We start from the raw sequence: 144,179 nt of genomic DNA on the forward strand, positions 1-144,179 counted from the left end.
ACGCGCTTCACCTCCACTTCGCACGCCGGGTTCGACTCCTTCGCCTTCCGCGAGTTGCATTGCGCCAGAAACTCCATACACGACGCCGTTCGCGGGTCCAACGCGTTGAACTCGATTTTCACTCTCGACAAGAATTTCAACATTTTCCTGTAATGAACCCAAAAAGCTTAATCTTGAGATGGTGAAGAAAACTTAAGAAGAGAAACCGATACAACTTTCTGGGAGCGATGATGGGTTTAGGGTTTCGTATTTCCAGTTCTCTTTTTTTCATCCCTTCTTCATTTGTGGGATTTTACCATCTCTAATTAATAATTAACGTGATTAATATTAATATGAGAATTAATTATAGTTAATTCATGTTTTTTTTTTAATTTGTAGACTACAATAGGGTTTAACTATTTTTTATTTATATATATATATTTATGATTTGTTTTAAGTTTTTATGTAATTAAATTAATCTAAATATACATTGAATGTAAAGTTAAGAGAGTAAAATTGTTTGATTAATTAGATTTCTTTTTTTATTATTTAGTTATTTTTTAGTCTTCAAATATATTTTCTTATACAAATGAATAATTACCAAGCGTACATTAAGTTTTATAACGTGTGTGTCTAGGTTCAGTAAAAAAAAATGTGTATGTCTAGATTAATTGTACATAAAGAGTAAGAGAATTTATTATTTTTTATATTTTTATTATAAATTAATTAAAAAACATTTATAATTTTTTTGGCTTAATTTCATTTTTTTACACTCAACTTTTTAAACTCATGGATGATAAAAATTTTAAGTTTTTAAATTTTTTTAGATAAAATAGGTCAAATTAATTTATTAGAATAAATTCACCAAAATTTTAAAAATTGAGATAAAAATTACAATTAAGTCTAATTTTTTATTTTTAAAAATATGTCATCCATAATATTGGATTTTGTGTTCACTCGTAATAGATTCTTAATGGAGGTTGACACATTTGATCAAGTTTTCCTTTCATACTAATTACGATTTGGGGTTCTTAAAGATTCTTTTTATTGGTAGAAAATATATAAATTCTTACCAAGATTTATAATTTTCTTTAGCTTTGAAAAAAAAGAAGATAAACTTTGTGCTAATAACGAATCCCTCAAAAGAACGAACTGATGTTGTACTAAGTACTAACAACACTCAAGCTTGTGTCTGATTATATTCTCCATGTGACAACGCTATCATAGCTTTTGAGTATTTCAATTTCATAAAGTATAAGACAAGGACTCATAGCTCTCAAGCTCAACATGTCCAAAACATTTGATAGGTTTTAATGGTCTTTCCTCCAATAGCTTCTCAATCATATGGGTTTTCCCCCGATGTTTCATGGAAGTGGTAATGAAGTGTGTCAAAATTGTTTCTTTCTTTGTGATGCTTAATGGAAATCCACAAAAAGAGTTCAAGCCGCAAAGGAGTCTTAGGTAGGGAGATTCTCTTTATCTTTTGTGTGGAGACAGTTTCTACTATGATCTCAAAGTGTGTTCAATCAGGAGCTCTTCATGGAATCCAATTTGTCCACGAGCACCTACCATTTCACACTTATTCTTTACAGATGACATTGTTATATTTGGAGAGCAACAACAGAAGAAGCATTCCAATTAGCTAACATCTTGAGGAAGTATGAGGAAGCTTCAAGGCAGAGGATAAACTTCCACAAGTTAGAACTCTCATTCAGCTGAAATGTTCCCACTACCAGCAAAAATGAGCTCATACAACTTCTAAAAGTTAAGGCAATTGAGAGACATGACAACTACCTAGGATTACCCACTATGGTTGGTAGATTAAACACTGAAATCTTCAATTTTGTGAAGGAAATAGTGTGGAAGAAATTAAAGGGTTGAAAGAAAAAAAAAGCCTCTGTCAAGCCCAAACATACACTATGGGATGCTTTCAACTATCAGCTTCCATATGTAAAACCACATAAAGAGCATGACAACAAGATTTCATTAAGCGGGGGAGAAGATGCATTGGGGAAAGCTCACCAGATCCAACGTGATAGAGGAATTGGTTTCAGATCATTCACTTAGAGAATTCTCTTATAACTATAGTGATGAGGGCTAAATATTTTCATAAGACTCACCCCTGAAGCCTAAAAAGGATACAACCCTAGTTATGTTTGGAGTAATATCATGTCAACAAAGGAAATAATTGAGGACTTGAGGCAGGGGTTTTGTGGCAAATTGGAAATGGCCAACAAGTGAGTGTCTTGAAAGACAAATGGATCCCAGATGCTGTAGATAATATGCTACGTCATGATCTTAAAGTGCAAACTTTTCTTGTATTCTTCCCATTATTTCCAGTAATAGCGTCAAGGAAGATTAAATTGCACAAAAATGTAAATTATATTGCCAGAATGTAAAAAAAATACATCATCCAACTGGTTGTACCTGCATTCAGTCTCCATCTAAAATCACAATCATGAAAGATGGACCAAGAAAAGCAACAACTTTGGCAGATTCTTAAACAAGGGAAGAAAATAAAGAGGAGCCTTTCAGTCAAAAATAATATGTGTAGCATTTAAAATAAGTAGCAAACGAGGCTCACAACAATTATTCATTAAATTAAATGCTAACTTAAGCGCATCAAACACATGATATAAACTTGCATTCAGTCGTCCCCGTTAAAATTAACGACAATCAAAACCACCAGCCAACAGAGTTCATTTTAACTGCTAATCTCATGATCCATTTTGATCCTCTTTGAACTTTGTATCCCTGACACGGTATTACCCCGTGGTTAAAATGATGCATCATGATGGTAGTCACAGTTAGCTCCCTTCCGACATCCTTTAGAAGTGTTGAAAAAGATACAAGGCTTCATTATCTTTGGTTTTGATACTTTACCTCTATGATTGTAGGAGGTTGTCTCATAGTTTGTTGCTGACTGAGGAATCTGACGTTTACTGGAGTATGGAAGTGTTTCTTGTTTATCTCCTCCATGTTGTTGAATTAAGCTCTTATAGTAGTTTACATTTCTTGCAGGAGGGACCTCAATGGAAGAAGAAACAATAGCTGAACTCATTGCAGGCCTAGGAGGCCATTGGGTAGTAATAGGTTCCACCAGACCTCCAATTGGGGGAGCATAGGAAGAAGTGCCTGAAAAAACAACCGATGAAGGTGTAGTGGTTTCTCCTTGAATAGGAATCGATGGATTTGAAAAGGCCGCCAAGGATGACCCCGCATTATGTACATATTGTGAATTATTAGCAGCTCTATAATCTCTAACCAACTTCACGATCACTTCTGGATTGTTGAGAATATGATTAACTGATTCATGGTCAATAAAATTTCCATGTTCATTTCTCTTCACAAGGCTAGTTAAAGCAACAAATGCAGCAGCAACTACATCAGATGCAAGACCACAAGCTAACTGCATACTTGTAGCAGAGTTTGAATCCTTAAGAATACCAGGAGCTAATTGAAGAGATTGTGAAACATCAAATGGTTTCAAGGAATCCATTAATGCTTTTGCTGCTGCTTCTTCTTCTTCAATTGGTGTTATTGGTATCAAAGCAGTTTGATCATCCATGCAATGGGACTCTTCAACATCCATTGAAACAGAAGGGCTGTATATAGGGGGGGAAATTCTCATATGACAAGAGTATGGAAACCAATAAAAAAAAAAAATTATAGTACAATGCAAAGAGAAGACACAAACTTTTGAGGAATGGAAGATATTCGAGGATAAATAGCTTCAAGTACTCTCATCTCCCTCTGAGGTTGATCCTCTACCTCTGTGCTTTCTTCCCCAACCGCTACTCGCCATGTGGGATTTACCTCAATCTGGGAGAATGACAAATTGAATAAGAAAGACGTAACATGGAAGACAAACTCATGCATTTCACCACTTTTTTATCTCTTACTTGCTTCCATCTATTTTGAAATATAGATAATACTGAAATCTACTGAGGGCATTGCTTAACAGGGAACTAACACAAAACTACCTTTGGAGGAGTAATCCATTTAATAACTGGTATTTGGGATAGCTTAATCTCGGACTGACTTTTAGCATGAGTTCCCTCAAATCCAGGAGGCAGAATGTCGTCAGAACCTGCTCCATCTGGATGCAACAGCAATGATGTCTTTGCTTGGACGTGGTCTTGAGAATTTAACCCAACCTGTGAAGGAGATTCCTCTGATAAGAATAGCCTAACCTGTTTAATGAAAAAGTATTAGTCTTTTGCCTTTTGGCGCTCTTCTAACATTTTTTTATAACCAATATTTAGGCAGAATAGTCTTCAGTGACTAACTATTAATTCTATCTACTCAATACAACCTCAAGTAGGTGATTATAAATTCACAAATACTTGAAGAATAAAGAAAATCATTTTATCCCTGAAGGGAATATATATATGTTAATCCAGCATGAGTTTATTGACCACAAAACACAAACACACAGAAAAGTTAAATACCACTCATAAAATATGATAACAATGAAAGATGTTTTGCACAAAATGAATATATGTCATCAGACAGATGTAATGATCACTTTCACTTATCACATACAAAAATCAATATTAGTCAGTATAATACACAATCAAGCAATTTGCAACATATTTCATCCAAGTATAATCTTTGATGATATAACGTGAATTGTTGTCACTAAAATAAAACACAAGTAGCTAAAATATTATGATGAAACAAATAGATGCAAGAGCATTCAACATGATTGCAATCATATCAGAAGCACATTTCCATTCAAATTTATATATGCAATCAGAATGAAGGACTTAAAAGTTACTAAATTTGACATTCATAAGTTTCATCTAATAGGTACTTAAAGGCCAAGAACCAATATCTTCTATTCCTCAATATATTTTAAGATTTTCACAGCCCAGTGTAGGACTCAAAGAAAAACTGCATCAAGATTTTCCCCAGTCTGAAAAGAAACACTATCTAATAAAAACATAATTTACAATGTCGCCCAGCTACTAGGCCAGATAGTGATGCCTCTCATTAAAATTGGACATAGAGAGAAAGATTTGCGCACACGTGAGTCTGGCCTTCTTTCAATGACCCGTGTGCACAGAAACTTGGGTAACACCAAATTAAGATCCCTGATTTAGAAAGAATAACAGATTCTTAAATCCAAATGGCAAGCAGTAACATGGCAACCACACATAAGACCCATAAGGACACGTCTCAAAGCAATAGCAAATACCAGGAATGATGTCCCCCTTTTTTTCACTTGTGCAATCGCAAAAGGCTAACAAAATAAATATAACATGTTTCAAAGTATCTTTCCAGATGGAAACTTGAGAGAATTTTAGGATGACCATTATAAACTAATTCAGAAAATAAATCACTAAAGGGTAACAAAAGCAATCTATACCCACATATCTGCACCATAAATTATTTCAATAATGTCTCGAAATATAATCTGCAAGAACAGTAGCACACACAATTGAACATATATTCAGACCATTCAAAATTAAGATCAGATCCAATTAAGGAAATTTTTCTTTTTCCTGAACCATCTAAAGCTTGTCAAAAGCAGAGGCATCCAGAAACAGGAACATCAAGCAGGGCCAATTATGCCCTTCTCCTCAAGAGTCCTAAGCCAATAGAATTTAATCCTATATGAAACGTTGTTTGTAATACATGATGAAAATGAAAGTATAAATGACACAATCTACAAAAAATTGAAAGGGGGTATATTAAAGAAAATAAAGAAATTGTCTAACTAGCTAATACAAGAGCATTCATTCTCCCCTAATAAATTCCGATTCAAGTAGTGTTTAAGTTGTTGAAATTTCTTCTCCCTGCATATAAAGTCTTCCACGTAACTTTACATTGAGTTAGAGATTGCAGTGGCTATTAACAACTTTTTCTAATCATACAACAACATAATGCTTATTCTTCAATGAAAGTGAACCAAAACATTCAATCAGTACTTTCACACACATTTTCATTTTTGAAAAAAAATACCAACAGCTCACAAATCAGATTTAGCCATCGAGCCCCAAGAATTTGTAGTTAACTTGGTGCGGGAAAACTTGACTATATATATATATATATATATATATATATTTCTGTCATAAAATCTTAGTAATTGCATTTTGCTCATTTCGTTATCACATTCTTCGGGACTTCTATTAGAGCTCTTCATGCAAAAGTAATTGCTAATTAATTTTTCGTGCATGTAATTCTCCAACATACTACAAGATTGTAAATTGCAGCCATGGTCATAGATGGACTTGCCATAGTCTCATTAACAATTCAAAATACAGGCCAAGACACATCGTTCAAATGATCTTTTTTGTATTGGTTGATGACCTTTTAACACCTACCAATAGCTTCAACTGAATGAAGTAGCAAGACAACATAGACCTTATCAGGAGTTTCAAGTGCCATGAAAAAATTAGCATCAAAACCACTATTGCCAAATAGGTTGTGTTAATTCCTTTGTATTTTGGAACCATACCTATTCTTTTCTTCTTCTTCAATTGGAACAATACCAGTTTAACTTTCATTAAAAACAAGTCAGGAAGAAAGTCCTCCAGGATTTATAATTTCAATTAGGGCCATTTCTCCCTTTGTCAAAACTACATTGCGACTTGGAAAGGTGAAAAACCCCAATTCACAGGCAGAACAAAGGCACATCAGATTGTAATCAGCTTCAAATTATCTTTTGGGCATTGGCTGATGACCTTACCAATACCTTCAAATAAATGAAGAAACAAGGCTGCATAGACCTTATCAGGAATTTTAAATGCCATGAGGAAATTATAGCCCAAAGCACTATTGCCAAATAAATTTCACTTTAGTTCCTTTGCTATTTTGGAACAATAGTTTTCTCTTCTTTCTTCTTCCATCATTTAAAAGCCTACTTTTAGGCATTTAATCTATGGTTAGTCAACTTTTATTCAAAACAAATTAGAAAGAAAGTCCTCCAGGGTCTACAAATTCAATTAGGGTTATTCCTTTCCTTGTATCTGTATTATCTTGGCTTGAAAGGAAAAACCCTCAATTCGCAAACAAAACTAGCAAGGACCGATCAGATTGTAATCAGTATTCAAGAAAGGTCGATGATGGAGTATCAACAAAGACAAGAACACAAAGTGAGGCTAATGGAAGACAAAAGGCAAGAATAAAAAAAAAAGTAGGGTTCATAAGAGAAGCGATTATAGGATAACTATCGGAATCGATCAAGTTGGGATTTGGCTACTAAAAGATGATAATTTTACCTGACAAAGATAAAATGCATGAATAAGTGATGTTAATGGAATACAAAAGGCATGAATAAAAAAAAATGAAAGACATAAGTGACAAAGATAAAAGGCATAAGTGAGGTTAATGGAAGACACAAGGCATGAATAAAAAAAAAAGTAGGGTTCATAAGAGGAGCGATTATAGGATAACTATCGGAATCGATCAAGTTGGGATTTGGCTACTAAAAGATGATAATTTTACCTGACAAAGATCTAAATCGGAGGCCCATGAAACTCGTTTCGATTTTTGCAATCGACGCATATTTAGGGTTCAATCGTTTTACGTCTTCAAAATGTGAGTATAGAGAAGAAAATATTGAAAATTTTTATAAGAGAGTAAAACCCTAATCGATGGCCCCTATTTATAACTTTAAAAGGGTTGTCCTCAATGTCACGTGTACACACACGCACACTCTCACATGTACACACACGTCCACTCGCATGAACCACGTCTATTATTGCATAAACCCCAATATTTGACCAAAATCATGATTTTGGTTAAAAGGAGTCAAGATCAAAGAACACATCTAAAGTTAAGAATTTTTTCATCTATCACAAGTGTAATGTATGTAATAAATTAGATATTATCTAAAATAATAATAGATTTTATCAAAATAAATAAATAATAATAAATATATCTTAAAAAACAATATAAATAAGAACAAATTATACTCGTATCCTTGAGTTTTTTTTTTTCAAATTACAAAACTACTCTTTTTTCTATTCTTATACGAACACTCGAACACTCAATGTTTAAAAACATTACATTAGCATCCCTTATAATATTATACCAACATCCCTTACAATGGAGGTTACTATAATGGTTAAAAATGCAGATGCTTTTGTATAAATTCATGAAACTTTAAGGGTGATTAATGTAATTCACTCGAGCATGCAAACTAGGAGCTTCCAAATCCTGTGTGCCTACTGGTTAAGTATGAAAGGTTGAGCACTTCTTATGATGCTTGTGGTAATCTTGATCATACCCTTCAAACTTGTAAGTGGCATGATGAACATGATCCAAAGGAGGATGTGATTTTTATAAAGCTCGACATATCTATGTTTACCTCTATCTCATTATTAAAAAAATATCAGAAACAAGGCCTTTAAATAAGCTTGTTGGCTAAGTTAGGCTTATATGTGTAGGCCACCTTAAACCTTTAAAGAAGGATTTTGACGAATAAACAGGTCAAACTCAAATCATGGTTAGACCCAAGCCTAGCAAAACCTAACTCGACTCTGCCTAATTCCATCCCTAATCACATCTATAGAGGATAGTGGTCCGAAAAAATCAGAAAGATGATATTCAACTTATTGCAGTAATGATGGGCAATGAGTATTAAAATCATGCGGTTGTCAAAAATCAAGCAAAATATATTTAACAAACATTAAAATATCTCAAATAAGCAGTCGTAGTCTGAACTTTGAAACTTACAAATCGCATGCACCTCACAGGTATGGTACAATAATAACCATGATCAGAGCAACAATGTACATATATAAGCCTCACTCACTTTTACATATGCATGGTCCCAACAGTCACAACCAAACTGAGCACCTTCAAATTTGGGGAAGCAGAAAAGGGAGGCAAAGAATACAAAGAGTCAAGAAATATAAAGAGGGGGAGAAAAAAAAAAACATATAAAACGGAGCAGCTATGCTTCAAAGACAATTAAAATGAAATCATCATAGAAGCTTGTCGGCACACTTCGCCCTCAATTCACCTCAGCCATTTTCTCTCTGGAAGAAGCAGAAATCAAGAGGTAAGTAATACAACTTGCAAAGCAGAACTTTTTTCTTTTCTTCACACCAAAATCTTAGTTTTCCTCTAGAAAGTTTGGAGAACCAGCATCTTATTCTGATTTACTATAAGGAGGTGAGACAGAAAGCACAAAAGATCAAACAAACACAATCATACATTACAAATATCTTAACATTGATATATTGATAAATGTGCAGGCGTAAGAAGAAAGTTTAAATCAAGTTGGCACATATTAATTGATCAAAGGACAAAAAAATGTGATAAAATATCTGCCATTAAAAGGTTTGCAACATTTTTTCATTTAACAAGGAAGATCTGCCTCCTTGCACTTGAGCCTCAAAAACTGGCATTTCCAACATTATTTTAAGAACACAACCCAAAAACAAACTGATGAAAAAATGTCATTAACATTCTAGTTCCCCAACCCCAAACAACCACAATGATCAGAAATACAGCCCTGATTGATCAAAGGTTATACCCAGACATAATCTGTAAACATAGTCCGGATTCTTGTAATGAACACAGCCCTGATTGATCAAAGGTTATACCCACATAAAAAAAATCCATTACTGGCATGTTGAACAGCCAAACTATTCAATTAAGACAAAATTGATTCTCCATTTAGAACATGGCCTAATGCCAGGAAAAAAAAAAGGTACTCAAGCTCCACCACACATAATATTTCCAAATCCTATCAAAGAAGATTCCTTATACTTTAGAAATTACCTTGAGGAGGATGTACATTGTTTCCTTTGGCACTCTGCTGTGCCTTAGATGTTGATCGTTGGATGCGGGGAGAAACTTGCCTACCAGTGGCACCAGGTAAGGAATGTCTCTTCTTAACTTCAATGTCTCGTTCATGCACATCTGGACTTGATCTTGGAGAGTTATTTGCATTAACCTTGGCCCTAGCAGATTCGGTAGCTAGCATGAAATGGGGAAGAGAATTGTTGTTAGTACTATTATCTCTAGGTTCTTGATCAATGTGATCAGGCTTTACTAAGCCAAAGGAATTGCGCCTCTTTCCATTCTGCTGATCTTTAGGCAGTTGCTCCCTACTGCCTTTTGAGCCTGAATCATGATTTGGATTTGTAGGTGATTTGTTACTCAATGATAGGCTCCGACGTTTATTGCCAGATCTAGTCTTGCTGATTGTACTATCTTTAGGTTTTACAGACACTTCACTTGAAGGTGTTCCTTGTGATTCAGGGACAGTTAAATGGCTTCTAGGTGAAGCTTCTGGAGATGATCTTAAATCTTGCAGAACAGACTCTGGCAGCTCTCTCTGCAGGTCAGGTGCATTTTTCTCGGTCTTAATAGCAGGCTCTTCAGAGTCCACAGCTACCACCGAGTGACCCAAATTGGCACTAATGTCATCAACAATCTCTGACTTATCCAAAACAGAATTAGCTAGGTTAGAAGCTGGGATGACATGTGAAACATTGCCATTGGCCTCATCATCACGGTTTACAGTGTTCTCAAGAATACCAATCCCTTCCACTAAATCTTTGGCATCTCGCTCATTTTCCGTAGCTCCAGGCTCTGATATGTCAGGTGAATCAAGAGTGGAAGAAATAGAGAGTTCAGTGCCACATTCAGAACCAGCAAACCTAGAAAGATAAGCAGCAGGATTTTCAAATGCAAACTCTTTTGATCTATATGCAGTATCATTGCCTACAGAAGAGGTGTCTCCTTGTGATTCAACAGCTGAATCTTGGTAGGACAAACTGCTTGTCCTAACAGAATTTGCTATTGAACTAAGCTCTTCAAATTTTGACTGTGCAGCAATAAATGCAGGATTACTGACCTTTCTTGAACCATTTACAGGTTTCTTTCCTTCAGCCTCTAATTGGTCTGAGGCAAATCTTTTCATGGATCGTATGCCCTGCTCACCATCAATTTCAGGCTTCTGATTAAAATAATTAGGCTCTGATGGTGGGGCAGTTTCAGGACCCTTATGAAGAGAGCTATGCTCTGATGGTGGGGCAATTTCAGTCCCCTTCTGAAGAGAATGATGCTCTGATGGTGGGGCAATTTCAGGCCCCTTATGAATGAAATTAAGCTCTGGTGGGGCACTTGCATCTGATGCTGATTTTTCATTTAGGAAGGAATCAGCTTCGTCTGAGGCAACTTTAGCATCATATGCAATTCTTTCTTCAGGAGGAACCTGTACCAAGTCATCTTTTACAATAGATGATGTGGAGTAGCTTGCTTGAAACTCAAAGTCATTAGCATCATAAGTAATTAACTTTTCTTCATCCTCAGATGGCAGAAGTGAATCTTCAACAGTGAGCTCTGAGTCAGCTGCTTGGGGAAAAGGTTCAGAAGGAATACCTGTTTCGAATTGAAACAGGGGAGAACTATCTTTGCTTTCCCTTGATTGCTCTGCCAAAGAACTAGTTTCTTTGCACTCTGCAATATCTTTTGATGATACTGACATCCACCTTTCCAACCATTTCCAAGCAGAATCGGATTTAGAAGGATCACACTTTACATGGATATGTTTGTTCTTTGGTGTTGATTCCAACAGCTTGAATGTATAAAAAAATGGGAGGGGATTTAGTGGGAAAATAAATAAATAAATATAGGAACTTCAAAGTGGGTAACAAAAATATCGATTTTCACCATACCTGACTAGCAAACCTATTGCTAAGCAGCTTCTCAATGGAAATGTAACTCACATTTGATTTGGTCATGAGATTTTTGTTTCCCTAAACCAAGGTAAAAAATAAATGGTCACACTTAGTGCAATGTTTCCAGCATATCAATCGACCATACTATACATCATATGATGCTCTTCACAATTAAAATATAAAATAAGCCTCAACTATTAAACAATGAAACACAGATCCTATGCTCTGGATTTCAAGCATGGGTATCGAATGCTCAATGTATTGAGGGAAAATTCTAAAGACTAAATATTCCCCAAGCTCAACCAAACTTAAACAAGTAACTACTGAACAAGAACCATCAAAATTAATACACAGAGGGCAAAGCATCTGCTAATCAGTAATTTCAAATAACAATACCAAAGCTTCTGAGGAATCCCTTTTGCCATCCTTATGATTTAAATGATTTTCCAGACGTGACTGCCAAGCACGACGAGCTCGCACAAGGATCTGCATTTTGATGATGGCTTGAATACAACGCAGGGTTCCTACAGCATGTCTCCGGACCAAGTGCCCACGAACAGCAGCTTGCAATTTCACTACTTTCTTAAGCTGTAGTAGTTCTCTCTGAGCCTGAAAGAAACAAGAATAAAGCACAAAAAAGAAGTTACAGTTGTTCCTTCTTGCAAGGTTCTAGATTAGCAAACTTTCAAAAGGTAAACATACCAATAACCCTCTAATAGCAGCCTGGATGATGATGACATCAGACTCTGGTGGATTCACATCCAACTTCTCCTCAGTTTCAATGACATTTGTTTCTTCTACTTGTGAGCTTTCAAAGGAAGATAACTGGGGCTTCTCATCAGAGCAATTTGTTGTGTAAATCTTCTCAACAACATTAGGTTCAGGAAGTGGTTGAAAATTAAAAGTACTACATTCTGAAGTTTCCTTATTTGCAGAAGATGGGGCCTCTGCTATCACAGTATTGCTAAGCACACGATGCCTTGCAGATTTCTTTCGGAAACTCCAACCACGTTTATCGTTAGATTCCTTGATCTGGAATAATATTTAAAATAAATGTATCAAAAACAAACTTCAAGCCATATATGTATGCACACTGGAAAGGATACATAACCTCAGTTTCTTCTTACTGCTAGCTAGAAAGTAGAAATTATAAATGATGAATATAAATATTTTTGGACCAGACATCCTCCACAACACAATTTACGAGAGTTTACTTTATTCCAGCATGAATCACATGCAAAAAGCCAGGAAGGGTGATTCTGTCCCTAGCTTCATTATGTACAAATGCTACTTCCTAAATTTAGTACTAAAAGAGATTCAGTACAATGATGATTATATTCCAGGCTTCGATTTCAAACAGTACAATAAAAAATCCTACTTACAGGATGGGATTGCTGATTCTAAGCAACCTAGAATGAGTATATTTTTCTTTTTTTTTCCAGTAATACACGTTTGTGTAAAAAATTGAATGCTGCATCAATCCGAAAAGATTCATCTCGTTCATAATGCAGCAAAGCATTAACTCTTCCAATTTTGCAAAAGAAAAAATTTGCTCGTGAAGCATGCTTTTACAATATTCTCTTCAAATGCAGCTTTTAATTAGTTATGCAATGGAATTGTAAAAAATAATGAAAAACGATGAGAAATTGCAGACAATTTTTCCACATGACACAGATACAATAACTCATTACAGACAACAGGAAATAAATATTCAATGAACTAAATTATAAATAAATAAATAAATAAATCCTGGACGAATTATGTTTTCAATGATCATATGATTGATGCTTCTGAGACTTGCGTAATTATTCATAATGCCAATTACTAATCATTTTGATGAATCTTTCACTCGTTGAATGAAATTTACTAGAAAGCAATGAGCAACTATTTGAAGGTACATGTGCAATGCGTACACTTTATCCAATGATAACACAGAAGACCTAGAAGCATAGATCTAAAGATCAAGTTGTTTCTAACTTCATATCAAAAGCGTCATATGACATAATCTTAATGAAGTTGCTAGACCCCAGATTTAAAAAATCAGCTAATGCCAACAATTTTGGGATCGTCCTCATGCATTGGCAATGAAATGCAAATATCGATAATCAGGAAAACGAAGTTAACAAAAAAAGTGAACATAATAATTATCAACAGAGAGCGTGAACAGTTCCCTAACATCCATCGGTAATCATGAAACTATGCATCACGAGAAGGACACAAAAAAAAAAAAAACAATGATGGAAAAACCGCATCAACTCATATTCTATAGTTTTTTAAGCAATCCAAAAAAAAAAAAAAAAACAAAAAAACGGAATCACTGAAATCCAACACGAAGCAACTGATTCATGAATGCAGCAAGCAGAAGAGAGCCCTAGACCGTTAATTTAAAGAAAAAGACAAACAACCTCGGATCACACATGCAGACACACACATCAGATGTTGCCAAACATAGTAAGAGTGTGTTAAAGTGAATTGAAGCATTGAGATGAGAAAGGTTACCTCAGAGACTTGGTGGTAATCATCCTTCTCCGCCGCATCGCCACCGCAAGTGATTAGTTTGAAGCAGGAGGTAGATTTCCCCATGGCTCTCTTACACACACAACACACAGTTCTTCTCTCTCACTCTCTTTCTCCAAAAGAAACAAAAACAAGACCACCTTTGCGGTTGGTTATTGGAAATTAGAAAATAGAAACTAAGCTTAAGTTTAAAATATACGGACCTCAACTCTCTCCTTAAATCTGCCTCATTGTTTTAGGCTTGGAGTCCGCGTTCCGTTTGCATCAGTTCATCTCCCTTGTCATTCACGTACCAAAAATAAATAAAACATAAGGCGCTGTCAGATTTTAAATTTTCTTTTATTTTTTATGCTGTGACCATTATGTATTTTTCAATTCTAAAAATACTGTTTTCAATCCTACTCCAACCTGATAGAATTACAGGAAGTTTGTAAATTTTTTTTTTATTATACAACTCAATCGCAAGATTTAAGATTTAACGTTAAGTTAAAATAAATTTTTATGTGTAAATTCCTAAAACTACTTTAAATTATTAACAAATAAAAAATAAATAATTCATACAATATAAATGTTTTGTAATTGTGTTCAAAGTAAACTGTTATATACCATTTTTTTTTTGTTTTTCTATAATCACTCTAAAAAAATATGTCAAAAGTGAATTTTAATTAATTAACAATATAACAAAATTATATTCACATAATCACATTACATGTTTATTGTACTACAAAATATTAACGAGAAGTTGAGTCTAACAAATGAATGAAAGTATTATACTCGAATCTTTACTGCAGAAAAAAAAAAGAACTAAAAAAATTGAAATAATGAATGTATTATTTAAATTTAACTTGTTAGAGGGTGAGCATAATGAGCACACGCAACCCCGTTTTTTGAACTATCCACCTGTGGCTTTGAAATTTTAATATGTCGAGGACATCGCAACAGACTCGCGAGAATTTTGTTCTTGATCTTCATCTTCATCGTGACTTTCAGCTTCTGTCTAATTTAATGGCATCTTCTAATACGGTTAAAGATCCAGCCAGCTGTGGTCCCCCTCACTTTTAAGTAATTTTCCCTCCCTTCTTTTCATTTTTTTATTTTAAAAGTAATTGTGGATTCCTACGATTGATTTTTTTTGGTATAGAATAAGGGTTTTTAAATTTTTACTGGAAGCCATCCTCATGAAATTCTTCATGGCTTCACACTAATGCACCTAAACTCTTCATTTCTATTTGTAGAAAATGTTTGGATGGTTAGTTTCTAAGATACTCGTATAGGTTTTTTTTTTAAAATGTAAGTTTTATTGATACATGGACTAAGCGACCGTAAGTTGTACTTTTACTTTAAATTACTATAGGAGTTTTTTCTTTTTTTTTTAATAATCAAAATAGGAGTATCTAGTCAGAGATTCTAGTATTCTTTCATTCTCGAAGTGATGAATTATAACTAAAGTGATTGACGTTTAATGTATGATTGGATTTTCAACGTTTTTCATTGAAAGATATTTGTAAAAAAAACAAAAATCAAGCATAGATTTTAAATTCTCCAGTGTGCAAGTAATATGTAGTTGTTCTTACAATAAAACACTTATAAAATATTTTTTTAACTTAAAACTATTATTCTTATTTAAATATTATTAATGAAATAGGAGACGTTGTTTTTTTAGTTTTTATGTACGTAACATTATTGAACATAAACTTATCTATAGTTTAACTTTTAAGCTCGCATAACTGAAGTTTGTCACCTCATTTTTGTCAATTTTTTATGACGTTAATTTGTGTATATAAATGGAAGTTTGAGATTCAGAAAATTTCTTCTTTTTTACAGAAAATAAAAGTTCTATTAGAGGTAAGTAAAAATATTTTTTTGCAGCAAATAGAATTAATCATTACTTTTTCAGTATGCCAATTTTACTTTTAAAATAATAATGACGACATACTATTACTTAACACACTCTTTTGAACACTCTTTCTTTTGAGTTATCTTGAAAGAAAATGATTTTTACAATGTATTTAAAAAATGAATAATTTTAGAATATTTATCAAATATTACAATATAAAGCTTGTTATACAAAAATTAAACTATATTCTTAATTTTAGAAACTTTTAATAAAATAGTCTAACATTCACAATATAATTTTTTTTTACAATATGATATAATTACAAATCATCATAGTAAATTTATTGATTTTTATAATAACTTTTTAAAAAGTCACGTAATATATAATAAGTTTTTTTTTACGATAACAACATATAAAATTAAACTATACAACTTTTAAAAATTATTATTTTTGTTTTATCCTTTGAATAATTGATGTATGTTTTGCCACATTTACTTTAAGAGGAATAAATGTTTCTCTTTAGTTTTTTTATAACTTTTTAAAAAAATAATAAAATAGATTGAATAAAATATGAACACTTGTGCTTTGTTTGATTGTTAAGAGAAAAATATAGTGAGTGGAAATAAAAGAGAGATAATTAGAGAAAAAGAATATAATGTTGAGTTGTTTGGCTTAAGAGAAAAATGTGAGATATAGAGTGGAAATAAAAAAAAAATTTATCTGGTCAAGAATGTTCCTTTTACCAGCCAAAAGTTCATGCATAAGTTGGAATGTATCTTTTACCCACCCAAGGACACAAAATGTAAGTGACACTTTTTTTCGTACAAGACAAAATTGTAGGATCCACTAACAGTAAAGTTAACTTCATAAAAAATTGGAGTAGTTTGGATAAAAATTGATAAAAAAATATTTAAATTAAAGTAAAATGGAAAATATGTGAATTTCATAAAAATATAAAATTTATCTTCAATATTATTTTTATCCATTCCACTAAATACACCATGAGTGTTATCAAACCTCCCTTTTTAGTCCACTCCCACTAAACAAAGCATTAGACTTTGGAGAGGAGGGGAACACAAACATTAACTGACTATACCCTTCAAATAGAGTCAGTCGTTCCAAAGATCTAAAAAAACAAACAAACAAATCATTCATATAAAACGTATTATATTTTAAATTTGGTTTAATCCTTTTGAAATTAGGTTTTGGTTGTATGTCTTTTTTTTTTTAAAAAAAATAATAAGTTGTTTTTATTTTCATCCAAATAGACCATAATCCATACTGTGTCAATTGAAATATTAACTCACTCTTGTCTTCTATATATCATCAGCATAAGTATATCATCATTCCTCTGTCTTCTATTCAAAAGTTTACATGCCTCTTCAAAAGCCCGAAGGTAGAATTAAAAAATCATATTTTGGCTTCTGAATATTAGCAAGTTTCAGCACTCAAATCTAATCAAAAGGTATGTAAACCATTCATTGTGCCAACGTGGGTCCATTGAGTCCTAATATGATTTTTTTCTCTTTCCAAAGATATTTAAAACTAGAGCTGATAAGGTGGGTTAGCTTATTCTATTTAGTTTCGGTTTATGTGGACTAGGGTTAATGTCTACATAGAAAAAGTTTATGGGTAAAAAATTTATGTGAATTAGGGTTAGACCGTGGGTTTTAAGTTTAAAAAACAACCTATTTTTTAATTATATAAGTTAATTTTTAAAATAAAGGACATATTAAAATACACATTCTAAGGTTAAATTTCTATAAAATTAAATATTTATAAATTACTAATACAATTTTTTTACGAAACGGTGTGAAATATATCACATGGTATTTTGATTTTTTTACCACGTGTATTTTTTATTGCATACAGTTTTGTTTGAGCCAAGCAAAATTATTACAACAACAAAATTTTGTTTTAAAATATTTAATATAACTATATATTTAAAATTTAAATTTAAAATTATTAATTAAATTAAAATAATCTAACATTAATTGATCCAAATGCTGTGATATAACATTTTGATTATATTTTTAATTTCTATCTATTGTCTATATAATAATAGTAGTATATTTTTTTAGAAAACTTGTGTAATATTGGGTAAAATTTACAAAATTACTATCTAAACTAATAAATACCACAAGAAAATAATAAAAATATCAACCTTTAATTGATTTTGTGAAACTTATAACAGAACAAGTAAAAACAAATTAAGTAATTAAAATACTTCTTTTAGTTAAAACAAAACTTAAAACAAGGGAACTTATTCATCTGGCACGAATTCACAATCCCATTGAATCTCGTCTTTAACTTAAAATAAAATAAAATAGTATAATACATGCAATATAAAGAAGCAACAAATCATTGATCGCTATTTTGTCCTTGCCTGCGACGTGGCTTGGACTTTTGAGATACGTAAGAGCACATGGGTGTTGTGCCATACATTTCTAACAAGCATATGCTATTCCAGCTTAACATAAATGCTAATATGCAATTAAAAGTTAGCAATACACTGTATTACAAGTTTTAATGTTTTATTGTAAAAAATCATGAATTTTTTAATTAAATCCACACAACTTGTATTTAATACTATACAAATATATTATATATTTTTAAAATAAAATATCAAAAGCATTTTAATAACTTTGCTATAACCAATATATGCGTGATAACTTATAGGCTTTGTCATTCGCATAACTTACATTCGGAATTTCGGATGACATGCACTTCTCTAACAATATTCTTTAACATTATAATTTTTTAATCATATTAATTTTATTTTAACTATGTAAGTTTGCTCCTTACATTTAAGTTTGTGATATGGAGTATATAATAGTAATGTTTTTCTCATAATTTTTCTATAAAATGTGAGATGAGTGATGAATGAAAGGAAGAGAAAAAATGAAAGAAAAAAAAACATAAAAATAATAATAAATGATGCAATAAAAATATAAATAAACTAATAAAGTAAGAATAAAAAAAATGAAAATTCATCATCGTTACCGTATCTCAATAAAAGCTATTTTTACATGAAAAACAAAAACATTGGTCACATCATCCCATTAAAAACACCCTCTATATATAAAATTTAAGTCCTTATCATCGTAATAAGGACTAAGGAGTAAGGACATACAAACTTTACAGCATGGTCGTGTCGCTGATTCATGGAACTACTCTACTTTCTTTCCCCCATTGTTCCAACCGGAACCTACGCTAAGGCAAGGATGCAACGCTTTTGTTGGAAATTTTGGAGTTAACAAACATTATATTCGATTCATGGGCTTCGTATATTTGGGTCAGAGCTTTTGTTAATTTTTATACTTATTTGTATATTCTTTTGACGGTATAGCTTGTTTTATAAATTGATTTAAACAAACAACTTTTTTTATATATATTCTCTTCTCTTACACTGATCATTAGTTGATGAATAATAATTAAAAAGTATTTTTTCTCTCTCTTCAAAGTTAGAGTGTTTAACTTATGACACTTTCTAACTTCTAAGAAATAGACCCTTCATCTTCTAAAACAAAGTCTCCTCCACCTTATATTAGTTAGTTTTAACATATGTAATTTGTTTTAAGTTTACGTATAATCTTTTTCCGTTTCTTATGTTATGTGTGTGTGTATATATATATAAAATTCAAAATAATAATAAAAACGACTTTTTTGGAAAACAAAATAAAATGATATTTTATAGTTAAAAAAGTATTTTTGAAAAATAAACGCACATATAACGTATATTCTCTACACTCGCCATCTAAATGACATCTATTTAAGGAAATTTAAGTGGAAAGTTTTGATACGGACGTATATGGTTACGTATACTTTTCTAATCAATGAGATAAAAAAAAACATCTGACACAAAAGAATATCTTAAAAAAAATCGGTTTTCAATATTTTATAATAAATTAAATTTCAATATACTTAAATCCATTTTATTTTATTAAAATATGTCCCCGTCTTTCAGTCATTAGGAAGATTTATTCTAACTGGTATTCCAAAAAAAGTTAAAACTCTTAATGAAGGCTTACTCAACTAGTTGCGTCAACTGCTTATTTGCGTTATTTCTGATAAGTTATTGTAATCTTAAAAAAAATTAAAAATTTTTAATTTAAAAATAAAGTCAAATATGAAAACTATTTGTCCTTAAAAATAAATTAAATGAGACCAATCACTTCTAAAAAAATCTCTTAATATATGTCTGAGCAATGTTATTTTCAATAGTATCAGGCCAATTCTTTTAGCCCCTTTTTTTGAAAATAAAATCCATCTCATTAGTTTAGTTTTAAAAAATCAAGAATTTTGACTTTACTAAAAAAATGTTATAGTTTTTTTTTTAAAAAAAAACTTCATACTTTTTTTAACCACCGTAGTTGAGATCTTTGGTTTTCTAGAGGAATCCTGAGATATCTCAAAAACTTTGATCCTTTGGATTAATTAAGACTAATTCTTAATTTGAGATTTAGTTGTACTTAAAGTATGTTGTCACTTCCCAATAACAAGGATTGAATTCAAGTGTGTGTTATCAACTGACATTCATTAAATCCTTTAATCCTATTTTAGATGAATAAGAAGACCTTAAAATATATTAAGTACTTGTTTGATTTGACATTATATAATTGATTTTGAATACATATTCACATGCTTGATTTTACATTAAAAAATAATTTATAATTAATTATGGATTGAAGTAATATTGAATAACTTATATGTTAAATCTGAAATTTTTACGAAATTTTTTACTCTTAACTTTATTTTATAACAAGATATTCAAATATAAAACATATTACTTTAAAATTTAATTTTACAAAATCAATTCAAATCCCACATCCAAATGCACACTAAATCAAACACTACTAGCTTTACGAATGATTTCCTAAGGAACCATTCTCAAAACTATAATATATTTTACGGTTAACGTAATAAAGTATTTTTTTCACAAAAAAAAGAAAAAGCAAACAGAATGATATTTGTCCTTATTTTTTAATTTTCTGACCGATAAAAAAAAAAAAACAGCATGTATCGTGTCTGATCATTTGTGTGCGATATCAGGAATTTACTTGGGCGGCATTCAAAATTATCTTCGAAATATTAATAAACATATTGTTGACAAATGACACCAAAAGAAAAAACGACTAGTCTTTTATTTCTTAATCACTTTTCAAATCTTACTTTTTTTTACTTGACAAATCATAAATAGCTGATCACCGAATGCATAGACAAAGCTGTTTTAGTTTAATTAAGGATTTTGAATTCAAATGTTCAATTACAATTGCGTTGAAAATTGAAAGGTAGAGTCTTGGTTATTAATAATAACTTTATCTAACTTAACCTGAATTAGTTAAATATTTAATGTAGTATCATAACATCAGTAACCTTAAAACAAAAACACCATGATTATTCAATCATATTACTGATTAGTTATAAGTAAGTTGTGAGTCAAACTCCAAGAGAAATTTATATATCAAGGAAAAGTCTATTTAACCACTATCTGTAGTTTGAGAGTTGACGGTACGTACGTTGTCTCATGGCCATACTAGTGAGAATATCCGATCAAAGAGAAAACAAACATGATTAGTTATTCGATATTTGGTCCACAAGTTTTTACCACAAATAGTAGCCGTTATCTCATGTCGTGTATGTTTTGGTATAACCACACACTAATTTAATGGCTTAATTATATGATGACCCTTTTTGGTAGCTAGGAATATCATCATCTCAGTGGTGGAAGCAGAGAGTCCCAATCATCAGAGAGCCACGTAAGATTGCTTTCATTATTAGTAATGGGTTCCTTATTATTCCTACCAGCCGGAGTGGAGGGAGAATGAATGAATGTGTGTACCAATACACACACTTGACACTTGAGGTCAACAACAATCAAATGACGTTTAGGTACAACAGCACATGACTAGCCAACTATATAGACCCAATAAATGGTGAGTGCGTAGGTCTGGTGGAGCCCAATGTCACATGGGATCCAACAAAGACAGCCACAACGTTGTTGTTTCGTCAAATATTTCGTCCAAGCAGAGAGCATCAACCGTGCCAAGTGAGTGAGTGAATGAAAATCATAAAACTAAAAGGTTGTGTTGCATGTGCATGGCCTCATCTCGTTTAAAGCTTATCCACCTGACATATTTCACATGCTATCTTTCCTCACTCCCAACTAATCATTAACCCTTCACTTCAGTAAACAAAACAGGTCACAGAATGCTTTTGGAATTTGGATCCCTTCTCATCCCTCACGCTTCCGTTCTGAATCGCTAGTGAGCTTTCACCACTCTGTGCAGTGTCACATGTGCATGTGTTAAGAACGATATACCCAACTACTATTAATAAAATAAAAGCCCAAAGACATGCTCCGACATAGGGCTTATACATGGGCTAATAGCTTACAAAATGTTCTTGTTTAGCATGTGACTTTCAGACACTGTTGTCAAAATGGACCAGTGGATAAAATAAAGATCGTTGTTGTCAACAGAAATCACCCCCGGGCCTTTCGAAACATAGTTTTCAAATTTTATCATTATATAGTAATTGAACTTCGACTCAACAGGTATTTCTAATTTGTTTACTTAATTTCCAAATTAGCTATGTCACATCAACTTCTATTTAGAATTGTGTTGATTAAGGCCATCCTTGACACCACATTTCGGCTGGTTTTTAACATTTTTTTAGTGTTGATTAGGTTTTACAGCATTTTTTTTTTTATCAAAACAGTTGGATTACACGAAGTCATTGTGGACCGAAACTAGAAACTCAGGTCGCTTTCTCCAAAATGAACTAAATTAAGCTTAAGCACACAAATAAATTGTTAGTTATAGTAATTACTTAAATCATGGATTTCAATTAACTCTAGGAAACCTGAGGATCTTCATCATTTTAGACCCAAAGATTTTAGATATATATTAGCTACAAAAGGAAATACTCAGCAGTAAAAAAATTGTCCAGAAACAGTATTACTCCTGCAGAAGACCGATTATAACACCAATGTATTTATGATCAAGATTTATCATGGGACAAGAATAATAATTAAAAAAAGTTTGAAGTTATAATAATTAAAAAAATAAATGTTAAATTTATCAAGGTAATATTTTCTTTTAGAAAATATTCTCTGGTATTAATTTATATAATATCAATCGAGTGCTTTAAAATGTTTAATTTTTTTTTAGTTATGGATTTTTTTGGGCTTATTAGAAATTGCCTTTAAAATATTTTACACTTCGATCTTTGCTTTGCTTTGCTTTCACTTTCTTTTACAGGCAATCTCATTGTAAATAGTTGAATAAATTAAGATTTCCGAACTTTTAAAAGTGCAACAATGGCTCCACGTAATACTGGTTAGAACTAGAATAAAAAATTGTTTTCTAACAATTTTTTTTACAAAAAAGTAACATTTATATCTTTTAATGTGCTTTAGAGCCGTTTATAATTAATTACATGAGGCTCAACTGGGAAACCCAACTCACTTGAGATGCAACTCAAACGAAGAGGTGAAAGGGTAGATGCCCATATCCACAGCACTGCAATAGGCTCTTTTTAAGAATTGAACTTGTCTATCCGTCCAATGCGCCAAAGCTCACACTTGAGCATAATACAAAAATGGATTAAAAGAATTAAAACGACATAATCCGCCTCAAACTTAATCAGCAAGCATCCCACCAAGTTAGCATAACAAAAGATTAAGGTAAAAATAAAAGATAGAGGGGGCAAATCCAGAGGCATTAGGAAAACTGAAGCCATAAAAGCATCCCCTTACAAAAAATTATAACAAGCGGGCAATTCTTGCCATGCGTCTTAAAACAGTCAGCAAATTTAACATGTTTCTAAAAAATTTGCATTAAATAGTTAGCGGGATCAAATTATAATAACACCGAAACACAAGGTATAATTACCGGCCAATGAATTACACGCTGGAATTCTCTAGGCATATAGAGAACAAAATTTCCAACAAAAAACTAAGTTATGACTTACGGGGTCTTCCTCTCTTACCAGTTTTCACCTGAGGAGATTTAGAACTGCTTTTATTTGCAGCAGTCCCACCCCGTCCACGGCCAGAACCTTTTTCCTTAGCGCCTTTTCCCTTGGCCCCCGCCTTTTTCGGAGCCTTACCTCGGCCTTTACCAGAACTACGAGGCCTTTTTGCCTCAACCTCACCATTAATTTCATCCTCACTATCCTCACTTTCTTCAGCATCCTCTTCCTCCTCTGACTCAGATGAATCTTTCAATTGTTTCCTCTTCTTCGAATTGTCAGCAGCTCCTTTTGCACCCTTTTTCGCAGCCTGCTTAGGCACTGGAGTTGTGTTTACGGCCTCATTACCTGCAGCCAGAGAACAATGAAATTAGCACCAGTTCAGACTCCTACCAGACTGTTAAAGCCTTTTGAACAGTCAACTGAAGATGGATCAGGATTCCACCCCACCCCACTCAAAACAGCCACAAAATGATACACACTTGTGCATTTTGCAATTTGTACAGATTGTACAGTATAGCCTAAAACTAATTTGAATTTATAATAAGTAGCATACCTTCACCAACAGCTTTCCCATCATATATATCAAGCTGCAGTTAAAGGAGACATTAGGTATTGCATACATCATATCATAAAATAAAATGCAATAGATAAAGTAAACTACATGGGACATGTGAAGTGAAGAGGACATACGAGTATGACAGATAACATTTTAGAGATACAAATAGGAGTGAAAAAAACAACCTATATATATATATATAGCAAAAAAATAACTAGATGTAAATTTACTACATGAAAATATCTACAAAACTAGACAAAACTCACAGCTTCTCTAAATCTATTCATAATATTCAACAGATAGATATAGAAATTGAGAACAAAAACGAAACCCTATTACAAAGAATCTACTGGTTCCTGTCATATTCAACACATAAATAGCTCAAGACAAAACCCATTGGAATTTGATGATTTTTGCTACAAGAAGCATAAATATAGCCAAAAATATAGCAGACCTTGTTAAATCCTTTTGAGAACTTGATACAATAAACATGAGCTAATGAATTCCTAGGATAATAGTAGGTAAAATTTAAGAGCTACCTGGTCAAGTCGATCAGCAACATTTGCTCTATCAACAATAACCATGGAATGACCCATACCACAAGCAACACTGTTAGAAAATAAGAAAATATTTAGATCATTTCTCATTTTGCTAATTCATATAGATAGCAATATAAAAAAGATATCACATCATTTCTAAAGAACTTTTGTTTATTAATAATATTCATGGCATCAAAGCATAACTTCTTAACCAATGCCAAATTTTGGCTACCAAAAACAAACTGAGACCAAAGAAACTACTTGACATTCAGGGTGGAAAATGGAATACATTGCAACATCCACAAAATGGCAGGCAAGATAAAATGGAAAAAAAGGGTGATGTTTGCTACCTACCTTATTACATGCATACCCTCAAGTAAATCCACCTTCTTGGGTACAGCTGAAGACCTAATGAGCAAGTGCAAACCGGATTAGAAAATAAGAAAATCAAGGCAACACAAATAATTAAAGATTACTCCCCAATCCTATTCACTCCAAAAAAGAGTTGCATACACCTACTTCTGTCCAGTAGGTCCATATCCCAGCTCTCCATTCTGAGCAAGTCCCCAACTTATGCAAGAGGAATCAGCCCCAACAAAATGGTGCATATTGCCTGAATCCATGCATCGTAGATTCCAACCACTATTTACCAAAGTAAACATGGAATACTTTGATCAACATCAAGTAAAAGAGTCGGAGGAAAATATAACTTATCAAGAAATTATTTATAACCAAGAATTATCATTCAAACCATGGAATAAAGTACAAGTATACAACCTTAAATCCATTAGAGGCTTCGGATACATCCAGTCATCACCAGTGTTCTTTAATTTTCCCCACATATACAACTGCCCTCCACCTGAAATGAAAAAAGAACCAGCACTGAAACTGAAACCAAAATCCATTTTGTGGAAATAAGCAACCAAAATCATAATTTAAATAGGGATTGTTCAGATCAGAGATAAATTATAATATTTTAACTAGAAATACTAAGAAAGGTGTTGAATTGTTGTAACTTGTAAGTCATAAGTCATATAATGATCAATTGAGGCTTGAAAAGAGTGCAGAAATCTTGTACATGGGAAAAGCCAGCAAAGCTAATACTTAACATCATATCCTTGGTCAGTACAACCAGTAGCATAAATTGAATTAACTGTTCCTAAAGTTAATGGGACTTTTGATTCCCTTGTGTAAAGATAAAAAATACATCAATAAAAGGGAGAGCCTTAGCAACAGGTGCAAAGACTCCTGAGGTTGGACTCTTTTAACAAACCATGAACTAACCACTAAAGAAATACTAACAGAAGTTTTCATTTTCATATACATCCCCTTCAAATATTTTTCTTGATTCTTTTTAATATACAGGAAATTGGTAACGTAAGATGTATAGTAAAATACATGCTATCAACATTAGTAACTAACCCATGTTCACATTGCTTGTCCATTTTATTATGCATAAAAAAGGAAGCAATATTAGTAACGTAAGAGCATGGGTTTGACACTTGATAAAAGATCATGCTATCAATATCATCAGTTAATAACAGTATAACACGCATTACCAAAAAGGAAGCAAGCAACATAATAACAGCTATGAAGGAGGTACATAATGTCAGTGTGTAATTTATTTTACTAAAAGAAGGGGTCGGAGAACATGGGTGTGAGGCATACCTGCAGTACATGAAGAATTCACAGAACCAGCTGATATGACTGAATCAGGCGGCAAAACATTTCTATTTTGAAAAACTTCAACACGGCGTGGGACCCACTCATCCTTCTGCTCCCTATGTCCTAGCCTACAGAACCAATTTTGAACACAGGGAGTAGGGACCAGATATTAAAAACCAATTTGAATAAAAATTATCTGATATTTGCAGTCTATTGGGAGTTCACAAAGCATTGCCAACCCAATGTTGAATTAAGCACTGACCTTCCATAACCACCAAAACCCCACCTGCACACCCAACACCCAAGTAATCAACACTTATAACTTTACTCAGGGAAGTAAAACATTGAAGTAGGAGACTAGCGGATTACTCACGTGTAGACAAAGCCATTCTTATCCACAGCCACTAAAAATCCAAAAACAAAAACATTAAGGAAAAATAGTAAATAAGATCATATAACCAAGATCAAGCAAGGAATAACAACCACCTGTGTGATTTGTTCCACATGCCACTTTAACAATTGTTTCCCCAGCAAGAGCAGCAATTGCTCGAGGACGTGGCTGGGGTTCATAAACCAACCTCACAGAGCTGTCTTTGGAATTATACTGCAGGTACATGCAAAATTAGGTAAAGGTAAAGCTTTCTATTCTTCACGACCCCATGCATGTGAATGTATATTACAGCAAGTGGAATCAAATGTAATTGAAAAAAAAAAGTTTGAATTTTCAGGCAGACAAAGCATGGGTTAAAAATTAATAGCATATCCAAACCAAGGTCAATTTTGGAGAACAACTTTTTATTTAGTTATATTATCTGTGACAAAATTAACTTGTTCTTGAAGAAAAATAAAGACCTATTATTATTTCAATCGTTATATAATCCTCATAATTCATATTGGCATGGAGTTTCTTCTCTACAATGCATGAAACTTACTGAGATGATCGAGTAAAACTCCAGCCACAGATGGTAACTGGAGAACAAGTGGGACATGATTCACAAGACAAATAACATTAGTAAAAGTATAATACAGAACTTGATTAATTATTTTACAATTACTAATTAGTTTAAACCTTCATGTCCATTATTCTATAATTCTCATTTGATGTTTCTTAATCTGCAACTATAACAATTTTTAGGCATGCCTATAATCATTGGTAGTTTTTTTTTTCTTCAAAAAAAACAAATGTTAAATAAATTTCTATTCTGTTTTTTCAAAGAAGGAAAGAATATCCAGCACATAAAACAAATTTATTCACTGGTAAGAGATAAACAATTAAGAAAACCAAATCATTAGCAAGGGAGGAAGTAGATATTAAAGATTATTTACACTAGGAGTAAGACTAAGGAATCAAGGCCTTAAAATTCATAAAATCCAGACAACCAACAGCATGCATAAATATCTAGTCTGCTGAAAGTTAAAATATTGAATCCAATAATATTATTTTAAAACTTGCAAATATTTTCTTAAACTGAGTATACTGAAATAATTATTGAAGAAAACATAAGTGGTTAATTTGATGCACTGAAACCAAGGGAAAGATATCAGCACTAAAGAACACTATGTTAAAACATATGCCTGCCATAGCCACAGGCAAATATAAGTCAAAATTCAATCATCATAGTAATAGTAAGATTTGTTAAACCCTGGCAACCATTATGAGCTCAATGGTACCTAAATGGCCCCAAGCACACAGCTTCTGGTCAACTGGCCTTTAAATCTGAAGATAATAGATCATATACAACCACTAGAATACAGTATCCTGCATCCCATGAGTTTAAATTAAAATATGGACACTCACACATCTTGGGACAACAAAGACATGACACATCTTCCTTTAGCATACCTCATTATCTGTTCCATGCCCAAGCTGCCCATACTGTGGAAGCCCAGCAGTCCTGGAAATCAAAGCAAAAGAAAAACTTGAAATTCAGCAACCACAGCATGTCTGCATCCCAAGCAAGAACAAAATATTCATGCCCGTGGACCGAGAATCAAGAAAACTGAATGCAATCTTTATCCAGAAACCATACAGTATAGAAGCTCCTTCAACGGAAGATAACCAGACAGTGAAGTCACCGCCACAAGCAGTATGTTTTACATCAGACACAAGACAGCGAACAGGTGATGACTCAATTTCTGCACAAGACAAAGCATGGAAGAAAATCAAATTGTCATTCTCTATGAGATAAAGCAATCCTTATTGTTCATAAACAAAAGTACGAAATTAAGAGGAGAAACCAATTTATATTCTACAAAATTATATTTTTATCCCTTAATCCCTTTTTCAAGGGATAAAAAACCACGATTTTGATGAGCAAGAAAGAGAGCAAGTGGATGTAGAATGAAAGTGTTAGGCTTCTGTTTTTAAGCTCTACAAGTTCAAGATTTGGTACTGAAGCTTCAGCAGTGCACTCCATCCTTTCCCCCATGTTTCAGTGTGCAATTTGCTACTTTCTTCTAAGCACTTCAAAGTTTGCATTTGCAGTGCACAACTGCTTCCCAACTTGTGACGTGGGTATTTATTTGAAAAAAAGATATATCTATTTTTTGCTTTAGTGATTTCAAATCAGGGAAAATTGGAAGAATAAAATTGGTATATATTAAAAATTTTAATTTTATATGAAAATAACTACATAAAATATATTTGTTACATAAGTAATAATGATAAGCTTTGATGTTGTAGTTAATTTTTTAAAGCATCCATGCAAAATTATTTCATTATCAATTTACGTGACTCCTGTCCGACTATCCCCCGTTTCTATTGCAAATTCCAACTCCTTTATGCCTCCCATGTGACTCTCCTGCAGCACACAAAATTCAATATTTGTGCAAATTAACACACTGGACTGTGTGAAACCACCTTGGACAATGAGCCCAAAAGTCTGATTGGATGAGCTGCAAACTTGACCAGCATGAGTTGTCAAGCATGATTGGACGAGCAAGCATTGGACAACATGCAATTTATTGACAGTGTGAATATCTCAGTTGTTCCAATTCAATTCGGGTCACCGGTTTTAGCTCAGTTTTAACCATGTCAAGCGGGTGGATGCATTTTCAATTCCGAGGGGAGTCCAGACTGGACACATGTCCAGTTTCTGGTCAAACCGATTGGACCAGCCAATCCAGTCCAATATTAATAATGCTAACTGGAATTTCCAAATAGGGGAAGGGAAATGTTTCTCCATTCCATCATCGAATACCCGAATAACAACCAGCTTTACTCCATTTCATCATTGAATACCCGAATAACAACCAGCTTTACTCCATTTCAACTTTGCATACCCGAATAACGACAAGGTTTACTCTGTTCCATCATCAAATACCCGAATAACGACAAGCTTTACTCCATTCAATTCTATACATCTATTAAACTCATAAATATCCAAAAAAGGCCCAAGAAAAAACATGGATCACACTACCATTCAAGCAAACACTGTCATTAAAAATGCATTAGCAGAAATTGCCGATTTTTACAGATACACTGAAAACAAGCATACCATTTCTCACAGAACCAGAACCTAGCTGTCCATGTTTGTTCCATCCAAATGCTAGGGAATTTCCATCCTCCGTAACAACCACCGTATGGCTCCTCCCTGATCCAGCTTTGACAATTTTGTATCTTCAATTTAAATATCAAAGAAATTTAGCGTTACAAGGAACAATGACAGAACAGACTACAAATTCATACAAAATTAACCCTTAAGCTGAAAAAGTTAGAGAAAGACAAACGTCAAAATCAACATCCAATACAAAATCAAAGAGAAAAATTAAAGAGCAAATCTGTTTTATCCATTGGCAAATCACCAAACAGACAATCAACCAAAAGCAACAACTTTTACAATTGTTGCTTCTTCATAATAGACAAACACGCTAAGAACTTTTACAGACCATTGATAACCCCAGAAGCCAAACAGATACCATACACGATAAAAGACTGAGCATATACTCTTGCTGACACACACACACACAAAACACCAAACAAGGAAGCACAATGTTCATGGCCAACAAAGGCAAAAGAAGCTGGTGAAAACCGAAACAGCATACACCCACAACAAATCATTAACTCACTTAGAAAGTTCAGACACAACAGTTGGTCTGTCACGCTGAATGGTATCTCCATGACCCAGTTGCCCTTTCTGCACAACAAATCCCACGAATTAGAGTCAAAACTACAACAATTTAAAACTCAAAAAAATCAGTGTTAAGTGTGTATAAGCTTCACAGTTATACCTCATTTCGTCCCCATGTATAACAACGCCCTTCAACGTCCAATGCCACGCAATGACAAGACACTGCATTCACACCAACGATAACACACTTCAAAACACATAACCCATAACACAACAGAATAACTAAAAAAAAGAAGTGAATATAAAAAACAAATAAACAATTATTTTTTTAAAAAAGTTACCGCAGCCGGAGGCGACGTAGCGAATATCGACGCCGACGAGAGGACGTAGGCGCGAGGGAGAGACGAGGTTACCGTCGACGGCGCCTTTGCGACGACCAATGATATCCCAACACGTGGCACCGCAGAACAAGAGTTCTCCCCCTTTGACCTCTTGGTTCTTCTCTTCCTCCTCGACCTTCTTCTCCGCTTCGGACGCAGACATTTCCCGTTCACTCCGGCGAGAGCAACGGTAAAAAAAATAAAAATGGCAGATCCAACGGCTAGTATTCAAAATCAGGGTAAAGGAAGCGCGGGAAAAGATCAGGAGCAAGGGAGAGGGGGTAAGGGGAGAACTGGGTTTGCGCAGTGACAGTGGGGTGAAGAAGAAGAAAATGAAACCCTAATTCAATTTTACCGAGTGAGAAGAAGTGAGTGCTCCCTAATAAAGAGAGAGTAGCAACAACCCAACTTTTGATTATTCATCTAAATATTATTATTAATGGATATTGGATATTGAAATATTAAAAAGGGAAACAAATCATTATTATTATGTGGCGATTTAGATTTGCCTCTGCTCGCTCTGTCGTTGTCTGCAGATTTTCTTTTTCTTTTACCGTCAGAATTTGTCCCTCTCGCTTTACTCTTTATATTTTTTTTCACTTTTTTAAACTCTGATTGATTTCGAAGGTAGCGTAAATGTTAATTTTTTTCTATTTTATTTCAACTCATTATTAACTATTAATAGAAAAAAAAATCAAATCAAGTACTACTGTCTTGTAGCACGCGCAAAATTAATGCTTTGTTCATGTTAGCAGCCTAATAGATTGACGGAAAACAAGCACTACCTCAGTACCTCTAATCCTTTTTTCAGAAATTTGTTTCTTTTTATAAGATTTATTTTAAATTGTTTTATATTAGTTAATTTTTTTATCAGAATATTATTAATTATTCTATAATATTTTACTAAATAAATTAATAAGGTAATTCTCCTTCTCGTTTGTGAGTACTAAGAAAAATAACTGATGCATGTTAATTAATTGGATAAAAAATTACTAAAATAAATTAGTAATAAGATAAACTCTTTCTCTTTCTTGTGAAGATTAGGATAATTTAGTTATATATTAATTTATAAATAGATGAAAATAATTAGGTAAAATAAATGAGAAGATGAGTCTTAATAATTTTAAGAGTAATTTAGAAAATGTTAATTTAAATATATTGCAAACAAAATTAATTTTATTAACTAAATTGACTTTAAAAAAAAATACGACTCTCTTTATAAGATCTTTTCTATCCAATTCACAGCAAATAACAAATTAACTTTCTTATTTTTCATGAATTGGATAAAAAGAATATTATAAAGAGAGTGGACATTTTGTGTCATATTTAATTGGCTCAATAGGCCTAGTTAGACTCATAAAATTCATGTCCGAACAAAAAGAGAGGCTCGGTTGGTCTAACCCATTTTTTATTTATAAATTTATATATTTCTTTTAGAATTTTGTATGTTAAATATGTTTTATTTTTTTATTAGGACTGAATAGTCTCATCGGCCTACTTGACATAAGGATAATTGGGCCATCAAACTTGCAAATTTGGTGTAACCCAACTGTCTTGTTTCACACTCTAGCCCAACAAAACCAAGCCGAACAACCCAAATTATCAACTATAGTTATATACAGAAAATAGGATTTTGAAATAGGACAGACACTTCGACCTAGCCTAAATCATATCAAGTCAAGCCAGGCTTTTACAAAGACATATTTAATTTAAAAAGTCCAAGCTTTGATCATTCAAAAAGTTTTTTAAACATAATCGACCAACCTATTTAAATAAATATAAATAATATATTTTTGTACGTATTTCATTATATTAATCTTTTATGATTTACTAAAATTACATGTTTGTTTACTTTTAAATAATAAACATATAGACGTATATAAAGTTATGATAGTAAATTTATTGAATGATACATTAATGTCTTATTTTCAAGTTTTATTGTAAAATGAACTTTTAAATAAGTTAGCGTGATAGTCATGTCAAAGTTAATGAGACAGTAGCCCTCGCTAGAAGTAAAGTCCTGCCAAAAACAATGTTATAAATCCCCTAGGTAGATCAAGGAATCCTATGAGCCTGACACTCAACAGCATGTGAACCTAAAAGAAATTAGAGAATGACAAAGTAGACAAGAAGGAGGAATAGCCTCACAAGCTTTCGTCCAAACTAATAGTAGTATAACTCAATAACAACTTCATTAAATTAATGAAATTTAAAATAAATCAAATCATAAAATGAAGAACTATTTTTTTTAATTGCCCGTAATCATAAAAAAATATGTTGAAATCAAAGTTTATTTGAAAAAAAAATATAAAACTAGCCTAATCCCTTTCAAGAACTATCAAAAAAAGATTGCAGGTGGCTTTGAATACCATCCATGAAAAATAGGGGGTAGATTTATCTAGAGGAGTTAGGATTTTAAAAAATGCATAAAATTTATAAATTTTTAATTTTTCTATTACGTAACACTCATTGCTCAAAGTCCCAAAACACACGCCCATTTGGTGATAACAAAGATTGTTATGTGGGCGTAGGAGTATTAGATGATTGGACGCGTGAGTAAGAAAAATAAAAGAATGGAAACTCACCTCTAACTTTAGTTATCAACTTTACAGGGAGGTGGTGAGAAAATGAGGTAAAAATGAGAGAACGAGTAGTTGTTGAAAAGGAGGAGGAAAGGAAAAATTGATGAAGAGAAAGAGATCATAAACTCACTTATAGTGTTTGAATTCGTTAATATTTTGTTCTGATCGGGAAAAAAGGAAAGAAAAAGAAAAGAAAAAAAAAGAAGAAAAAATAGTAGAAAATGTGATGATTTTCAACTTACTTGATAAGTGAAAGAAAAAAATAGCATTAATTCAATATACGATAAAGGATAAACTTACACAAGTATAAATTATACTCACTTTTACACCATTAATAATTTTATATAAAAATATAATTTTTATCAATGTACCCTTAAATTATAATTAAATATTACTCAAATTATTCGTGCCAAATGTTATAAAAAATGAATAATAATAATAATAATAAATTGTATCGATGTGTAAGGTGGTCTCTTTCTATATCTATACATACACACAAGATGGTTACTATTCTTTAATCACTAATAAGCTTTGACTAAATATATAATTTGAAGTGCATTTTTTTAATAACACAAAAGTTTAACAAAAAGAAAAAAATGAACATGATTTGCTTTTCGTTTGGCTCTGAAAAATTAACAATCAAGTGTTACTCTGTTTATTTCCTATGTTCAATATATATATAAAATAGAAAATTTGAACTGTTTTGGCTATCTTTTAACCAATAAAGGTAGTTAGATAACATGCTTCTCTGAACCTCAAAATATATTAGGTCTCAAAATTTACATTATAGGTGTCCACTTTCCCTTGTACGCATCGTTAAAATCTTGAAATGAACACAAGTTTCGGATATATATTGAAATCAGCATTAATCGAAAACTCCATTTGAAATTATGTGAAATTGCTGGTCACATAATAAAAACTATAACACATATGGAGTTTCTAGGGGTAATCCAGGAGACGCAACATGTGGTGGTTTGATCATACAAAGGTTCTAGGATTGAGGGAGTTTGTTTAGCTGATCTGATTCGTAGTGATGTCGGTAAATATTTGTGTTTTAATTTAAAATTTATAAATATATATTAATTCCATCTTATAAAATAAAAATATTTATTTTAGATTTTCTTAAGATTTTGTTTTAATGAGTTAAACTATTTTATTAGATTTGTTTTGACAACTGTATGTTAGTTTCCAACGGTCATATTTTCAACGGTCATGCTTAAGGTGATCTGTGTCTATATATTATCTTTTCTCATTTCTAAAAACATGACAGAACAACAGTCTCATCTTTTTCTCCCAAATTTTTTTATATCTTCTCTTATAAAATAATTTATTTCTTGAGAATAAGAACATTGGTGTTCATAAGGTTCGAGGATCCTTTCGCTGCACAAGATCGGAACCAACGGGTTGTCGTATCTTGGGAGAGGAGCGCAATCAGAATTTCTTACCCGTGCAGTGAGGGCGTTTTCTCTCTAAGGATAGCGTTTACGCGCTTCAACCCAGGCTATTTAATTCTTTCCCTTGATTTAATTTTTTCTTTGTGCTCATTGTATGATATAATGCATTATTTATGTGATGAAAATTAAATTTATTTTGCTACTGTTATTTTGTTATTTAATTCAAGACTATGCATCTTTTTCGTATTTATTTTCTTTCATTTTTTATTTTATTTTCCAACAGTCTTAGAGAGAAAAGTGTTTTAGAGAGAAAAATGTTTTATACTTTCTTCTTACATAGTCTTTTCTGCAATAGCATGATGTTGTATCAAAATATCTATAATGGATATGATTAAGTTCCTTTCTAGTAAGCATGAAAAATTAATGGATGAAAACACAATGCATGATGTTCCATTAAAAATGTTTTTATTATATTATTTATTTCCTGAAATTTTACATTAGTACGTATGAGATTGTTGAAAAATATTTTCTTTGTCAATTGTATTTTTGGTTAAGATAAAATGCTTTTAGAATTAGTTTGTGTGAAAAAAAAAAAACTAAAAGCATCTCACTACTTTCATTCCTGCCTTATGAAGTTATATTTTACTTAGTCAAATGATCCTGTGAACACAAGTATTTAAAATCAGGACATTTGTTGTTTGGTTTTTAATTTTTATTGTTTAACGTTATTATTACTACTGCAAGTATTTTGTTGTTACATGTTGACTGATTGTCTCTTTATTTATAACTCATTGATAAAAGATAAGCCTGTAAAAATATAACACACAAAAATAATAAAATAAACACTTTGGTGAAACTTTATATTTTGCATGTCGTATTTTTAAAAGAGTACCTTATAAACAAAACAAAAAAATCTTTATGAGCTATAGAGAAAAAGAGAACCAAATTTGAAATATCTTAAAGTGTGGGGGTGTCTAGTAAAGGTTAATATCCCTATTAATAAGAAAAGGAAAATTGAAAAAAAATATTAATTATATTTTGTTGGATATTTTTTACATAATACTACTTATAGATTCTTAGTTATTAATTCAGAAGTATCTGAAATTTCTAATGGTACTATTATGGAGTCTAGAGATGTGACTTTCTTTGAAAATATTTTTTCTTGAAAAATAAATTGTTAAATCTTTGTATGGTTTGAAACAAGCTCCAAAGCATTGACACAAAAGTTTGATTAAGTTATTCTTTTGTATGATTTTCAAATTAATGATAGTGATAAATGTGTGTATGTGAAACAATTTAATAATAATGAACGTGTCATTTTATGTTTGTATGTGGATGAAATATTGATATTTGGTAGTAATATGCAATTCATAAATGATGTGGAGTCTTTCTTGTCTAGAAATTTTGATATGAAAAGCCTTGGTTGTGTAGATGTGATTTTGGGTATTAAGCTTATAGAGAAAAATGATGGTATGGTTTTTTTACCCAATCTTATTATGTTGAAAAGCTATATATTAAAGAATTTTAATTATTTTGATGCGAAACATGTTTTTACTCCTTATGACTCATCCATCAAGTTAAAGAAAAATTTGAGTAAAGGATTTTCTTCACATAAATATTCTCAAAGTATGGTTCTTGATTGCATTTGACAAACTTCTCTAGGCTTGTCTGATATTGCATATGCAATTGGTAGATTAGAAAGTAATTGAGGGATTTAGTGATACAAAATTGAAGTTCTGATCTTGATGAAATAAAATTGACGAGTGATTATGTCTTTGCTTTAGATGGTTGTGTAGTATCATGAAAATTTACTAGACAAATTATTATTTTACATGAAAGCAAAAATTATTGCTTTAAATACCGCTACTAGTGAGGCTGAATTTCTTAAAAATGTATTATGTTATTTGTCATTCTTAAATAAGCGTATACCTCCAATTCCAATTCATTGTGATAGTCAAATTGCTATATCTAAAGTGACAAGCAAAATTTTAATGAAAAAATAAGACACTTAAGAGTGAGACATAAGTCTATAAGAAATTTGATTTCTCATGATGTCGTTTCTCTTGACTTTGTCAGGTCAAAAAATAATATTGCGGATCCGCTTACAAAAAGGTTGACATGTCAACAAGTATTTGAGTTGTCGAGGGGAATGAGATTAAAGCCCATTATTTAGTTACAACAATGGACACCCGTCTCCGTGTGATTGGTGATCCCATGAATGGAGTTCAACGGGTAACAACGAAATTGTTTGTTGACTAAAGTACACCAAAATGAAATTTGACGGAGTTGTTCCGTTTCTCATTCCTATGACGAGGTGTATTATAAATTGTGTCAATATTAAGGTTGAGGTATTTATATATGTGTATTTTTGGTAAAAAAAAAAAACAAAATACCTCTTAATGAATCCGATGACAATTATTGTAGGGGTGAGGGTCACAACTCACTCTTTGAGGATTCACCTAGTGAGTGTGGTGGTGGGACCGCCATTGTGAGATATGGACTAATCTCTAAGGGACACTCACGAAACAAGATACAAGCGCAAGACCGTGTAACGCGCTACCACTGATTAGAACCTAATTGAACACCAATATTGTAGGGGTTGTGTACTAAAGTCCGGTTAAAGAATATGTAATTCAAGACAATCAAGTCACTACATTTTTCTCGGATGGAAGTTCATAAACACTAGGTATAAGGCTCAAACCCGGAAGGTTCCTTATACCGAAATACAATATCACATGCTCTTTCTCTTATGTTTTTATACAAATTATCTTTCAAAAAATATATTTTAAAATTTTAAATTATGTGGGGGAATGTTGGTAAATATTTGTGTTTTAGTTTAAAATTTACAAATATATATTAATTCCATCTTATAAAATAAAAATATTTATTTTAGATTTTCTTAAGATTTTGTTTTAATGAGTCAAACTAGTTTGTTAGATTTGTTTTGACAACTGTAGGTTAGTTTCCAACGGTCATATTTTGTTTGTTGCTTAAGGTGATCTGTGCCTATATATTATCTTTTCTCATTTCTAAAAACATGACAGAACAACAGTCTCATCTTTTTCTCCCAAAATTTTCTATATCTTCTCTTATAAAATAATTTATTTCTTGAGAGTAAGAGCATTAGTGTTCATAAGGTTCGGGGATCCTTTCGCTGCACACGATCGGAACCAACAAGTTGTCGTATCTTGGGAGAGGAGCGCAAGCAGTGGAGGCGTTTTCTCTCTAAGGATAGCGTTTACGCGCTTCAACCCAGACTATTTAATTCTTTCCCTTGATTTAATTTTTTCTTTGTGCTCATTGTATGATATAATGCATTATTTATGTGATGACAATTAAATTTATTTTGCTACTGTTATTTTGTTATTTAATTCAAGACTGTGCATCTTCTTCGTATTTATTTTCTTTCATTTTTTATTTTATTTTCCAACAATGATGTATGGCGTTGTTACACCCTTGTTATAGTTTCTCTTTAGTTTTCTTTTGTTTGGGCTTTAGCCCTATTTGTTCACCCATCAACAATAAGAAATAGAGTAACATAGATTATGCAACAACATGGACCCTCTCAATAGAGAAAGGTGGGTTGTATTCATGACAATAAGGTTTACTAACAAGAATAGAATAGTTCGAGTTTATATGCGGGTAAAACAGTCAAAATAACAAATTAAATAAAGATGATGAACAAATCTTATGAAACTACAAGCAAACTAATGCTAGATCACTGCTTATGTACGATTGATTATACTCATACCTCACCAGCTCCACGTCCAAAAGTATTTGATATTGGTTTGAAAAAAAAGGTATTCTGCTTCCACTATTTGGCACCATTAGTAGGCAATAATGCTATGCAATTTAAGGCTGGGGATGCAATGCATTGCGTTGAATCTGCTGTTACTGAATCTGTGCCTGGGGATGCAATTCATTGCCTTGAATCTGTTGTGACCAAGACTGTATCTCTTCCTGATTATGGTGATTTTGCAGTAGAAAATGTTTGTGCTGGCTGGGCTGTTGATGTTGTAACTGGAACATTTGTTGGTTAATAGCAAGTTGTCGATCCATGCAACTCGTGAGGGATTCCCTGCCAAGTTCGGAAACAGCACGCCTCAAACGCCGGACTTCAGCATCCAAAGTCTCATTCAAAGCTGCACAAACAACGACAAAGATTGTCATACAGCTGTTGAATTGCAAGTATGTAATCCTAATAGCATAGGCCATTTGACACTAATATCTCAAAAGATCCTGTCAATTCAAATGTATAAAAGCAAGGGACCCCGCACCTGAATATGTAGAAAATGCAGAAATACAAATGAAATGAACTATTTTGTGCATTACTTTCACTGGTCCCTTAATTTTCAAAATATAAATCAATACTGCCCGTGGCAAATTTACTCCTCCTGATCTTGTGGACGGAAAATCAAGGGAGTAGAGTGCTTTGAAGAAGGGGAAAGAGGAAAATGGAGATATATACTTACAAGGTCAAGCAGCTAAACCGCACTGCCAATGTCTTGAATAGATATAAGTTTAGAGTGTCTATATTTACATGACAGTCATATTGATAGTGCTTACAATCACCAAAACAAAGAAAGAAAGAAAATAAGCCATACTGCGAATTTAGTGGGTAACCACATTCATTCCCCTAATATTTTGACAGAAATTCAACCAAAAGTAACCATAAATGAAGAGAGAGCATTAAAATTTGATAAAATAGTGCCTAACCAACAATAGTCAGCACTTCTAACAAGAGAGAAAAATGGAAACCAGCAATGAAAGACACAGTTGAGAAAGGGTTGGAGGCAATAAAACTTTCCTGAGTCTACCCCCTCCCCCCAATCTTAAGGCTCCTATTAGGTAAAAATATGAAAGAAATTTTAGCCATTTACCATACACACATGCATATTAACAGGAATCCTAAAGTATGCCAATAGTAGTGATCAATTATGAATTTTCGTTAAATATCTAAACATCAAAATATAAATCCTGTACCCTTCATTTTTCTCCTTTTCCCAAAGGGTTCAAGTGGCCACATCTATGGGAAAGACTACAAATAAACCAGATTACAGGCAAGCAATCTTGATATGCAGCAGTCTTGAAGGGGCTATCACAAGCAAACAAGACCATAGGAAAACATAGTATTAGTACAAAATGTGGCTGGGTTTCAAACTTGCAAGTGTTGTTAAGATGAATTAAAATGTTTTGGCCAAGTGGGTAGATTTGAAAGGAGCAGATACGGTAATACCTAATGACACAGTAATATGTGTTAAGAAACATGATTAAGCATAAAAATCACTTGTAGAAGTCATAAAAAAATGATAGTTATTACTAATTACACATACAGTCATACAGATACAGTCCATTCATTAAAAAAAAAAAAATACACAATGACAAGATCATATTTCTATGAAAGAATTCACACAAATGTGCCTACATCAAATAAAGCCATTTCACAAAGATAAAAAGTTAAAGCAAGTTGAGTTAACTGATGCATAAAGTAACACAAAAATGTATACAAACCATCTTTCAATTGAGATTGTTGTTCCATTGCTTGAAGCCTTAATTTGTACTCATTGTTCTCACCTTTAAGCCCAGAGTTATCCCTCTAGACTCAAGCACACATAAAAAAAAGAAAGAAAGAGCAGACAAATGGGTAAATAGTATACCAGACTAAGAAGAAGAGTAAATGTAAGCTTGTCACAAAAGAAAGCCACCTGTAATTTGGTAAACTGAGTAGACAATGTGGTTGTTTCTGTCTGAAGAGTTTGCACCTTGTGTTCCAATTCAGCAATGTATCACATCTTCCTCTCCTTTGAACGAGCAGCTGATTGACGATTAGCCAAAATCCTGATAAGCATACAAGGGACATAATGAATTTTTTTTTTTCAAAAATGAGGGACATAGAAAACAGGAGCAAGAGTAAAAGAACATTACCTTTTTGCACGTTTGGGATCAATCGAAGCAATTTCAGCTAATTTATCACTTTCCATTATTTTCTTTACCTCCTCTGCACTAAATTCGCCATTTCCAAATTCCGTGGAGGTTTCAGACATTTTGCCATCCATTGAATTGCTAGGTGAGTGCTGAGCAATTTGATTTTTGGAAGGAGGAAGCTTAGGCAATCCATCTTCAATGTTAAAGCTCCCTATGGAACTATCCAACGAAAAACTCCTCCGGTGCCGGGAACCCGGTGCAATGTCTCCATTTGAACTCCTCTTGGCTCCTTCCCTCCTTTCCTCCAAGCAGCTTGAACTTGCCCCCTGAGCCCCACTCACCTTCCCATTCACATGACTCTCAACTTCATTATCGCTGCTCTCAATCGTCTTGGAACCACTGTTCCTGCTATCCAAATCCTTATCTTCCATGCCAGGAAAGTTCAGATTATCAAAGCTGTCCAAATTCATGTATTTCCTAAACAAATCATCCGTAGCCTCCTCCTTCCTCCCATTCACAGGCTCATTAGCACGGTCCCCATCCAGGCCGTCCCTAAACGACGCCTTCAAGACCAGCTGAATCGGCTTCTCAAACCCCAAGCTCTCTCCTCCCGAGCTAACCGGAGAAGACTGCATAAAACCAGAGATTCCCAAAGGGGAATCACTGCTAGAGCGCCTGTGTCCCTTCATAGGAGGAAGAAGGGCATGCACTGCATTGAGGGGCACCTGAGAGGAAACATTACTTTCCTCCACGGACATATCAGTTGTTGAGATTGAGTCAAACATGGAGGTAACAGCAGAAGGTGAAGGACTCAATGGGGGCAATGAATCCAACGAGAAAATGGGAGATTGAGACAAAGACCTCGAATGGGAGGAACCCGGAGAACGCAATCGCTGAGAATATCGGGAACAAGGAGTTGCTGAAGGTGAAATATTGATATTAGGGTGAGAGGGTGGTATACCATGTTTCTGGTTTGGTGGTCTTGGAACTGGAACACCAAATGCAGAACTATTTCTTTGATCAACACCTTCCATTGACTCAACTAACTATGCTTCCACTCACCAATCACCACTATCAATCAATTAACCCTCGAATTTGAAAAAACAATCTAATTGACACGATCAAGGGCTATAGCAAAGACAGTAGTACCTGGTGAGAGAGAGAGCAGAGAATAATACTGAAAACCCTATCTCGGCAAAGAAGAAAATCCAGTTGCGTAAGAGTAGCAGAACTGTCTAGAGCAGCAACCTCAACCATGTGTGTTGTGTTTCAGTGTTTGTGATTTCATTTTGGGAATTCAATGTTGTGTTTGTTTTGTGTGTAATAATAATTCTTCTTCTCACCATGGTTCTTACTACTATCATCTCATGGTCTTTGTCTTGTCTGCTTAACTTCTTTGAGACGCTGTTATTTATTGTTGTGTTAATGCCTTACATTTTATTTTTTCATTTTTAAGACAAGATTCCGTCAAATAATTTTGTATATGGCACCTATTAATTTCAAATCCTCCACGTGGATGGATGCAGCAAATAATTGTCAAATTTACTGTAGCGGATTACTTTTAAAAACATTTTACGAAATTGGGTCTCTTTTAAAAGAAATTCTAAGGGGGTCTCTTCTGTAAGTGGGTATCGCCATTAACAATGGCGTGAAGCTTGGAATCGCCAGGGACAATGGCGGGACAGGGGGTGCCGCTATTAACAGCAGCGGGACAGGAGAGAGACGAGGGTACCGTCATTGGTACTGGCGGGACATGCCTACGTGGGCAGTCCCGCCATTGGAGCTGGCGGGATAGCGGCACCCCTTGCGATTCCAAGCTTCAACAATGGCGGCACCCATTTAGGAGTATCCCGCCATTTTTGTTGGCGGGTTCAGGAGCAGCTTTCGCTTCTGTTAGTGGCGGCACGTCTATGCCGCTAATTCCGTTGGCGGCACCACCCCAAGAAGAGACCCCCTTCATAAAATGTTAAAGAAGAGATCCCTTTACGTAAATAGTTTATAAAGGGGACCCCCTACAGTAAATTTACCTAAATAATTCAACACACAATTTTTGGTTCTCTTCGGAGACGCCTTTTTACAATTTATATAGTAAATATAGACAAATAGAGTAATAGAATCTTGAAAATCTCTAAACCGTATTTGGATAAAGCCTTAATACAAAAAAAAAAATACAAAAGACGGAGATTTTAAGACAAAAACTGTTGGCTGAAACTATGGATCGGGAGATTTGGATAGTAGTAAAAACTTTACTTTTCGTTTCAAATTACTTAGGTTTTAAAACAAGAAATTAATACTTATAAGTTATTTAAGAAAAAAAGATTTTTTATTTTTTATTTTTTTCAAGTAAAATTCAAAAACTTAAATTGATTTTTACCACTAAAATAAATAATAATAAAAATTATTAGATCTTACGTGATATCATAAGATTTACAAACAAAAAGGGATCTAATAATTCAAATTAAATTTTTCTACTAAACTCTTAGATTATATAAGATAAAAGTCACGACAAAAGGATTATAAGATAAGAAATATCCTAATATTTTGTACCCTAAAAAATGGCATTGCCTTAATTAATTTGTTGTATTGAACAATTTTTTTGATTTGTAAGAAAAGGAAAAGGCAGCCAAGAAACAACTTAATCATTTGGGTTGTGACACCCATGGCATGACCAAGGTAAGCTTGGTATATGGCCTGGCAGAGTGAATAATCAAGTCCTGTTGAGAGGAGTTTTCCGTCTTTGCAAGCCAATCTGCACATTTGTTCCCTTCACGGTACACGTGCACAAAGGTCACCTCCCAATCCATCTGCTTTGACAAATGGATCAGCGTGATGGTAGGGAAATATTGATGAAACATGTTGATTTCTCCAGTGATTAGCTTCGAATCTGATTCGCAGATCAATCTTCCAATTCCTTTGTCTCTAGCTATCTTCAAACCATGATAGATGGCGAGTAACTCTGCATGAACTGAAGGTTGTTGCAACGATTGAGTAACTTCCTTACAGATAATGTCGTTGAGAGTGTGCCACACCGGTTGAACTTTATCATTGAAAATTTCTTCATTCCTAGATAAACCAGCATATTTCTTTTTGAGAAACAATTGTTAATTACTTCGTAAATGTTTTATACTAAAAGATTTTTAAAAAGTCTGTAACTTTATGATTCCTGAAAATGCTGCAAGTCAATGTTGAATATGCCATCAATCTCATTTTATGAATGGTCAAATATTTGCAGGTTGTGATGTTTGGTATTAAAAGGATGGGTCATGAGTTGGGGGGTAGAATTCTGGTATTTATGCAGCAGAAGCATGCATTTACATCAGCCTCCACAAGCCGTACTGATCTTTACAAGGAGTGAGGTTGTCTTATATAATTTTATAACACATGACTTTGGTTATACAGGGGCCAGGTTTCCTTCTTTATCAGCATTGTATTTGTAGAACTGGTGGTGTCTTGTCTGCTTCTATGTTCTTCCCCTGGGTTAGGCACCCCCTTGTGCCTCTTATATTAAAACTTTAATTTGTTTATAAAAAAAACTTTGTCATATTTATATTTTCAAGGTTTAAATATGATTTTTTTCTTGAATTTTTTTCATTTTTAAGTTTATATATTTTTTTTAATTTTGATTTATGTAAGATATTTTATTTATTTTTAATCTATATATATTTGTGTTTTTAAAATTTTGGTCATTATAAACGTGAATTTATAAGAATTATAAATAAAAAATTAAAATATTTTTAAAAAATAAAATTAAAAGACACAAATTTATAAAAATAAAAAAGGCTATAAGTTTACAAAACATTTTTAAACCTATTTTCAAAAATAAAATCGTTAAATTTCTTTTCTGTTTTTATAAAAGTATTTAATTTTAATAAATAAATAAACGATAGCCGCCCGATTAGGTTCAGCAGCATGACATGTATCCCCAAACAGCATCGAGTTGTTGTCCTATAAAAAGAAGGTCCGTAAAACCCTAATTCCTAATTCCTCCTGCTCACTGCTGTTCTGTTCTCCATCACAATCTGCCTCCTCTATATGCATTCAATCACTTTCTTGTAATTGTTCCTGTCGCGGTTCTTGTTTTTACTGTTTAGATGCGAAGTCTTTGATTATGTTTATGGTGTTGTAGCCAATGATGAAAGTCTTCAATTTGGCTGAAATGCAAAATAATTTATTGCATTTCTCTGTTGAATATCTTGATCTAGGACGGTCTGAGGCTACATTTTGTTTTTCATACTGAATTTGTTAGTGTTGTATTTATATGTCTGCACAGTGCTGTGGGTGATGAGAATAATTATTTTACAGTTATCCCTGGCTGATGTAGCAGCTGCTGAAAATTTGTAATCTGACATGCACTGTTAAGCTGAATACAACCTTGTAAAATCATTTTAGTTTCTTGTAGTTTTCCTTCGCTTAATTCTCAGCAAATTCACAAAATGATTTTATTTTTAAATCAAATTGCATCCAAGTTTTGTCATGATTTCTTTTTGCCTGTGCTTGTAATGTTTTTGATTTGGTTTTCTTTCGAATCAATTTTCACAAAAAACTAAAATATAGATGTCCAGTATAAAGAAGGGTGCAGCATCGCAAATCAATGCGCACTTTGTGAAAGCAAGATTTATTTCAAAGAATCCAACAAGCATTTCTTTGAAAGAAGTTAAAGTGAGCCACTGCTAGCATTCGAGGTGTTGAATTTTCAGCTACTTGTATTGGAAAGACAGGAAAACATGGCAAGTTGGCAACCATTGGAAAGCTCCCCTTATTTTTTGGATAATCATTAGAAATAGGGGTGTAAGTAGCTTGGGTGTTTGTCGGGAGCTTATGATTTGTTTCATTTAAAGGGGACCTGGCTCAACTCATTTAACATAAAAGGTTAAACTCAAGTTTTTTACAAAACCTAGTTACTTAATAAATCAAGTCTTAAGAAAAGTTTATTAAGCTTCATGAGCTAACTTGTTTAGTAAAAAATATTATTATTAATATGATATATAATATTATAATTATTTTATTGTAATTATAAAAATATTTTAATAGTTTGACGATTTAAATTATTTTAATTAATATTTAAAATATATTAATTTATATAAACATAGATAAGTAATAGAAATATAGATTCCTTATGTAAGGCTTAGATAAAATGTCACATAATGGTTGTAACCAAAATTTATTCATATCTCTTATTGTTTTATTTTAAAAGAATTTTATTAAATGAAAATTATTAACTATTACGATATTAATTATTAAAGTTGATAAAAATTAATATTCTAAATAAAAAAATCTTCAATCCAATTTGGGGAATAAATTGGGAACAGACCGGCCACAGTACATTCATCTCAAGTTCTTTTGAATCAGATGCCATACAGAGAGGACAGGTGCTTCTTGCACACCATAAATTACTTCCTGCCCTTTTTTTACATTCTAGAATTTCAGAATTTAAAAAAGTGCAGGAAGCAACTCTGCCTACACAGAGATGTTAATCAAGTCTTGAAAATTTCTTCTTGAACCTACCCTTTCTCCCCACAACGTATCTTACACCTCCTTTATTAATTGTTAATAAGAAAAGAAATAAGATCAAGCATCTTTTATTTTTTTGGTTAAGGAGGCCTACAGATCAGAACCAAAACCCACTAGGAAATAAAACATCAGAAGAAGCAGCCATCAAAGCTAGAGAAAGGAAACTATGGATAAGAAGAAAAAACTATGCCCTTGTAGATAATGCCCGAACTTAGCCAAAATATCAACACTTCGATTTGCTTCAACGTAAGCATGTCTCCAAATTTTAACGCAGAGACGGGTAGTAGCATGGATTTGCTGAACCAAGGGATAGGGTTCATATTCGCCACCTCCTGTAGCAATCACCGATAAAAACTAAACTCAGAGATTGGGTTCCAATGTGGAGGAAAAACAACAAACATGAAACAGGGAAAAAATTAGCATACATAGTTGATTTTACATATTAACGCAGATAGGGTTCCAGGATGACTGAGGACACGAGTCTACAATTATTAGGGTTTAAGTACTAAATGCATTAACCAAGACTATCTAACAGCTATTTATCCATCCATCATGCAGACTTTTTATACATGCCATCGGTGCCATCAGGCTATCTAAGAAAATTAAGTGCGACAAATGCCGAGGATGACTATATAGTCACTTCTTCAACCCCTAAATTTAGCCAGCCTCCACCAGGCTTATGCATCCTAAATATAAGCAAGGGCATACTCTAAATCATTAGCTTTCCCGGATGGCCTTTACACTTAACATTATTTTTCTCATTCGACTTGAGAATCCATAATTGATCACTAAAAGCAGTTTCTATTCGTGTAATGCTGCCCCAGAAACAATGTCTCGCCCTCTACTTTATTGTGATGTATCGGTTCGTTCCATGTTTTGCCCAATGGTCCTTGAGGTCAACAGGGTTTGACAGATCATGACTTTCTGCTGCAAGTCGACTAAGCAGCTTGTTGAAAGCACTCCCACTCATCTTCCGGCCGCCTACCCGAGCATGTCTCTTGTTGGGCACTGCAGGAAGTGGATACATTGACAGAGTAGTTGTGCAACAGGCAGACTGCCAACCCCCATTACCCCATTTGTAACACTGCCTCAGGACACCGGTACAAGAGCATACTGGCGCTGGCATGGTTGACTCATCATACGCCACTTGGTTCAACCCCAAGTCCTGACCTTTCCAATCAGCCTTCGACACTGCTAACTGCTTGTTAAGATCATCACCTCCATTGACCATTTCCTGACCACTCTTCCACTCATGTGCCTTGCCAAACATATTATTCAAGTCTTCACTCTCCTTCTTGACTTTTTTTGAGGGTTTTGAAGTCTTTTTATTAGGTGGAGCTGACTTTGGTTCCTTTGGTCGCTTGGCCCGCCTTGACTTCCCAGTCTCAGAAGGGATGGGGGCTGCAGGGAGGACCTCCGTTGTGTGCATTTCCCTTGTGTTGTAAGAGGCATCACCCATGTTAGGTATATGGTGCACCTGTTGTTGGGGATGATGTACATGCTTGACACCACGTGAAATTTGGCATCCTGGAGGGCATGATGGCATACTGCCACTACTTAAGGAGGTTTCACGATACTGAAGAGTTGCAATTGCATTATCTCGTTCCAACATTGCATTATTACGTTCTGCAATTGCAGCATCTCGCTGCATGTATGCCATGTCACGCTCAGCATATGCTGCTTTTTTCTCGGAAATGGCCAGATTTCTTTCTTGAATGGCTGCATCTCTTTCAGCAATCATTGCCATAATCTGCTTCATGGAAGGCTGATGTTGCATCAACCACTGCAATGCAACATCCAGACAAATATTATCAAAATCAGTATCTTTCTTAGCAGGGAGTACATGCTGCAGTTACAAATTGTTTGTTTGTGCAAAATAGAATAGTAAATTAGTAATGAATTCATCCATGAGCATAAATGTATTTTCATATACCTGACCCTGAGCAGATTTATATTGATCTGCTGCTTTGTGTCTTCCATTCTCACGATGCCCAGCATCATCCATCAGAAACCCACAGATGGTAGCAAAAACTAAATATTGACTCGAGGCTTCCTCAACCAATATGGAAGAACTTGGTTAATCAAACAACAGTATGCTAGAAGTCCTGCATTTATAGAAACTCTTCACAGTTTATATTGGCAAGTTGGGATAGTTAGTTGATCTCTATTGTCCTTCTCTGTCTTGGGGTGTAGAATATTGAGCAGGGATGAATAGCTTTATAACAACTCCTAACAAGAATGGATGTCACAACGTTTAAAAATACTTGCCATGCTTATACATAGGGATAGCAGGTACTAGATCAAAAGTACACCTATACAAGAATGCGACTTAGTAAGTCTACAATATAATAATGAATAAAACTTGCAAACAATGAAAACTATATAAAAGACTAGCATATTAAGCCTCGAATGAAATCTGGGATAAAAATAGCAAAAAACAAATAAGCTTTTAAGTATGTGGGGGTAACTTTGGCAAATTTGAGGGTCGCTCTTCATGTATGATCCAACTACAAGCACATAAGCATTAAAAAAAACAGTTTAAAAGATTCCAGAAAGCTTAAAAGGAAACAATGGCATAAGTGGATATGCAAGGCACACATGGTAGTAATGTAGTAGGCAGAGTTACCACAGCAACAATAATAGAAATATTTAGAAGTTCATGAAATTATCCTGATTTTATGCCAATCATAAATCGTATTTATTTGAAAATTTTCATGGAAACAAGGTAGTACAGTAGTGGTGTAGCAAGCAGTTACCACTGCAATAAAAGTAGAAAGAAAAAAATAAACTAAATTTTCTGAAATCATCACAATATCGTATCAAAGTTATCAGTCATTATTCTTATTTCAAAACTTTCTTGGAAACAATAAAGAAACATAAAGGTAGAAAAATGAAGAAAGATAAAGCCTACCACAGGAAAAAAAAAAGGTGAGATGAGTGGATAGAAAGAATCCTTATTTGATTATAATGTTCTGACCACCTAATGCATACCAGACAAATAATGATGACAAGCAACCATATGAAACCAAGGTCCTCTTCAAGCAGCACTTCCAAGACAGGAAGATCACACTCCCAAATCTGAATATCATTTGACAGGAAAGCAAGTTTCAAATGCATTCTTCTGAAACTTATCATCAATTTTCATCCAAGATCAGTGACTATCCTACGTTGATTGTTAGTCAATGATAGTTGACCTTGCATTTATTATCTGGAGATGAGAAGTGTTGAATTGGAAGATCTAAGATGAAAAAGGAGGGGGAACATAATGACCTCTTACTCCAGCATGAATCAATCAATGACTCCACATAAAAACTTTTTCATCAAAAATCCAATCCAATACTCGTGCTACATGAAAACCGAATAAAAACGGAAAACCACAAGTGAAGTGCACCACAAAAGGAAATAAGGTGAAAGAAGTGGCCATTCTGGAATTCAAATATTTGGACACAATTAAGTTGAGCAAAACTGAAGACTTTTATCTTCCTTTATATATATATAAAGCAGTTATGTTTATGACTTGAAGGATAAGTGAATATCAATAAATAGCTGAGTGAATTATCATCCAATAATTGAATATCAATAAATGGCTGAGAAGATAAAACCATATTCGTGCTCACTCGCTCTTTCTTTTTAATCAAAGAGAAACTACCCAAAACCCTGCTATTAGCTCATTCCAAGTGGCCAGTAGCACCACTTGCCTAACAGTTTATCTAAATTAACTTCTCAACGAGTATTTATAAGAAAATAAAACAAAAAGTTAAAATAAATTAAGCTTCTACCATTAGCTAAAATCAACCTATACACTTCAACTTTTACAGAAGTTCTCACATTTAACTTGTGTAAAAGCTGATTTTAAAGCTAATTTTAAATAATGAGAAAGTTTTAATTCATTCTGCTTTCTTATTTTCTTCTCTCACAAGCGTTGGGAAGTTAATGCAAACAGACCTAAATCTTGTAACAGAAACGAAACGCATTTCCGTACAAATAAACAAAAAGCCACGATGCCTGGATCTCCAAAACGGTTCAATCCACCACTCACGGAGGATCCAGATTTTCAACCAATAACAGATTCCGAGACAGTGAAACGTCGCACCCGAAATAAAGGCTGAAATAGTAAAAAGATTTTTAAAAAAAAGTAGCAATTGCAGCGAAAGTGAGCAATTATTGAAGAGAAAGAAACCGAAATCAGAGGATGTACAACGGTTTCAGATGCTCGGAGGTGAGAAGAAGAAAAAAGTCAAAGCAAGTCAAAGACAAAACGAAGCGAGAAATTGAAGGTGGATTGGGTCGGACACACAAAGAACGAAAAAATTAGCAATAAATAGCGCAAGCGAAGTGAAGATTGAGAAAACGAAAAAAAGAAAGAAACCCTAACCTCCGCTGCAGAGAGAAGAGTGAAGGGCTGGGGTCGGAATTTTTTCCAGGTTGTGTCTGTATCTGTATCTGTACCTAAGCGATGCCACTTTCTCTTCTTCCACTTACATTTTTCTTTTTCTTTTCTCCTTTTTATCGTTTCCTTTTAATGCAGAAAAATAAAATAAATGAAAAAATGAAATGCGTGCGTGAGTTATCAAGTCACCGGTTCCTGTCTTTCTTTCCACTTCCAGCCATCCAATTGGAATGCACTTCGATATTTGTGGTACTACTACATTATTATTGTTTTTTATTTTATTTTCCCACCTTTTCTAATTATTTTCAGTTATTTCCCCTTTTTGAACTTCACTTTAAGAAAGTTAAAACCGCCCAAGCTGCAAAATAATTAATAAGGACAAAGAAATTATTCTTTTTATAATTAATAAATTTGTTTTAAAAAAACTGTTTTATTTAAATTGTGTATTTCTTCTTGAGCGACGCGAACATTTTCTCGTTTGTTGATGATCCATTCATTCGATGTATTTTGTATTTATATGCAATATTTTAAAAAAATTCCACCATGTTAAAATTCAATGTGAAAATTGAAATGAAAAGAAAAAATAAACTACTAAAGTTACGAAAATAAGCCGCTATTTTGCAATGTTTTGAATAAATTACAATGAATGTCATACTAGCTGAATAGTAATAGTATAGACAGTAAAAAGTAATATTGAAAATAATATATATATATATATATATAGAGAGAGAGAGAGAGAGAGAGAGAGCTTGGCATGCTTACCGAACAAAGTGAGATAGGGCAGGTGCGTTAGGATTTTGATTTGTTGAGTTTGGTTGAAAGTGAGCATAGATGGGTGCTTACGGGTCTTGCTGCTTGCCACGATGTCATCACAACAATTTTCAGTTGATTCTTGGTGGCCGTTACCAGCCACCACTGCCCATTACTACTACTTATCAGTGTTCGTCTCCTCTCCGACTTTCTCTAATGCTTCCTCTCTTTTTTAACATTTAGTGAAAATATGTCAAGCAATTTGTCTACATCTATGCTTTAATCAATTATTGGCCCAACTTTGTTTTTTTTTTTTATATATATATATAAAGGCTTAAAACTTTTATTTAAAAATCTGCTCTTAGTTCCACATATTCACTCAGTTGACCCTGTGGTAATCACAAATCAATTTAAATAAGTCGTATGCGTGTAGCCTACAAATCAATTATTCAAAATACATTTAAGTAAATTCGTTTAATTATCTCTGAAACTTCTAATCATTAATTCATGTTAGTGTCTTTGTGAGTAAGACCCTCACCTCACATTTCATTCTTGAAATAAAACATGACACCAAAAAAATAGTTTGTGTAATTTGAAAAAGGGGGTTGGGGTTGTTTTTAGTTAGAGTAAAGTTATTTATTTTATTCCGGGAATTGATATTGGCAGTACCACTTTTGCTGTTGACACTTCCCAAGTGGGTGCCTTGAAGTCGTATTCTCAAATTGCCCCATGGATGGAAACACAACGGAAACATGAAGCCTCGAATGTTCAGATCTGTGGCAGGGGTGGTGGCATGGTGAGGAGATTGTGCATTGCTTGGAGTTAGGGGAGTGGGAAGCGGAGGGATTAGGGGATGGAGGGATTTAGACTCGTGGGCAAAAGAGACATTTTCCATTGGGTAGTGTCAATAGCAAATAATTATATTCTATGATTACTAAATTATTCATAGTTACAATCATTTTATTAGAATCAATTCTTTATAATTCATTAAAAATAATAATGAAATTTTTAACACAAAAAGGATTTATCAAATGTGGTGCCTTATTAATCCTAAAATTTTGAGTACAACTTGATGGGTTGAAAGTTTTTTTTTTTGAAAAACAATCAATCAAGCGATGTGACCCATCCACAAAGTCTATTGTTAGGACAAATCGATAGTGATAGCTAAAAATTCATAAATTTTAAAAAATAATCATTAATAATATTTCACAAGGGAATAGTCATATCAAGCAACAAAATACAATTTAATTATTACCAAATTAAAATAAATCGAAATAATTGAATATTTAAAATACTCATTCTCGTAATTATCCATATTTTTTAATATGAGATAAATATTTTAAAAGTCATTGATAATTTACTCAATTAAAAATATAATTTAAATTAAACTATATTTTAATTTTAAAATAAAGATAAAAATAAACCATACCCAATAACAATAATTTATATAAAATAAGTCTCATAACAGACAATGATTTAAAATTTAAAAAATTATAAAATATTAAAATCAAATTTGATTTTCATAAATAATGCATGAATATTAGTTATTGTGTAATGAGGGAAAAAATAATATTAAAAAGTGAGTAAAACCTACTAGGGTTGTCATAGTGATAGAGGGTTATGATAACTTGTTCAAAGTTTTAGGTTTAAATATTATGTGGAGCACTTGGTATGTCAGAAACTCAAAATACTGATAGGATCTAGAATGTGACTTTGTCCAGATTGTTGAAAGAGCAATGCATATTCTTTCGGATTGGAAGCAAGCTAAAAGGATGATTGAGCCACTTTAGGGTCAGAATCATAAGGTGGTCAAGTGGACAAAGTCAAAGGTTGGAATGTATGAATTCAATGTTGATGTTGCGTTCTTGGAGCCAGGATAACATTACTAGTTGGGGGATGTGTGCTAGAGATCATAGAGGCATTTTTGTGGCTACCAAGACTTTGTTTACTGTTGTTGGTCTCAAGATTACACGAGGTGAAGCATTGGGCGTTCATGCAATTCAATGCTCAGGTTAACAAGGTTTGCCATCTATTACAATTGAAATGGACTGTAAAATTGTTGTTAACATAGTACTTGCTGATGTTGTAAATGTATCTGAGGTGGGTTCGATTGTGTCTGAGTGTAAAACATTACTTCCTTCACAGTTCAACTTTAAGGTTAAGTTTATGAGGTAACAAGTCGATATGGTGGCTCATGAGTTAGCAAGGGACTCCATTGAATATGTTAGTCTCACTTTGTTTAGTTCTATACCATCTTGTATTTCCCATGTAATTATCAATGAGATGAGTTAAGTTTGTCTTCTTCAAAAAAATATATACTTTTGTTGTCTATATACACAAAAAAGTGAGTTGATTGAGAGAGTGATAAAAATGGGAGTCTCACTCTCCAGAATAACTACTCAAATATATAAATAATAAATTTTTATAAACTATATCAATTTAATTATTTTAATTATTAAAATTTGGGATTGTCTATCTTACCCGAAAAAAAAAGGTAGACAGTTCCATTACACTTAATTGGTGCCTATAAGGCTATATCTAATTGTTTTAAATTATATGTAAAATAAATTATCGGTCAAGTACAATGCGCTTATTATTTAACTCGAGTTTTACTTTAGATAAGTTAAAAATCTCTTAAGTTTACCCGTTGAAATTTTTTAATCAACATGTAAATATCTAAAGTGTAGAAGCATACTTAATATGAAGTTTTGATGATGTCACAAAATAAGTGCTTCCCAGATTTAATCAAAGTCAAGAACTCAGAAATTCAAAATAAATGATGAAGTTAGTCCTTAGAGTCTTAAACAGTATTCTCAAGTTTAATCAAAGTTTTTTTAAATTATAAAAATATGATATTTACTCTTAGGTAATCGTTTACAGCTTGTGTGTAATCGATTACCAGAACTTAAAATTCAAAATTTAAGTCTGAAGAGTCACGACTCTTCAGAATAATAACTAGTGATTAATTACATTATTTTGGTAATCGATTAACGGTAAGGAATTTTCAAAAAATAACTCCCAACAGTCTCATCTTCTCAAAATCTAAATTGTCTTATCCTCTAAAATATTCCTTGATCAAGCACTTGCAAATTCAATAAATAATCTTGAGTAATCTTCAATTGTTATATCTTTCTCTTAAAAGAGAAAATTCTTCTTCTTTCTCTTCTTATTCAAAGAGATTGATTAAGGGACCGAGGGTCTCTTAAGTTGCCCGAATCAGTATAAAAATTGAGTTTTCATTTTCTCTTTCCTTAAACTTCTTTTATTTATTGTCATTTATCTTTTGCTTTAAAGAAGTTTACTTTGAATTATTTTTTTGAGTAATTCATATTAATGACAAATTATCAATTAAAGTAGAGAGTTAAAATTTTGATTGGAGAATAACCTTATATCTTAATTCAACCTCTCCCTTCTTAAAACTTTAAAAAATTTAAATGTTATCCCCTTTAAATTTCGTTACATTTTCAGCTTATCTTTTTGTTGGAAATCAATTTAAATATTTTTGAAATTGATAATTTCACATTCTCGCTCTTGCATGTTATTTCCTTCACTAATTTAAAATCATTATTATCTAAAGGTTACACAATTTATTTATTTATAACAATTCATAATTTCAAATCAATACTACACGTTTCATTTAAATATCTCTATGTAGCTCCTACAGTGATGCCATGAATTTCACTCTCTTAACATATATATTCAGTTTTAATTAAAATTTGATTTTTTTAAGAATTAATAATAATTAAAAATAGTAATATATCACAAAACAAATTATTATCATAAATTTAATTATAAATGCACAGCTATTTTCAATGGCAACAAGAAGGATAAAGAAATCATTGAATCTTGATCCAAATTCCTTCGCTGGGAATGTCTTGATGAACCACAAATAACAGATAAAACGTGGGAGGTGCAAGGACAGCCGAACCGGGCGGAGTCACCTCAAATTCACAAGTCCAATTTCCGGTAACATTAACTTGGCCAATCGACAACACCAACAACCTCTGATTCATGGAAAAAGAGTGCGTGTTAAACGGCGGCGCCAACATAGTCACCGACACCAACTCGGGCACAAGCGTCCCATTGACCTCAATACCCATCTTAAATTTCTCACCATATGTGACATTAGCATGAGAACAAGGCTCTACAATCATCGGACGCAAGGGTGAAAACTGAGGGTCCAAATAGTAAGGAGAAAACGCCTCCAAACTCAGGTCCGTAGGGTAAGACACGTTAGAGAAATCGTATTTCTCGTGAGGGTTGCTACCACCCACGAGAACCCTTCCATCACGAACCAAAATCGCCGTCGAGTGATACATCCTAGGAATACTCGAGGCGCTTTGCAAAACAAACCTGGACCCAACCCAACCGTTGGTTTTGTAAATAACTGGTTCAAGAACCGGTTCCATCGCCTTATCCCACCCGGCCGTTCCTAATTGAGCTCCGTTTATGATCAAAATGTCACCGTTGGGGAGCATCACCATGTCGCTCATCACCCTCCCCATGGGCATGCTCTCCACTGTCCACGTGGCATTCGGATCTGTAATCATAATCCTTGCGCAAGAATCCAACGCTTGGAGGAAAACCCCCTGTGGCACCAGCTGAAAAGCCCCCCTTGGGGCCCCACCGCAGATCAAAACCTCTGCCTCAACACTCGGCGCTTCCAAATTCCTCAAGGGAAGCAAAACCGCGGAACCGGTACTAGGATAACTCCTAGGGTCTCCCCCAGGTATCTCCGGATATGTTCTGACAACGATGTCGTTTTGGTAATCAAACAGAATCGCACGGCTGTTGGCGAAAATGAAAAGATTTCCGTCCACGTTTAAAAACACAAACGGATAGAGATTATTCTCCACGCCCTTATCATAAGTCTCAAACAGAAACGGTAACACGTAGGGTTTATCGTACTCTGCTGAATTTATCTTCGGGTAAAACTCGTAATTAAATTGTCTTCTTCCTCCTATTATAATTTGACGTCCGTCTGGTAAATAATGATCGGTGGAGTACCAGCGCTTAACGAGAAGGGCATTATCCGTTTCTTGCCAGTCACACGTTTCGCATGGAGTGAAGGATCTTATTTTGCGTTCGCCGTCGTTGTAGCCGCCGGTTTGGATGAGTGTGCCGTTAGCGACGGTGGTGCCGGAGGAGCACCAGATGTCGGTTTGGACGAAGAGGGGGCGGAAGGTGTCGGATGCGACGTCGTATTCGAGGGAGTGTGCGGTGCAGTCTGTTTGGTTGAGGACCTTTTCGGAGGGGTCGTGGCGGCAGGTGCCGTTGGGGAGGGTTAGGTTGGAGAAGCCGAAGTCGGTGCGGTCGTAGATGATGAGGCGGTCATTGTTGAGGAGCTGCACGTGCATGGCGACTATGCCTATGCTTTTCTGGAGAAGTTGCCACTGGCCGTTGGAATTGGAAGCTTCGGTAACGGAGAGGAGGAGAAGAAGAAGAAGAACAAGTGTGGTCATAATTGGAGAATATTAATGTGTTGGTTGAAGTTGATCAGGTGCAGTGAGTGTTGCTGCATGCTCTCGTACTCTTTAAATACTGTTACACTGCCAGGCACCACTCTATTCTTTTTCTTCTTTATGTGTCTCAACCATTTGCATTATCATTCTTATCGCCAACACGCCCGTATCTGTGTTTACATTTTTTATTTTGCTATCGCATTATTTTTTATTAAAATTCATATATATTTTGTTAGTATCAGCATTATATAACAGATAATGCTATAATAAAAAATAATAATAACTAATAACATATACTTTTTAATTTTATGAAAATTTACCTAGTTTTTTTTTATCATAATAATGTGTCCGTGCATTGGATGTATTGTTTTAAAAAAATTAAAAATATTTCTTGTTCAAATTTTGATTTTAAAATTTTAATATTAAATAAATTAAAATTTAAAGTTATTTTGAAAATTATATTATTTTTCAGCCTTTATATTTTATTGTTGAATATAACTCTTGTGTCATTTTTACATTTTTTTTAAATTCTTTATGTCTAATTTCTTATGCTTTTGTTATTCAAGTGAATTTTTTTTAAAGAAAATCAAATTAAAAATACATTTTTATCTTATTTTAAAAATTTGTTTTCATTTTAGAATTTTATTTAAAATAAACGGTTACTTGGCATAAGTTAACACATATTTAAAATCAGTTTTACTTTTTTTATAAGTAAATTTGTTTCACTTTTAAAATTATCAATTTTACATATAAAACCAAAATGAGTTTTAAAATTATGTGAATGATCATTTATTATGCATTAGTTAATTATTTGGGGTTGGTCAAATTAACGGTATATGTGGCTTGTGTTTTTGTTATTAAGAAAAAAACCATGAAATTGTGAAGCACTTTTGTGTTATTTCATTTGATTTTGTGTTATGTGTGTCCTTTCAACTCATAATATAATATATGTTAGTCTTTTAAAAGTAATTTTATCAAATACATAATACATGATTAATTTTAAAAATACTACACTTATTTGAATTGAAAGTTATTAACTTATTATAAAGAAAGATGTGTTAGGGGTGTAACAAAATTAAAAATCAGTTTTGATAAGTAATTTAGAAGAGGGGTTGATGTAGAATAAAATGGGTAAGGTGGTGTTAGTGTTACGTTATTGAATCAACTTTTATTTTTTGAGAAAAATTTGGATTTTTATTATTTAGAAAAACCTGTGAAATTGTTAGTTACTTGTGTTATTCTATTTTGTTTTACATTACATCTATTATTTTCATTTCAGTGTTATGATTATTTTTAATTTTCAATAAAGAAAATTATAACATCAAACTATGAAGATGTGACAAAATTGTATCTACTAAAATTATAATTAACTATTTTTTAAATTTAAACATAAACCATTCAAATAATTATTTATCAATTGTATAAAAAATTATTATTTGAATTAAAGAAAAAAAATACAAAGTGTTACTTAAGAAAGAATAGTATGTATGATTAATCACTCATACATATAATATACCTGAAATGAATATCTAAAAGTAACAAAAATATAAATAAAATTCATATTGTTTTAAATGTTTTGATACTTGTATCAAATTTTTTATCATGTTAGTTATCAAATAGATGTCAATCTTATCGTACTAGTGTTATTTGTCATGTTAATGATATATTATATTGCTTCTGTTTTTTTATAACTTGTCTTTGTTTTTTTTTTTTCATGATGGTCATTCCCCGCTTTTTATTTCTTGTATTTTTTTCCTTTATGTTTCTCTTTTGTTATTTCTTTTCTTGATTGTTGAGTATTTAAATTATTCATACTTTATATCACTTGTTAAAAAAAGAAAATTTTCATAAATTAATACAAAAAATAATAATATAAATATCAAAAGATAAATAGAAGGTTGACAATATATTTGAAATGAATTATGCAAGCAGTTTAATTATGTCATAGTTACGGGTGGTTTTGTGGTGAATTAATGGGAAAAATAAGATTTAGAGAATAATATAAAATATAAATAAAAAATAAGAGAAAAAAATGTAAGGTTGAGAGAAAAATAATTAAGATTAAAAAAATAGAAATGAATTTCTTAAAAATCAAAATTACCCCAAAATGCAATAACTTCCTTTGAATTTGATTGGTAATGAATTTGCTTAAACAACCTTTTTTGAAGTTATGGAGTTGTGATAAACATGAAATGCACATAAAATATTATAAAAAATTAAAACACATACATAAACAATTAAAAGAAATTGTATCATACTTTTTATGTTCATAGTGAGGATAAATTAAAAATAAATTTAAAGATGAACATAAAAAAAATTGAATATAATTAGATGGAAACTGCATGGAACCATGATAAATAAAATTGCATGTGTTAACCATTCAAAAAGATAAACAAAATTGATTCCTATGACATTAAAAAATGAAAAAAAAAAAGAGTTTTTCTATTCATTTGTTATAGAAAAGGCAGGTTGAAGAATACATGCCAGTATTGAAGCAAGTTGCTCAAGTGAAAGGATAGGATGATTTCTTACATATAGATGACATACAAAGCATGTTCGAGTCTACAAATTAAGTTAAAGATCAAGTTGGTTGCAAACAATGATACAACTAACAGGCAAATTCAGTATTCAAAGGATAAAGGATAAGTTAGTAGGAAAATTATTTCTAATCGAGAGGGTGCAAAAGTGAAGACAAAATGAAGAAATAAAATTAAGTAAAAGAACTAAGGAAAATATATTCGCAATGCAAGAACAGTTTTATTTCACAACCTAAAACAGTGATAGTTGGTTATATTAGGAGTTGCAATGCAAGAATAATAGGTGATAATTTTGTTATTAAATTAGTGGCAAAAGGATCAAATGAAATGTGTACAGGAAAAGAGAATATTCTCTTATAATTGTTATAGATTATTTTTGTGAATAATGTATTTGGATATATTATTGCTTTTTATTTTCTTAATTAGTATTCCAAAATTTATTTGTCAACATTTTTTTTCATTCAAGGAAATTTTGAATCTTCCTAGTTAGCTAGTACCGTAGTACTGTATTCTATAAGTTTTTAAAAATTACTAAATATTTTTTAATGTTTTTCTATCTAAGAATGATTGTTGATTACTAAGTTTAAAGAAACAAATTTAAAGATTCAAAAATTGATGATATACTAGCATGCTCTGTATTTATACATGGCCTTTTCTTTAAGAAACAAATATTTGATGTTAAAGCTTGTTAAGATATTTTAATTTTTAAAAGATTCTAAATTATGCATTTATTTAAAATAAAATATCATAAAAAAGTAATCAATTAACTTTATCGTCACTTCTGTAATTTTCTATAAAAATAAATTTAGTGGAATTCTCAATTTTTAAAGATATAAATTTAATTTCAATGATAAAAAACATAAAAAGAAATACTAAATTATTAAAAAATACTAAAAAAATATTTGTAAATCCTCTTATAAAAGCTTTCTACTGATTATTCTACTTACTACTATATTAATTGCATTTTTCTTTAAGTTTCCATAAAAAATTAAGTATATTTACTTTCTTTCATTTAATTTTTCTTTCGTAAAATACTAAAAAATTTATAATAAAAAAATTGTAGAATGATATAGCTAGCTTTACTCATATATTAAAATACTTCTAAATTAATGCTCTAGATACACGCGTTAACATGACTAAAATAATATTACGTATTAGGTTTCTTGCTTAAAGGTGAAATGAATTACAAGCCTTCGTAAAACTAGAAACCTTATTCGATGCATGCATTACAAGGCTCAAATATGCACGCATAGCACTTTAATCTCCCTCTCCCCCTCTCTCTCCATGTATATGAAAGAAGCACCGATTTATAAATAATCTTAGGTTTAATTAGTTATTTGATCTTTATACCTTCAACAACTATTGATTGTTATCAATGGATTCAATTGGTTGAATAAAATATATTGTTGTTATAAATTTCAGATACTACAAATAAAAACAACAACTTTTGGTTTTAGTATCCTAGGGGCGGACCCAGAATTGGTAAAAAGGAAGGATCAAGTATGAAAAGTCAAACATAAAATATATTCCTATAACTATGAAAGGTTTTTTCCCTCAATTTTAGTTGTTTTCTTTTAATTTTTTATTTTTTATATAATAATTATATATCAAGAAACATTAATCACGTCAATAATTTATCAAAACATTATTTCTACGTGTTTGAAAATCATCTATCATTATTTTAATAGTAACATTTTTTTCAATAGAAACAAAATATCATTATCTTTACCATAAAAGGGAAACACAATAATAGTTATTTAAAAAATGTCATTATCTTTATAATGAAAAATATAAAAAAAAAAATATATTTTTTATAAAAACAATTAAATATTATTATTTCTAAATTAAAATAGATCCAAAAATACCCTAGTATTAAAATTTCACCTATACTAAAAATTTAAAATTTACAAAAACTTAGGGGCCAAGGTCCCCCTATGCTCTACACAGTTCCGCCACCTATACTAAAATAATTAATTAAAACATATTTTTACTATAGTTTGTTAATAAGATTTTATTATTATGATGATTATTTCTATTAACAATAATTACAATCACTCGGTTTAGAATTTAGTTACATTTAAGATTTATCATTTTTTTCTAAAAGTGTATTTTATAAAAATTGAAGCTAATTTTTTTTTTCCACAAATTCAACCAATACTATCAACTGAGCTTCACTGTTTGAGTTTTATTTTTATTATTTTGCTTCATAGAAATGTAAACTTGTATTGGTAATAATTTAAAGCGGTTGAAATTCAAATTTTATAGTTTTCCCTAGTCCACAGTCGTGAGCTCAAAACAAAAGCCTATGAATCTGAATTGAGACTTCAGACTTGAGATTACGGAACAGTATGATCCGTGAAAGTCACAACCCATAGGCTAACTTGTTTGTTAAAGCGGACGATTGATCCAATCCAATATCAAAACTTGGTTAATCAGTATTCAGTTTCATGTCCTCTTGTAATCTTGGGCAGTGCACTTCACCACTTCACCTAATTAACTATCTAATTCACACAGCATGTTTGAAAATTATTATTTTTAAACTAATATTTTTAACAAATTTCTTTTAAAATAATGATAAAAATAAATGTTTAAAACAAAATGAGTTTTGATATTTATTTATTTTTTAAATAAAATATTTATTTAGAGACATTAAATTATTTATGATTATCATATTATCCCTAAAATATAAACATTTATTTCTCTCCAAAAATGAACGGAAAAGAGAAATAAATGAGTCTTAAAAATATAAACATTAAATTATCATATTATTCCTAAATAAATTTAATATTACAAAAGAAGTAGTTAAATTTTTGGTCCAAATAATTTGATGTAGGTTACTAAAATACTCTAACATGAGAGTAGGTTAGCAATCTTCATATATTAATGCTTTACTTATTAAGTTATTATTGTGTGCCATTTTGTATTTTTCCACTGCATTTCAGTTTGCCTTCTAAGTATCTTACATAATCAGCCTTAAATTATTATTTTTATAATTTATGTTATTATTTAGTTGATAGAAATCAATTATCATGAAATATGTTGTTTCAAATCTTACGTGACAATATTATCCGTCAATTTTGAAACAAACTATGCTATTTTATTTTTAAAATAATATTTTTTTTTATTGAATATCTAATGGTTCGAACCAATTCAACTTGATTTTGAATGGTCGAGTTAAGCAAAAAGAAAAATACTCAAAATTCAAGATTTGAACCGAAGCAAATCAAATCAGTTGGTTCATATTTCATTTTCCCCAAATTCAAACTAAGTTAACTCTAAACACTCATGATTTTTGTCTCAAGAAAAAATTTATTATTATTAATTATTTTTTAAAACTAGCAGTAGATAATGTATCTTTACAAGTTTGACATTTAGATGAGATATCAGAGTATTTCTACAAGCTTTGATCATCTTGGATTGACTATAGAACTAATCTCTAATTTGAGACTCTGACATACTGAACTTGTTTTTACCTCCTTCAAGAATGCGTTTCTTAAAAATGAAATTTGTGTTATCCTCTAAAAACTTAATTAGTATGTGTTGTTGATTGAGTCACTTTTTTTAAAAAAAAATACTTCCGGCTAAAACTACTTAACCAGTTATTTTTACTTTCAAATTACTCTCCTTGTTAATTTTTAACCGTTGCATTTTAGGGAAAAAAAACTTGTTTATGTTTATCTATCATTCATAAAGAATAATATCACATTAATTATTTATTTATTAATTATATATTCTTGCTTATCTCTTAATCTTAATTAATTTATATATGTATTTATCGTGGGATAAAAAGAAAAAAGTAAAATAATAAGAAATTCTATAACTATTTTAGTGAAATCAAAAAAATTAATTACATTCATTAGTTTTTTCAAAAATAACTTTAAACGACAAATAAAAAATAACGAATGAAGTACTTGGAGAGATTAATATGTGAAGAATGAAATGAATTATTTACTCAATTAAATGAGAAGAATTGGATACCAATTGAAAGCTCGATGTCATCATGGAGCTATCATTAATAGACGAATTTATTTACCATATATAAATCTTTCCCTAGATATATGACAAGTCCAATTAAGAAAATGTACAAAGAAAAGTTAACAAATTTTAATAAAATACTGGTATATAGTTGACTCGTAGCTAAGGGGATTAATAAATAACAATAATAAAAGGAAATGCCTTAGTTATTTTTGTCAATTAGAAGATCTTGATAATATCGATATAAGTAGAAACTTTAACCTATATAGTTAAATTGAAAGGGGAACTAGTTTCCGAAAAGGATGCCATAAAACTTTAACTTTTAGGTATACGAATTTAATTTCATACGGAGCATATTTTTTTTAAAAAAATATATGAAAGGATATTTGTTAAAAAAATGAATTACTTAAGTGGATCTCAAAACTTCGAAGAGTTTTTTTTTTTTCGAACAAAGAATATCATAAGTTTGCTAAAAAAAAAACTATTATTAAGTATAAATTAATAAATTAGTTACATGAAAATGATAATATATACTGTATGTAATTAAATTACATTAATGCATCTTAACTAAATTTCTCAACACATGCATGCTAGAGTAGTAGAGTGTGAAATTTTGCCTTGCTGGCTAGAACTAGCCGAATACCTCTTCATTAATACCCACCAAAAATATTGCTCAAATGGTGCCCGTATACCTGTTGCGAAAGAAGAAACAACTTATCTAGAGTAAGCAAAATAGAAAACAATGTCTTCAGATAAAATCGATCTTGATAAATTTAAATTAAATTGTTAAATATAATTAATTAAATGAATGCTTAAATTAATCTTAACTTTGAAAAAGAGAGAAGAAATAGCTTTTTTAAAATTAAATTAAAACAAACAGCGGATAAATCCCCGTTTGTAGAATTAATTTTTTCATCGTGACATTTATTTTAATATAAAATCACGTCTTCATCTCTTCTAAGTTTTAACAATTTCAAATTATTCTTTTTTTTACAAATTTAAAAACAAACAGGTTTGTTATGGATGGCTGAAACTATTGTGTCGGGTCTTATTTTGTGTTAATGATGTACGTACTAGGTCATATGATTAATTTATTTTTTTTGACATATTATGTCTTACTTAATTGTTGCAGTGACTTATGTAGTTATATGTATTCCTTCATCACTAAGTTGGATCTTGTACTAGTATTTGCTAACCAAACCCAATGTTAAGAATTGCAAAGAAATAGTATCATAAACAATAATTACAAACTCCCTAGGGCATTATTTACATGCCCCGCCAGAAATCACTTTATTTAAATTTGATCTTCCCATATCTTACAGTTAATAAATGCTCACCTACATCGGTTCACTCCCTGAATAAAAAGAACAAAATAAAACATATAGGAAGGAAGTTGAAGAGCTCCTTTGTTATTTTATAGATACTTTGCCTTTCATAAAAAAAATAAAAATGGAATGAAGTTGAAGAGTAGGCAGCGAGGAAAATTGACAGTTTCACACCATCTGGACCCAAATACCCTGGCTTGGAATTTCTTGATGAACCAGAAACAGCAGATAGAAACCCGGTGGCGCAAGAACAGCGGAAACCGGCGCGGTAACTTCAACCTCGTACGTCGATTCCCCAACCTTACTCAAATCGTGTGGCTCCAGCACCAGCATCCTCTGATTCATGGAGAACGAGTGCGTGTTAAATGGCGGCGACAGCATCGTAACCGACACCGAATCCCCAACCAAAGTCGCGCTCATCACCTCAAACCGAAGCCTCAACGTCTGACCGTACTTGAGTTTTGTTTGGGACGCAGGAAACACTATTGTGGGACGCACGCTAGAGAATCCAGGCTCAAGATACCAAGGAGAAAACGCTTCCAACCGTAACTCCGTTGGGAACAAAACATTCGTAAATTTGTAATAAATGTGAGGGTTGCTCCCAGCAACCAGAACGCGACCGTCACGAAGCAAAACGGCACTGGAGTGGTACATTCTCGGAATATCAGACGATGTTTGAACCTCAAATCTCGACCCGACCCGATTATTTGGTTTATAAAGAAACGGACTCAGTAGCGGGTTACGGCCCAATTCCCAGCCCGCAGTCCCTACGGCTGCTCCATTAACAATCAAAACGTCGCCGTTCGGGAGTAAAACCATGTCACTCATGACTCTAGCACCGGGCATTGTTTCCATATCCCATTTCGGGTTCGGGTCGGTTATTTTAATCCGAGCGCACGTTTCCAACGCTGGAACAAACTTACCCGATAAAGCATTCTGGTAAGCTCCTCTCGGGGCTCCACCACAGATTAAAACCTCAGCCTCCACTTTAGGTGCTCGAAGATTCTTCAAAGGAAGCAAAACCGCGGAACCGGTGCTAGGATAACACCGTGGATCTCCACCTGGTATTTGAGGGTACGTTCTCACCACACTGTTCTTATTGTAATCGAATAAGATAGCGCGGTTGTTTGAGAAGATAAAAAGGTTGCCATCCACGTTTAGAAAAACAAACGGGTAGAGGTTGTTTTCAGCGTTAGCGTCGTTGGTTTGAACCAGAAAAGGTAAGCTGTAAGTGTTCTTAGCTTGTGTCTTGGGGTAAAACTCGTAGTTGAATTGTCTTCTTCCGCCGATAATTATTTGTCGCCCATCTGGCAAGATGTGATTGGTGGCGTACCATCTCCGTGCCGCGAGTCCATCGTCAATTTCTTTCCAGTCGCAGGTGCGGCACGGGGTGAAGGTTCTGACGGCGCGGTCGCCGTCGTTGAATCCGCCGGTCTGAACTAGTGTTCCGTCGGGAGAGGCTGAAGCGGAGGAGCACCAGACGTTAGTTTGGACGAAGAGGGCGCGGAATGTGTTGGCTACCACGTCGTATTCGACAGAGTGTGCGGTGCAGTCGGTTTTGACGACCATTTCGTTTGGGTTGTTGCGGCACCTTCCGTCGGGGAGGGTTAGGTTGGAGAGTCCAAAGTCGGTGCGGTCGAAGATGATGACGCGGTCGTTGTGGAGGAGCTGCATGTGCATGGCGACAATGCCGATGTTTTTGTGGAGGAGCTGCCACTGTCCCTTGGCGGCGGCTTCCGCCGCGTGAAAGTGGAGGATAGGAATAATAATAATAATAATTAGGAGGAGGAAGAGTGGTGAAGAGGTCGACATTGGTGTGGTTTGGGAATAACTTAGTGTGGGCATTACCCTGGGGTGGAGAACAGTCAAAGAGAGGTGAGATAAGGTGCAGTGCAATATGGGGTCGCTCTACCGGCTTTAAACACTGCTCAGGTCAGTCACAAAATAGAGAAACTCTCCCACACGCAAGGGAACGCGTGAGATACTCTTGATGTATATGAATACTCCAACAGACAAGCCCCAAGTTAAAATATAGGTAAATAGTTATTTTTGTTCCGTGTTGATAAATTTATTTTGAAAAAATAAAAATTTAAATTTTAGTTTTCAAAAATAAAAATATATGATAAATTCATTCATGCATTAATTTTTGTTTGTTACTGAAAGAGTATATGTCACACATTTAAGGATAAATTTGTGAACACTCTATATATTCAAGGAGAAAAATAATTATTTACCCAAAACATAATTTAATCTTCATCATCCTCACTTTTTTAATCGTTAGAAACATAATATTATAAAAAAGTAAACATAAGTTAGAACAAACATAATAATAAGTACAATATTGATTAATAAACATAATTTGTCTATGTATATTACTCTAAAATTTTTAATATGATAGTACCTTATCCAAAATATGAAACTCAAACAAAAATATTCAGTAATTAAGTTCATCATTACAAAAAAATGAGACTCAACTTAATTTTATTATTACTTAATGTTGTCATAATAGAAATTTCAAAACCATTGAAAGATTATACTTATTCATCAATATTATGCTTATTATTATGTTTCTTCTAAATTATGTTTTTTTTACTACTTTTTAAGTGTGTGTTATAATGTTATGCTTATAACAATTTAAAAAGAAAATGTAAAGATTAAATTATATTTTAAATAAATGATCATTTTCGTCTCTAGATACGTAAAATACTGACAAATTCGTTCATAAATGTGTCAAGTATACTCTTTCATTAGTGACAGCGAACTCTTTCATTAGTGACAGCGAACGAAAATTAATAGATGAATGAATTTGTCGTATTTTTTTCACTTTCGAAAATTAAAATTAAAATTTCAATCTTTCAAGAATAAATTTATCAACACCGTATATATTCAAATAAAAAATGAGTATTTGCCCATAAAATATTCACATATTTTTGTTACTTGTTGTTACAACGATTTTCTTAATGGTAAAGAAAATGCAAAAGTTGAATTTCTAACTCTTGGACAAAAGGTTCATGAAAAGACAGATAGAGATAGCTGCAGTGCAGCTTGCATGCATAAGCTGATTGGAAGGTTGTTTTTTTGGATAGACGCGTCGAGCTGAAAGTCAAACTCTGAATAAGTATTTTTATTTTAATATGCCTTGTTAACTAAAAAATCTGAGTTATTAAATTAAATTAGTGGAAATTAATATGTATTAGGAGAAAATTTATTTAATTATAATTATTTTTTTTAATTTATTTTAAATTTGGTAACAATTAATGTATTAAAAGTTAATTTATTAAATTAAAATTAGTGATTAATTGATTTTAAATTTGAAAAAAATATTCAAATATAATATGTTTAATTAAAAATATTGACTTAATTGATTTTAAATTTAGTAAAAATTATGTGTTATCTTTTAAACTCCACAATTTAATCATTCTATTTTAAAATAAAGATATTTAATATTCATATTTTTTAAAAATCCACAATGGTCTTCCATTTTAAAATTATGTGTGTGTGGACAGATTCAAGAGGGATAAGAATGGGCTTTGGCCCCCTCCCTTGGAATCTATTATATAAAAGAAAATAAAATAATAATAAATATATTTTTTAGTTGATATTTATTTATTTTTATTTTAATAGTGCATCATATATATTTATACATAAAATTGATAATAAATATTTTTGCTAGACTAATTATTTACATATATATTTATTAAAATTGATAATATTTAAAAGTCATGCTACTTTTTAAATAATAATATTAAATCGTGAGCATAGAATGTTTATATTTAATTTTTGATATGTCATACATATATACATAGGATTGGCTCACAATACTAATTTTTGTGCGACTATGGAAGCATGAGAATGTTATGCAGTTTCTTCACAAAAATTACTTTGTTAAATTTCAAAAGCCACGCATTCACGTACAGTAAGTTTGTTGAGACTGAATTTTTTTCTCGACCCATTCATTGTTTAAATTGAGATTCTATTTAATAGGGAGTTACCTTGTCTTAATTGTGTTCAACGTATGTTTGAGTGTCAAATGAAACTTTAAATGGTGAACAAGATTCTAATGAATTCATCCGCTGTAGCGGCACCTGTTTGTCTCCTCTTATGGTCGAAGTATTATTAAATCAATTCATAAATCAGAATAATTTATGTTCTGGCCTCAATTTTTTAAGCAATATATTTTTTTTATATAACTAAATCATGTTCATTCCTCTAATAGAAACTAATGCATATTGTTGTGTGATGCACGGGAAAATTATTATTAGAAAAGTAATATTGTTTTAAATAAATAAATTTGAAATTTGAAAGAATAATAAGTATATTTCCATATAAAAATTAATATGACAGGACAACTTAATTTTATTTTAATTTATCATAATAAAAAAACCTTTAAGTTATAATTTTATTGAAAAAGCTAACATAATTCCTAAGTTTATCATGCTCATAAAATTATCTTTAACTCGAATTGTCACCATATATAATAAAAGAACAATTGAAATTTTTTTACACTTGAATTTAAAAGATATAACTATGCAGGTTATATGACATTACATAATAATACATAAGTTATACTAATATAATTTATTTTAAAGTCACATAAAAATAAAACCTAATTTCTTAAATAAATTATAATAATCTGGTATAATACGTGTGTATTCTAAATATTTAAATTAACAGCCAAATTATAAAACCAATCTAAGAATGATATATGATTTTTAGGATAAAATTTAAAAAATAAGCGTAGCATCACCCAATGCCGCGCGTATGCCAGAACCATATTTTTTTTTACACGTGCAGGACAGACAGACAGACAGAGTTAAGAATTCAACGTTTTCTTTCTTTCTCATTACATCTGACGAGAGACAATCTACATTCTTCAATCATATTCATATTCTTACATGCCTTTTCTTCCTTCCTTTCTCACTTCAAATGTACTTTTTCGTCGGTGACCCGGTCTTGATCACTTTGTTTTCTTCTCAGAAACAAAACAAAGAATATTTATCCACTTTATTGTTCATCAATGTCAGGCCAAAAAAATTAATGCTGCTATTCCAGTTATTGGTGTGAGAATAAATGATTTGGTAGACGATTTTACTTTTCTTTTGTGTTCTGGGTCTGCATGTACCTTTTTCTTTTTGGTGAAACTGCATGTACTAGTACGAAATCATTTATTCATCGCCTTACATTGAAAGTTAATCGATCTATGATTTCTTTTGTTTACGTGCTGTTAGATTAAATATACATTTATGCATGATTAGTCTAATTCGCTATTTACTCAGGTATTCATAAGCTAATACCCGAATCGGCAATTGCTTTTCTCGACCCGCTTCTAAAATTCTTAATTCTTAAGTTTTTTTATATAGAAATAATTAAAGTTGCATAAAATAAAATGATAAATTCTATCGTGCAACAGTTTTCATGAAAAGCTTTCTGAACATTTAGGTTTTTATCGAAACTTGGTTACCTGCTAATTATGATCTAGTGTAAGGTGAAAAAATTGCACCATCTGAAATTGGGTTTATGGGTAGTGTTTTTTGTAAACAATCTAAAATATATTATTCTTATTTTCATATTATTCATATATTGAATCATACATTTTTAATGGCTTATATGAAATTTACTCATAAACAAATTGATACGCTAAGATAGACGTGTAAGGTAGTAAGTGCTGAATTTAAGTTAAAAGCATATGTTTTTATGCAGTGAAAAAATATTGTCATTGCAAATGGAAATAAGAGTAAGAATAGAAAACAAAGGGATAACCGGAATAACTGTAGTTCTAGTTCCTCAGAATAACAGTGTGAATAATTAATTGTGATTAATTTCTCTCCTATTTTTCAATGATTTTAATTTTGCTTCAGAAATATAATAAGATTTGGAACTCTTCACCTTCATCATTCTAGAAAGAGTTAACCTTTGTTCTTTCACACTTGACATGGCTATATATTTATTTATTTATTCAGAATATTGATCTACACAATGTAAATTTTTTTAAGGAAAAAGTATGGTAACCCAGTTCAGCGCTCATTTTTTATGCTTTGATTGTTTGAGAGATAACTTGTTTCAAAAGTTCTCCCAACTGTCTAGCCCTGAGAATGGTGTAATATTAAAAGGGAAAGAAAAAAAGCGAAAGATGTAAAAGTACTTTATGATTCCATGTACATTTTGAAAATGTAAAGTATGAGGATTGATTTAATTGATAACAAGATCTATAGGATGACAAAAATATTCTTTTATACTTTGTCAGTTATTTTTTATGTGATAAGTTTTAAGTTTGGAATCATGCCGATCTTCCATTAATTTTAGTTTTATTTGAAGAAAAGGTATTTATATCTTTGTTGAGTCTTGAGTATTGGAATAACCAAATGACTCATAAAATTATTTTCGCAAAAATAGTATATTGTAAAATTAGTTACACATTATTAACTTAATTCCAAAAGAATTTTTTTATCGGTAAATATTAGCTGTTGATTGTTAATTTTTTTTTTTAAAAAAAAAACTTACAGATTTTTCCCTTTTTTTCTTCTTTTATCATTAAAATAACCTTACAATTTTCATCCCAAAAGAAACATATATGTATCCTGATTAACAAAGACACCATGAAGATCTGAGTTTGAGATTTGGGTACAAAAGAAAAAAAAATCCAATTAACCACTTCAACACCTAATTAGAAAACGATAAAGTGGTCAATTAAATATGGGCTCAAACAATTTGTTGTCCTGTCTTAATCTTAATCAACTGGATTTGTTAAATGAGAATAATTCCAACATTTTGGATGGCCTTCACATCGATCTTCAATTTGTGGCCATAAATGTTGTCCAGAAAGAAAATTAATCAGAGATGACACCCTTGTACTCTGACGGCATATATAGTAAATGCACGTTCTTGTTTTGTGGCGTGCGTTGCCATTACAAAAGCTGGCTTAATTAGGTCTCTATCCTTCGGTGCCTTAGCTAGCAAAACCATACTGTAAAAGGGTCACATTTCCCACTACCTTCTTCCCAATTTGGTCTAAGCATCTTATATTTGAATTTACGCACGCACCAGCCTGACAAGTTTGTCTTTACAGTAAAGCGTGTTAACCGTTAAACCAAGAAATTAAGCTAGTACGTAGCCAGAGCATTCCTTTGTTTAGAAGTTATCGTGACATGTTTATGGAATCAGTCGCACTCATCTAGTTGTATAATATATATCAAGGGTTTTACTATGGTTAACAAATTAAAAGAGATTTTTTTTTATAGTGGAAATCATATAAAAGAATATTTAATTTTTTACGAAAGTGTATTTTATGCATTTAAATAAAATACTTTTCTCTTTTATTATTTCTTTAAGAGAATTACTAATTAGTATTATTAGTTGATTAAAGATTTTTTTATATTAAAATACATAAAATCATATTATTTATAATTTTTTTTTACATTTTTCTATATACTCCACAATAAATATATTTTTTTTAATTAGTAAGAATTTTATTCTAAGGACACTGATTAGAATCAATGTTTTAATGATACGGGTTAACATCTGGCCTCCCCGTCAAGATATTTGTTAACATAAATGTTTAAGTATGAAAATAAAATAATAGTAATTAATTATTTTCTGTTAAATGTTGTTGGGACCAAATCAATGAAAATTTAATTATAAGGTTATTATTGTCGTTCAAGTTCATTGGCCAACAACTTCAAGTTAAGCAGAAGATAGATGCCTTCCGTTTTAAAATGTATTATTTTTGATCTGTCACATCCGAGAAAAAGAATACCATTTCAGGCAAGTTGATTTGACATCCTTTTCAGATTTGGTCCTACGCATCTGTTTTTTACCCGGCATGTTTCAGGGTGACATGCCAGAGATACAGTTTCAAATTTCAATTGAATCTCATAAATTTTTTTAACTGACAATTGAATCTCATAATAATAATAATAATTAATATGGTAACTGGAATTATTTAATTCACAGTATTCTATCTAATTTAACCTTTTCCGTGACCCTCAAATCCCTCTGGTTTCGTACCGTTGCCTTGTCTCAATTATATGAATATGGATTTACTACTATTTTCACGCATTTATATATTTACAAAAAATTATTTTAACACCCAAAACTAATATATAACTTGAGAGATAGAGATAAGAAAGGCAAATAATGTGATATGATAGGAAAATATAAAAAAATTAAGAAATATTGATTGAGAGTGTGATATTTAGGGATGTGAAAAAATCAAGACTCCTGTAATAATTAGTATTGTAGAATGAAAATAAAACTTTATATATATTTTAAGTTAGATTTATTATGTAAAGTATGAATGAACTGCTTAATTTTTTTTAGACGAACTACTTAATCTTTATCCAACGATTTGAGAGTTATTATAACTAATATTCTTTTGCATATAAAAAAGTATTCAATTAATTTTTTAGTTCTCCAATTATTATTTAGGTTTAATTTAGTTTTTAATATTTTTTCAATTTGATCATTTAATTTTTAAAATTAATTTAATTTGATTTTCTATTTTTTTTCCAGTTTAGTGCTTTAATTTTTAAAATTAATTCTTTTTCTTTAGAATGATACATTTTGTGACGGTTTTGAAATGTCTTATAAAGTATAATTTTTTAACATTTAGACTAAAGAATTAAACTAATTTAAAAAATTAGATGATTAAATTAAATTAAAAAATAAATTAGAAGAGTAAAAAATTAATTTAATATAAAAAACTGTTTCGAAAGTACATGGTTAAACAATACACTTTTTTTAAAAAAAAGAATTACACGTTATTATTTTATTTATCTTTTTAAACTTTAAATTCCATTTTTAATTTATCATGCACATTTATTTTATATTTTTAATTTTTAATCTAAAATTAAAAAAAATCGGAATAGTGAATGAGATGATTGCTATTTCTAAATATTTGTCTAGACTCGGACACATGCTCTGATTTTAGAAAAAGGATAATCCTCCATTGTTTACATCAAACGATTTTGGGAATTAAGCTTGCGACCTTGCGTGATCCAGAGGATTTCAAAACATCCGTGCTAATTCTGATTTGGCAAATGATGTCAGGTTTCTAGCTGGCTGGTAGCTATAGTAATCTTCGCTTTTTCTTTCATTTGGTTAGTGCATGCTTACATATGCAACATTTCTTCGAATCATGTGTTAAGAGAAGCGACCAGACTCGCTTTCGGTCTTAGAAGCATGTGTGATTTGCAATTATAAATTTATGTTGGAGGAAAAAGTAATTTTTAAGATCAAATGATAATAATGATCATAATACAATATATAAATTTGAAAAAAAGGAGGAATAATCACTTTTGCACCTAAACTTCACGAGGTGAGAGTGTGAAACATCGAGCGAGAAATAATAAAAAAAACTCAAGAATTTTTTTCCCTTCAATTTTACACTATTTTCTCAATTTAGGTGAGAAATATTATTATTCTATTTTATATTTTTAATTTCTGACACATTTTCACTTGATAGTAAACAATATAACAATACATATATATGAACCAAATTAAACTCAGTATGAATGATATTATTAGGAAGGAAAAAGAATCTTGTGAATTTGAAAAATATAATTTTGAATGAAATTTTCTACAAGAAGATATGTTCATGGGAGAAAAAGAACTCATGCCTATAATGTGTTAAATATAATATAACTTGAATGTGTTAAATATAATATAACTTGAAGTAGAAAGTATAGAGAAGTAGATAAATAGAGAAAAAAATACAAGAATTTAGAGAAAATAATAATAATGTGTTTTGTTTTTTTACAAAAAAAACTATTTATAGATATAAAAGATAATTGAGGAAATTATAAAAGATAAACATTAAAAATAAAATATCATAAACAATAATATCATATATGATAAAAGATATAGGCATCCACAATTTGATTATTCGTTAGTAGTAATTTCAATAATTTGACATTTTTAACCGCTTATTAGAGCACAAGATTAACACAAATGTTCCAAACCTTATCAATGAAACGATAATGACGTCTCACAAAATATAGGTGTTTTAGGAAACTGATAAATGTGAAAGGAAAATGTGTAATCTACAACTGTGGACATTGAATAATTTCATCAAATTCATTATCATATTCGAGGAGGATACAATTCCCATAGCCCCACGGTTGTGTCCTCCGATGCAGAGGCCATAAGCTTACAATCAGACGAATAAGTTACAGCATTGCACTGCAAGATAAACATGTCAGACAAAAAAACAAGTCAATTAAATTACGAATTGTCACAATAAAAAATTTCGTTTTTCATGTAGAAAACAGTGACTTACTGTGCCATGGTGATACTTTAAAATAGCTAAAGCATTTCCTTTGCGGTAATTATATATCCTCAACCTACCAATGGCATAACAGATATCAAACAACAGCAATTCTACCACCAATGAACAAAATGAAGGTGTTGGCTTTGAAATAGATCTTATGTTCGAACTTGGTTTATAAAAAAAAACGGGGTTCTGACACGACTGCTTCCAATAAAAAATACCAGTGATGTAGAAGAAAAAAAATGCACCTCTCATTGTCATTTATACTAAAAACTTGTTAGTTGTTACCGGGACCTTCTATTTCTATTTAACGGAGTTGAATTAATATCAATTTTAGGATTCAGATCTGGTTCACTTCAAAGCAACAATCATAATCAATCCTCTTATATATATAAATAAGAACCCTCCTAATTTACTCTCATAATATGCGTCACAAGACTTCTTTGTAAACGCATCTTACATTATGTTCTTTACATTTTTCTTCTACTTAAATATTATTGCATAAATTGAATGCTAATTTCTTTTATTTTTTTGGTAAACATGTTATTGGTACGGAATATACATAGGCTTTGCCAATAATTAATCTCCGTCGAAAAACTTGACTGATCACCTTTAATAAATTTTTCTCCTTCCAACCATGTTTTTTCCACCCACAAGACTCGAATTGACCAATAACTTCATAATTGAATCCCAATTTAAATTTGAACTTTGACGTTTATTTTTTTCCATACTATATTGAATTAATAAACACAGAGGACATTTAAAAACCTGTGGTCCCAGCCAGCAGTTGCAGCAATTTTTCCATCAGGCCGAATTGAGGTGCCTGAGATGCCCGGTCGATCCAAACTGATTTCTTTCTTGACCACACATGTACCCTTTAATCAACATGATTAAATGTAAGAAAAAAAGAAGAAGCTGAAAAAGGGTGTAGAAAACATTAACCTGCAGACTGGCAAGCCATCATATAAAAAATTCCATAGAAAATAATCATGCAATACAATTATGCAAACTGTCATTTCCTGTTCCCATACCCTGTTTATAGATACTATGTTGTTAGTCATACCAATTGAGTGCAACAGCAAGTCCATATTTATATATCACTTTTGGAAGACGTGTAAATACTAACTAGGTAGTTAAATTTAAGTACTGAATATATCTTGATCCCCGTTTTTTTTTATTCATACAAATTTAGCATGTTACGAGGAAGACAAACTCTAATCAAATGAATGATTTAACATCCAAGTTGAAGCCAGTAATCACCCTTTTATCTTATATATCTGAAGTCATTGGCCAGTTTGTATAACTCTGACTACATGAGTCCTTCGGATTGAGGTACAAAGATGTACATCTTAAATTAACGAATTCATTATATTTTCAGCGGCACATCAATTTAATCCATCTAACAAGCAAATATTAGCAACTGAAAGGGAAAGAGAGAAGAAAACACAGTTGTTTTGGTATTGTTGTACCACGGATAAAAGGCAACCAGAGAGACAGTGCGAATTATACAAACAGAAAATAAACTGAAACTGAAAATCAAATACTAACCCAAGGAAGGATCTACAGATTCTATTAATTAGTAGCAGCATAACAGTATCGATAATTCTTAGGACTGTGCTGCTTATCAACATGAAGATTGAAAATCATAACAATAAAAGAGCAACTTTTAGGAGCAAGATGTTTAAGTGGAAGAAGAAAATAAAAATAAATGGAAGTTACCGAAGAATGATCCAAGCTGTACATTACAATTTTGTCATCTGCAGCTCCTGAGATACCCCCTTTGCAAGACCCATCATTACAGACGCTCAGAACTACAAAACTGATCAGTTATTGACTACCATAAATTTTATTAAAAAATAAAGAATTCTTAGGAAGCTAAATTCCACACCTGGCTCAGAATGGAATTTTACAGAAGTTACTGGAACTCCGGGATTCCGTACATCCCACCAAAGCATGGAACCATCCTCATATCTACATTGGAATATAGGATATGAGATGGTAGTCAATACCTTATAACCTCGGCCTCCTATTTATATTACTAAAAATAGGTTAAGTACCCCCTATAACATATACAAGCTCAAGACCACTAACAATATGCTAAACAAATAAAGTAAAAAAAATTAAGCTAATTTAGATATATGTTATTCTTAATATTCTGTAACATTCCTTCAAGCTGAAGCTTTGTTACAAGTAGCAAACACGAAAACATAAGACAAAGAACACCAGCCCAGCTTGCCAAAGAAAATAGCCAACTAACTCTCCCTGAATCATAAAACCTTCAATTCAGTCAAGAACTCAGCTACCTTCACTACAAACTTAAGACAGAATCCAGACAGTCAGAAAGAAGAAAAGAAACTGCAGCCCATTTTAAAAAGGAAGTGATCACCAAGAGAAGAGAAACTCAACTCCATAAAAGGATAAAGAAAGGCAATGATGGACCACCTAATATTGAAGAGAAACTAGGATGACTCCTGCTCTGAAACATGTAACACCCTAGGTTGCATTGTTCTAGCTGGATAAAACCAAGAGAAACTTGGACAACTGCTCTTGGTGATAGGACCCACAAGAGAAGAATAATAGGGAATAGAGCCAAGTAGTTAAGAGTTGAAAACGGGCAAAGCAGTTAAGAAAATTGATTTATGGGTGAGCTTGAATGGTAGGAAGGGAGAATGGGAATAAAAGGGGAGGCATTCAGAATTGTTGTATTGGAAAACAGAAACAGAGCAGTGTCTCAGTTTGTGAAAACCCTTTGTGAAGGGGAAACACTTGGAAGGACATTTCTCTAGTTTGTTGTTTTGTACCACTAGGTCACACCTTTCTAGTCAACCATGACTCTCTACTTACTAGAAACACCATACACGCTTGTCTTTGCATAGGAGAAAGGAGGGAAGAATGGCATTCACGCAGCACTCCCGCAGACACAACCCAGGGCACCTTTGGCCATGCATAAAGAGAGAGGAGGAGGAACCACACCATTCTTTCAAATCCTCGAAACCACCTAGGCCCAGAGTTTTGTGAGTAAATGTGGGGGAAACTCAAGGCCAGTTAAGTAATGGTTCAAACTCCAAACCAAATCCCAAAAAACTGGAAGTGAAAGGTTTATCCCAGAAGAAATAAAAAAAGGGCAGAGTGGGAAGAGAGTGGACAAATGACACAGAGTGAGGTATTAACTGAGTTTATGAGGGCCTATATTGAGTAATCTTTTTCTTCTTCGGATGACATATAGTAATAGATTCCGACTTTCCTCTGTCATTTGTCTCTAGTACCAAGTCACAAAACCAGAAGTGTAACTTGAAGTATGAAATACATTTTTAATATTCTAAAACAAGTGTATGAACCATTCCAAGTGAGGGTTTTTTAATTACAAGTTGGAGGACAAAATCTTGACCATTGGATTATAACATGAACTGTCAACAAAACATAAAGATTATAGTGATTGTGACCCCTAAGTAACTTGTAATATTGGTCATCAATGTGATATTTAATGGTCAACATTGGTGCGTCTCACTTTTCATAATAAGATCACTTGATATACACTCTATAAGAGACCTGAAGGAACAAATATTGACCAGTCAATCTCAGGAGGATGGCCAATATTAGAAGTTACTTGGGTCACATGATCGTTTAAAAAAAAGAGTCACAAACTTTATGTTCTAACCCTATGCCATACATACTTGAGACACCCCTTTCACTTGATTTGCTCAAAACACACAAACACATGTATGAGAAAGGAGGGTGGGAGGGAAGAGGATTGAAACTATACCCAGCCAAGACATTTAAAAATCCTTGTGATTCAGACGGTAAAAATAATTGAAGTGCCATGCACATCCCTGACAAGAAACAGTTGTATTAATTCAGTTAAGGTATTTTTACAAAAAAAAAATACGCAATAAAATGTTAAAAAAAAGGAGAATGTAGAGGTGCATTAATAAAAAAATGTAAACATCTTGATAGCACCATATAACCTGAGAAATGAGAATGTCAAAAATTGATGGCAGAGGTTGAATCTCAATATAGACCAGAAAAAAATCTCTACCTTTGTTGCAAGGACTTGAAGAGTTACTAGGATTGCTTGAAGGGAGTTGTACAACTTTTTCAGCTGACTTGAGATCCCAAATTTCAACCTTTAAAAATGATAGAACTGATGAGCATAGGGGTTCATAATTTGGCAATGAAATATATTTAAAAGGATAAAGATAACTTTTACATTAGAAAGGTACACCTACCTCAGAGGACTTTTCCCCTGACAAAGCCACATATTGTAGCCCTTCATTATACATATTTTCTGTTAATACGAAGAGATTTTATCAATATCACTTGTATAACATAAAGTACAAACATTGTAAGAACTTCTTAAACATCAATTTTAGACTAGAACTTACAAACCTCCAAAGCTTTCAGAACAACTTTGATTGGTATAAGCCTCTTCTCTTCTATCCTCCAGAATTTCTCTATCAGGCACTCCTCCTAGCTCTGATCTATAGGAATCTTCTGATGCTTTCCCTTCTTTTGACCAAACAGAATGCTTCTTCACCATGGAAAACTTGCAAAAGTGGTAAGTATTTGTCTTGATTGTAAGTACTGGAATCCTGGGTTTGGGGGTGCAGATCAACAGAAAGTAAGATGATAATATAGAACATCTGTGTAGCTTATATAACAGAAACACAAGCTATCCTTTTAAAACTAAAAAAGGACGAGACATTTATAGAAGTAGAAGGAGTAAATATAGGTGTGTACCTGGACAAACCAGCATCACCAAGTTCCCAAACTTTTACAGTTCCATCCCTACCCTGGCTACATGCATACAGAACCAAAATGAATATCAATAAAGCAAAATTATGCTAAGATACTAAAATAGAAAGAGGGAAGATCAGGTAGAAAGGATGCACCTGACAAATTTATTGTTTCCAAGGGAAGAACTACCAGCAACAGCAACAATACCATGTGCGGCACTATGTAACCTGCAGTATAAAATTAATTTGCATCGTAATTCATAATTTCTTAAAATGAACGATGTTCTTCACAAATACGAGCAACAAAAATACGTAGAACTAAGCACCATGCTGATGACACTGTCCGATGCTGAAGTGTATCCCAAATCCGCACTTCACCATCAGCAGAACTGCAAGCAAGAGCATCAAGTGACTCAATATTAAGTGTAACTAATGGTACATGCAACCAACTAAATCAGGGAGTCTCTATGGTAGCCCTGATGGGCATGGTATATCCAGGGCAAGTTGTGAAACATCTATTGAATGCAAATTTTATAGTTAGAGTTAAAAATACTTGATAAAAAAAAAAAAAAAACTAGCAGCCAGTGAAATGCTTGATGGATACCAATCCACAATACCCAGGGGAAAAATGTGTATCAGAGTAACATTAGCAGTGAATACCCGGAGAATAATATTGGCTTAGAGGGATGAAAAGAAATGTCTGTGACCGAAGCTCGATGGCCACGTAACACTGCCACAGGATCAGGTGGTGGCCTTCTGCTCATTCTTTGTTCTTCTTTATGTTCCACCTGCAACTGAACTGACAAAATAGGCTTCCAAGCTCACCTATATTGACTCTCAAGTCAATTTTTTTAACTTCCTTGGCTGTCACTCAACTATTTGTTTTAGACTGTTCTAAATTGGGACTTGATAGAATTCATATACTCGCCTCTTCCTTCGTTCTTTGCTCTTTCAATTGAATAAACTGGAATTGGTTGAACCACATAAATTCAAAACATTTCACTTTCAAAAATTATATTTCCCTAGTACAAATTACAAATAAACAATAAATTGACATTTAAAGCACAAATTAACAAGTTCAAAATAGATATAATCAACAAAAGCTGGATCAATTTTTCCCTACTATTCTTTATGGGAGATGAACTTTGAGTCGATGCATCATCTATTGGTGTTTGAGCAGAAGATTACATTCAACTCTTTGAGCAAAATAAAAACAGCAAAACAATAATAAGATGACAATGGGCACACTGATATAATAACTCTAAATTCTAAAATCAATTAGTCTTTCTTATTCCTAGAGCTAAAATGAATCCAAAATGAGTTTGAAATGAAAACAATTGGAATATGAAAAATAAAGCATCAGTATGACATCATTTTTTTTTTATTGATATAGATTTTAATCCTTCAATAACCACACCAAACAGAGAACAGAAAAGCTTCAATCATCACCTCATGGAAACCCATGAGACCGCAAACAAAGAACAGTTCTCAAAACATGAATTTGCAATTGTCAAAAGGAAAAAAAAAAAGCCGAAGCTACCTGGTTGGTTGGACAGTTGGGGATTGGAAGAACCAAAGCAGCAAGTGTCCAGAACTTCAATTCAATTAAAAGCTGCAAGTCGTGCTTGAAATTGCACTAACAAGCCACGAAATCAACGAACAGCAGACCCACGAACTTGAACTCAAAAAGTCATGAAATTTAAGCGGAACAATGGGAATGTCACGTGCTCAGGCTCATCGCAACGATCGTCACGTGTTTTTTTGCGGAGATGGTCGGTTTGGGAAATTTTTAAAATTGTTTTTTTTTTGTCGGGTTAGACGGAGAGGACGCCGGCGATGCTGCTACGGTGGTGAGGCGGACGGAAACGGAAGGAGTAAGAGAGGAGGAAGTGGGTTAAATGGCCAACTATTACAATATGGGCCATGGCCCAAAAGCCTACAAGGTCACGTGGGTTAGGGGCAGCCATTACGATTCAAAGGCAAAAAAACAAAAAAGACACAAATGTAATTAAAACAAAATTCTTATACATTAAATAATAAATACATACAATTATTTAAATATTTTATATACCTTTTCATTTTAATGATTTATACAAATTAATTATATTTTTCATCCCTGCTATATATTATTTTAACTATTGAGTGAAATTTTGAGTTGAGAAATTTAATTTAAGCAATTGAAAATTGATAATTAAAATGTAAAAATATTAAAATAGAATGGAATAAAATTACTTTATAAGTGTGAAAATATTCATCAATAAAGATGACACACAAAACTAAAAAGGTATAAAATAAATATAATAAAATTATCACAATTATGACTTTATGATTTTGATAAGTTATTTTAGTTGGTTTTTAATTTTTTTATTAGTTAAAAAAATATTTTACATTCATTAAATAAGTTTTTATAAAATAATTTTTAATATTTTTTGAATTTTCAATAGTTTTGTGTTTCTAATTTTTTATATTTTATTTTATTTTCTTAAAATATTTATTTTATTTTTTTATTTTTTTTAAAATATACTATTTCTATTATTTTATATTTTTTAGCTACTTTAACCATTAATTATATCAAACAATTATAATTTAATAAACTAATTTTTTAGTTAGGGACTCAGCTCTCATTTAATCTTTAATTAATTAATTAAACTAATTTTGCCTAAGATAATCTATATATTAAAGTTGAAACCTCATTGTTAAATCTCATGAAATCACATCATAGTTCATAGTCTGGAAAAGTTATCTGCTATTGGCTATTAATTTGTGATGGTTATGAATTGTTGTTTGGGTTTGGCAGGACTGGTTATGTTCAAGAGCATGTTAACATTGGCTCTGATCCTCCTGGCTCCAAAGTGAGATGGTTCCGTTCATCCAAAGTGTGATGGTTTATTAACACCGTCACATTTGACAGTAAACCCGATTCTCCAAATGCTTGTCATGATTGATGGTTATGCTGCTTCCCAGGGTTTCTTTTTTCACATTTTTGATGCGCTTGCCTCTCGTTTTATAGTCATTGCTGTTGATCAACATGGATGGGGTGGATCAAGCAGACCTGATTTCACATGCAAAAGCACAGGCATGGTTCATTGATTCTTTTGATGAATGGAGAAAAGCCAAAAACTTGAGCAATTTTATACTACTTGGACATTCTTTTGGTGGTTATGTTGCTGCCAAATATGCGCTCAAGGTGAATCTCTTCCCACATTGCACTAAAATGCTACGTACTGTGACTTATTTATTTTCTTCTATTAATCGTTCTGATGTCTATTTTGATCATTTTAATATAGCACCCTCAGCATGTACAACACTTGATTCTGGTTGGATCTGCTGGATTTTCATCAGAATCAGATGCAAAGTCTGAGTGGATTACAAGGTTTTCAACAACATGGAAGGGAACAGTTTTGAACCATCTACGGGAATCAAATTTCACACCTCAGAAACTTGTCAGGTAAAACTGCTCTGTCCCATTTCTGTTATCGTATATGTTCAGATTAATATTGTCTGACTTACTTCCTTTAATATCTTTAGTAATAGTAATTTTGCTGTCACTGAAGTAGACTAGCATATTGACTTGCATTCATATGATCTATTTATTGTTGGATGATCAGTTCTGTATATTGCAAATCATTTGCTATTGATACCATTCAAACAATATATGAGATGGATGGATGGTAGGTTGTGGTGATGAGGGGTTGATTCTAAAATGGAACGATCATTCCCTATATGAAATTTGTTTGTTTTTGAAATGAAATAACTTTCCTAGCCATATTGAATTGTTGTACATGGAAAAAAATGCAGGATTGAATATCCAAATGGCATAAATACACTTAATAGAAAAAAAGGAATCAGGATTAACTATGCTAATGTATAATGTTCAAATTCATTTTTTTTAAATAAAAAATGATGTTGCCAGAAAATAGAGAAAATGCTTGTTTGTAGAAAAATGATCGAGTATATACACATGTTTTGGATAAAATACTTCATTAACTTTTTATGACATTTTCTTGATAAAACTTTGGATCACTATAGCATTCCTGCAACGTTGTCATATATTTTATTTTTCACATATTTACATAACTTTTATTCTTTAAATACTTTACATTAATATTTAAAATTAATTTACTACATGAAAGTTAGGTTAAAAATAAAATGAGATTTTATAAAAAATAACTTTAATAAAGGGTTATAATTGTCGTTCTTGAAAATAAATGAGGATGTGTAAGAAAAAAGAAATTAAATCTCATTCCATGAAGTATAGAATCACCAATCCCAACTCTTTGGGAAGGAATGACGATTCATAGTTCTATGGAATGAGGCATATGCTGTTTTTTGTCAACAAGCATGAGAATGCACATTCCATTGAATAAAGCATTGCAACAGAATCATAAGACATATCAGATTCAGGGCATCCCAATCAAATTAAATGGAATGACAGTTTCTCATTCAAAATCTGTACAATAATTTTTTTTTATCAAATTGTAGTACCAAACATACCATTAGTTGTTGTTATGTTGAACATTTGATTTTATTAAATTGTTTTTGTTTAATATTTTTCTTATATATATATTATGTGGCAGGGGTTTAGGTCCTTGGGGTCCCAACATTGTCCCCAAGTATACAAGTACTAGGTTTGGTACACATTCAACTGGGGAAATACTGACTGAAGAGGAATCAGCATTGCTGATTGATATATGGGATAAATGTAAGTACATTCTAATTTTAGTCTTCTGTTTATTAAAGACGATGTTTACCACACATTGGCCGCCAAAGCTACTGGAGAGCTGTGCTTAAAATATATTTTTTCATTTGGAGCATTTGCTAGGATGCCCCTTCTTCTCAGTTTGGTGATCATTCTCTTCCTATTGCTGAATTTCAATTTGTCTTCAACTGATTAGTTGTTATCCTAAAAAAATGTATTCAGATTTCAAATGTCGTGTCTTCTGGAATCCGAGTTCAACAATCACATGCATAATTAGAATAATTTCTATTTATGATACAAAATCAGCATATACATTACACTGTTTCTTGAACATGTTTTTGGTTAAAAAACACTGCCGAGTCATCTTGAAGTCAGTTTGGTCCAAGTATGGGTGGGACTCCTGTTTGAAAAATGTTTTGAAATTCCTGTTTTACTGATTGCTTTCTTAGTAAAAAAATTTATACAAAAGATGGTAGACTTCTGGACCTATAACCTCATAAAAAATACCTAAGCCCCTCACCTCTTGCCTAGTAGCTTAATTATTATTGTTTTCGTGTAGTCAAATACTAATCTTGATATAATTTGAAACTGTTAGATAAAAACAATACGATAGACTTTGTTTACAAACGAAAAAGTAGCTCGCTGCTGGCAATGTCAAAACTGCATCTGATGATTTGTATATATCCTATCCTGTATCATCAAGCAAACCATATATGCTTCTTGAGAGGATCAAAGGGGAGAAAAGAGTAAAGGAAGGAGTAAAAAACAGATTTTTTTTATTGACATTATCAAGATAACTGTTGCACCTTGTATCAATATATGCTTGGTGACCTTGGATTTGTAGTGTGGTTTATTTCTAACCAATGAACATCGAAGCCTGTAGTGTAGGAAAGAGGCATACTTGGAATGTAAAACTAGCATTCAGCCAAAAAAAATATATACTAGAAACATACCTAAAAAATTTGTTCATAAAGAGACCATGAGGAAATTTTAGGTAAACTTAAACTTTCTTTGCTTTACAGATTTTAGGTAAATATCCTAAATTCTATGGTTAATGCCATATGTGGGCTTTAGTCGAAGTCTTGTTAAACTTTGCCTCTCAATTTAAAAAAATCGGATTCCTCCTTTACTGGTCTTCATGCACTACTATTCTTGATTTTGTGTGCAATGTTTTATCATCCATCACTTTGGTGTTGCGGTGCCTCTGAGTGGAAGGTGCCCACCACTTTCATATATGGTTTCCAAGACTGGATGAATTATCAAGGTGCCCAAGAAGCTCGCAAGCATATGAAGGTTCCATGCGAAATCATCAGGGTTCCTCAGGTATATCTTTTCCCATTTCCCCTAATATGAAGTTATTTTATAATATTATTAGAACTAAAAAATAGTTACTTGTTGCAGGGTGGGCACTTTGCGTTCTTGACAATCCAACTGCCTTCCATTCAGCTGTTTTTTATGCTTGTGGAAGGTTTCTTACACCTGATCCAGACAATGAATCTCTTCCTCAAAGGGCTAACCTCTGCATAGGTTAGGTCTTAATTTTGTGCCAATCCTGTCTAGATGTATTGTTTCAGTCAAGTGGAATTTTCAAAATATCTGTAATAGCAATTTCAACAACAACAACAAAAAAAAAGATTTGTAGGAGAAATTTCTTTACTGGAAATTGTTCTATTTAAAGCTTGTTGCTCATACGATATTATATATCTTTGTTGTGAAGGCTTTATTATTGTAATTTGTGCGAGTATTTGTTAGGAGCAGAGGGGAGGGGAAGAAAACTACACTATTTGGTTTCGAGGACCAACACCTCCTTACAAACTAATTTTCTAAATTCTTCTCTTTCTGCCTTATTCATTGATTCTTAGAGCTTTTATACACAATTTCATGTCTACATTTCCACTACAATAACCGCTATAATAACCACTACAATAACCGCACCCCCACTACAATAACTGCTACTAGAATTATAACTACCCCTATGACAGGTTTTCATGGCAGAGCATCTACTTCCTAACATTCCCTAGCCCATAAAAAAGACCTTGTCCTCAAGGTGTTGGGTGTAGAAAACAGAACCTGGATCCCAAATGAAAACGGGTGTAAGAATTAGTGCCTGAAGATAATTGTGGAGACAGAGCCCTTTGGCAGCGACGAGAATGACGAAGATGAGGAGGAGGAAGGGGTGGTTGAGATTTGTGTCCCTGACCGTGGCAACACACACAACAGAAAGGGAGAAGTGGGTGTCAGAGGGAAGGATGCCACGACTAGAAGACTTTGTGTGGGACCGATGACTGACGATCGGGAGGGATTTGAAGGAGAGTGCGTGGTGCTTGTTAACGGGAAGGTGGGAAGTTGTCATGGGAAGGGGAGGCAACGTGGTTTCTGCTGTTGGTGGAGGCGGCGTGGTTTCTGCTGTTGGTGGTGGCTTAGCAGAGGAAGAAGTTGGGTTGTTTGTCTTGGGAAGCAGAGGCGGCATGGGTGGTGACTTCGCTGAGGCAGAAGATGGAGAGCGTTGTTTAGGTACCATGGTATTCAATATCCGAATAATGGTATCAAGTTTGGAAGTAATGGAAGTTTGGTCTGCAGCAATGGAAGTTTGGTCTGCAGCAATGGAAGTTTGAATTGCAGCAAGTTTGGCCATGACGGCCTTGAGACGATCAACACAGGCGATGGAAAGTTCGATGTCCGCCATTGAAGAGTGGCAGGTCGGACCAATTGTTAGGAGCAGAGGGGAGGGGAAGAAAACTACACTACTTGGTTTCGAGGACCAAGACCTCCTTACAAACTAATTTTCTAAATTTTTCTCTTTCTGCCTTATTCATTGATTCTTAGAGCTTTTATACACAATTTCATGTCTACATTCCCACTACAATAACCGCAACAATAACCATTACAATAACCACTATAATAACCACTATAATAACCACTACAATAACCGCACCCCCACTACAATAATAATCGCTACTAGAATGATAACTACCCCTATGACAGGTTTCCATGGTAGAACATCTACTTCCTAACAGTATTTTTCTCGAGAAATATCTTCTGATTTATTGGAGGCCCTCACAGTCACTTACTGCTTAATAAGTTACAAATTTTTACCATTTCCCCCCAACTCCGGTTGCAATGGAAAAATGTCCCAATCAAGAAAAGATTGGTACTGCGGCAATGCTTTCAGGTGAGAAAAGATCTACACAAGTTTAAGCAGCCAACAACACTGAGTACTTACTTGTCTTAACCGATGGGTAAATGGATTTATTATATACTCCTAGTCTACTCACAGACAGCACAACTCACTAGTTCGAGTGAGTTCATTAGAAAAAAATGTAAAAAACAATGACAGGCAGCTGCTTTCACTGTACTTTTCACCCTTTTCTCTCCTCTCCCGTGGACTGTCATTGAAGGGAAAAATGAAAACGACCCATCGTTTACTGCACTAAATACGCCGAGTGGCTGAGTCTGCCAAGGTGCAGAAGTTCATGAGCTATTAAATTCCTGGTTGTGGGCCATTAGACGTTGGGACTATCTCACAACTAACTTCAAAGAATTCATATCATAGGAATACATTAATGCAGGCTTTTGTCTTCGGCCATGCAATGCAATCCAAACCTATACCAACGTATTTATTTTATCACACAAACAACATTATAACATCTTCCCGTGTTTTCCAATTCAACTGTCAGTGCCTGGTAATTGGATTCTTTTTATTGTTGGGACCCATGACATACATAACATTTTTCGTGCCAATACATAATTGCATCTCAAAATTTGTGAGGGTGCGACAACGCACTAGGGTCCAAGTTCCTGCTCAAAATACCCAGAACCCAGCCACGTCCTTCATCAAAATCGAATGTACTGTACTATTGCTAGTCTATTTTTCACCAAGATATAAAATCATGGTGAAGTTAAAAATGTACTCCGTTTGGGGGTTTACCCATGGACCCCAGTTGGCAGTTATCATCGTCAAAGAGAGATTCACCTTGAATATTAGTTAGTGGTTTCTTTCTGGATTTCTTCTCAACGGAGATGCACTTCAAAAGATAAATTATAACTGTAACTTCTCTGATTACAACATTTAATAATTCAGAATATAAAAAAAATGCATACTTATTTAATGAACTATCAAGTTTTTTTATAAAAAAAGTACATAACATAGTGCGTGATTAAATTGGCATCCCTGGTTCAAGTTTGATCAAATTTTTAGATCAAAATGTACTAAAGTTGCTTTTGTGATCCACAATTAAGTTGTGAGGATGAGAATCCAAACATGTTAATAAAATACAAAAAAATCTAATAAAATCGATTTAATGGAGAGGAGGGACACTTGAATTACTTGATATCTTAAGTTTTAGTCTCATTGTAGCCATTATTCAACAAAATAATAATATAGGAAGCAGTTTAGCACACTTGTAAAATTATTGGGTCTCATTTAGGTCTGTGTAACTCAAATCATCAAAATATTTTAGTTCAAATGATTCTTTTGACAAAAAAAAATAAAAAATCTATTGCCCATGAAGAGTGAAGCTCGAAAATGAACTATTCAGTCCCAGTAACCACCTTGAAGCACTAGGTGGTGTGGGCGTGAGACCACTGGGGGATGCACCTTATCTGTTGTGGGGACAATTGTTCTCACCAAATTTTATTTACTCGTTAATGTAAATAAATAAAAAATTATCCCCATAAAAAATTATATATTATTTTCATTAATTTTTTTTAACCCAAAGTCCAAATAAACAAAAGACATTCAATATAAAAATTACATGCTGAAGTTCAAACTATTTAATCTAATTTTCATTAGTGTTATAGTAACAAAAAAAAAATACACCAAACACTATTGATTTATGTAACATCCTAAAAATAATTAAATAATTATTTAAATAAAAATGATCTGAATATATCTTTTAGTAAAAGAAAAAATATATTAAATTGTTTTAATATATTACATTATTATATTTTTTTGAAAAGATATTAGTATAATAATATAATAGATTGGATAAAGATAATAAAAATAAGATAAATAAAAATTGGTTAAATAAATTTCAAAAAGATATAATTTCAAATACAATACTTATATAAGGATAAATTGTTCATTTTCCTAAAACCACATAAATAAACAATCTCTCTTACTTTAGTGGATTGTTCAAGGATGGAGAAGAATGAAGAAAACAGAGAAATTTTATTAAGATAAAGATAACAAAGAAATCCAATTACGTGTTTTAGGATGTGAGTAAAATATGTATATTTTTAAAACTTTCATGGTATAATTATTTTAGAAATGTTTTTTTTTATTGTGTTTTTTATATAAAGAAATCGTGATTAATAGTATTTTAGTGTTGATTATTTTAATGAAAAATGTTATATTTCACATGCTAAATTAATATTGATAATGAAAAAATCATAAAATATTTTCAAAGCATGAAAATGTGTAAAGAATCATTATAATTTCTACATACTTAAATATTTTAAATTTTTTTATCATGATATTATATATTTTATAATACTTTTTAATATATTGTTTGTGAAAATATTAAAAATTGTTTTTTGTCCTCACTATTTTTTTTTTGAATCCGCAATTATGTAGGACTTGCTTCTAAATCAGTGGTATCCGAGGTTGCGCGAATCAAATGCTCAAAAACAAATTTTAGTTCACAGATAAGTTTTTTTTTAGTATTCCAAGAGATTGTATGAGCTGTTCTGACCTCTATGCCATTATTTCATTAGAGAAATATATAACAAAGCAAACATCAAAATTCAGAAATAAAACCATTGCACTTATGCTGTTGCCTTATTTATAAAATCTTTTCATTCACCAACCCTCTTCGTTTTCTATTCAAAAAATAAATCCTATTAGGAATCCTGTTGTGGTTACCTTTTCTATAATTATAAAACAAAATCCTAGAATCAAAGGAACAAAAAAAATGTGAAAGGCGACAAATTCAGACGTCCCATTCCCCTTTTTCAATGCTTTTGTCTGATCCATTTCAAGCTCCAAGTCATAATAACGGTAACTTTCCGCGGTGTTCCTGACTCGACACGTGGCTACATTGCTTTGTGCGAGCGCCATCATATTCATGGACCTCCTCCTTTTGGCGGGAATCATTTCGTCGTTCGTTGTCTCGCACAAGCATTTTCGTAAGCGTTAATTTGACCACATGAAAACGGCGTCGTTCGGTCAAAGCCACATGAATTCTTCTTTTGGCGCAGCAGTAATAGATTATAGAGCCAACAAAATAAAAGCTCCATCATGGACACCCCTCCACTCCAACAAAATATGATAATTTAATTCAATTCGGTAGAAATTACAAAACAATTTCTTTTTTTTTTGTACAAATTTAAAAGTGAACATTAACAACAAAAAAACTTGCTAGAATAATTATTTTCTTTGTCAAATATTTTTGTTATCAAGCAGGGGAAGGTAGAGTTGTGGGATCAGCTGAAGATGGAATTTCTGGTCCAACCCGGCAACCTTGGAGCATGAAAGCAACGTCAGACATGGATGGTCGATCAAGAGGATCCGTCGCTGTGCATAGGAGACCAACTTTCACACCCAACAAAAACTCTTCCCATTCCGAAGACTCTGGGTCAAGCTCAAGCAACCCTGGCTCCAACAACTCCGAAATTTGTCCCCTTTGTAACTGCTTCTTCACCCACTTCACTATGTCCTCATCCTCCGTGAACATCACCGGCTTCTTCCCCGTTAGTATCTCCAACAACACAATCCCAAAGCTATACACATCACCCTCCTTTGTGGCCATCCCACTCGATGCAGCTTCCGGTGAAACATACCCTAAAGACCCAACTGCGGTGGAGGACGACGATGCTTCTGCTGGTGCTGTTAATGTCAACCGCTCCAACCCAAATTCAGACAAATGGGCCTCAAAATCTGCATCAAAGAGAACATTTTGAGGCTTCACGTCACCATGAACTATTGGCATCGAATGCAAGAAAGCTAGACCCCGAGCAATTCCTAGCGCGATAAGATGACGCATTGGCCAATTCAACACATGGCCATCTTGCTGAGACGCCTCTTGAAGTAGTGTTCCTAAGTTCCCGTTGGGCATGTAGTCGTACACAAGAAGTCTCATATCGGGTGGGCCTGCATAGTAACCACGTAGAACTGTTAAATTTCGATGCTTCACTTTGCCTAGTGATTCTGCTTCCTTGCGGAAGGTGGCTTCATCTGTGAACCCATCAACAAAACGACGAATAGAGAGAACCATTCCGTCCTGGTAGGAAGCTTTGAACACGAGGCCGTATCTTCCCCTGCTCAACACGTTCTCTTCATCGAAGTTTCTCGTTGCCTCCAATGTCTCCGCTAACGTGATCTTGTTGTTGAACATCACTAGTTTTGGTCCCCCGTTTTCCCCACTCCCTCTGCTGCCTCTCTCTCCTCCACTACTTGTTGTGGGGCTCCGTTTCTTCTCACCGGTCACCCTTTCACGAAGCTTCTTGCGCCACCTCAAGAGGCTGTATACATAACCACAACAACACAGCGCCAGGAGGCATAAACCGGCCACGGCCACGCCTATGAAGATTATCAGCCTTCTCCTCTTTCTCCTTTTTTCATTCGCACATTCTCTGTGCAAGGGCTTCCCGCATAACCCTTGGTTCATTGCAAACACAGAAGGGTCATTGAATGTAGCACCTAGCATGTGAGGAATCTCACCCTCAAGGTTATTACTAGACACATTTAAATACTCCAAACCAGAAATGCTTGATAGTTCAACCGGAATTTTCCCTGTCAATTGATTCGAAGAAAGGTTCAACACCGTCAAATTTGACAATTTTGACAATGAACCTGGTATATGACCCGTGAAGTGATTACTATCCAACAAGAGTGAACTCAAAGAAGGACACTCTGATATTTCATCTGGGATATCACCTTTCAACCTATTGTGCCCCAAATTAAGCTCCTTTAAACGAGAGAGACGAGAGATATCACCCAGAATGTTACCCTCTAGAAAATTTGACCGCAGCTGCAAAACTTGAAGTTGCGAACAACCACCAATCTCAGGAGGTATTTCACCAGAAACACCATTGTGAGACAAAGAGAGAACCGTCAAGGAACTAAGGAACCCATAAGTTATTGGAATGTTACCAACAAATTCATTTGAACTGAGATTAAGATACCGCAGACTAACTATGCTGCTGAAACCCTCAGGAACATCACCACTCAAATGGTTCTCTTGAAGCGCCACAACTTGAAGACTCGGTAACCCGAAAACCTCAAGGGGCAACTCACCCGAGAGGTTCTGCTTGCTCAAATCCAACACCGTTAGTCTCATCAAACTCCCCAACGAACTAGGAACCCTACCTGAAAACCCACACTGACTCAAATTAAGAACCTGCAAACCCGTCATATCTCCAATATTGGCCCAAACTTGACCTGAAAATTTGTTATTACTCAAATTCAAAGCGCTCACGTTCCCCAATTGCATGATCTCCTTAGGCACCACACCGGTTAACTTATTATCACTTAAATTCAGCGTCTCAAGCGCAGAAAGCGTTCCATAACTAGAAGGCACCGAACCGGTAAATTTGTTACCGGCAAGAGACAACTCCTTCAGGTTCCTCAGTTCCCCAAGAAACTCAGGAATTAACCCAGAGAACCGGTTACCCTCAAGATCAAGAACCGTTAAACCCCTACATCTCACAATGCTACGCGGAACTCCACCGGATAACAAATTATTCTTCACTCTCAACTCTTCCAACGCAGAAAGATTCCCAATGTCCACCGGCAGAGAACCGGTAAAGAAGTTTCCAGAAAGATCGAGGGCCTTCAACGACGTCGTCGCCGCGTGGGTCAACCACGAGGGAAACGGCGCGTGAGCAATGCGATTCTCTTTCACATCCAAAACCTCCAAAACGCTGTCGCATTCCACGTTTTGCGGCGTGTAAAATCCCGTGAGGGAATTAAACCCGAGCTTCACGCTTCGTAGGTGCGCGTTGCAGAACACAGACGCGGGGACCGAACCGGAAAGCTGGTTCCGCGAAAGCGAAAGCACATGAAGCTTCGGCATGGTTCCGAGGGTGGGAGGAAGAAGTCCAGTGAGAGCGTTATCCTCTGCGGTCAGGTGCACCAGAGAGGAACAGTTCGCGAGAGCAGAAGGTAGGGTTCCGTGAATGTGGTTTGAGTCTAACCATAGGTACTGAAGAAATTGCAGCGTTCCGATGGAGGCTGGTATTCCTCCGGTGAAGCTGTTGTAAGAGAGGTTGATGAGCTGGAGCTGAGAGGATTTGGAGCTGAAGTTCGCCGGAATGTCGCCAGAGAAGGCGTTGTCGGAGAGGTCGAGGAAACGGAGGGAGGCGGAGAGGTGGCCGGGGACTTTTCCAGTGAGGAGGTTGCCGGCGAGGTTAAGGATTTGGAGGTTGGTGAGGTTTAGGAGCGGCGGAGGAAGGTGGCCGGAGAGTTTGTTGTTGTGGAGGTAAACGGCGCGCAGAAAGACGCAGCGCGTGAGAGAAAGGGGGATGGAGGAGTTGAGGTTGTTGGAGTGGAGACTGAGTTTGCGGAGTTGAAGAAGATTGGAAAGAGAATTCGGAGCGAGTTGACCGGCGAGTTGGAGACGCGGTAAGCGGAGCTGGTGGACTCGGTTGTTGTGGCAGACAATGCCGCGCCAGTCGCAGGGTGCTGATGGCGTGGATGGGTCCCAAGTGTCCAAGGAACCGAGAGGGTCGTGGAGGTTGCGCTTGAAAGAGGTTAAGGCTTGAATCTCTAACGCAGTGTTGTTGTGGGCGAAGGTTATGTTTAGGGTAGCGAAGAATGCGACGAGGGTTAAGCTGAAGAATATAACCGTTGTTGCCATTTGGGAGAAGAAAAACGTTGGTGGTGGTGAGAGCTTAAAAGAGGGATTTTAGCGTTCTGGGATTGACAGCATTTGGTTTTGTTTGTTTGTGTGTACTTGGGAGAATAGAGGGGGAGCGTTTCTGTGTTCCCCGCAAATGCAATAACAAGAGGTTATGTTATGGTATTCATATTCCCCAAATGGAGAGAGAGAGGAAAATATTGTCTCGTGGCTTTGGAATCTTGGCATGATTGAGGTCTGGTTCTGGTCTTTGTGGTCCACACTCTAACTTACTCTTACCTCACCAGTCACCATGTTACTGTTTGTTAGCTGTTTTTCTGCACTTGAGTTTAACCTCATTGGTCCTATTGCTTATTCAAGGGGGAAGGGAAATTGACATCACAAATATTTTCATTATGGAAAAAATAATTAATAAAGTATCTGGACAATATCATAAAGCAAATGTAAACATAATAAATTAAAATATACTAGTTTATCAATTTTAAAAAATCATTTTCTTGAAACAGATGGATTATATACATAAGTTGTGATGGTTTCGTGAATATATGAATTAACATTTAATATTATGAATGACAATGTTTGCTGCCAAAAAAAATAAAGAATGACAATGGGGAGTAGATATGGTTTCGTGTGAAGATAAGAATTAAAATTTAATATCATGAATGACTATGTTTATAGTATAGGGTAGATGGAGGGTGGTAATAACTTGATTAGCTTCCATGACTCCGGTTCGTGAAGGAATGTGGTTTTCATATTATAAGTTTTATTTTTAAATGAAATTAATTTTAGATTTTTTTATTAAAATACGTGACTTTTACTCTGTTATTTATTTTATTCATAAAAAAATATTTCTACTAATTTTTCTTATCATTGATAAATGTTACTATTGCTTGAATTTAATTTATCTCAACTTAAATATAGATTAAAATTAAAAGTTTTAACTTTTACATATTACTATTAAACTTGAACTTAGTCGATCACATTTGAATTTATTTTCAAAATTCATACACTAGTTCTCATTAATTTATTGTTCTCAAATATAAATATTTAAATTTTCCTAACCTTAATTTAAATTCAATTTTAAAATTTTAAATTTTGATATATCTTATTGAATTAATAAATATAGAAATGATGTGTAGTGACTCAAATAAATTATTTTCATAATTTCTTTATTAATTTTATTTTTTTATCTCTTTAATTTACCAATGTATTATAAAATAGTGATTTTTAATGGTTTCCCTTTTAATAATTCTGATTGGTTGCATATAATCATGCTCGGTTCACAATATAACAGCCTTACGCCCTCTTCAAAATATGAACTTCATGGAAATATTTAGGTTAAAAGATGCCCATGAAGAATCCGTGTTCCGTTTGAACTTTACCATTATTATGCAGGGTTAGCAAAAAGATTTATAATGCTCTAATTTGGGGCAGTGTATAAACAAAAGGAAGGAGAGTAAAGATAAAAGTATCTCCTTATAGAGAATATTAAGGAGAAGAAAGAGAATGCATATATTACATTATCCATTTTGATTGATTTAAGGAGAAATGATCAACTCCACTTTGTCAAAGATTAAATCCAGCAAATCAAGTGCGTCAATCCATAAAAAGTACCCTTTATAAGAAGAAAAAACAATCCATTCAGAGTACGCGAAAAGGTATATGTAACATAATTTATTCCTGCTGCTACTCTTTCTTTCTGTAAGGTAATTAAAAAGTACATGATCACATGCAGTTTAAAATCAACTGCAAGACCCCTGCATTTCAAATCCTAACCATTCAACATTTTTTAGGTTATATTTATTCTCTGCTATTTAATGCATAATCTGTTTTTCAAATGGTGAAAAAATATGCAGTTGAAAATTTTATAAAAAAATTCGGATACTATATTTTTTTCATAAAAAAGAGAGTGAATTTTTGTGACAAGTTTGTGAATTGACTTTGTTAACCTCTCCTCAAAATAAGGAAAAAATATAACAAGAACTCACGTTCACTTAGATATATCAAATAGCATTTACAGTACAGCCGTTATAATTTAATGAGCCAATGTATGTTTGCATTGAATAATGTTTGGACCACATCTCTTCTTTTAGTATAACATGTACTCCTTATTTTACTTTGTTATTATATATAAGATTTAATTATTTAATTTATTATTAAGATTTAGTTGGTTAAGTAAGGTATGTGCATATTGTGTTCAATTCTTATTGATAATTTTTTTTACCTAATTCATTAAAATTAAAAAAAAATGTTTAATTTAATTGATAGTATTAAATTTGTCTTAAATTTATAAATTTTTTTAAAACTATTATTGTCATTAATACTTCTCTCTTCTAATAATTTATCAATAGAGTATCTTTCTTCTTTTAATAAGGAATCTTTATAATATAAAAATAATTAATATAATAAACATTATATATTGAGTCTTATAAAAAAATATAATTTTAAATTTGAATTTTATATATAAGAACAAATAAATTGTCTTGTATTTCCTATATTCATAACATAATAAAGTTGGGGGACTATTTTTGTTAACACTGTTTTCACATCTTTTGTAATATAGCAAATTATTTGGAAAAAAAATAGTTACAAAGAATATTTTATAAAAATAATAAAAGGATACCCATATATATTATAAAACTACAATTGTTAAAAAGGGTTGAATTTGTCTACCTCACAAAAATGAGAGACAAAATTAGGTCACTCAATTCATCAGCTTATGTTGCTAACTAGACAGATTGAAGGCAAGATAAATTAATCTATTTAATCCATTCAATCTAACCATCAATGTTTAAAACATGTCAATATACTTGTTTATAATCAAGAAAGATAAAATATATATCTCTATCTAAAAATAAAATGTTATAGTTAAAAAATTAATATTTTTAATATATTTTTCTAACAAATCAACATGCCCAACCTATTATTTTGTGTTTTTTTATATGTTAACCTCTCAACCCACGCTTAAATAGAGTGGATTATATTTCTCAACTCACTTCAGTTTAGTACGAATTAGGGAGTTATTGGCTCCTTGACAAGTATAACAAGTTCAACAGGTAATATAAAATGGTAACACCAAGTATCAAATTCCATGTGGACTATCCTTGTACTCAGAGTTATATGTATATCTAATTATTAAGCAATTAATGAATGAAAAAAAGTTTTGTACATAAGAATCAGTATTAACAGAAATAAATTAAGAATTAACAACGCTTAGAATGTGTGGTTGGTGATTAGTGGGAAACGTTTTGGGGGCTCTGCTACCAGAAGTTTTCTTGATGTAATCTTTTATTGATATTTCTTTTTAAATATTAATATGATTATTACTCGCATATTCTATTTTATTCTAATCAAAATCACTCGAGTTAAATAACCTAAATCACCTAATATAGATCTCAATCCACAGGCGATTGATTACTAAATGATTTGCATTAAGAGCATATACGTATGAACAGGCTAAAAAAGACCGCTCTATCCCTAGATATAACTCACTTTAGATGTTCTTTCCAAATTTTTAGCATAGAAACATTTTCCAATATTTATATCCTAAAACAGTACACAAAGATGGATGATTAAACCATAAATATGTGAATCAGCACGGACATAAACAATAATAACAACATTATATTAAAAGATTGTTCAGAATCATTACATCATAAAGAGTTTTGGATTACAGAGCACCAAATACAATGAAGTTTTAGCCTCTTATTGTCATAAGGGGCTTACAGATAAGTGGAGTAAATTATAGGAGATTTAATAGAAACAAAATAGAGTGAAACGGATCGGTCAAAGCTCCGAAAAATGAATTTTCCTTACACCGGCCGGTAATGGAGTTCCTCTCCTTTTTACCTTGCTTTGCTGTGAAGTATATCCTTTTTGAATGAATGTTGCTTTTTATATATAAAAATCACTTTTTGCAAATATCTTCCCACTTAATGACATTAACCACCACCACTACCACTGTGCGCTAAGCCTACATGTGTGAGCTAAGCGCACATGCAAAATCCAAACAAACATAAGTGATCGTGGGCTCGACTGCTAGATCCATGTGTGCTAAGCTGCCATATGCGGGCTAAGCGTCACATGTGTGCTAAGCTGCCATATGCACTCTATAGTTAGCCTCCAGGTTGGCTCCTTGCGCTAAGTGGGCGTCTTGGGCTGAGCGATCTTGATGCACTAAGCAAGGATGTCACGTTGAAGGCGACATTTCGGTTCTTCCATCTTCTTCCATACCTCTACATGTGTATACAAAATAAAACCAAAATTATTATAAAATCATTAACTTTAGTATATTCTGGATAAAAACTCATAAGAAACTAAGTTTTGTTCTTTTAACACAAAAGAAACAATAAAAAAAAGAAAAAATTAGATAAAAATTGTGATTTCAGTATACAAATGACGTGTGCATAACACTTACCAGGAATCAACTTTTTCTTGTGTTAAAGTGGGTTGAAAGTAAATTATTGTTATAAATATTTATTTGTTACTCTTTATTTTTCTTTGTCTCTTTCTTTTTATATGATCTCATATATATTTTTCTCACTGTTAAGATATCAAAATATAAAATAATATAGATGTCCATGTTATTCTATTTTATAGTAGGTGTCTAGGAAAATATAGATAAATTATTGTGAAACAATCACGCTCTCTTGCATTTGGTGGTTCAAAATATAAACGAACGGAGCTGCAGGGTTCACCCACCCAAGACAGGGAGTTGGTTCTATGCTTCTTTCATAAATGGGTGTGTAGGTTAGCCAACATTGAAATCAATGTACGACATCAATTCATGGATCAATCAACCCATTTTAATTGTGAACACAATAAGTAGGGTTGTTATATCAGTGGGTCATATTAATATATTTAGTGGGTTTCGTGGCTTGACCTACATGACCGAGGTTAAAATTAATGGCTTGACATAAATAGCGTATTTCTTTTTCTATGTTCAGGTTTAATTGTTTAAATGAAAGCATAACTCCTAATTTAATGTTATTTATACTTAAATCAAAATCAGAATTTATTTTTTGACAGTCATCTGCTCATGTTTCTCTCATCTTTAATAGTATTAACTTTTATCACTTATGTTGTTAAAATGAAATTTGAAAATAGGAAAGTACCTCTAAAGCAATATTAATTATTAAATTTTATCTTATCAGCAATCAATAATTCAATTTAACTGTATTAAAAAAATATTCGCGTGAGATATTTGATTTTTCTAGCATGAGATGTATATTTTATAAGATAAATGATAAATTTATAAAAATTTAAAATAATCAAAATAAACAATAATTTTATTATTTAGTATATTTAAATATATATTTTTTCCTTTCATTATTTTTCATTTGCATCAACAAAAATCCCTCTATCCTCTTGTATATATAAAGGTCTAAGGTTATTTACTTTCTCAACCTCTCAGTCGGATCTCTCCACTTTCTTTCATTTAAATACTTTCATCTCATAGTCATGAATCTCACTCTCCTAGCAGCAATGCAACATTTCTAGTAACACTCTCTTAGGTTTTCAAATTTTAATATCATTTAGTGGTTTTATTTAATTTATTGTCTATTTCAATCTATGATCAGCGATCAATCTTATTAACCTATTCTTACTCTCTTTCTTAATTTTTATAAATATATAATTAAATATTCAAAGACAATAACATTTATTTGGAGGGAAATTAAAATAAAATTTTAATGTTTTGTTGAAAAGTAAAAATGTCAATATATAAAAAACGAATGTTAAAATGAAAATCATATAATGAAACCGAAGATTTTATAAAAGGCTTAAGAATAATTCAATATTTATACAATAAATTAAACAATAATTTATATAACTACACAAAGTATAACAATTTATACAACACTTTTTTTTCTTCTTTTTTACCTCTTTCCATTATATCACTTATCTCATTTTACATATTTCTTCCTTCCGTTCCCGTCTCTCTTTTGTATAAATTATTCTATATATTTGTTGTGATAATTCAGTTTCTCACGGTGGAGCGAGATATCATATCTGGATTTCTTCGCACAAATTGTCTTTCTTTTATTTTCTGTTTCCCCCCTACTACTGTGGTTTTTCTTAGATAGCAAAAAACAGCCTGCATCCAAAGTTATTAAGTTGTTAAAAAAGAAGAAAGAAAGAAATCCGTAGAAAAAAAAACCCAATAATCTTATTCACGCCGAACAAATGAGGATGAATTGAGATATAAAGCATTTACTTTTAATGGATTAATTATGTTTTTTACTCTTAAACTTTTTAAGAATTTTTTTTAGTCTTTAAATAATTTTTTTACATAAGAGTAGATATCAAAATTGATAACAGAAAAAAGAACTAAAAAGTAAAAATAAAAAAATTAATATACTTTTAATCCTTATAATTTAAAATATTATTTTTGTTTTTCGTAACAAATTATGTTTTTTTAAAATACTCGAGATAATGATTTAAATAATAAAAAATATTATTTAAAATATTTTAAGAATGAAAATTAAAATAAATATAATTTTTAAGGATTATTTTTTTTTTTCAAAAACAAAAAATAATATAATACTAAATTATAAGAATTAAAAATATATTTAAAACTTAAAAATTTATTAAAAGATAAAAGTGAAATTTATAATAATACTAAAAACATAATTAACCCACTTTAAATTAATCACTGTCAGTGTTATCTTACATTTATTTTCAATACAGAGATACTGACAATCCATAAGTAAAAAGTGGGAGAAGATCGAAACACTAATTGAAGCGACCTGAATTAGAAGTGAGTGAGTGAGTGTGTAACTGCGAAAATGAAATGTCTGTGTCCTTCCAAGTATCGGTCTTTACTTACGACGGACTAAGAAGCCAAACCCAAATATTTTCTTTGGGGCCTCACCCGAGTTTATAAAACCAACCAGCTTCGCAACAAGTGCTGCACTTTCCCTTACGTGGTTCAAGTCTTTTGTATTCGTCCATAACCGCCACGCCAACTGCACACTTCTGTGTTTTGACTTCAAATCAATACCCCACTTCACGTAAAGTTCCTCTCTTTCCTTCATCGAGAACTTCTTATGCACTTGCTTGCTTAGCATTTTCCTCTCACGATTCAGTGACATCAAGCTGTTCAATGAAAAATGTGTGAAAATTAATCAATATAACATGATTGATGATCATGTTTGCAAATGTAAATGTGAATTGCATGTTGAAACTCTATTCATGAAACAAGAAGATTTTACCTTGAATTAGGTGTGACATCCGAACCATGTCCTGCAATGTTTGTTGCGCTAAAAAAAGTGTCCTTAAGGAAGGACAAACGCCTGAGCTCTACATCAAAGTACACAGAATCCGCAAGTTCACCTTTGATGAGAAGGAAAAAATAGGATCTGTGTACCAACGGTATATTACATGCATCCCAAAGTTGGATTGTATCTCTCTGCTGCCTCTCAAAATTATAAGGCGTCAACGTCCTCGGACCTCCATGGAAACTGACCCCTTTTACTTTGCTCACACGTTTATTGATTCCAGATGTCCTTGCACGTACCTGATAAATAAGTAAAATTATGAATAATGAGGAATAGCGCAAGAAAGATAGACAGCATCCGAGTATGTGTTGGTAAGTGGGTCTGGTGCATACCATAATATCATCCATGTCCTTGTTGAATGGCTTTTGCTTAGCCCTTTCATTCATTTTTCCAACAAAATTGAGGACGCTGGCAGTATCCTCCACATCAGAATCCCAAAGGGATTCTACATCTTCAACTGAAGCATCCCTATAGTGAATATATTTTTTGGAAGAGTTTCTTTTTGGAGCTTGTAACTTCGATTCAGGTAGCTTGTCCTCAAAGCAAACCAAACTAGTAGAATCCGGCTTATCAAGTTGAGGATGTAACGTAGTTTTATGCTCAACTGAAGCATCCCTATAGTGAATTGGAGAATATTTTCTGGAAGAGTTTCTTTTTGTAGCTTGTAAATTCGATTCAGGTAGCTTGTCCTCAAAGGAAACCAAACTAGCAGAATATGGCTTATCAAGTTGAGGAGGTAACGTAGTTTTAAGCTCTTGCACATCGCACTGAGGAGGTGAGGTGGATTCCTGGTCCAACTTATTAAACTGAGGTGACTCATTCTGCTCCAAATTACTAGTGATCTGAGGAAGTATTGAAGTTTCCTTATCTATTTGAGGAGGAGACATGGCATTCGAGATATGTGATTCGGATTCAGAGGACCCATCGGATTTCTTAGAGATGTCCACAATAAGATCTTTGGTATTTTGTAGGCTCTCATCGGTTTTTCCCTCCAGAGCATTTTGACTATTATCTACGGCAACAAGACTCAACTCTCTAAGCTCATTTCTTGAGGATGATTTAGCAATTACATTCACAACTTGTATCATGGGTGTATTTCCTCCAGTTTCTTCAAAAACAGGAATGGGAGGCGTATTATTAACATCTGTTTTGTGTTCTGTCTCGACTTCTTTTATTTCAAAGTATGGAACTTCCTTGCAGTTTTCTTCAGATTCTCTGCTGCTTGTCATCTCCTCCCAACCATGACATGGGTCAGGCCCAGCAAACGTGGGAGAATTGCCATCCAAGAGAAAGTTGTCTTCAGAATTCTCAGTGTGCTGTAAACTGGTTGTTGTTCTGTCAAGACTCTCAGATGCGCTGTCTGTCCTGCAAAGAAGATTCTTAGCAACAGCACCTGAAGATTCCGAGGCCGAATCTTTGTCTACTCTTAAAAGCCGATCTTTCCCAGCAGGTTGGACCATATTTTCAGCACGAGATTGAAAGAGATCACGTTGCCGAGTCAATTCTTTGATCTCTTTTTCCATCTGCATGTTTTCGAATTAGACAGAGAGAAAAGGACAAGCTGAATAAAAATGATCAAAAATAAAATGCACTACACCAAATTTGTCTCCTTTCTATATTCCCATTTTGTAAATATTTTATCTGTGCTTGTTAAATGGCTTTTGGCAATGAATGAAAGAAATGATCACTTCTTTAACCAAGAGTACTATTTAAAAGCATTTGTCATAAATTAAAACAAAAGAACCCAATTTATTGAGTCTGCCCTCACCTGTTGAATCTGAAGTTCTCTCTCCTTAAGTAACATGGTATTTGGGGTGAAGCTCCTCAACTCATTCTCCAATCTAGCCAATTCATTTTGTAGTTGCTTTACCAAAACCTTGTCCGACATTACTAGATTGACCCGAGCATTAGTAGTCACCTGTTTTGCGCAACCAGCAAAAAGCAGAGTATTTCTTGATTGCTCACTCTGGCTCCTTGCAGGGCTAATGGTACAAATGATCGCTGTTCTGGCATTACCACCTAAAGAGTTCTGCAGAATGCGAGTAAGCTTAGAGTCTCTGTAAGGTATGTGTTCATTTCTTCCCTTGCTGCATGCAATAATTGTGGTTTAGAATTTAGAGTTTTATTCTGTATATGTAATTGATGAAGTAACGAAGTGAAGAAGAAAATAGAAGGAACTATAAAATAAAATTAAAAAAAGAGAACTTTTATTGATGACTAGCATGGAGCGCGCTTGGATTAAATTCCCCAAAAATGTCTCTTTATAATTGCTAGTTCTTATTTCTTATATCTATACAAATTTAAATAGGACTTGCATGACTACCAAACAAACTGGGATCAGGATCTTCAAATGGAGTATCTAGTGTCAGCAAAACATCATCGACCACCCCTAAATTTCTGGGGAGCTAAAGTGATGGGTTGGATTAAATTTAGCTTCACCTCCACCCATTTTTCTAATTTTGAAAAAATATTTTGTGATTTTTTATTTTTACTTTAGGAACTAAATTGGGTTGAATAGTTTTTTCAGAGACTGAATTAAAATTAAGGAATGTTTAAAAATGTATTTTTCAAAAATAAATTATACTAATATAAATATATTAACATGTTGTATGAAAAGTATTAATTTACGTCAAGACATTTTTTGTTACTTGTTATGAAAATAATTACAAGTTTTTTTTAAATATTTATGTGGCACTGGTCGATTGAGAAAAACCTGAAGTATCAAAACCTACCCCCGTCAAAGTTTAATTTCTAGAACCCAAATTCGTTTCAATTGGTCTTTAGCATATTAGGATTCCTTTCTTCGGAGAATGCAGCAAGCATGGCTGTGTAGTGACTTAGCGAGTTAGTGCGTGAGGTTTCAAATCTTCTTGATCCCAATTTACGAGTGGTCATTGTTTGGAACAAAGAAGAAACTAGTGAGTTGTAATATCGTTCGTAGCTAATAAGTCACCAAAAAAAATGTCCTACCTAAGAAACATTAATGTTATACAAGAAAGATAATATCAGCAACAATGAACGAATCCTGTTGTTTCAGATTTCTTAATCTACCAAAACTACTACACCCACCCATAAGCAGAACATTCAAGCAGCAGTTTCAGACTCTCAATGAACTACATCAATATCCTGTCATTGCAGGGTGAGCAAACTTAAATAAGAGGCAACTAGATATAAAATTTAAGGGTAATTATATGTGAACATCTAAACAACACAAACACTCCGTTAATACATGTCATTTATCTCCATCTTTCTTTACCAATCAGGTTGTATCACTTATCATATTTACACTTTTCTCCTTTCTCTCCAAGTCAATTAGCATGGTGGTGTCCATACATAATTTTTCACCTATCTATGATAGGTGATATAATGTGATACAAAAAGAGATAAAAAAATGATAACTGTCATTATAGTGTTTGTGATGTAACTTAAACCCATAATCATCCAAAATTTAACTTAGTACATGGGATGGAATTCTACCTTAGTTTCCGAATTACAGTTCCAAGGCTCAGTAAACTGCGATTTATGTGGCTACCTTCTCTCAATCTTGAGCCTGCTGACATTGTTTGAGAAGCACGCTCACTTCCTGCTAGATCAACAAAATTCTGTACAACGAAACCAACTCTTGTTCATTTCATGTACTAGTCAATTAATACACGCAGAAACACTCCTGCATAGGATAAAAAGCAGAAAAGATCATACCACACTGGCGAAGAGAGCTCCGGATCTTGCGGTGTCTGCATAATCACAAGGATTACTTTCAACCGTCTGCAGGAATCATCATTTTGAGAAAATTTGGAAATAAAATGAGAAGAATTATCTCAATTACTAAGTAATTTAATGATAAAATAAATACCAATCTAAGAATTTGGTGAGATCTAGAGCTAGTTTCATTCATGGCCGTCTCTTCCGTTGTCCTTTCAGCTGCAAGATACACAAACAACAAAATTTCAAATCAAGATCTAAATACAACAGGAAAGCATAAAAAGCCTTGTGCGCTTCTAATGCATAATAATGTGCAATTAAGGGCAAACTTTCTGCACACGACAATAACATTAGAGCTAAGTTTGGATATAGAATCGAAAGGACTAATGTCAGATCCAAAATAATCTAATTTTGCAGATATGGCTTGAAATCATATAAAGCTGTAAAATAGTAAAATACTATAATAGAACACCCAATACCTGCACATATTGAAAGTAGTTGCTGCAACTGTCTCCTCTCTGTCAGTGTCTTTTCTGTGAGTTTCTCAACAACAGCCCCTTTCTGTTTGAGGTGCACATATGCTCAACCATTCAAAACAACTAAGAAAGAAATTCTTTAACAGAACAGGGAAATTATGTCACTAAATTTACCTCTGGATCATCTAGAATTCTTAGTGAAGTAGCACCTGCATTGAGAAGGTCTCTGACAGCTTCATTATAGATCTCCATGGCAGAGAACTTGACAACAAATTCTCTGTCTTTGTGCTGAAAGCAACAACAAAATGTCAACGTTTGACCACAATCAAAGAACATCATCATCCATTTCACTGTAAGGTGAAACCAGGATTTGAATTGTCTTGTACCTTCTCTATATATTCATAGATATCCCTCACAGCATATTCAGTAATGCCAGACATGGTGTGTGTCTTTCCACTGCTTGTTTGCCCGTAAGCAAAAATGCTAGCTGAGATTATGTTTCAGTTTCACCAATGAGAAAGAGAAACCCCTCAAAGCCAACACAGAAATATACATATTACACAATCAGGAATAAGGAATTATAGAAAAAGAAGATTACTCACAGTTAATACCCCTAACTACTGAAAGGGCAACTTCCTTAATCCCTTGTTCATAAACCTGCTTTGTATTGCACCTTTCCCCAAACACCCTATCTGTTTCGAATAAAACAGGAATTGTGATATAAATTTAAAAAATCCATAAAAATACGTTAAAGAGAGAAAACATTGATCATGAATATAATTAACAATTGTTACCAAAGGCGTAGGTATCCATTGAGAGTGGTCGCGGTTCCGCATGGCCGTTGTTCTTGTATCTGATGGTGTTGCCAGAAATGCATTCCCAATCGGGAACATCGTGCCTGGCTTTTTCTCTATCGTTCAAAGGTCTTACTCTGATGGAAACGAAGATTCTCTCTTCCAGAGGATTTGACAGAGCCATGTTTCCCTGCTCCTCTTTGACGTCTGCCATGGACGCTGTATCTCCGGTCTTCACCATCACTTAGCGCATTATTTACCTTACAGGCACGATTGAGATTGTCGCAACAACACAATCCGTTTTTCTCTGCCGCATTATTTATGTAACACGACGGACAAAAAATGAAGGGAATAAGATGAGGTGATGAAATGAGTAGAAAACTGTGGAACCGTTCTGTGTCTCTCTGTCACCGGCGGGTGACCGGAGAAAGAGAGAACGGAGTGGAGAATGAGATGTTATTAGGGAATGAAAGGCAAAACCGTTGTTCTTCTTCTGGATTCCGCACCCACCTGCCAGACATAAAACCGTTAACCCCGCTAAAAATTTCAAGTTCAATCACTATTTTGACCCTTGTTTTTCCTCCACGTGCCCTATTTCTCTCAACTTTACTGCCCCAATCCTGTTACTTTACTGTGTATAACAAATAAACACTTAATTTAAAAGAATAACAAAAAAATATAGTTAAAATAATTTATTTTAACTAATATTTTCACATATTTAAATTTTATCCAAAAAAAGATTTATAAAATTAAATAGTTTAAGAGATAATTATATTTAATGACACTCCTTATAATTTAAAGAATATTTTTTTAACCAATAAGAATGGTTTATGTTGTTAATAGTACAATAAATATATATACTTTGATGAAAAATGAGTTAAAATCCTCAATAATAGACTTTATAATATGTTTAAAAAATAAATTTATAATAAATTAAAAGTATAAAAAAAATTAACACTAATACATTTGAAAGCCGTACATGTTTCATATAATTAAGATAAAAAAAGTGATCTAATTTGTTTGTTATATAAAATATTGGAAGTAGTATTTTAGATTCTATAAGTTATTAATTTTAGGTTTAATTATTTATTTAATTCGTATATTTGCACAATATTTATGTTTTTAGTTATTAGACTTATTATTTGTTTGTTTTAGTCTTTACACATATTTTTTTTACTTGCTTTAATCTATATGCATACACTTTTAAGTTTGTTTTAGTCCCTTTGATATCTAATAGAACGAAATAAGTTTTGTTGTGCTCAAGGTTGGATTATGGATTTTCACTAAATTTTGGGATTAACTTGAATGAGGTGTGTCTTTTTGCTTATCAAGATTTGAAGCATATGACTGAAAGTACTTCTCTTCATTACAGCATGTGAATTTGTGATGCTGTGGACGAGAGGTGAATTTCTACAAAAGAATAAAAGATATTTCGATACTAAGTCAGTAGAAATACGTACTTAACATTGTTAACATTAACCATATTTATAAGAGTCAAAGATAAACTAAATTATTTTATACAAGGCTCAAAATCTCTAAAGGACGATATAAACCTGTTATACAATAGGATATATAAATTTATTTTAGGTCTAATTACATTTCTTAGTTGCTAAATTAGCATCTAAATGACTCCCAACATTTTATGGTAAAATGAGACAACATACTGATCATTACATTTGCACCTTACTGATTAACATGCTATGTTATAAATATCAAATTCCTCTACATATTTTCACCTATGTGATTTTATGATTATTGTTAAACTGAACACGCAAAGAACATGAGAATAATGTATTCATGGACAACATAAAGATTTTTTATATTGTGAAACAGTAAAAGATTGTCATATATATATATGATGCTGACTTCTACAATTATTAATTTAAAATTCACCTTTTTGTAAGGTATAAAATTCACCCTTAACATGATTTATTTTTAGTTAACTACGTAGAAATTTTATAATGTTAATATATAACTTTTTAAGTTCATATAATTATATCACCTAAATTTATAACTCCTATTTTTCATTATACTCAAATTCACACTTATTAATACATCTAACAACCACAATATTTAAATTAATGCAAATTCCAATATTAATATACTCTCTATAAAGTTTAAGTCATTTAAATATTTATGGAATTACTAACTAATGGTTATTTTAGTTTGGTTTTGTTGAAATGGTTAATAATTGACTGCATCTTCTTAGCAAAATAAATAATAATAATTTATTGCATCTCTACAATTTCATGTAGTATTAACTCGAACGCCAATTATTTCCACCCACCCCATCTACCAAATTATTAGATTTATTTACTGAGACTATTGGACTAACTTTTCAATTTTGACGTGCCTAATTAATTAATAACAACATGGTAAACTAGCGCTAATATGGCGTAAATCCTTTCCATTTAATGTTTGCACCTAGATGATTGCTATGCAGAACATGCAACGAACATGATATATGTCATTCGTTCGGTGCGAGCAAAGAAAGAAATTCCACGAAAACTCTAATTATTCTCATTCAAATGGTATTTTATAAGTAAGTTAATAATGATATTTTGGCATGAAATTTTTTATATCAAATTGTAAAAAAGTATCTCGTAACCAAATATTATTCGCAAGAAATAACAACTAAAATTTGGAATATTATTCTCAAGAATTAATAATTTTTTTTTTTTTGCAAAGGAGTGAGAGAAATGACTAGAAAAGAGTACTATAAAAATGAGTAGAAAAAAATAAAATCATTCAAACGAGTAACAAGAAAACCGTGCAAATAGGTGAGAGAAATTATTCGAATGAATAAATGAGGATTTTTTTTATAAAATCGAGCGTAAAATGTGTGAAAAATCATGCAAGCAAGCAAAATAATAATAATGGAGTAAATCATTTAAATGGGCAGAAAAAATACACAAATAAATGAGAAAATAAAAAGGAAAGCCATTGACGTGGGCAGAAAATATATAGATAAGAAAATGACAGAAAAATAATAGAAATAAGTAATAAAAATGAACAAAAAATAAGGTGTTAAATGATCCGTCACTTTGAATATGTACAAAAAATAATACAAATATTATTAATTTAATTTTTTAATCTTTTAGACGTAAATACTATAATATTATTTATTATAATGATATATATATATATATATATATATATTATGTATATAATTATATTGTTATAGTATTTTATATATATATATATATATATATATATATATATATATATATATATATATATATATATATATATATATATGATACAATAATATATACGATATATATTACAATACTAATTTTAAGAAGAAGAAATAAAGTAGAAATCCTCAATTATAGTGAAGATAGTTAATTAGAAAATAATAGTATAATTTCATTCAAATACAAGATTTTCTAAGAGTCACGCAAAGACTACTTTGAACTGTTAAATAAAAGACTCGAATTATGGGATGCAAAATTATCATTGAAATCAAAATCATGACCTCGACAATGTGGAAGTTAAGTAAGATGGCAGTGGTTATGACGATCACAATATATGCAATATCTACATTGGATACATTGATACCACCATTCTCAACACAGATGCATGATCAAGTTAACGGAGGTGATGAACTTTATCATGCAGATGATTATGGCATTTGGAACCCTTCTCCTGGTAATTGGAGAAGAGGCAGGGGCGCTCCCATTCCTCATCAACAAGAGAAATTAAATCATCATCAGTAATGTATGCTTTTTAATTAAATTTCTGATCACCGCTGATTATCATGATAATGTTTTTGTTGTACTTGCATGGCTCAAAATAAATTATTATTATACAAATAATGTACCATATGACATTTGTTAGATCTCCAAATAATCACGCTCTTTCCATTACCGGGGTGCACTTTCTCTCTCTCTCTCTCTTTTTTTTTTCTTTCTATCTCGTGAAAAACTAATTCCAGTTTGTAAGATGCACAACGTTGCATGATCACATAGATCCATACCACTTCCGATAAAAAAAAAAAAAAAAATCCATACCACTTTGATATTACCAAGCATTTCACCCTGGATATTTAGAACTCCATTCTAAATTCGCATATGCTGAAAAAAAAAAAGTGAGTAACAAGCTATTTGGGCCGGCAGCTTTTTTTTCTGCAAAATTGATAAAGCTACACAGGCAAGTTATATATATATATATATATGATTTGATCCACTTAACTCTTTTAAAATTATTTTTCATTCTCAACTATTCATTTTTATTTTTTTAATAATTATAATAAGTAATTAATTTGAATCATTAGAAAGAAAATAAATGATAAAAAGTTAAAATAACTCTAAAAGAAGAACTCTGAGTAAGTTGGTGCATATCTATCTATAAATGAAGGTGCGCATAATGGAACTCCAAATTAAATGTTGGTTTGGCTAAGTTTGAGTTTGAATTCTTATTAATGCTGTTGCATCGAGAGAGAAAATTTGACTATATATAATGCTATTGCATATATAATTTGATTCGAATTATTCAAAACCAAATAAATAGAAAAAAAAAACTAAGAACTGAAAGACTACTTTTCTTTAAAAAAAATATTGGATTGGATTATATTTTAGATTCTATGTTGAAAATCAATTAAATTCAAATTGTATGGAATTTTTGTTGTGTATTCAAAATCATTCAGTAGATAATTATATATATGAACATGTATTCAAGAATTTAAATGAACTAAAAAAATGTTTTCTATTGTGCATATGTTTTTTGATATATTGTATTATTTTTAACTTACAGTTTAAATACAGACTTTGAATTATGTTACGAGTTCTATATGAAATGCGATGTTTGACATTAAATTGATTTGTGTATTTCATAAGAGAAAAAAAGTGTTTTTAGTTCTACATTTTTTATATAACAATTTGTTAGTAGTACGGCTATTCGTGACAAAGGTCCTTCCTTCACGTGGTGATCGCATGTTCTAGTTGCATGGTTTCCCGCTAGCGCGAGAGGAAATAGGAAATAGCCATTTTCATTCGTCAAAGTCGGAAGCGAATTTGAAGTTTGAAAAAGTAAAGCCGTTTTACATTCTGATCTGACCCCATACTTGTTCTTCTTCCTCGGAACAACATTTTTGCGTTTCGATTATTGCATTCAATTTTCATTTCAATAAATGTCTTTGTTGCTTTTGGTTTTAAATTAAGCGATGGAGGAAAGCTCCTCAACCTTGTCGCGTACTCATAGACACGCTGCGGCTTCTCTGTTTGCTCTCGCATTTCACCGCTCTCAAATTCATCAAATTCGCATCTCTGGAACTGCTTCTGTTTCAAATAACCCCGAGCTTTGGATTAAGCACAATTCTGATTTGCTTTGCCCAATTTTTAGGTGTTCAATTTAACGCAACAAAATTAATTCTTTTAAGACTGCATTCTAATAATATAATTTGTTGATAAAAATTGACAGGTTCCTTGGAGTGGATGATCAGTCCTGGCATGGCCTAGAGGCAACTGCCACTTCCTCTTCCCAACTCGGGCATCACCTTGGATCTGTATGTTGTTCATTCCCTTCATTTTTATTTTCTATATTGTGGGTTAAAATTGATTCACAGCTTGCAAGTCACTTATTTTTTTTTTCTTGTTAAAATATAAGACTGAAAGGATGTTTGTTTCATTCCAGTTCTTGCAATTGCTGTCAGAGGAAGGTGATGCTACTACTCCTGAAGGATTGGATAAAGAATCCGCGTTGAGCAAAGCCATTGATGCCTCGGCTATGAGCATGAACGATACTACTCCTATTGCCGATTCTCCAAGTGGTGACCATGGACTCAACACTAGAAGCCAAGATGATGTATGTGAAATTATGGAGACCTCAGCTTTGCTGCCTCTAAAGAAACAACCTTCTAATACACTAGAAATTGCAAGGTTTGAACAACCTTTGGCGGAGGCGAACCTTATCGGTTACGAGAAGAAAATGGCAGTTCTTTACGCACTTGTTGCAGCTTGTGTAGCAGATACTGACAAGTCAAGGCAGGGCTATGATGCTCGTCACCGTGTGGCTCTGCGGTTGCTTGCTGTATGGCTTGATGTCAAATGGAATGAAATGGTCCGTGTGCTTGGAACACTAGCATGCATTTCAAACACCATATGGTATTATATGTTGCGTTTGTGATGTGTGAATCTTATTTGTTACGTTTTTTATGTGTGAATCTTCATAGAAAAAAGTTTTCTCTCCTTAATGATGTGGTGCAGATAGTTTGTGATGTATGTATGTGTCTATGGTTTGGTGGTTTTAACAAACTGGGTTTTTGGGAAGCTCTCCGTTGCTGAAAGTTTACCTTCATTGTGATATTTTGCAGGAAGCAATGGAGTCTATGGTTGCTTTTTCTGTAATGAATTCTGTGAATAAAAAAGGTGCCAAGGAAGAAGAATCTGTAGGTTCAGAAACCAGCTGGGATAAATGGAAGCGTGGAGGTATCATAGGAGCAGCTGCTGTAACTGGAGGAACCTTAATGGCTATAACTGGTGGTATGTATCTGCTGCTTCATCTCTAACTCACAGGTAGATTTATCTAACCCAAGGGTGAGATAATATCAATATCTTAAAGTATTGAAATGCTTTGACAGGCTTGGCTGCCCCGGCAATTGCTCATGGATTGGGTGCTTTGGCTCCTACACTAGGCGGCATTGTTCCTGCCATTGGTGGTGGATTTGCTGCTGCAGCAACCGCTACAGGATCTGCTGTTGGATCTGTGGCTGTTGCTGCATCATTTGGAGGTGTGGAGGAGTAATTTGGTTAATACATGTTGTGAAAGCATTCATCTTCAATAGAACAACTAGAAATTTACATACAACCTATATATATTTGTGGCGAGAGGGACTTGGACAGTTATTCAATGTATGGGTTAATGCTCAGTTACCTGCTTCTTTTGTAATTCAGCTGCTGGAGCTGGCCTTACTGGGAGTAAGATGGCTACAAGAATTGGAAGTCTTGAGGAATTTGAGTTAAAAGGTGTTGGAGGCATTAATGAAGGCGTAAGTTCCAAAATGTAATTACATTATACTTATTTCTTTGGACTATTAGGAGTTTCGGGGTTTGGGTGAAGCAAGGACACTTACACTTGGCAGGTTCACTAGGAGGCACTGTGTATTGTACATGACTTGATGATGAACTCAGAAGGATCTTATTATACTTACTTGTGACCTACCCTAGTATGATTTTTGAAATTTGAAGTGAAACCTTCCTTTTAATTTTTCAGCACCTAGCAGTTAGAATCTCCATTTCTGGGCTTGCATTTAAGGAGAAAGATTTCATAGAACCTTGGGAAGGTCTCAATGATAACATGGAGAGGTATGAAAAAAATATCCACTACAACTAGAATTTAGTTGCTGTAATGTACAGTACATATGTGCTCTTCTGTGATAAAAATGAAGTTTTAATTGTATCTTTGGATTCCTCTTTGTGGCAGTAGTTTTCTTGAGATACATCTTAATACATGTTTTTTATTTGCTAGATCGAGCAGAAGTCAATGACTCCAAAATTTCTTACACACTATCTAATAATTTAGTCGACTTGTTTTTTCATTAGTTTCTATTTTTATCTGAAATTTTATTCCTCATCTTTAATTGGTTATTTTCAGAAAACCACCTATGCTAATATGGAAGATTATGTAAATGCTCACAAGTCTTAAAGCTTATGGTGTCCTTCTATAGTAAATAACTTTTTCATAATGAATTACTAATTTCACTAAATGTTATATAATATCTGACAGAGTCAAACCTAGTCTTCTTGAAAGTTACATTAGCATTTCTTTTATACTAACAACCTGTGTGTATAGGTACGTGCTCCAATACGAGTCTAAAAATTTGATTGCACTGAGCACAGCCATCCAGGACTGGCTTACTTCACGTAGTTTCTTTGAACCCCTTATGTATGCTTGAGTAATGATAATAGATTTGACATATTCAAACTGAAGATATTTGGTGGTTAATATTGTAGTAATTGCAATCCAGTTGATGAAAGACGGTGCCATGCTGACAGTATTAAGCTCACTTCTGACAGCTCTAGCATGGCCAGCAACTTTAGTTGCTTCATTCGATATTATTGACAGTAAATGGGCAATTGCAGTGGACAGGTAAGTGCTTTTCTTGATTGTAGTATCCATGTAATGCAACTATGATAGTTATTTGAAGCAGCAAACACTTTGAGACCAAAATTTATTTTAAACACAGACACGATAGGTTGCTCTGAATTTCGGGTTATAGGCTTCCAAAGTACTCATGCTCTTCAGGATATATTATTTTTATTATTACTATTATGGACGTAATAAATGGTCTGTATCCTCTGATTCTGATAATCTGATCCATTCCATTTCCTTTGATTTAACCCACATGATCATTTAACTTAAACTAAAAGCAAAGATTCCAAATCTACATACATATTGATACATATGAATTCCAAATTCAAATCCGTTGATTGGGATGTGGATATCAAAGTTTGGGTAGTTGTTATGCTGTTAAATTTATCTTCACCTTGGAAAAGTATTAATAATTTTAAGGTGTGGTTTCTCTTGAATATTTGTTTTTGAAGGGGACAAAACTATGGTGCTTAGTATCCTGTTGTATGTCGTCTATTTATGACCATTTAATTTTTTTACATTATATTTAGCTTGGTTGTCCTCTTTGTTGAAGCAGATCAGACAGGGCTGGTAAGGTGCTTGCTGAAGTGTTGTTGCACGGCTTGCAAGGAAACAGGTGACACCAACTAGTATTATTGCAAAAGTTTGACAATAATGTTGCCTCATTGTATAATCTAATATATTTGGCAGCTTTCTATTTATGATCCAGGCCTGTGACACTAGTAGGTTTTTCATTGGGAGCCCGTGTTATTTTCAAGTGTCTCCAATGTTTGTCTGAATCCAAAGGAGACAATGGTAATCTAGAATCATCACCTCTTGCTTTCCTGTGTATTGGAATTTTGTTTTTGTATTGTTTGCTTTATAAATTCTTCATATTAAGCTGTCTTATGCAGCTGGAATAGTGGAAAGGGTTGTTTTCCTTGGAGCTCCCATCTCAATTGGAGAGGAAAATTGGGAGGCAGCTAGAAAGGTATTTGAAACTTCTCTGCATTTTTATTAATACTCCATCCATCAACTTTTTTCGTAAGTATTTAATGATCCTGTCACCATGCAGATGGTGGCTGGAAGGTTTGTGAATGCTTACTCTTCCAATGATTGGACGTTAGGCATAACTTTCCGTGCCAGGTATGTGTTATCTATATGATCTATGTAAGTTACACTAGCAAGATGTTGAACATTTAACTAATTCTTATGAGTTCTCACAATTTTTTCATAACAATTCTTATAATCTATAAGACATAGGCAGGAAGAGAAGAGAAGAGAGAAAAATGATCGATAATTAAAATGAGTAATGTGATAGAGATAAGTGAAAAAATGAATTGTAACAAATATTTGAGAATGTCCTGTAAGTGTAATATAACTCAAATCTTATATAGAGCAAGGATAATAATCTATTTCACTGAAAGGTGGTAATAGATTCTTATGATGTGGCTGTCAATATTTACTATTTACTAAGATGCCCAGTCAGAATTTATCTACTAACATCGATCGTAGTCTGATATTCTAATTTCACGTCATTAGTTTACTTTGTTGAGCTGAAAATAAGCAAGTGGGAAATTAGATGAATAATCTGAAATGAATAACTTATATTTGTTTGTTACATCAATGTAATGAAAATATTGTTAGTATAACTCATTCTCACTCTAGCCCCCTTATCCGAGGGCATGAAATTGGAAGGAAATGAACGACTTTTCATCCATTTTTCACTTTCTAGTTTCTACAAATCATACTCATTACAGAGACCATAAGCTCGTAAATTTATTTTCAAATATTTTCACATGCACAGTTTACTCTCTCATGGATTAGCTGGAATCCAACCTGTTGATGTTCCTGGGGTTGAGAATGTAAGCTGTTTTCCCTCCTATGCTCAATGCAACGGTTTATTTAGCAACCATTTATTGCTTGAAGGTGCCATCTTTTTTTGTTGCTTTGCAGGTTGATGTGACACAACTTATAGAAGGTCACTCTTCCTACTTGCGGATGACACAAAAAATACTGGAGCAGCTTGAATTGGACAACTGTTGTGCTGTTTTCAAAAGTGGACAAGAAAATCCACAGGAAGAAAAGAGTTAGATTAAAGTAGTTATGAATTGTAACTGTCATAACAACATATTCGATAGGCTGCCATGTGAAGGGTAGTTAACAATAAACCATATAAATACAAGGGTCATAGTGTTTTGTAAATGACTCTCAATTAGTGAATAAAAGAGTTATCAGTTTTTTATTTTTGATTTTCTGTTTCTCTCATTCTACCAAATGATGACTAAGACATGGAGAGGGAGTTTTGAAGATCTTCATGCTGTCTTCATTTTAATTTTTTTTTCCTCCTTCGAAAACCAAATGGAATTTTAGAAAAAAGGAGCTAAAAAAATTGTTGTTTTAATAAAGAAAACTTAAAGGAAGGAACTTTTAAAAAAACCAATTTAGGAGTTGACATGAAGATAGTGAAGCATTATATACAAGTTAAAAAAAAAGAATGATTAGTTGTAATTACATAACCAACTTACTACATTAGTGTGACATGATTCACACATAATCTAGTTCTTTAAGCATGTAATTGGAGTTCAATCTTAAATCCTTACATAAGGAATAACATTGCCGAGAAATCCCTTAAATTTATCTGAGTATTTTGATTAATTAGTTTTTGCCTTATAGGCAAATAATATCTTGGGTTTACCCAAAAAAAACAACTTGTTGCCTCTCTCTTGGCTGTCTAACTAACTTCTATATACAAAAATACACATAAGTTATGGATGCTCTAATAGGTGTTTTTGACTGAGAGTACTAATAAGACACTTCTCCTAACACACTTTATTATTAATTAGAATTGATTGAAAATTAAAAAATCATGAAAATCATTTAATAAGATGTGAGATTCATAATTTTTTGTAATTTTTCATAAATTTCAATCAATAAGAGAGGATGTGTTCAAGAGAGTATGTTGACATTTCTCTTTTACAAGATTTAAGAATTTTATGTTACTCAATAAATTTAAATTAAAAACTATTTTTGAATTTAGAATTTTATTAGATAACTTGAAAGCTAAGAATGCTAATTTTAATTTAAACTTTAAAGTAATTCTTAAATTAAAAAAAGGTCAAGCGATATAAAAAGAGGACTTTAGATGTACCTTTCGTTAGCAGAGGAAGTTTGTGTTAATTTCTGTATGCTGCGGTGAAAAGGAAGATCCATATCTGACATGAAAATGGACAATAAGGGCAGGAAGCAAACTTATAGAGCTTTGTTTAAATGATTGGTGAAAATGGAAACTAGTAGGCTACCAGTTGAGTTGACAAATTTGTGTAAATGACCCAAGATGGAGCGCAGTGTGTGGCATGTGTCCATTGGCCACCGGCTTTTTCGGGTTGAATGCTAAAAACCAAAATGCCTCACGGGAAGTTACCAAAAGAATACAGTTCAGAAAAGCTGAACATTATTAGGTATTTCATGGTCCAAATTAATATTCTTATAGCACATTCAAATTTTATAATTTATAATTAAGAAAAAATTAATAGCACTATTATGTATTATTTGTCTGCTGCCTCGACTAGTAAGATTACTTAATTAATAGCATAAATAAACAAAATTTCACATTGGGACTGGCGTATGATACCTGAATACTAGCTAGCTATAAGGTGCTTATTATGGACTATAGTACTGTTTTTTTTTTTTTAATTGGTTAGTTTATGCGTTATGGTTGGTTAGCTTGATATTGGGTTTCACGTGGATGGTGGAAGGTATGTGGGTATTTTTAAGTGACTAAGTTGCCTATCTGGTGTGGATGGTTTACGTACGCAGCAACCCAACTTTCCCACTACGCTACTATGTATTAATTAAGCATTCTTTCTCTGAAATCGTAGGCTTAAAGGCCAAGCAATCGTAACCCATACGACGTATATAATACCAGGTTGATGCGGGTAGTCAACTACCAACCAGTGCACTGATGATGCATTCTAATTAAGCCAATCATAAGGGTCCATCCTTAATTAGGGATGTAACTTTGTTGATTAACTTTAGGCATCTATCATTTTGTTTTTGTTTCTAAATATCTCTTGCTTCCTTCTGTTTATTAATTTATCCAAGTCCAACCCATTTTTAGGATTTACGTTTGTTATTTTCCATTATGATATATTGATATAACCATATAGGGATGCTAATACACAAAGACCCTGTTTCATGTAGCGGCATGTAATTAGGCTCTACGAGAATCTAACATTACCTTATACTGACATGGTGACATATATAAATGGTTAAAATGGACACAGACACTGTATAAGTAGCAATAACAAAAAAAAAAAAAAAACCACTGTATGAGTAGAATTAGATAAAGGTAAGGTACTCCAGGTATGTGAGTTGACTGACAAAGCACATATATAATTTGTGAGTTGGATCTTAGAAGTGTATGACTCATTTAAATGTAAGCTTATAGTAAGAGTTGGTTTGTATATTAATCCATGAGTTAAGTTTGCAAATTAATTTTTTGGTCATTCATATAAACTTATTTTTGATGATAAAAAACACGATTCAATACAGAGCACCTTAACCTAACTATAATAGTAGTATCATGGATGGCACTCCATTATTAGAAACCAACAAGGGGGGCCGGTTTGCAGTGTTAGTGGGAGACGTTTGGGGACAACCGGGGTTGTACTGCTTTCTAAGTACTAAAACATATATATTGCAAGTGGCTCGAGTGGGGACAAAGTGAGTACGAAGCCATCCTATAGCGTCCAACTTAACTGCTATATATCTTATACATTTCATTAGGTGGGAATGGACAATGTTGAGTTGTTGATCCGACATAGTAATAAAATTGTCACAACTACTACTACTGCATGTGTATATATCTTATGCCTTAAAGGACCGATGCAAGTAGGGGTGAGTATAGTACAAAATTTCGTTTTCTGTGGTGTGCCAAATTGAAGGATGGAGACGGCTTTGAGAAGAAGTTCAAGGGTCCTCTGTCTAATCCTTGCAATTGTTGGGCTTATTAGATGTGACAATGAGGTGATAAATGGCAACGCTTCTTCTAGTTCTAGTCCTAGTCAAGGCAACAATGCAACATTTGTAACTTTCCCAAGTCAAGGCGTAAATGAAGAAGTAGTAAAAGAAAAACACAACAGCTATTACAACAATAATAATAAAGTCCACGTCAAGAGTACTAGTTGGTATTATGGAGGAAGTGGAGGCGGTGGCGGAGGAGGAGGAGGTGGAGGTGGTTATGGATGGGGATGGGGTGGTGGTGGAGGAGGAGGAGGAGGAGGAGGAGGAGGAGGAGGAGGTGGAGGTGGAGGGGGAGGGGGAGGTGGAGGAGGAGGAGGCGGTGGTGGAGGAGGAGGAGGAGGCGGTGGTGGAGGAGAAGGAGGGTGGAAATGTGTTAAAAGGAAAGGAGGTGGAAGAGGAGCACATAATCATAATCATTATAATAAGAAAGGGATGTTAGATGAGAAAGAATATAGGGTGGGGGAGTATGCTGAATGCATGGCAAAAACCCGATGCCGGGGAATGAGGTTGGAATGCCCTCTTCATTGTGGTGGACCTTGTTACTACGATTGTCACCATATGTGTAAGGCCCATTGTCGCAGACCTTGAAAATCAATGCTGGCTCAAACCACCAATTCTCAAAATTTGCACCGATCACTCATCTACGTTTTGTTTCTGTAGGTACCAAAGTCTTTACAAGTTGATAATGATTTCAAAATTTTAGCACATGTGGTACTAATTACTAGTTAACCATTTTGTATAAGTTGACATTCCTTTTTTGTTTTTATCTTATATCATTTGCTATATATATACACACATTTTTTTCTGGATATTGATGAGCATTTGGTGTCTAAGGATATTTTTGACACTTTTTTATATTGATTGCATGTGTTTCGTTTTCTTACCAATATTTAGGACAATTTTTTAACAAGGATTTTTTTAAGTTTGGTTTTTAAATTCAAGGAACGTTTACGAAAAATAATTGTAATAGTGAATCCTATCAAGCTTGTACTTAATAGATGTTATTCGCTAAACAATAGCATCGTTGTCAGATGTTATAGATGCTGATAAACTCTTGCCACTGCATATATTCAAGCTAATTAATCTCATACTACATTCGTCTATTATAAAGTAGATTGGTATATATATCTTAGAGATTGAGTTTTGTACCTACAACTATGTTAAATTAATTAATATTTAAAAAATATTTTTTTTATATTGTTAACGTTATTCATGATAATTTTATTCGATTCAAATGAATTATTTCAATAAAAAATAACTATAATCTAAAAAAAAATATCTTTAATCGCAATTTTATTCCTAAATTAAAAATCAAACCTCGTGCTTTAGTCAAGACAAATATGGAATCATATTGTTTAATTGATTAGTGTGTCAGCTGGCCATCCACTATGTAAAATTAATTAAGACAAAACAAAGTCCGCAACCATATATGTTAGAACTTAGAACATTAGGACTGCAGAATATGCGGAGAATGCAGCAAAGGGTTCTCCTCTATTAGAGAATTTTGCAGAGTATATACATAGCACGTGATTCACCACACTCCGCATGCGGAATCTTTACCTTTTGTCCGGAAAAAAAAAATGTAAGGGTAATTATATTTGAATATCCATAAATTCTAAACACCCTGTCAAGAAATGATTCTTTAATTTTCTTACAAATTCTTCTACTATCTTTTATATTAAGTTTTAAATATGTGTTATGAGTAATGTTATAACTTTTTATTAATTTTTCCTATAAATCCTTTCACTACCTTTAATATAATAAGTATTGAATAAAAAATAAAATGTCTTGGAAATATAAAACACATTCCTTACTCACCATAATAGGATAATAGGAGGATTTGTAAGAATATTTAAAATTATTCATGTTTTATAATTTCAATCTCTAAAACAATAAATATTTTTACTTTTCAATTAATATTTACTACGCGCGACAGGTAGTAGCAGGATATAACATTATTCATCAAATTAATCATTTATTTTTTTCTCTCTATCTTTCTCTTTCAAGATAAGGAGTGTCTAACAAATATTTTTTAAATAATTAACCTTTTTTAAGATAAGATACATTCATTCACCAATGTTAAACAAAATATCAATATTTTTTTTACCGAACCAATATATTATTTTATAAATAAAATATTTTTTTTAACGTAACAATAAATAAAGAAGGAATAAGTGTATGTAAATGCCTTTTAACATTATTATTTGGCTTAAATATGAATATGGTTTATGTAAGTTAACGTTGTTCTATTATAAAAATCTTAATGTATAATATATTTATTAATTTTTATAATAATTATTTTAAAAACATATAAAATAATATTTAAGACTCATTGACTGTGTAAAAAAAAAATTGACCCTGGGAGCCTATTAAATTCAATAGAATCATGTGCCTAAATTTTTTGGTTATTTCATGGGAATACGAGAAGAATAAAAATCAAATAAAGATCTTTGTCACCACAAACAAATTATATATATACAAATTAATGTACATGCCATTCAATCCAAAACATGATGACATTAGATTTTAGGAATTTTCTCCGTTATATGTTATTTAACTTTTTTATTTTTATTTCATGCTAATCTTTACACTGAATTCCAATATTATTAAATTTCATATTTAATCAAAATATAATTAAATCTATTTTTTTAAAAATAATGTGCTTAGACAATTACTAAAATAACTTGCTCGTACTTTTACTAATTACATATTCCATTAGGAAATTCACCAAGCTATTCGTTATAACGTAATCTCAAATTATTGATAGAGTTAACATAATTGAAATTAACTAGCAACTTTTTGGGAGTAAAAACGAGTTGGATAATGTTAAGCTTTAAAAGATTTAAGTCAAGCCTTTTTTCAAATTTTATTTACTCGATATATGTATGCACTTATTTTAAGGTTTGATCTTTAAAACATTTAACTGAAAAATTATTTAAAAAGTTAGTTTATAATAAGATCTTCTACTTTTAAGTAAGTCAAAATAATGTATAACTAATTAATAAACTTATACTTTTAAATAAATATATAATTTCAAATATTGAAGTAAAATATTTAATCTATAAATATTATAAGTTGATTAAGTGAATTTAAATTAGATATTAACTTTTAACCTAACCTATATAAAGGACAAGATGATCTTTTTTTGGTAGCAAGGACAAGATGATCTATTTTCATTACTATCATTTATTTGTGAATCCAATCATCACGAGCACTTTTCGATAAATCAACTCCGTTAATTAAGCATAGAGATTACAATAATTAATGTCAATAATCGTCAGCATTTATGTGTAACATTGTGAATGTAAAAAGTAAAGGAATCTTTGAATCAGCCAACTCCGAAAATTTCACAAATCACAAGTACTGATTTTTTTTTTTACAGAAAAATAAAATAAAACGAAAAAGGTGTTGCCATTTACCCTCGCAACAGACTTTGCCTTACATTAGTCTATGTGGTGATTCTAATGCTCTTTGGTAAAGGTAAAGATGAAAGAAATAAGATAGATGAAAAAAAAGTAAAAATATGTAAACAAAATAAAGTGAAAAAGTAAAGATATTTCATTCAAGAAAAATAAAAAACAAATGAAGAAAAAAAAATAAAAGAGGTAAAAAATAATATAGTGAATTCAATCGATTTTAAAATTATTTCTTCTCTAATTCTCATCTATCAAACACTGACACTTATTTTCGTCTCTTCAAAATTATTTCTCTTTTTCAAATCAAAGAAATTATAAGAGTTTCATATCAGTTAATTTTCTAGTTTGTTGAACTCTGTTTAACAAATTTCTAATCTCTTAATATTTTTGAAAATAATGTAAAAGTTTTTAAACATTTTTAATTTTTTAATTGAACCTTAGATTTCTTTAGTTAATATTGAATAAGTATAATGTATTATTTGTAAATCAAACATGTTTGATTCTAAAATGCATATTTAAAAATAAAAAAACTGAAAACTTTGTAAGATTGATCCGAATAGAACAAGAATTATAATCTCATCATGTGAAGGAGTGGAAGACAAAGTAGCCGTTTCTGACCTTTTAGAGTTTCTTAACCCATTGACATTATAGACCTGTTTGGGTAAGTTTTTTTAGAAACATTTCTAAAAGAAGAAAAAAGATGAGATGAACTTTTCTATAAGCAAGAATAAGTTCTCCAGTTAATTTTTAGAAGCTCACCAATATAATTTCTCTAAAAGATGAGATGACCTCTACAAATTAGTTAATGGAAAATTCATTTTAATTAATGGAGAATCTCATTTCATCTTTTTCTTCTTATTTTCTTATTCTAGAAGTACTTCTAGAAAAGCTTACACTCAAACAGGCCCTATATTGCTGGATAACTGGAAAAGTTACTTTCACTGTTACCGACTTTAAGCTGTTGGTAAGAACACACACGCACGGGCAAACTTCAACACACAAATTTGACGTTCTGCTATTGAGACGCCACCGCCACTACCATGTTACATATGATGATATGAAGAATTGAAAAATCGATTAACTCTCTCCATGAAGATTCTTTAGTGTTTATAACAAAAGGAAAACAAAATGACAAGGCTAAAAAGAAGGAAAATTATACATTTGACAGTGCAATTTTGTACACTTTCCTGTCGATAATTTATTCTAGTTTTATATTTTCCTTTGTCAGCATCAGTGTTTTTCCTTTTGTGAGAGCTAGATTTGACAAGATTTGATACTTTTCTGGCCAATCAAATATCAACAATAATTGTTGACAACGTGATGGTCAATAGTAGCCTAGTGCTTGATTTAACTAATCCTGTATTTTCATCCGGAACCCGGTCTTACAAACTATTTTACCTGCTCATGTCGTTTATTGCCGAAGCTCTGAACAATCCTTGCCAAAACCAAGTTTAACACTATCATTTTTCACTAATAAACAGCCAATTTTGAAACGCAAAAAAAAAGAAAAAAAATGAGGATATGGTTGCAGTCGACCAAGTTCCTAGTTCCTACGTTAAATCAAATCCATTTGCATGTATGCAAATTTTTTATAATTAGAACATTTGACTTTCTATAATATTTTTATTTTTTTAATCTAAAATTTTATAAATAAAAAAAGTGATTGAAATGAGAAATTTTTGCGAGATATCCCATTCCCATGACCAAAAAGGAATGTCAAGTTAATAGTTTAATGTCAGGTTAATAGTTTAATTCTATTGATGAACGTTATTATATTAAATTGTAGGCACGAATTTTTTTACGGTAACTTATGCACACCCAGGCTTTTGGCGGATTTTCGTTTCATTCTTTAACTTTTTAAGTTATTTAATTTATTTATTAACCAGTACAAAATTACTACTTTGAATTTATACAAATTCGCGAATAAAATATTCATTGCTCTACTATAAATAAAAAAGAATCACTAATGATCTCCCCAAAAAATAATAAGACATACCTTAAGGTTACTTTTGTTTACTTCTCATTTTTTGGTTTAAAATCTGTTTTCTGAAACAAGTATTTTAAAAAATAAAAAATAAAAATAGTTAATAAATATTTTCTCATCTTGTTCAATTATTTAGTTACATTTTGAACACTAATCTGCTTTTAAAAATAGAAATCAACATTTGTTTTTGCAACATTTGTTTTTGCATTTCTCTGGCTAAGATTTGAGTTTTAATTTAACAATTAATCTTAGAATATGGATTTTTAATTTTATAAAATTAACTTGCAAAGTAATTTTTATCCTTACTATTGTAAATTAATTATATCACTAGAATTTTCAACAGAACCACCTCATGTCCATATTGGACATGTTGAGTATGAAGGTTGTAGGATTGATCATCTACTAATAGTTCAATAATGATAACAAATAATTAGATAGGTTCAACAAATTGTTAAGAAATATTCTCTAATTTCATTTTAAAATATGAATTTGAATTTAACTTAATCTTCTTATAAAATTAATTTATAAGGAAAGAATTATTTCTTATTTATACATTTTAATTTAGACATATTAGTAATGAATGAGAAATATTCAACAACTAAAGCATTGAAATTTCGTTCTCATAAAAAAAATAAGTAAGTTCTTGGATTTTTTTTTTCCATACATACAACAATTTTTTTTTACCAAAATATACAACTCTCCCCATTATTTACATAAATATGCATATTTATTATTTACACTGTAATTTTGAAAAAAAATTGGTTTTTTATGTTGAGAATTCAGGTCTCCTAACCCAAATTCTGGACGTTCTTTTTCGTTTCTTTTAATCTTAAAAAAAATATTTTTTAAAAATATAAATAAAGGAAATTAGTGAAATTAGAGAAGATTATGATATAATTTTATAGTTATAATATAAGTATTTTTTAGTTAAATATATGTGTCGTTGGCGGTTTTGTTTTCTTATGTATGTTAATTAAAAAAATGAGAAAATTAGTTAGTAGTATTGAAACAAATTAAAAAAATACAATGAATAAATAATTGATACATCTTTCTTATATAATACACATAAATAAATAGTGCGGTGGTTTAGATGATAAACGAGAATAACAAACTATACTAAAAATATAATTGTTCAATATCCAAACTAGTTGATTATTCAAAAAGTAAGTGACCATATCCTTCCAGAAGTTCAAGTTAAGCAAGTTAATTTTTTTTACTATCAATATATTTCATTTTACATCATTTATAAATTAATAAAACATTCTTCAACTATATAATTTTTAACTAATATAGATCTTCAAAACTAAGTTACACTGTATTATCTTTAACTAATTTTGTTTAACTTCATAATCTTCTCTAATTTTATTAATTTCCTTAATTTATATTTTTTTAAAATTATTTTTAAATTAAATAAAGCACATTAACGTAAAAAAATCAAATTTTTTTCAAAATTATAGTGTAAATTCAGATCTCCCAATCCCAAATTTATACAATGAATAGTAAACATGTATACTTGTGTAAATAATGGAGGGAATTGTATGTTTTGGTAAAAAAAAAAAAAATTGTTGTATATATGGGAAAAAAATCACCTTGTTCATGTAATACTCCCAAAGATGGGATCAAGGCAAAGCTAAGATAATGTGATCTAACCCAGCTTGAAAGTGCAAAATGGTGAAGATATCGCCTAAGTCTTCTTCCGGTTCATTTATGCAATGTTAATTAAGACTTGAGTCATCTTTTAACATGTAGCAGAAACAATTAATCTGAACCCAGAGAGCTCTTAAAACATAGACATTTACAATTTGGAAGAGATACATCAACTTATCGAGAACGCAAGAGGGAATTAAGTAGCTAGAAGAGTAGTGTAGTACTCAGGAAGGAGGAGAGGGACAAAAAAACAAAGAAAACCAAATTAAGAATAGAGTGAAATTAAAAGCCACATAAGGTGGTTAGCTTGATAGCTAGCTGTAACTGTTTTACCATAGAAGCCTGGATCTCTTATTATTAAACACATTGCTGGGAGGAGTCATCTGTGGAACTAATAAACTATCATCCCCAAAACTTGATCTAATGCTAGTTTCCCATGTGTCTTTGTACCCACTCTGCTGATCCATTTGTACTGAAGATGGTGCTTGAGGAACCCAGATCCCTCCGGCTGAGAACGAAACCATGTTTCCCTCACCAAACATCGACAACATCATGTCATCACTATTCTGTAATTCATCATCAATGTATTAGTCTCAGATCCAATCAATAATTGCTGGAAGGCGTTGTATTAGAGTTTGACTAAACTAACCTTGGAGCAAGCAAAGGGAAGAGAATGTGAATCGAGGAAATCTTCGAACTCCATGCCTGGGATAGTGTTTATCAAGTATTCTGATATGCTGCTACCTGTGAAACCAGTTTGTTGTTGTGGTTGTTGATTTGTTAGGGAGTTTCCACCTGCAGGCTTAGGAGGTGTTGAAGGAGAATCGAGGGCAGAAAACTTAATCCCAGTGAGAAGAAACCTGTTATGGTTCTTGGTGAGGTCGTTGGCAGAATGAACGGGCACGTCACACTCTTTGCACAGAATCGCTCTATCTTGCTGACAAAACACAAAGGCTCTTCTCTCCTGGCAAACATCGCAGAGAGGAAAATGTTTTGCAGAGGGGTGGCTGAGGGAGAAGCGTTGGTGTTTGGAGGCGAGCTTGTTGGCGTGGTGGACGCGGTGGTCGCAGCCGTCGCATAGGGCGGCTTCGTCGGCGGTGCAGAACAACGATGCCTGCTGTTTGTTACACACGTCGCACTGGATCTTCATGACTAATAACTTGTTTCAGATTAATAGAAAGGAGGATTTGAATTGGTTGAGAATGAGAGATTCTAATAATCACTCACCCACGGTTAAATTAAATACAATACACTCGAGACGAGTCTAATCACTCGAGTAAGAAACGCGAGTTAGGGTGTCATGTTTCACCTTCTTACAAAACTTAATGTGACTTCCAGAGATTAAATATCTGTCTTCAGTCTTCACCCAAACAGAATCAGCTCTTATTGCCCTTTTATAATTTAATCACACTATTCTCCCTCCATCCAAACAACTTTTTCTTTCCCTTTATGTTGCTACAATACACCAGTTTATTAGTACTAGTTGTTATCGCTATAAATACATGTCTAAGAATAATAAATGTACTATATTTTTAAATTATAATTTTCTTAAAAGGAAATAATATCTTACTTATAGTTTATAGAATTTCTAAAATGATCTGTATAAAAAATATTTACATATGAGCTCATATGAGCTAAATGAGCTAAATATTCATAGACTTCATCATCAATAGAATTAGATCGTTTTCGTTTTTCTGTTATAATCCACACAAATTTACATGTTTTTTATTAACAACTATAGTGACAAAGTGTCTAGCCTAAGTATTTGATAAATATATATATATATATATATTAATTAATTAATAAAATACGGAACTTTGGTTTGAGTATACTAGAAAGATGCTGTATATTTTTTATAATTCCTTTTCACGAGTTAGCGATTACACCATGTATTTAATCATATCATATTAATTATTAACAAGTCATGATTAGATACATAACTGTAGTTAACATAAAAGTAAATCTACACAAATTCACGTGATTCGCATGTTTTTAAGTTTTTAACGATCACAATGACGAAGTCTCTTGCGTAAGCATTTGTTATTAATATATATAAAGGGTTAATGATTAATGTCTTAAAAATGTCCTAACCTTATTTTAGTTCCCTACTTTTAAAAGGGAAAAGATTGGTAAACACTTTAACATTAATTAACATATAAAATGAAAAGTTATAAAAGAAGGAAAATATAAATATAATAAGTGATATGAATTAATATTTGATAATAACATATATAATGAAATAAAAAGAGTCAAATATGTGTTTATAATATAGTGTTCTCATATAATTACTTTTAATTTTTTGAAAAATTAATTTTAATCTTTATATTTTTTAAATAACATTTATAAAGATTTTTTTTTCATTTTTTATTTGAATATGTATTTGATTGAGATCTTAAATTATTTTTTAGGTATAAAAATTTCATTTTTTTTTGTCTTCACCCTCTCTTATTCCTTTTTTTTTTTTCTTTCCTTCTTTGCCGTCACCCTCTCCTCCTTCCCTCCCTTCTGCGTGCACCCCCTGGTTGTTCTTCCTTGCTTGCTAACAATTGCTTCCCTCCCGTGCGGATGTTGTGAAGAGAGAAAGTTAAAAATCAATTTTTTTTTTTTTGCAATTATTACTGATTTTAGGAGTTCTGGTAGGAAAAACTGAATTTTCTAGTAGACATTCAACAAAATGTTCCATAAATAAATTTTAGTAAGATCAGATATTAAATATTAAGACTAAAATCTGCTTATAATAACCCTTATTAAAGATGCTCTAAGGATTATTTTTTTCTTTAAAGGAGGTTGATGGATCTTTTGATATTTATTGTAAGAGGTTTCCAAGTGGAAGATCCATCATACACGCATTTATATTAATTATGCGCCCAACTGTGAATATCGTCAATGACTCATACCAAGTGTTAGAGGATAATTCATAATTAGCGACGACGTGGCCGGGAGGTATAAAGTGTAGGACTCGCAAACATCATAACTTATCAAAATTATCTGATTTAAAATATAGAGGAAAATAAAATTGTACTATTTATTATTCATTTGAATTAAAATATTAAAATACATTTATTTTAAATTTTTTCTAAAAATTTCTTATTGATAAACAATACGATGGAAGTAACCAACGTTTCGTACTCTTGTGCCTGCTAATTTGCTAAATACAACACTGCTCTTTCCAAACTTTATAAAAAGAGACTTTCCCCTTATTTAAACATTTAAATATAAAAAATGTTATAAACTGAGACACAACTTCATAATGACACTCAAGATTTAAAAGCAATTCGATTCAACATCCAATAGATAAGAAACATGTTCCATAACATTAAATGCATAATATTCAACTGTTTAAATCATGTTACTGTCAAATATATTTTTTTCGGAGAAATGATTCTTGAACACTCTTCTAGTGTCAATTGTCCAAATACCTTCAAAGAGATAGGAAGAAAAAATAGAAAAAATGATTCATATTATTAGTGATATTATAAAATAAAAAAAATAAAAAAAAGTATTATTAGTGATGTACGTCCATATACTAACATTTTTTTCTGAACACTTCATAAACAAATAATCAATCATTTTCATAATATTTATTGTTAAAAAAATAAGTAAACTGAGTTATTTAGACTTGAGATACAAGTTATACAATATTATAAAAACATGCATTCTCTCTAATCCTTCACTTATTGATTTTAAATCTTTACTAATTTAAACATTGAAAGCCTTGCAAGTAAAGTTTCCACCATTATTGTGTAAATTAAAAAATAAAAAATAAAAACTTCCCACCATTCTTGACGGGATGAAAATCCTCTACGCAGCCATAATCAAATATCATCCTCTCAATACTACTGTTGAGTTTAGACATGCCATGCGACGTACACGATCATACCCCATAAAGTGTATAAATTAAGAACACAATTAATTGTAAATATATGTTGATTTGATTTTACATTTTATCATTTTACACATTTTCATTTTAAAAGAACCATAACCTTATGCAGTATATAGTTAACAATGAATGAATTAGTCAACAATAGTCAATTGTGCCACAATATAACTCAATTGGACAATTTAAAAGCACTCAAACATTAAGCTTGAAAAGATTAAATGATAATATAAAAAGATGAGTATAATCATTATATTATCATTTAATTACAAATTATTATTTAAAAAATCAATAAATTTATTATATATGATAAGTTGTGATTAAATGAGTGTATAAAATTTTTATATTTTAATTAATATTTCAGTCCTATTGTATATTAAGAATTTTGTTTATACAATATTGGTTTTTTTTGGCGGTGATTGTTGAGGTGTGAATTTAGTTGGGATTTTTTCAACCACTTTGTCTCGTGCCTTCATTTTTTTTTCAAGTCTTTTGCTTAAAAAAACAAGAATTTTGTTTATGGACACTAACTCACATGTTTCCAATAAAATTTGATCTTATTAACACATTATTTTTATGAACAAAACAAAATTAGCCGAATTAGGCACAGGTTGTGTCCAACACAAGACACCAAAACAAATGAATTATTGAAATCCAACGGTGATTAATTCTAAGGAAAAAAAGAACTCAAATGTAAACCAATTGCATATTTTACATAAAAACATCCCGTTAGCTACAATTGTTAAGTCACATTAACACATAAACTAATGAATGACATAACATAATAAAATAGAATATAATAAAAAAAAACATAACATGATAAAATAGATAGTACTTCTTGTTGAAGATTTATGTGAAAATGTTTTATAGAGACATGCAATATTTATAAATTAAATATATTTTATAATTTATAATTTTTAGCATGTAGCGCGCTGCTTCCACTTTTTCAAAATTTACCATGATTTTGGGTCCCAAAATCAATTCTGATAACTGTCACATGCTATAATTTATTTCAAATGAAAATAAAGTTAAACAACCAAATTTTAAATGATTGGTACAATTAGAACATTATACTAATACAAACCATATTTAAATATATAAGAAAATGATATCAATCATTTACCAGTTGTTCTTAACTTCATTTTAATAAATTCCAGCTTTTATGGAATTGGAGGCTGGTCCAAGCTGGCAAGATAAACACGATCCAAGATCTTCGCCCGTATCCCCTTATCAGGTGGATCGTTCTAGTCTCGACCAGGAATACACAACCCACGTCGGTTTTCTTCTAAAAAAATTGTGCTTAAAGGCGTAACTCTAACCAAGATGTTTACAGTTAAGGGGACCGTACATATTCTAATATTTGATGTTTGATATAATATTGTTGATGTCTCTTTTTTGGGAAGAATGTGAGAATTGATGAGATAATGCATGTCTCATTGGCTGCTATTTGAGGGAAGAAAACGGGAATTGAAAATGTTTGGTGCCTTTTTTTTATAAAAAAAAAATATATCAAGAAAATCTACTTCTCATTATTGATAGTTATTGATCATTTTATTTGTCATTATTAAACTTAAAATATATCAAGAAAATCTAACTCAATTGATTGAGTAAGTATTATAAATCTCTTCATATTATCTCCTCATATTATGTTTAATTCTTATGAATAAATTTTTTTAAAATATTATGATATATAGGAAAGAGTCTTATTTAATTTATTAAATAGAATATATAAATGTTAGAACTCCCTTGTATCGTGTTAAATTGTTACGAATTAACATATTACAATATATTAGATTTACTTTCATATATAACTTGTTTTTGTTATATGTTTTGATCTACTGTAGTTTAATTTTCAATATTATAAATTTATGTATATTATATTCTTTTTTATTTAATTCTACTTAATATATTATATAATATTTTAAAAAAAGTGTTTTATTAAAATCAATTCGACCCTAATTTAATTCCGATTGAACCTTGAAGAGTGTCTTCAGGTGCTGAGTGATCGATCTGGTTCGATAACATTGCCTTATTCAGATTGACTTTCTAATATATTTTTTTATATTACGCTTTGGCAAAACCTATATATTCCGTACAGGACGAATGGATTCATAAGATATCGTCAATAGTGTTGATCATACGATGAACAGGAAGTGCGGAAAGAAAGTTAAAATATATAACTGCACGTATAAATTTAAATATTTTGGATTTTAGATATTCTTGTGAATAGTTAAGAATCAATATTAAATATTAAAAGAAGATATAATCTAATGTAATACATTAATTAATTCTGTTACAAAAAAAAAATGAATTAATTCGGATGACAAATTTCATGCTTCCGAAGCATTGTGGTCCAGGCTAGATAAGCTTATCGAGGTTAAAGTTTGTGAAATTTCATTAACATACAAGCTCTTCAAAAGAACAAATAGTGTAAAAAAAATTACAAATCCATTTACATTTAACATATTTCATGTACCATAGTAAAAAAATTCCGAGAAACAAATTTTAATATACGCATTTACGATCTCCCAAATAAAATTCAATCAAGAAAGACAATTAAGATTTTCTTACATTTATATGTTTTCTATTCACATTTTTATATTAAAAAAAAAACAATTAGGCCATTAGGAATTAAAAACTCATGTTTACCATAGAGCTTTCTTATATATATAATATAATAATATAAGTGCTTTTTTAGAAAGCAATGGGGCAAAACGCCCAAAAGAAAGGAGATTACAACACAATAGAACTTTCTTGTGTATACAAGCGTTTCTTACAAAAATATCTTTTATTAAAATATTTTTATTAGATATATTTCTTTATTCAATTCTTATTACAGATATGACATTGATGTATAATTTTAAAAATTGAATCAGTGGGTCAAAAAACAGTTGAATTAATGGTCAAACCAATGAATTATTGATTGACTTGCCTAATCCAGTTTTTATTAAAAAAATTATACTTTACTTTAAAAAAAATCACATCACAAATTTAAATTTATATAATTCTATATGTTTCAGATTTCTTCAAGTTCAAACTCATTAAAATCCATCCATGAGGTTATATATATATTTAAAATTTTATTTTATTATAACAATAATATATTTATGAAATATCTCCAACTTAGTGGTAACAAGTATCATTCAGGTGAATCAAAATTAATGTTATTCATGTATAAATAAATGGTTAACTATATCTTATGTTATTATATAATATTTGTGGCATAACTTACAATGAAACTTATATGAGGTAGTGGTTCAAAGATTATTAAGAAGAGTTCTATGTGCTGGGTTCAAACCTTCAGCAATGCATTTATTTTTATTAATTAAGTAGCTGTTGGCCAGTAGCACACTAATTAGGAAACGCAGAAAGATGCACCGATCAGGGGATTATCGGTTAAACTGCAAACCCAACTGGTTCGTACAGGGTCACACTGGGCTAAATACATGATCAATTATATGCGATCAATATCAGCTTGACCTGCCTATACCACTGGTCCGAATTTAAAACACTGCATTCATGATTCAACTATAAGTTCAAGATATTTCTTAAATAACCAAATTATTTTTGAAGACATTGAAAACTTAACTACAATATATAAAGTAAATAACTATTAAAATTAAAATATAAATAACATTCAAATAGTGAAGAAACTAAAGACATTATTTTAATGGCTAGGGTGCAAGGAGTGTTGAGAATCTCTGATTGTTCTCCATCAACTTCCGTTGGAATTAAACTTATGGGAGTCTCCTTCCTTAGGATGTAGTCTGTTGTATTTTTTTTATCCACAAGAATTAAACATCATATCAGAAGATTTATATCACTAATACATCATACTCAACTATTTGAACTATAATCCGTTAGTGTTGTATTCGTATTTAGAAAATAGATAGTAGGAATTGAAAATTTTGGATAATGATGAACTTAAACTAAAAGGGGTATGTGGCCTGTTTACATAACACTTTCCTCCCAAATCAGGAAAGTTGAAATTGACGGTCCACGGGAACGATTTGGCAGGAAACTAAAACAAAAATTCTTTACAAATAAAACTTTGAGATATTAAGGAGAACCAATATTCTCAATTTCAAATTCCAGAAAAACTAACAAGTTCTCGGCTGCCAAACACCCTATAAGACATTATTTGTATTGAAAAAATGTTTTAAGTCAGTATAGGCAAAATAAAAACACTAATAATTTCACTGTTTTATATAATTTTTTAAAACAAAATAAAAAAGAGATATTTTTGCAATTAAAGTAAATAAAAAAATTGAAAATAGAAAAAAAATTATCTGAATAATAAACAAATGACAAGGTCCATGACATTTAATTAGAGATGGTGATTTTATTACTTGTGCAACTACACATTCAAATGCAGAATTTTTTAACCAACAGATCGTTGTTTTACTTTATTCAAATGTAAATGATAATAAATAAATTAATTAACAGAATGCCGCGTCAAAGATTAGTACACGTATCCAGTGAACCGGGGCAAAACAAAAAAGAGCATGCGTGCTCTTTAACCTTACAAAATGCATGGCGGTGATGAGATTCAGTTTGCGGCATTGGGAGTGAACAAGCACTTTCAAGGTTGGATAAATTTACCATGTTACAGAACTTTTGGGTTGAATTATCTTACTTTTGCGGGCAAAAGAATATGGGAAGAAAGTGCAGAGTCAAAGAAATCCATTCAGGAAACATAAGTTCACCAATAAATGCAATGACATACAACAATAGGGTCACTGCTTACATTTACCAAAACTCAGAAAATGCAGTAAAAATAAGCACCTTCTGTGTTTACTGGACTCCTTGCTTCATTTACAAATCGACACTAAAAGTTCTGTGAATTGTCAGAAATGTGATCCACGTACTGCTTCACACGACTTTGATTTATCTCAAATATCAATGGCATGCCTCTCACCTGCAAAATAAACCACTTATTCTATTTTAGACTAGTGGGGAGTTAGCTACAGAAACTCAACGAAGAATTCACATTTCCTATTAATACAAGTAAAATCCAACATAGTGCAAGTTTGAACAAAGCCAACCCCTCTTCCCTAAAAAAGTGTAGTGAAATGAAATTCTACGTTCAGTTTATAATTCATTTTATAAAACAAAAATAGACTTGCTACAACAGAGCAGATTTGGAAGTGAAACAACATAATCTGTAACGTATCATTTTTGTAACACTGGCTGTTTTTTTATCTCTTTTAAGGATATATGGTGAAATTGAAGTAGAAGGTACAAAGAAATCCAAGTTTCTATGTACTTAATTCAACTAACAAATAGAAGAAAACATTTGCAAGCATAAGAACACCATCCGCCGTACATCAACTCCAAAATTAAATTCTGTAAAACACAAACATTAGTCTACGGCTTAAAAGAAATAAAGATGTTGTAATGCAAAGTACAGGAACTGGAATGTTAGGCATGCTAATAATCTAAGGATCAATGTTATGACATGTTATAGCATCTCATATCTTATAGCTCGAAATGGACTAATGGCACACATACATATTTGATTTACTTGGCAATCATGAAAAGAGTATTCTAGCAGCATTGAATCTAAAAGGATTGCAACAACACATGGGCAAGAACATACAAAGATGGAAACAACAAAACTTAACCAATAAGGAGAATGATAGACCCCTATTACAGAGTTGAATAAATGCTAAAAGGAAAAGGATGAGAAGCAAAAGAATAAAGTGATAAACACACATGAGTGAGGAGAACTGAATAGGTTATAAATTATAAAGGGAAAAATAATTTTGTTCCAGAACATGAAAGGCGCACAAGGAATAGTAGGAGGTGGGAATTCAGCTGGATATGAAATGATAATACAAGAGAGAATGATGGGAAGTGTATAGGGGGACATGAATGAAGAGAGCTGAAAGGGAATGGGTTTGAACTAAAGGTTGCATGCAGCAGCAGAACTTTTGTTTTGTGCCTTTCTCCGTTCTAGTAGGATGCTACTCCCCTTTGTTTTTATCAGGAAGAGAGAGAACAAACATTTCCAATCAGATAATTCACAACGAGACTAGTGCAAATCAATCAAATTTGAAAGGAGCTATATGATCATACCTCAATCAGACAATCAGAATGCAGTCTTTGAGACTGACCAGTGTGCACTTCTTTGTTATTTACCAGGATTGGACTCTTGCCAAGGTTTTTGATGTAGAATGAACCATCTTTATCCATCTTTATAATTGCCTTAGCAGGGGAAAAACATAGTATATTGAAGTCAACTTTATTTGGTAGTGAAGACAACACCTAACTGTCTATGCCCAACTTATAATATCTCAAACTACACATGACAAAATCAATAATCCTGCATTCCTACTATTTGAATTGACATCATGTCAAAATTACATTATAAGTCTAATGACCATTACAGCATGCACCAGATGAAACAGTTAGCTCTTATGATCAATCAGACAAATAACCCTGATGCATTAAAGCATACATAGATCCTTCATCTTCATACACTACAGAAAATTACACCAAATTACAATTTTTCTTCCATTAAATTCCTAGCATGGCATTGATTTCTCTTTGAAGTTTGAAGCTAAAATTAGGAGAAAAAAGGGGAGAACTGCTGATGTATCAGCAGAACTTTTATTTTCTGCATTTCTCTGATCTAAAACAGCATTACAGCAGTGAGAAAGACAAAGAGTTATTTAGCTGTTGAAGTATTTCATAAACCACATTGAAGTTACTAGTACAGTATAACCTTGTTTTATGATGTAAACACTGTTATCTTAATTTGAAAATCAGATGTACATTATGCATGTTTTTATCCAAAATCTATCAAATGCAGCAAAACGTTGCTGCAGCCTTGACATTTAAGTTTAAGTTGGTAAACATAACTAACCTGACGTCGAGATATTGCATTGCCATGCCCTCCTTTGCCCAAATCAATGTCTACAGGAACACCTTCTGTTGCTCGTCCAAGTAAAACCTGCAGGATGAATTGAGACATCATTAAAGCATTATCAAATATCTCAAATTTAATTTAAGTAGTAAAAAAAATTATCCCAGTACAGTGCTCTTTTCAAAGCACATTTATGTTTATAATTGCATAATTGGTTTGTCCAACTACTACTTCCTTTATAGTTTAACTTTCATCACAAAACTCACTCAATAATTTGCAAGTAGATTGCTTCCTCAAGTCAGGAACACAATCTGAATAAATTAATAAAAAAACCAAATATTTGTGTGTGTGTGTGACCATATTTATAATGCATGTGAGATTTTTTTAAGAAGTTATTAAAAAAAATAGCATGAGCTCATGATGCTTTGAGTGTTTGAAAATGAATCAGTAAAAAAGATCCCACAAATGACAAAGTTCACCAAGTAACCAGTTTACATGCTCAAATACCTCAGGTTTCTTAATATAATGCTTTGAGTGGCGACTGTACAAAATGGCAAATGCTCCATGTGAATCAATGGCTCTTTGAATACAAGAATGGGCACCTAGTTCCAGCCTCATGATAGCTCGCTTACTTTCCACATGTTGATATCTTGATACTAAATTGTAATCAGAATATATACTGTTAGGCTATGATAAAAGAAAGTACACAGCGGTAGTAACAATGAAAAATTAATATGCTGTCATCTTAGTGTAAATATTGTAATCAACCCATAATCAAGGCAAATATACAAACACAAATGCATGGAGACACAATGGACATATTTGACAAAATTCCACAAATTCCATATATTATGCAACTGACTTGCAAATCCATTATCACTTTTCCAATGAACTGGAGATCATTGGAAAGAGCATTAAAGTATTGCAACCTCTTGGAATACAAAAATGCCTCAACCCCCCTCTCCTCAAGTGCCTCACATTTCATCTTTATTCAGCAATTTGTGAAGACATCAAGTAAAAATATGGGCAACCATTAAGGAAGATAATTGAGCCCTGAGAGGCAGTCATCAGCTCAAGTAACTGATGCATGCTCCCATACCATTTAATTGGGTCATCACTTGATTTAAGGCATCTCCATATCTCTCCTCCAAAGGGAAAAGAAAAAACAAATAACACAAAGTAACAGCAAATAAAATCCATGGCTGTGTTATACCTTCCTCATTATAATACGAATCCTGGTGATCATCAGGATCCAGGTCCATATCAAGTAACTGCAGGAGTGAAGAATGAATAAGTCAGAGAATGGCTATGGGTGTGAAAAGGGCAAAGTTAAATGTTGACAGAAAGATTGATGCAATACAACTTACCATTGCCTCTACGTCAGAATAAGAAGGAAGCTCCTCATCACTCTCTATATATTGCTCTTCCTCATCTAATGTTGGAGGATTTGCTACCAGCTCTGACTCAAGAACATCTGAGGATCCCAGTTCAGCACGTTGCAACTGGTAATCTTGAAGTGGCAAGGCTAAATCTTGTTCAGTCTTCATGCTAAAACCATTAGGTTGGGGATGATTTCTGAAGTCTTTAGAATCAACAGCTGATTTCTTCATGAAAGAATTTGCCACATGATTGTTTGGATCCTTTGCCAAGCCAACGTTGGTAGCTTCTTCCTTTTTATTAGCATGCAAAAAAGCATCTGTTGTGTTTGCAGCTTCATTTCCACCTAAGCCACCAGAAACAGTAACAGAACTCCTAGACACTGTGTGTGGTGCATGATTAGCAGGCAACTCACATTCTACCTTAGAACCACCAACAGGTCCTGGGAAGCAAGGAGATTCCATCATCTGAAAAGATGCATGAGATTCTACAGAGTCTTTCTTTTCTACATGCATCAAAGTTTTACCTCTTTCACTATCTCTATGCTTAATAACAGATGAAGAAATTGGTTTATTGGATACTTTAAAAATTAATTTTGATGAAGGGGGAAATATGACAGGAGGCACATCAAATGGTAGAAAAACGTCATCATTTTCTGGAATTTCTTGGTGCTCGGTGTTTATTGAACAGGACATACTTTCATTAATTAGATCAGGAAATTGGGGGTCTGTAGCCGCGACAGAAGATGACATTTGGAACTCTAATTTGGGAACTACTTGTAAACCACTAGAGCTTGACCCTAGGTTGTCATCCAATTCTTTGTGACATGAAACTGACTGATTTATAACATGTGCCTGTGAGGCCATTAGTGACTCTGTTTCATCCTTTTCAGAAATCTGATCTGAATTAACATCATTTGTAGAATTTTGTAGGAGTGAAGTCAGGCCACCAAAGTAAGATTTTTCAATCCCTTCTTCTCCATCAACATCCATCAGAATTTGTTCTTCCTCACTACTGAAGTGGAGGAGAGAATTGGACAGTTCTTCCAAATAAGCATCCCCACAAGCAATAGGATCACTAAAACCATCACATGGCAAATCATGTTCTTGAATGCTCTCATCTGTTCCCCAGACTGACATTTCAGGACGAGAAGATAAGTTAAATGATGTTCCACACTCTAACTCTGAATCAAATACATTGTTTTCATCAAACTCAGGACACATATTTCCAGGGTCATTGTTGATATGATTCAATGCGGACAAAGGCATTCTCTCTAAACCATCATCTCCAATCCACCCATCTATAGCCAATTCATTAGGAACATCCAAATCCTCAACAACTCCATCCAAAGGCATATTGCCTTCAAAAATCTGAGGTTCTTCCTTAAGTACACTCTTTAGCTTGGCAGGGAAATTCTCTGCAACTGCCTTGTCAACTCCATGGCAAAACACACCAGCAGCAACTCTATCAGAAGCAACATTATCATCCATCACATTTTCAGGAAAAGCATACTGAGAAGGATCAAGACTTGAAAAATGATTTGAAGTTCCACCTTCAGGCATGCAGTTTCCAGATAAAGGATCACTTCCATGCGCTGCATAATTACCATTTTCTGAATCAACTAGAAAACTTAAGTCCATGGAAGTTAACATGCTATTGCGGATTCTTTTGCGCCTAGCATAATACAAATTGCGAACACTGTCAGACTTTCTTGTAGCAGAAACAACTTTCCGTTCTTTGGAATGTCCAAACCTATAGAACTTTGATGGGAGAGGCAAAGCTGAAAGCTCTAAGTTTGTCATATTCGCCGCAGCTTCTGCAGAAATGACAGGATCATAGAGGAGAGAATACCATCGATCCTGTATCTCTTTAATACTATATTTTCGAGAAAACTGCACTGCACCTTTCGCAAGCGATTCTAATGAAGCACCAGCCTGCAAATTAAAAAGTAAAAGATCAAATTTACCTTGAACAAGAATATTGCACTTGTCTCCAAAAAGAAAACCAGAAGAAAATAAAATATAGATCTATTCAATATTCAGCATGTTTGTAAACAAATTTTTTCCCTCAGAAATAAGTGATTATTAATTATCTAATACAAGTTGAACCAAATACGAACTCGATAATGTAGGAGGCAAGTATTACTATTGAGTTCAATGGTAAGAGAAATTTGGAGTGTGTTGGTATCAGACAACAAAAAGTTATAAGCTAAAGAGAGGTTTTAATTGAAACGAGAGAATGATCAAAGAAATAAATCGGAAAGTGAAAGGGAGAAGGGAAGAACCTCAACGGAGTTCTTGAGAAGAAGGTCGTCCTCGGAAATCCAAGGGGCGAATGAAGCGAGAGCTCCCATAGTCGCTCAACAACAGTGTCTCCGCCACCGTCACTCTCGTCTTCTTGGTTTGGTTGTGTTGCTTTGAACCCAGCCAAAACCCCTCTTGGACTTGCAACGCTCAGGCAAGGGTTTTAAGGCGCAAGAAACAAAAACCCTTCCAGCCGAGTTTATCTGTTACGTAACTATTGACCGGGGTTTCTTTTCTTCTTCCGAGTCTTTTTTTGGGGGTAAAATTATCAATGGCCGTTTCCTTAAGATCACAACATATCTCCTTGCTTTTCTTTTTTTTTTTTTATTTGACATTTAAGGAGTATAAGAAAGAAAAATATTTTTTCAGAAATCTAAATATTTTTTTGAATATTTATATAATTTTTTTTGGAAATAAAAGAAGTATTTTTTCTTATTTTAAATATAAGGAAAAAATGATAAATAAGATTCTTTTTTTTTAGAAAACTAATAAAGTTAGTTAGTCACATTTAATTGTATTAATTTTAATTAAAAATAATTTTTTTAACTTATTTTTCATTAAAACTTAATATCAAGGATAATAAAGAGTCATTAAAATTGAAACCTCAATTAATTAAATGAATGGTATTTTTAAAATAATAACATTTTTTTAGAAAAAAAAATAATAACATTAAATAAGATAAATTTAATTAAATTTTTCTTATATTTAAGAATTGAGACCAAGAAGAATATATTTTTTCTTATATTTGATACTAGAGGAGAGTATATAGTATTTTTTTTACTTTAATTATTTATCATATTAAATAATATAATAAAATTAACATGATATTTTTACCATAATATTTTTTTAAAACTAGAAAAAAATAGATTTTCGTCTACCTTAATGGTAATATTGTGGTGTGAAACTCAATTAAAAAACATTTTCGGGGAAACATTTTTTTCCGATTAATGTTATTTTTTTAAAATAATATCAAACATGAAAAACCAATATTCTCATAATATTGGTCATTATAACTTTAAACTAAGACACATTGATATTGTTATGTATTGTATAATCATATAATGTCACTAACTTATTTTGTCACATAAGATTATTAGGTTTAATTTTTTGTTTTTTGCCATTAAAGTCAAAGGACCTTTTTACAAATTTGATTTCTTTTTTTATTTTTAATTTAATGTATTTTAAAAAGACACTTTAATCCTTGATTCATTTCCAATCTTCACAATTTTAAACCTACCCCTCCTTGCGTGGAGATGGAGAGTGTTAAGTTAAATGAACTTGAAAATTTTATGGAACAGGGGGAGGGCTATATCCTCTTATGAAATTCTAGATAAGATTTCCATTAAAATAAAAACTTCTCACTACCAATTAGGCTATAAAAGTTATTTTCAAGGATAGGAACATGATATAATAAAAGCAATATAGGCTTAATCCAATTTCATATGTTTTGTGCACACCATGATATGAATCAAATAATGATAGGTGATGGTGTTAGTGGTAGCGGCAACGAAAATCTCGTGATAGTGAAAATAATGATGATATGTAATTATAGCAATTCAATGATACAATGATAAACTAGTGACAACAATGATGACGAAAGTAATATAGACTATTACAATGATAATAGTAATAATGTTAGACGGTTAGTTGTTATGGTTGTGACAACAATCATAGTGGAGAAATGACAGTGAACATAATGGTCATGATGACGTAGATAGTGGAAATAAATAATGAGATATAAGTAAATCATATCTTATTGAAGCATCAAACAATTCATTAGAGACAATATAGTTTCATATCTTTATCATGATACGACCCCTTAGAAGTTTATTTTAAATTATTAATTATTTGACAAACAATTTAAAATTATCTTTAAAACTAATTATTTTGTTCAATAAAATATATTTATAAAATAAAAATGTGTAAAATTAATTTAATTTTCAAATAAATATTTAATAAAAATAAAACAAATACAAATATTAAAATACAAGTATTTTAAACAATGATTTTTACAATGTAAAAAAATAATAAATGGCCTAAAACAATGATATATTTCATCAACTTAAAAGACATTATGAAATTTATTCACATGCTAAATTTTTATTTATGCAAAGAATAATAAATTATAAATTAATTAAAATAACATGTTGAAGGTTACTCATAAATGACTGAATTTTATTTTAGGTCTTTAATAATTTTTTTTTGTTTTGAGTTTCTTATATATTAAAATTTTTGTTTTGAATATCTGTCATTAATTGTGAGAAAGTGTTATCTTACAAATCTTTCAATCATCATTAATGATTGTGATGATATCACATCATTACATAACTGACAACATGAACTCAAAATAAAAAATTTAATATATCAATAACTCAAAATAATGAAAAAAAATTATTAAGGACCTAAAATTTTTTTATCATTTACCAAAGAACCTTAACAATGTGTTTGAATGAGGAAATTTAAAATTTTGAGAAATTTAAAATTCTAAGAATTTCAAATACTTTAATTGAATTTTTTTTATTTTTAAAATTTTGTGTTTGAATAAAAAAATTAAAATTGTGAGGCCGAAAGTAAATAAATGCAAAGAGAAGAGAATATATGGTTGATGTGTTTACAATATGTGGAATCATAAGAGAATCGGGATATGATAGTGTACATCATCGTATCCGACCACAACATTTAGTCAACGACATGACCCAGACCCGCCACGTCGACGAGCACCTCTACCGCGTGATAGAACGGTGTTTTTTAAAGAAGAGGATCGGATTATCGGCGTAAAGAAAGAGTTGCGAGTTCGAGAACAAAATTTTAAAAACTTTCAAAGATAAAAAAGAGGGCGAATGAAATACACTAA

At 32.2% G+C, this 144,179-nt stretch overlaps 16 protein-coding genes and 2 non-coding genes across 25 annotated transcripts in view; 5 read left to right on the plus strand and 13 right to left on the minus strand.

Moving 5' to 3' along the window:
- Positions 1–298, minus strand: part of LOC100788686 (uncharacterized) — a 1,476-nt gene extending 1,178 nt beyond the window's left edge. The window contains exon 1 of the mRNA XM_003527672.5: positions 1–298. This exon is cut by the window's left edge and continues 214 nt beyond it. Coding sequence (XP_003527720.1) covers positions 1–143 — 143 coding nt within the window. The 5' untranslated portion in view covers positions 144–298.
- Positions 299–2,447: 2,149 nt separating this feature from the next.
- Positions 2,448–7,652, minus strand: LOC100798902 (zinc finger CCCH domain-containing protein 6). Its single transcript, XM_014777214.3, is given in 4 exon segments — positions 2,448–3,584; positions 3,677–3,801; positions 3,963–4,172; positions 7,432–7,652. Coding segments are annotated over 4 exon segments (1,296 nt in total). The 5' UTR covers positions 7,492–7,652; the 3' UTR covers positions 2,448–2,683.
- Positions 7,653–8,602: 950 nt separating this feature from the next.
- IQD17 (protein IQ-DOMAIN 17) lies at positions 8,603–14,484 on the minus strand. The gene is made up of 7 exons (XM_006581118.4): positions 14,345–14,484; positions 14,124–14,250; positions 12,327–12,656; positions 12,021–12,233; positions 11,622–11,702; positions 9,718–11,521; positions 8,603–8,969 (listed from the first exon to the last, which is right to left on the minus strand). The coding sequence occupies exons 2-7, from the start codon at positions 14,205–14,207 to the stop codon at positions 8,950–8,952; spliced, it is 2,532 nt and encodes an 843-aa protein (XP_006581181.1). The 5' UTR covers positions 14,208–14,250; positions 14,345–14,484; the 3' UTR covers positions 8,603–8,949.
- Positions 14,485–23,702: 9,218 nt separating this feature from the next.
- On the minus strand, positions 23,703–31,577 carry LOC100802977 (protein RCC2). The gene is made up of 16 exons (XM_006581119.4): positions 31,127–31,577; positions 30,946–31,007; positions 30,784–30,851; positions 30,213–30,334; positions 28,746–28,851; positions 28,559–28,610; positions 27,202–27,319; positions 27,089–27,119; positions 26,978–27,001; positions 26,719–26,843; positions 25,828–25,909; positions 25,570–25,692; positions 25,405–25,458; positions 25,051–25,120; positions 24,509–24,542; positions 23,703–24,300 (listed from the first exon to the last, which is right to left on the minus strand). The coding sequence occupies exons 1-16, from the start codon at positions 31,326–31,328 to the stop codon at positions 23,942–23,944; spliced, it is 1,632 nt and encodes a 543-aa protein (XP_006581182.1). The 5' UTR covers positions 31,329–31,577; the 3' UTR covers positions 23,703–23,941.
- A 7,133-nt stretch (positions 31,578–38,710) lies between these two features.
- LOC778148 (bZIP transcription factor 29) lies at positions 38,711–42,479 on the minus strand. Its single transcript, XM_006581120.3, is given in 4 exon segments — positions 38,711–39,283; positions 40,653–40,737; positions 40,847–40,979; positions 41,067–42,479. Coding segments are annotated over 4 exon segments (1,503 nt in total). The 5' UTR covers positions 42,101–42,479; the 3' UTR covers positions 38,711–39,032.
- A 2,712-nt stretch (positions 42,480–45,191) lies between these two features.
- Positions 45,192–45,281, plus strand: LOC113002025 (small nucleolar RNA snoR20a). Its single transcript, XR_003267553.1, has one exon. It is a non-coding gene; the product is annotated as a small nucleolar RNA snoR20a (small nucleolar RNA).
- Positions 45,282–45,336: 55 nt separating this feature from the next.
- Positions 45,337–45,418, plus strand: LOC113002006 (small nucleolar RNA R38). Its single transcript, XR_003267536.1, has one exon. It is a non-coding gene; the product is annotated as a small nucleolar RNA R38 (small nucleolar RNA).
- A 1,539-nt stretch (positions 45,419–46,957) lies between these two features.
- Positions 46,958–51,198, minus strand: LOC100809369 (uncharacterized). 8 transcript variants are annotated; one of them, XM_006580977.4, is made up of 4 exons: positions 50,953–51,189; positions 49,569–49,655; positions 48,511–48,806; positions 46,978–48,360 (listed from the first exon to the last, which is right to left on the minus strand). In XM_006580977.4, the coding sequence occupies exons 3-4, from the start codon at positions 48,580–48,582 to the stop codon at positions 47,419–47,421; spliced, it is 1,014 nt and encodes a 337-aa protein (XP_006581040.1). In that variant the 5' UTR covers positions 48,583–48,806; positions 49,569–49,655; positions 50,953–51,189; the 3' UTR covers positions 46,978–47,418. The 8 variants fall into 8 exon arrangements, with proteins under 8 accessions (NP_001242497.2, XP_006581040.1, XP_006581037.1 ...); XM_006580974.4 differs by having other exon boundaries at positions 48,511–48,889; positions 50,953–51,118; XM_041016018.1 differs by having other exon boundaries at positions 49,489–49,655; positions 50,953–51,118.
- A 4,355-nt stretch (positions 51,199–55,553) lies between these two features.
- On the minus strand, positions 55,554–57,113 carry LOC100799954 (aldehyde oxidase GLOX1). Its single transcript, XM_003527617.3, has one exon. The coding sequence runs from the start codon at positions 57,072–57,074 to the stop codon at positions 55,554–55,556; it is 1,521 nt and encodes a 506-aa protein (XP_003527665.2). The 5' UTR covers positions 57,075–57,113.
- A 7,821-nt stretch (positions 57,114–64,934) lies between these two features.
- On the minus strand, positions 64,935–67,010 carry LOC100816842 (aldehyde oxidase GLOX). The gene has a single exon (XM_003527718.5). The coding sequence runs from the start codon at positions 66,859–66,861 to the stop codon at positions 65,185–65,187; it is 1,677 nt and encodes a 558-aa protein (XP_003527766.1). The 5' UTR covers positions 66,862–67,010; the 3' UTR covers positions 64,935–65,184.
- A 7,889-nt stretch (positions 67,011–74,899) lies between these two features.
- On the minus strand, positions 74,900–81,946 carry LOC100800482 (protein DECREASED SIZE EXCLUSION LIMIT 1). The gene is made up of 14 exons (XM_006581121.4): positions 81,554–81,946; positions 80,674–80,977; positions 80,340–80,402; positions 80,170–80,241; positions 80,018–80,074; positions 79,667–79,869; positions 79,507–79,565; positions 79,317–79,404; positions 79,044–79,110; positions 77,169–77,251; positions 77,000–77,091; positions 76,049–76,155; positions 75,290–75,353; positions 74,900–75,192 (listed from the first exon to the last, which is right to left on the minus strand). Exons 2-14 carry the CDS (start codon positions 80,775–80,777, stop codon positions 75,094–75,096), a joined length of 1,158 nt encoding a protein of 385 aa, XP_006581184.1. The 5' UTR covers positions 80,778–80,977; positions 81,554–81,946; the 3' UTR covers positions 74,900–75,093.
- On the plus strand, positions 81,937–86,348 carry LOC100801028 (probable 1-acylglycerol-3-phosphate O-acyltransferase). Its single transcript, XM_041016057.1, is given in 7 exon segments — positions 81,937–81,956; positions 82,811–82,943; positions 82,945–83,087; positions 83,089–83,200; positions 83,301–83,461; positions 84,591–86,035; positions 86,114–86,348. Coding segments are annotated over 6 exon segments (783 nt in total). The 3' UTR covers positions 84,805–86,035; positions 86,114–86,348.
- A 4,160-nt stretch (positions 86,349–90,508) lies between these two features.
- On the minus strand, positions 90,509–94,683 carry LOC100801571 (probable LRR receptor-like serine/threonine-protein kinase At4g36180). Its single transcript, XM_003527620.5, has one exon. The coding sequence runs from the start codon at positions 94,507–94,509 to the stop codon at positions 91,108–91,110; it is 3,402 nt and encodes a 1,133-aa protein (XP_003527668.1). The 5' UTR covers positions 94,510–94,683; the 3' UTR covers positions 90,509–91,107.
- Positions 94,684–101,233: 6,550 nt separating this feature from the next.
- LOC100802097 (kinesin-like protein KIN-7F) lies at positions 101,234–107,217 on the minus strand. The gene is made up of 12 exons (XM_014777215.2): positions 106,759–107,217; positions 106,567–106,656; positions 106,351–106,451; positions 106,139–106,252; positions 105,968–106,049; positions 105,640–105,707; positions 105,486–105,551; positions 105,264–105,388; positions 103,555–103,873; positions 102,119–103,309; positions 101,721–102,025; positions 101,234–101,604 (listed from the first exon to the last, which is right to left on the minus strand). Exons 1-12 carry the CDS (start codon positions 106,997–106,999, stop codon positions 101,328–101,330), a joined length of 2,979 nt encoding a protein of 992 aa, XP_014632701.1. The 5' UTR covers positions 107,000–107,217; the 3' UTR covers positions 101,234–101,327.
- A 4,530-nt stretch (positions 107,218–111,747) lies between these two features.
- Positions 111,748–116,979, plus strand: LOC100802628 (transmembrane and coiled-coil domain-containing protein 4). The gene is made up of 15 exons (XM_026128817.2): positions 111,748–112,101; positions 112,180–112,264; positions 112,393–112,818; positions 113,072–113,240; positions 113,339–113,488; positions 113,652–113,746; positions 113,971–114,062; positions 114,550–114,620; positions 114,711–114,846; positions 115,406–115,465; positions 115,559–115,644; positions 115,743–115,819; positions 115,904–115,974; positions 116,636–116,693; positions 116,785–116,979. Exons 1-15 carry the CDS (start codon positions 111,923–111,925, stop codon positions 116,920–116,922), a joined length of 1,893 nt encoding a protein of 630 aa, XP_025984602.1. The 5' UTR covers positions 111,748–111,922; the 3' UTR covers positions 116,923–116,979.
- Positions 116,980–119,630: 2,651 nt separating this feature from the next.
- LOC113001853 (glycine-rich RNA-binding protein GRP1A) lies at positions 119,631–120,662 on the plus strand. Its single transcript, XM_041016265.1, has one exon. The coding sequence runs from the start codon at positions 119,776–119,778 to the stop codon at positions 120,439–120,441; it is 666 nt and encodes a 221-aa protein (XP_040872199.1). The 5' UTR covers positions 119,631–119,775; the 3' UTR covers positions 120,442–120,662.
- A 6,369-nt stretch (positions 120,663–127,031) lies between these two features.
- Positions 127,032–128,362, minus strand: LOC100794842 (B-box zinc finger protein 21). The gene is made up of 2 exons (XM_003527751.5): positions 127,550–128,362; positions 127,032–127,466 (listed from the first exon to the last, which is right to left on the minus strand). Exons 1-2 carry the CDS (start codon positions 128,048–128,050, stop codon positions 127,230–127,232), a joined length of 738 nt encoding a protein of 245 aa, XP_003527799.1. The 5' UTR covers positions 128,051–128,362; the 3' UTR covers positions 127,032–127,229.
- A 7,081-nt stretch (positions 128,363–135,443) lies between these two features.
- Positions 135,444–141,689, minus strand: LOC100803683 (uncharacterized). The gene is made up of 7 exons (XM_003527624.5): positions 141,307–141,689; positions 139,013–140,956; positions 138,859–138,916; positions 138,153–138,301; positions 137,646–137,732; positions 136,856–136,984; positions 135,444–135,695 (listed from the first exon to the last, which is right to left on the minus strand). Exons 1-7 carry the CDS (start codon positions 141,373–141,375, stop codon positions 135,606–135,608), a joined length of 2,526 nt encoding a protein of 841 aa, XP_003527672.1. The 5' UTR covers positions 141,376–141,689; the 3' UTR covers positions 135,444–135,605.
- Positions 141,690–144,179: the final 2,490 nt, after the last annotated feature.

This window comes from Glycine max, chromosome 6 (genome assembly GCF_000004515.6).
Source record: "Glycine max cultivar Williams 82 chromosome 6, Glycine_max_v4.0, whole genome shotgun sequence".
Taxonomy (NCBI): Eukaryota; Viridiplantae; Streptophyta; class Magnoliopsida; order Fabales; family Fabaceae; genus Glycine; species Glycine max.

Coding starts and splice junctions, on each gene's coding strand:
- LOC100800482 (XM_006581121.4), bottom strand. CDS start 80,777: ATGAGCAGAAGGCCACCACCTGATCCTGTGGCAGTGTTACGTGGCCAT. Junction 80,075..80,169: donor GGAAACAATAAATTTGTCAG/GTGCATCCTTTC, acceptor GTATGCATGTAG/CCAGGGTAGGGATGGAACTG. Junction 75,354..76,048: donor ACTGCTGGCTGGGACCACAG/GTTTTTAAATGT, acceptor TGCCATTGGTAG/GTTGAGGATATATAATTACC.
- LOC100794842 (XM_003527751.5), bottom strand. CDS start 128,050: ATGAAGATCCAGTGCGACGTGTGTAACAAACAGCAGGCATCGTTGTTC. Junction 127,467..127,549: donor TTCCCTTTGCTTGCTCCAAG/GTTAGTTTAGTC, acceptor GATGAATTACAG/AATAGTGATGACATGATGTT.
- LOC100801571 (XM_003527620.5), bottom strand. CDS start 94,509: ATGGCAACAACGGTTATATTCTTCAGCTTAACCCTCGTCGCATTCTTC.
- LOC113001853 (XM_041016265.1), top strand. CDS start 119,776: ATGGAGACGGCTTTGAGAAGAAGTTCAAGGGTCCTCTGTCTAATCCTT.
- LOC100816842 (XM_003527718.5), bottom strand. CDS start 66,861: ATGCCCACACTAAGTTATTCCCAAACCACACCAATGTCGACCTCTTCA.
- LOC100802977 (XM_006581119.4), bottom strand. CDS start 31,328: ATGTCTGCGTCCGAAGCGGAGAAGAAGGTCGAGGAGGAAGAGAAGAAC. Junction 27,320..28,558: donor GGCATGGAACAGATAATGAG/GTATGCTAAAGG, acceptor ATGTACCTGCAG/TATAATTCCAAAGACAGCTC. Junction 27,002..27,088: donor AAGAATGGCTTTGTCTACAC/GTGAGTAATCCG, acceptor TTGGGTGTGCAG/GTGGGGTTTTGGTGGTTATG.
- LOC100802628 (XM_026128817.2), top strand. CDS start 111,923: ATGGAGGAAAGCTCCTCAACCTTGTCGCGTACTCATAGACACGCTGCG. Junction 112,265..112,392: donor TCGGGCATCACCTTGGATCT/GTATGTTGTTCA, acceptor GTTTCATTCCAG/TTCTTGCAATTGCTGTCAGA. Junction 116,694..116,784: donor ATGTTCCTGGGGTTGAGAAT/GTAAGCTGTTTT, acceptor GTTGCTTTGCAG/GTTGATGTGACACAACTTAT.
- LOC100809369 (NM_001255568.2), bottom strand. CDS start 48,582: ATGGATGATGCTGGGCATCGTGAGAATGGAAGACACAAAGCAGCAGAT. Junction 48,361..48,510: donor ATAAATCTGCTCAGGGTCAG/GTATATGAAAAT, acceptor GTTGCATTGCAG/TGGTTGATGCAACATCAGCC.
- IQD17 (XM_006581118.4), bottom strand. CDS start 14,207: ATGGGGAAATCTACCTCCTGCTTCAAACTAATCACTTGCGGTGGCGAT. Junction 11,703..12,020: donor GGGATTCCTCAGAAGCTTTG/GTATTGTTATTT, acceptor ACCTTGGTTTAG/GGAAACAAAAATCTCATGAC. Junction 8,970..9,717: donor CAATGTACATCCTCCTCAAG/GTAATTTCTAAA, acceptor TGCTTCTTCCAG/AGAGAAAATGGCTGAGGTGA.
- LOC100802097 (XM_014777215.2), bottom strand. CDS start 106,999: ATGGTGAAGACCGGAGATACAGCGTCCATGGCAGACGTCAAAGAGGAG. Junction 105,389..105,485: donor GAGCTCTCTTCGCCAGTGTG/GTATGATCTTTT, acceptor TTCGTTGTACAG/AATTTTGTTGATCTAGCAGG. Junction 102,026..102,118: donor AGGACATGGATGATATTATG/GTATGCACCAGA, acceptor CTTATTTATCAG/GTACGTGCAAGGACATCTGG.
- LOC100799954 (XM_003527617.3), bottom strand. CDS start 57,074: ATGCACGTGCAGCTCCTCAACAATGACCGCCTCATCATCTACGACCGC.
- LOC100803683 (XM_003527624.5), bottom strand. CDS start 141,375: ATGGGAGCTCTCGCTTCATTCGCCCCTTGGATTTCCGAGGACGACCTT. Junction 138,917..139,012: donor ATTCTGACGTAGAGGCAATG/GTAAGTTGTATT, acceptor TCACTCCTGCAG/TTACTTGATATGGACCTGGA. Junction 135,696..136,855: donor ATTCTGATTGTCTGATTGAG/GTATGATCATAT, acceptor TTTATTTTGCAG/GTGAGAGGCATGCCATTGAT.